Source organism: Phyllobates terribilis, unplaced genomic scaffold (assembly GCF_046119375.1).
Source record: "Phyllobates terribilis strain yellow unplaced genomic scaffold, ASM4611937v1 Scaffold_11__3_contigs__length_659146591, whole genome shotgun sequence".
Taxonomy (NCBI): domain Eukaryota; kingdom Metazoa; phylum Chordata; class Amphibia; order Anura; family Dendrobatidae; genus Phyllobates; species Phyllobates terribilis.
This window is the reverse complement of record NW_027362771.1, coordinates 258,727,900-258,872,078: the sequence shown is the minus strand read 5'-3', so window position 1 is coordinate 258,872,078 and position 144,179 is coordinate 258,727,900. Positions and strand designations below refer to the sequence as shown.

At 43.8% G+C, this 144,179-nt stretch overlaps 1 protein-coding gene and 1 long non-coding RNA gene across 3 annotated transcripts; one reads left to right on the top strand and one right to left on the bottom strand.

Annotated features, from left to right (window-relative positions):
* Nucleotides 1–33,715: 33,715 nt before the first annotated feature.
* On the top strand, nt 33,716–132,175 carry CDHR3 (cadherin related family member 3). The gene is made up of 19 exons (XM_073652227.1): nt 33,716–33,892; nt 62,791–62,975; nt 71,006–71,174; nt 75,009–75,100; nt 79,698–79,792; nt 86,788–86,892; nt 87,679–87,827; nt 88,831–89,017; nt 90,578–90,749; nt 91,172–91,274; nt 91,359–91,457; nt 98,159–98,385; nt 116,891–117,062; nt 120,397–120,641; nt 123,708–123,883; nt 124,463–124,476; nt 125,843–125,871; nt 126,501–126,549; nt 129,091–132,175. The coding sequence occupies exons 1-19, from the start codon at nt 33,844–33,846 to the stop codon at nt 129,447–129,449; spliced, it is 2,676 nt and encodes an 891-aa protein (XP_073508328.1). The 5' UTR covers nt 33,716–33,843; the 3' UTR covers nt 129,450–132,175.
* Nucleotides 43,732–44,331, bottom strand: LOC141165090 (uncharacterized). Of its 2 annotated transcripts, XR_012251053.1 has the most exons (3): nt 44,182–44,331; nt 44,016–44,111; nt 43,732–43,935 (listed from the first exon to the last, which is right to left on the bottom strand). It is a non-coding gene; the product is annotated as an uncharacterized lncRNA (long non-coding RNA). The 2 variants fall into 2 exon arrangements; XR_012251052.1 differs by having other exon boundaries at nt 43,732–44,111.
* Nucleotides 132,176–144,179: the final 12,004 nt, after the last annotated feature.

Here is a 144,179-nt window from a genome sequence, read left to right as displayed (position 1 = left end):
TTTGAACACCTCGGCCAGGTGCTTTAGATGGTCCTCGTAAGTCTTCGAATAGACAATCACGTCGTCCAGGTAAAGTAGGACCGTCTCGAAGTTTCGATGCCCTAGACTGCATTCCATCAGCCTCTGGAAGGTCCCTGGTGCGTTGCAGAGCCCGAAGGACATACAGTTGAATTCGCTCAATCCCATCGGGGTGGTGAAGGCGGTCTTCTCCTTGTCAGCCTCTGCCACAGGAACCTGCCAGTACCCGCTAGTAAGGTCCAAAGTAGAGAAGAAGTTAGCTGATTTTAGGGCTGCTAAAGACTCCTCTATCCTAGGTAACGGGTACGCGTCTTTATGGGTGATACGATTGACCTTTCTATAGTCCACGCACATTCTCATGGTACCGTCTTTCTTTTTTACCAAACCTAAGGGAGCTGCCCAGGGGCTACAGCTATCTCTAATGACCCCAGCTTCTTTCATTTCTCTTAGCATGCCCTTTGCATTCTGATAATGTGCAGGGGGTACAGGTCTGTGTCTCTCTTTCATTGGTGGGTGGCTCCCCGCGGGGATGTGGTGTTCTACTCCCTTTACTCGGCCGAAGTCTAGCGGGTGCTTACTAAAAATTCTCTCGTACTCCTGAACCACCCGGTAGACTCCTTGTTTTTGGTGCAGGGGAGTGGAGTCAGCACCCACATGGAGTTTCTGGCACCAGTCCTCCTTGTGTTTCTGGGAGCCATTACCCTCCACCGGGGGAGATGGAGGCAAGGGTTCCACGACCCTGATAGCATTGTGTTCGACGGCAAACAATTTGGCTAGTGTAGCGTACCGGGGCAAGTGTACTTCCCTTTCCCCGATGTTTAAGATCCGGACAGGCACCCTTCCATGGCGGACATCAATCACCCCCCGGGCTGACAAAATGGTGGGCCTGCTGTCTGAGTACACGGGTTCTACCATGGCTTGGTAGTCTCTCCCTCTTAACCCGATTGCAGTCCGACACCAGATCATCATTTCGCTTTTGGGAGGCATGGCAATGGGGAACGGGTCGCTCATCCTCACGCTACCGATCTCACAACCAGACAGTTCTACCTGTTGCCGTCTCATCAGGGCTCTTATCTCTTTCTGGAGGACCCTCTGTTGGCTGGAGCTCGCATTCATCGCCACCTGCTGCAAAATCACAATTACTTCTGAAAGACAGTTTTCAATCACATTAATACCCAAGGTTATTTTAGGGTGACTTTCACGACGGTCAATATCCACAATGATCACCCCCTGTGCCGGCTGTTCAACTTTACCAATCTTGATGGTCATCTCTCTGAACCCCACCTGCGGCACGGGTTGGCCATTGCTGGCGATGATGCTTAAGTCATCGTCTAGATAGCGGGTTATGTCGGCGTCACTCCAGTACCGCTTGAAAAGTACGTAGGGGATAGTAGTCACTTGAGACCCGGTGTCCAGCAGTGCACTCATGGGGATACCGTCCAGCACTACGGGTAAGACCGGGCGTCCCCCACGTACTTATCGCGCCAATTAGATGGGCCTGGTGACCTTATGCCTGGGGGTTGGCCCTCTGCCCCAGGTCGGACCCATTTAAAGTACAGTACCTTGCTATGTGTCCTGGCTGGCTGCAACGGCGGCAAATCGGCTGTCCATCCTCAGTGTAACGGTCGGCGGGCCTCCCTCTGAACGACGGGATTCTCCTCTGTCGACGCCACGGGACATCCTCCGGACTGGAAGCCAGCTTGATTGGTCTTGACGGTTCCACCTGCAACGACTGTACGGTCCTGGTCAATGCAGCCACACTCTTTGTTAGCTCTTGGACCTGATGGTGCAGGTTTGCAGGCTGGGATGGATTTAGGACCTGAGCATCAGCCCCCACAAGGTCTGCAGGGTAGGGCGACGCCCCCTGGTGGTAAGTGATGGCAGGGCGCCGGAAAGCTACAGCGCCATTTGGTGCGGGTTCTCGGAGCACCCGGATGGCCCTATCCTTGAACTGCGCAAAAGTCAAATCGGGGTTCTGTAGGGCCATGAGGCGCAGCTGGGTTCTGTGGGCACTGGACAGCAGACCTTCTATGAACTGGTCAGTCAACAGCTTATCGGTGTCCTGCACGCTGCCAGGGTCAGCTTGCTTGATTACTCCCAGAGCTTCTTGCAAGTTCAAGGCATAGTCTCTTATACTACCTTGGGCCCGCTGCTTACAGCCACAGAACCGCATTTTGATTTCGACTGAGGTACGGGTATCAAAGGTACTCCGCATCCGGGTCAGAATGTCCTTTACAGTCCTTTTCTCCTCATCTGACCATGATTTCACTTCCCGCTGGGCTGCACCGGTGAGCTGCCCCGTCAGAATGCTCACTTTCTGTTCTTCTGTCAGGGGATAAACTTTAAATAAACTGTGCAGTCTTTCCTTAAAGTCAGTTAATGTATGGGATTCCCCTGAGTATTGGGGCAGCCAGGCTGCTCCAGAGATGTAGGGCATGGAGAACGGCATCACCGCTGCTGCAGCCACGCTGGTGGTAGAGGGGGCCTCCGCTTCTGACATCTTCCTCCCCCCTAGTTAACCGTGGCCTACCTTCCGTTGATCCTCTTCCGTAGGCCGCGGCTCCGCTGGTGCTGCTCCGGGCGAGGACCTTGCGTCACGTCCTGGTGACGTCAGCGTCGCTCTCTCTCCTTCCAGGACCTTGCGCAGCGTCGGTGCGTAGGGCGGGGCTTCAGGTCTCACGCGGTTTGGACTTCCACGCCCCTCTTCTTCCCGCGCGGCGTCCCGAAGATGGCGCCCGATGGCAGGAAAACGGCTGAAGATGGCGGGAAACGGCTCCGGATGGCAGGAAACTTCCTTTTAAGGTACTTATACAATCTTTTTCAGGCGCGCAATACCTGTTTGTGGCTGGTTGGTCACAATCCTGCCGACTACGCCAAAGAGCTGACTAGCCCCCTGGGCCGTGGGGTACCCAGAACCAGGCTTCTGTACGATGCTGGGGGTAGTAGTGGCAACCGGATCCCGTTGCTCAGGGTGGTCAGACCAAATAGTGGCAGTCTATTTATCAGTGTTTTGGAATGTCCGACTACGCCACCCGTGGATTGCGGTCAGGGATGACCGCCGCTGCAAGGCAGACCGCTGAGGCTGGTGTTGGTGTGCAGCACAGGGGTAGGATAACTCCCCACGGGAAGAGTGTAGCCTCAGGGCAGAGTAGGTGAATGCTGGGGGTGATAGTGCAGGCCGCAATAGTAAGAGTTCAGAGTCCGCTTCAAACAGTCCAGGGTCTTTATTGCAGATGTTATTACTGACCCAACAGGAGTACCAGTTAGGAGTCGGCCTGGGTATCTGAGAGCATTCGGGTGAGCCCCACTGGTCAGGGTGAGTGTGTAGGCCTACCGTTCTCTCTATGCTCTTGCTGACTATCCCCCTTTTCGTGGTGTAATAGCCCACGTCCCTGAGCTGGCCGTGTACTTCGCCTGTATGGCTTGCGACTTGGGCCTTGTGTACCTTTTGCTTCTCCTTGCTGTACTGGTCCCTCTGTGTGGCGGAGCCTCCAGGCTTCTTGGGCCAAGGGACCTGAAATCCCTCGCGGGTTGGTTTTCTGCTGCTGGGCCTGCAACCCTGACAGCCTCGGACCCCAATGTCCGGTTTTGGGCTTCTCTCAGCCAGGACTGGCTCTCATCGCCTCTGTCCCTGACTCGCAGTCTCTCCTCTGCCTCATGGACTCCTCAGCTGCTGCTGACCTGTCCGTCTTCTCTGAGAACCCTTCTGGACCCTTCAGAAGTGGGTTCTGGTCTCTCTAACCCTGCCCCAGTTCTAGCTTTTTATAGGGGCAGCCTGCTCCCCCTATTGGCCTGGGACAGGAGGTGCTGCATGCTAATGGCCCCTGACCAGGGAACCTCCCTCCTGCTCTCAGACACAGCCTTTAATATTTGTGGCATCCAGGCCTGGGGTGACATATTTATACCATGCAACATTAGTACATGCCAGTCTCAGCTGCTCAGCTGATTGCCACTACTTACCTGTCTGTAGCTGCTCATATAAAGTTAACCTGTCAGACAAGAATTTTTGTGTCCATATGGTTGGGGGGCCGCACGGAATGGCATAGTGGGCCGCATGTGGCCCTCAGGCCACTGGTTATGCACACCTGGTCTAATTACTTGATAGAATTAGTAAGAAATTGAAGCTCATATAAGACAAACAACTAGCTTTCTTAAAAAAAGAGGCCAAAACACTTATTAATACCATCCAGTTTTTGTTTTTGAGCCTTCACTTATTCATCCGCTTCTTCCACTTTATTTTTTTACCATTTTTTTTACCTCAAAATAGCCATAGAAGGGCTTGTTTTTTGACAGGCATATTGTAGTTTTGAATACCACCATTCATTTTTCTATACAATGTACTGGAAATTTTGAAAAATATTCCAAGTACAGTGAAATGGTGACAAAATGTAATTCTGCCATTGTTTTTTAAGTTTTGTTTTTATGATGTTCATTGTGCTGTAAAAAGGATTCTCCAGATTAGTATGTCAGTATAATTACAGAGGTACCAATCTTTCAGAGTTTTTTAGTTTTTTTTTTGTTCATTTAAGTAGTGAAAATAAATTCAAATATTTGTAAAAAAAATGTGGTTTGTGTTGCCATTTTCAGAGGCTGGTAACTGTTTTTTTTTGTCAATGGAGCTGAGTGAGGGCTTGTTTTTTTTGTGTGACAAGCTGAGGTTTTATTGTCACCATTTTCACATATGATATTTTAATAGATCTTGATTGCATTTTCCCCCTCATTCACAACATCACAATGAGAGAAAGAGAGAGGATCCTTCTCCAAAGAAAAGTGGAAATCTGTAGGTTCAAAAAGGTTGAACCGCCATCCTTCTTCAATGGTTTACTGTTTATTGATTTATTTAAAGTGTGTCAAATTCTTATCTAAAAAATCATGAATTTTCTATAGGCAAGGGTAGATGAGGTTTTAAGTATCAATACTAAACCTATATAACTTTTTTATATACATTTGAGTGCCCTTTTAATTGCAAGCAGAATGGTGGGGGTCTAGGTCATGAGAACATCATTAATCAATCAACCCATCTACCCTCCGAGAGATGTGAGTCTCAGGTAAAAAGTGTTGGCATATGCAACAGATCAGGACTTATTATAAGTGAAAGGAGGACTTTATACTAACCAGACAGCAGATGGCGATAGTGTGTAAAGTTATATGCTTGCTGTTATGGTGGGAGAAAAGCTTTCAATTGTTGGTTGTTTTTACTTCCTGTGTTTTCTTTCTTTCCTGAATGTGTTATGTAAGCAGCACACGGACTGTGTGACACTGAATTGTATCTCATGTTTATCCAGTATAAAGTAAATACTGTTTACTCAAGATATCTTGCTGATTGAAGCTCTTGTAAGTACAGTGGTGACTATAAGAAGATGCACTCTGCGACAGGTTATGGGCCCAGGCAACCCAGGCCGGAACCGAGACACTAAAGCCCAGACACTACAGGCCTGCACTACAAGAGGATCCTGGTTTATAACCCCAGATAATGGAGCACACAGATAAGCTCTGTAAACAGAAGGAAATAAATCCAGATACAGAGTGACAGAGGAATTCATGATCCCAGGAGCTGGATATAATTACAGAGAATACAACACAAGCAGGACATACAGGAGCAAGAAGAAAAAACAGGAGAATATCTTCAGTACAACTCTCTAAACAAGTAAGACTATATAAAGATGATGAGTAACACAGAACTGAAATTCACAGTAGCTAAACTGAATAGTGAAAATTATCAGTTATGTAAATTCAAAGTAGAGATGTTGTTATCTAAGGATGATTTATGGGAAGTAATTGTTACAGAAAGACCAGATCAAGATAATCAGACATGGGATAAGAAGAATAGGCAAGCGAGAGCCACCATTAGCTTATTAGTGGATGATGCTCAATTAATACATATAAGAAATGAAGAAACAGCTAAAGGAATGTGGGAAAAATTAAGAAAACTGTATGAAAGATCTAGCTTGAATCACAAGTTAATTTATTAAGCAAGCTTTACAGCATGAGATTGAGTGCAAATGACGACATGCAGAAGCACATATTCTCCATGATGGAAGTGATATCACAGCTAAGATCTATTGGTGAAGACATTAAAGATAGTCATGTAGCAGCTATATTATTGTGCAGTTTACCAGATTCGTATACAGCCTTGATAAATGCCCTTGAGACGAGACCAGAAACTGAGATTACATTAGATTTTGTGAAAACAAGACTAATAGATGAATATCAGAGAAGAAAAGAACAAAGAAATGATTCTTCTACTGAAAAGGACAGTGAAAACGCTCTTAAAGCTACAGAATTTTAAAAAACCCTATAATAAAAAGACAAGAGAATGCTTCAGATGTAAGAAAAAAGGTCATTTAAAGAAATACTGTACCATATGGAAAGCAGAACAACAAAAATTACAACATAAAAAGCATATACAGAAAGTAAAAAACACAATTTCCGATTCATGTGAGAATAATTGGAATGGCACATTTAAAGTAACAGACAAGAAATCATCACTTGGTTGGTTTATTGATTCAGGAGCAACGAGTCATATGACAAGTGACAAGAATTTCTTTACTGATCTTGATTTAGATAAGAAAGAAGCCATTTATCTTGCAGATGGAAGCAAAATAACCGCAGAAGGTATCGGACAAGGTATGCTAAATTGTTCAAACAAGTTCGGACAAGATTCAAAGATACTTGTACAGGATGTGTTGTATGTTCCAAAATTGGAAGGCGGATTATTATCTGTGAAACGTTTAACAGCAAAAGGACTTGCAGTAAAATTCAAAGACAATGAGTGTGCAATTATTGCAGGAAACAAGGTGATCACCAAAGTCAAGGCAGATGAACAATTATATCATTTTGACACACCAAAGGAACAGATGAAGGTATGTACACATGATCACAAAAACTGTATTCACATGTGGAATAGACGTCTAGGACATAGACACCCTGACAGTATAAGGGAACTACAGAGAAAAGAATCGACAAAAGATTTAAAGATATCAGATTGCTCAATTACCGTAAGATGTGAATGTTGTATAAAATCCAAAGCCACAAGGATATCTATTCCAAAAGAAAGTGAGATGAAAAGCGAAAGACCACTTGATTTGGTGCATACTGACGTATGTGGACCCATGAAAGTGACTACATCAGGAGGCAATAGATACATGTTGACTTTTATAGACGACTACTCAAGATACACAGTCACATACTTAATTAAGAACAAAAGTGAAGTTTTTGATAAACTTGTAGACTATGTAACAAGATCAAGTAACAAATTTCAAAGGAAGCCAATTGTCATCAGAAGTGATAATGGAGGTGAATTTACAGGTCACAGAATAGAAGACTACTTAAGACAAAATGGAATAGAAAACCAGAAAACTGTTCCATACACACCTGAACAAAATGGAGTAGCAGAAAGGAAAAACAGAACTCTAACAGAAATGATAAGATGTATGCTAACGGATTCCAAACTACCAGAGAAATATTGGGGTGAGGCAGCAATGACAGCTACATATTTACAGAACCGACTTTTTTCTAGAAAATTGACGAAAACTCCATATGAACTGTGGCAAGGTATGAAACCAAGTGTCAATCATTTAAAAGTTTTTGGATGTAAAGTTTTTATATTCATTCCAACAGAAAAACGTTCCAAACTTCAAAACAGATCCATGGAAGGAATATTCGTTGGATATAGTGAAAATTGCAAAGGATATAGAATCCTAGATTCCAAAACAGACAGAGTTACGGTGAGTAACAGTGTGACATTCATTGAAGATTTAAATGAAGACATTATGATTTCAGTTGAAACAAAATATGATGAAAACAATAGTGACATAACTGAAGAAATATATAATGAGAAAGAAGTAGAAATCAATGAAGAACAAAATACTGAAAGTGAAGAATCACAACTACAAACAGACACAGAACCAAGACGTTCAATGAGCGAGAAAAAGGAAAACCACCAAAACGTCTCTCATACAAGACAAGCATAAGAAAAATCTATGAACCTACCTCTTGGGAAGACATATCTAAACTTCCTGAAAAAGAAGCTAATAAATGGATAGAAGCAACAGAAACAGAAATTAAATCCATGCATGATTCAAATACATGGACACTAACAGATTTGCCAGAAGGAAGAAAAGCCATAGGATGTAAATGGATTTTTAAAGTAAAATACCAAACAGATGGCACAGCCGAAAGATACCGAGCAAGACTCGTAGATAAAGGGTATTCTCAAAAATATGGAGAAGACTATGATGAGACATTTGCTCCAGTTGTCAAACACACTACAATAAGAACTTTACTTACAGTTGCATACATAAACATAAGGAACTGAGACATCTGGATGTAAAGACAGCTTTTCTGAATGGAGATTTAACAGAAGACATTTACATGGAACAACCTCCAGGATTCAAAGATGAAAGAAATCCAAACAAAGTTTGCAAACTACAGAAAAGCATATATGGTTTAAAGCAAGCAGCTAAAGCGTGGAATGACAAAATCACGGAAGTACTTACAAATGAAAAAATTTCAAAGAAGCAAATCTGATCCATGTTTGTACACAAAAAGGCTGATTAATAGATGGATTTATGTACTCATATATGTAGACAACATTTTGATTTGTTTTAAACAAGAAAGGGATAAAGAAAACATTTTAAAAATCCTGAAGCAACATTTCGAAATCAAAGACTTGGGAAATGTAAAACAGTACCTGGGAATACAGGTAGAAAGAGAAGAAGACGGAAGTTTCCTACTGAATCAAAATCACATGATTCAAGACATAACAGAAAAATTTGGATTTTAATTATCTCAAAGAGATGAACAGTGAAAAAAATACTCTACCAAATAATGAAGAATACAGAACAGCAATAGGAAAACTACTGTATCTAGCGACCGTTACAAGACCAGACATCGCAGCAGCAGTAGGAATCCTGAGTAGAAAGGTATCAAAACCAAATAAAGCTGATTGGAATGCCGTGAAGAGAGTAATGCGTTATTTGAAAGGAACTAGCAATGTTAAGCTGAAGTTACCCACAAGTGATAATTGCATTTTAACAGGATATGTTAATGCAGATTGGGCTGGAGATCCAACTGACAGAAGATCTACCAGTGGACATATTTTTTTCTCTAAGGTGGACCAATAAGTTGGACAAGTAAGAAACAGTCAATTGTGACACTGTCTTCAACAGAAGCAGAATATGTTGCCGCAGCACATGCGAGTCAAGAAGTACTGTGGTTAAGACAATTGTTGACAGAATTAGGACAACCACAGTTGGAACCAACAAAACTGAAAGAGGACAATCAAGGATGTCTTGTTCTTGCTCAGATGGAAAGAGTCAATCAAAGAACCAAGCATATTGATGTGAAATATCATTTCTTGAGAGATCATCAGGAACAAGGAGTCTTGAAGTTAGAGTATTGTCCTACTGAAGAAATGACAGCAGACATCTTCACGAAGGTGTTGAATGCTGATAAACACCAGAGACTAATAAAAAAGTTGGGTTTGATTGAATAAGTTCTTACTGTTGAGAAAGGGTGTTGGCATATGCAACAGATCAGGACTTATTATAAGTGAAAGGAGGACTTTATACTAACCAGACAACAGATGGCGATAGTATGTAAAGTTATATGCTTGCTGTTATGGTGGGAGAAAAGCTCTCAATTGTTGGTTGTTTTTACTTCCTGTGTTTTCTTTCTTTCCTGAATGTGTTATGTAAGCAGCACACGGACTGTGTGACACTGAATTGTATCTCATGTTTATCCAGTATGAAGTAAATACTGTTTACTCAAGATATCTTGCTGATTGAAGCTTTTGTAAGGACAGTGGTGACTATAAGAAGATGCACTCTGCAACAAAAAGTGCACACAGCTCCGGCCTGAGCACGAACAGAGAGGGGTATGAATTCAAAAGAAAAGCATAGCTTTGTGGCCTATGCTTTCTATTAAATTTGTAGCCCACTGAGCATGCACGCTACCCTCCAGAGGGTGAATAAGAGGGGTTTAAGTGATTGGTGAGGGTCTCAGGACCTGGTCTCCCACAGATCAGCTTGTAATTAAAAGGGCACTCCAATATAAAAAAGATAAAAAGATTTTGTTTCTTTTTAAGATACGCATTTCAGCCAAGGGCGCCCATCATGAGTTTAAACTGGCCATTTGTCCGTAGTTGGTATAATGACACCATCGGTGTCCCTGCACGATCCCCCTCTCTCCTCCCGGCAGGGTCGCCGACGTGCTTGCTCATTCACCCTCTCTGTTCCTCTCACTGCCACATCTGCTTCCTCCCTGGACCTGCACACGGCCAATGACTGGGAGACGACTGATATTTAAGGCACCCTCCCCTATAGAGGGGTGCCTTAGCAACATTAGTGATTAGTGTGCTTTCCAGCGGTACGTTCTCCTGTTAACCAGTTCCTGGCCGGCCTGACTCTCATAGCCTAGCCCAGCTTCCCTACCCCTTAAGAGTCAGCTGCTGCGGCTACAGGGTCTGTCCTGGAGTAGCACCTGGTGTCCACCTGGGTTAAAGTCTAACCACACCATCAGGGGCTCTCTTGAAGAACCAGGAGGTCGCATAGTTACGCCCCTCCAGGCTCTCCCCAGTCCATGGCACAGTGGTTCCACAACCACCAGCGTAACAGGTTGATAAGTTCATGGAACCTGCTGACTCCAATACTCCCCTGCTCCCAGAGTTCAGGGGAAGACCTGAAAGGAGATCAGCAAGATAAAATCCTGTCTTATCTGCAGACAGTGAACATCCGCTTGGATGCTCTGACGTTGGCTGCTGCATCCACTCCAGTTCAAGCTGTGGCAGCCTTGACTGTGACCATTCAGTCAACAAGGTCAAACACCAAGTCCTGGACCCCGTCTGTCTGCAGCATCATGTTTTGACAGGGATCCAAAGCTATGCTGAGGGTTTATCAACCAATCCTTGCTGCACTTTGAACTGCTGGCTCACCAGTTTCCCTCCGATCAGGCGAAAGTAGCCTCCCTGATGTCCTATCTTGTAGGAGAGGCCCTGGCATGGCTCAACCTCTTTTGGGAAAGAGGAGCTCTTATAATCTTGGATCTGCAGGCCTTCCTGGCAGGGGTTCCACAAGGTATTTGACGAGCCGGGCTGAATTACCTCTGCTGTATCATCTCTCCTCAGACTGTGCCAGGCCAGTCTGTCTTTAGGCCAATATACCATCAGGTTCTGCACCCTGCCTGAACTCAGCTGGAACAATGAGACACTCGTAGCTGCCTTTTGGGAGAGATTGTCCGGAAGGATCAAGGATGAGCTAGCAGGTTGAGACATTCCCACTGCATTGGATGATCTAATTTCCCTGGCTATCTGAATCAACCTCTGGTTCCAGGGGTGCTTCCGAGAGACAGCGTGTGAGAGAAAACCACCTTGTCTTACCCTGTTCTTCCAAAGGTTATTCCTCAGTCGTGCACAGCTGCAACCTCTCTTGAACCTATGCAAATCGATAACATGGAGCTGGCTGAGCAACTACGGGAGATCCGTCGAGCCAAGGGCTTGTGCTTCTATTGTGGAGGCTCTAGTCCCAAGAAGTTGGGAAACTCCCAAACCTAGGGTCGGTAGGAAAGGTTAACCTGGGCGAGAGTAATTCCTCTCCACTATTGATACTGATCATCTGTGACATGTGGAGTTTCCCCATTTGTTGAGATGGCGTACCTGGATTCCAGTGTGGCAGGGAACTTCATGCAGCAAGCAGTGTTAGATCATTACCAGATCCCCGTTCAACACCTCCAGAATCCATTGTTGGGGTCATCAGTCGATGGGAGGGCCCTATCTGAAGCTATTCAAGTTGTCACTGAGCAAGATATGGAGAGGTGCTTTGTTGGGGACAGTCTTGTCATGAGAAGTGTCTTCTACCTGTACGACCTGTCCGGCCGCAGGTAACACCATCTTCTCTACCGGGATTACCATCTGCCTACTGGTTGTATGCTGAAGTCTTTGACAAGAAGGATGCAGAGACACTAACTCCACATAGGCCGTACAACTGTCCCATAGACATGCTTCCGGGATCCTCACCTCCACGATGTCGTATCTACCCTCTGTCACAGGCGGAGACACTAGCCATGTCTGAGTATGTTAAGGAGAATCTGGCAAGGGGATTCATTCAGAAGTCCTCTTCATCTTCTTTTTCGTAAAGAAAAAGGATGGGACTGTCCAGCATTGCATAGATTATAGGGGTCTCAATCAGATCACAGTTAAGAACAAATATCCATTGCTGTTGATCCCAGAATTGTTCGATCGCCTCAGAGGTGCCAGGATTTTTACCAAGCTGGATCTGAGAGGAGCATACAATTTAATTTGGATACGCCGAGCAGATGAATGGAAGACGGCTTTTGTGACATGCAGAAGTAGTCCTGTTGCAGAGTGTGACATGCAGAAGTACTGCTGTTGCTTTAAAAGCATTCAGCAACTATTAGAAGTAACACAAGAACATGAGACGGGAAGTGTTGTGCTCCAGAAGCATCCAGTAACTAGAGGGGTTAACACAGTCACAGGAGAAGGGGGAGCGTTTTAGCAGAACCCCAGGGGGATTGTTGTGCAGTTGTTTACTGTCTGGCTGGAGCCGAAGAGAAAGGTGGTGTGTGTGTTCTGTATCTCACAGAAGTGCCCCTGCAAGTGAAAAGCATTCAAGTCAGGAGTGAAGCTAAGCACAGGTCAGGTAGAGTTCCTGAACTAGCCGTGCAAAGTATTGTCTGGCAGAAAGATAAGGACTGAAAGAAATGGTGTCACAGGGATTATCTTCCTCAGCAAACCCTCCCCCCTCCTCCATCTCACTGTGCTGTAAAGAATGCTGTGTTCATTAATGTGACTTTGCATTAGAAATGTGCTGTCCTGTACTACTGGGAAGACTGTGAACTGCTGTGCTGCTAAGGAAACTGTAATGTTTGTTACTGGAGCCTGTTGCTCATAAGACTTAACTTGCAGTGGCTGTGCGGCTTCTTATTACAAATGCTCCTGTTCTACAGTTTATGAGGACTCTTGTCAAGTGTGTCTGGTCAGCAAGAGAAACAACCTACTTGTCTGTGCCTGAGGGTCAATACCCCTGTGTGCCTGAGAGAAGCTGCAGCACATGGTCTGTGGTCGCCCTGAGTAACGGTTCCTCCAGGATTCCAAACAATTCATGTAACCTGTCTCGCCCCTATCTGAACCTAGTGGCGTGCATGTAACATTGGTGGCCCGTACGGGGAATCCTGAGCGGGAATTAGTGTGTAGAGGGAAAAAAGGAAAAGTGACTGGAAAAACACAGCAGCACAGCACCTCAACTCAACTCTGCTACACCAGTTAAAGGGGACCAGCCCTAAAGAAATACAAATGGACAGAATTAGTGAGCTGCTTCTTCAGTTAACCTGTGAAGAATTGAGAACAGTAGCAGAACATATAAAGATGTCAGTAGAACAGATTTCCAAAGCACACAACGGCAGGCAACTGTTAGCTGGCATTAATGCAAAAATGGATGAGCTGGGGGAGAAAGAAGCTGAAGACGTCATGGGGACATTCCTCCAGGAACCAACACAGTTTCTAACCAGGTTGAAGTTGGAGGATGGAGAGGCGGCACCAATTACCAAAAGCAGGAATCTCTGTCCACAGAATGAACTACAGGAATTGAAAGAAGGTGATTTTAATAGGGCACTGTAAAGAAGAGAGCACTTCAGAATTGTTCCACTGACTCATTAACCTCTCACAGAAAAATAATGAATCACCCCAAAATTTCTTGTTCAGAGCAATTGAACTGAAGGATAGACTATTGTTTGCATCCAGAGATGTAGAAGCGGAAGAGAAGTTTTATGCTGGACTAGTCCAGAAGAAGTTCTTGAGATCATTGGGAACAGGATTAATCAGCAAAGATATCAAGTTGCAGCTGAAACAGTACCTAGAAGATCCCGGCATTTTGGACAAAGACCTAATTGAAAAAATGAATGAGGCCGCTAGTTTGGAGTCAGAGAGCGAACAGAAGAAAAAGAAAGGCTCTGCTCCTAAAATCACCAAAATGAGTCAGCTGAAGTTGGAGACCCCCGGTGGCCAGTCTAAAGATCATCATAGAGACCCTCCAGGGCCACCTCCGAGAGGGAACCTTAAATCACCAACAAAAGAGAGGCCTGCCAGCGCTGACTGGGAGTAAGTAATAGGAGAACTGCGAGCCAAGTTGATTGAGGTGAAAAAGTTGATTTGTTCCAGGCCAGAACCGGTATCCCTCAGACCCAGGAGTGGGTTCCAAAACAGAAGATACCCGGCTTGTGAAGCGTGCCGTTCAACAAATCAGAGTACGATGTGTGTCCACTGTCTTAAGATGTGGTGAGGAAGGACATTATGCCAAGGAATGCCAATGGTCACGGTCGTTTGGGTTAAAAGACAGGAGGTTATCAATGCTGGGCGACTGGTAACCGCGACACGGAGGAGGCCCCAGAATCAAATCCAAATCTCACCAAACCCCAGAATGGCGCATGAGGCAAAACAGCTGCGTCAGTACTATCCCCAAGTGTGTTCCCATCTACAACATCTGCAAGGGAGACAGGGGCAACAGTTACTTAATGCCCAGTGTAGAGGTCAAACAATGTACTACTGGGAGGAGGATTCCTCAGTCAGTAAAGATAGCCTCATTAGCCTAATCGGTGAAAGGTGCTTTATACAGTGCCAGATAGATGGACTCCTAGTAAAGGCACTGTGGGACACAGGAGCCCAAGCGAGCCTTTTAAATGAAGAATGTTGAAGGTGCTACCTGCCACAGACTTGCCTTCGGTCACTAAAAGAACTCATGGGACCAGTGGAACTCCACGGCAAAGCCGTCAACCAGACTGAAATCCCTTTCAGAGGCTGGGTGGAAGTGACTTTCCAACTCAGGGCCACGAAAAACATCAACACCATCAAGCTCTTGGTACCTTTTCTCGTGACCAGTGATGAGAACGTGGCAGAGTATCCTATCCTGGGTTATAATGTAATCACTCGCCATACCCAACGCTGTGGCGGAAAATGTGATTCATAGAGTAAAGAAAGCACAGAATACAATGGACCTAAAAGAAGTCAAGGTAGGCTTGCGCCCAACCATCATCCCTGCAAACCAAATGGTGGGGGTGAGGTGTGGAGTCCGGGTAGAACCGGGAAGAAAAGTCCAGAAAAGATTGTTCGTGCCAAAAGACTTCTCAGAACTTCCGGAAGGCCTAGTTCAAGGTGAGACTGTGCTTACGATTCCTACTGGTGGGTTTGCTCGAGTGAAAGTACGGGTGATGAATACTACGAAACATGAAATTAGACTGGATCCAAAGACTGTGTTAGGTCACATCGAAACCGTTAAAATGATATATCCAGTCAGTGTGAGACCAGCCCAGGGGTCTACAGTGAATTCAGTCTCCCTACCAAGGAACAGGAGTTGCCCAGGGGAGGAAATTGCGCAACCCACCTCGGGGTCCTGGGATCCCCCAGTACCCCTGGAACACTTGTGTGCTGAAGATCTAGCGGTAGCAAAACAGATGCTGAGAGATGAGTGTCATGCATTCTCCAAAGATGACTCTGATATAGGCTGTATCCCGTCGTTGCAGTTGAAAATCAATTTGAAAGACACGACCCCGGTAACCAGAAGTTACATGTCTGTGCCAAAACCATTACATCGTGAAGTGAAAGAATATTTACAAGATCTCATAAACAGAGGTTGGGTCCAAAAGTCGAAGTCGTCTTATTCCTCTCCTATTGTCTGTGTTAGGAAGAAGGACGGTACGTTGAGACTCTGTTGTGATTACGGGGAACTAAACCGAAAGTCAGTACCTGATCGACACCTGATACCAAAGATCCAAGATATGCTGGATAGCCTATCAGGAAGCATCTGGTTCTCTGTCCTCGATCAGGGTAAGGCTTAGCACCAAGGGTTTGTCGAAGAGTCCAGTAGACCCTTGACAGCATTCATCACACCGTGGGGATTATATGAGTGGATACGCTTACCGTTTGGGCTCAGTTCAGCTCCAGCAGAATTCCAGAGGAGCATGGAGACATGTTTAGAAGGATTGAGGGACGATATCTGCCAGCCGTACTTGGATAACAATGTGGTACACAGCAAAACCTTCCAGGAGCATGTTGAACACGTGAGGACTGTATTACAACGGTATCAACAACACAGTTGAGTTGACCCCAAAGTAGTGTGAACTGTTCAAAAGAAAAGTCCGATTTCTAGGGAAAATTGTGTCTGGAGAAGGATATACCATGGACCTAGCAGAAATCGCTCTGGTACTGGCCTTAAAAGACAAGCAGCCCTCTACCATCGGGGAGATGAGGCAGATATTAGGATTCCTCTCCTACTATCGTATTTACGTTCAGAACTTCTCCAGGATTGCCGCCCCACTATGCCTCCTCTTGGGGGGGACGACAGAGACAACAACACCTACGGGGAAAAAGAAGAACACGAATAGGACCGGGCTTAAAAGAAACAACGCCGTTTCGTCCCAAGAGACCACCAGGAGGTATTGGAAGAATTAGTAGACTACCTGGTAAAACCACCCATCTTGGGATATCCTGATTTCAATTTACCATTTGTTTTTCATTGTGACGCTTCTCAAGTTGGACTGGGAGTTGCCCTGTATCAGCATCAAGATGGAAAAATGAGTTATCAGTTACTGTTCTAGAACGTTGACAGACGCCGAGAAGAATTACCATCTACAGTCCGGAAAATTGGAGTTCCTGGCATTGAAATGGGCTATCTGTGAATGATTTAGAGATTATCTCTACTACAGCAAAGAGTTTGAGGTATACATTGACAACAACCCTAAGACCTATGTCCTTACTACAGCCAAACTGAATGAAACTGGTCAGAGATGGGTCGCTGAACTAACTGACTTCAATTTCAGCATCAAGTACAGGCCAGGAAAATGCAATGCAGATGCTGACGAATTGTCAAGAATGCCACTAGAGCCTGATGAGTTCATGCAAGAATGCTCGGAGGAAGTCAGTCTGGAAGCAATTGAGAGCACTACCCAAGCAGTACAAGCTTATCAGGAGGAAGACACACCATTGTGGTGTCCGGTGATGGTGGAAACCACCATAAAAGCCAGAGAACAAGATCACCCCTGGTCTATTCAACAACTACCAAAAGGGAAAATCTGTAGAGCACAATGGGAAGATCAGATAATTGGTAGAATGCTACTTTATCTGGACCAAAATCGGTTTCCAAGTAAACAGGAGAGAGACAATGAGTCACCAGCAGTATCTCTTTTAATTAAAGAATGGACGAAGCTCTACCTCAGTGAAGACGGTATCATGTATCGTAAAGGAGGACAAAATCGGCAGTTGGTACTACCCAGAATATTCCGTAGGTTGGTCTTCAAAGAACTCCATGAAAACATGGAACACCTGGGAGTGGAAAGGACAACAAATTTGATCCGTGAACGTTTCTTCTGGCCGTACATGCAGAGAGATATTGAGAGGTACGTGACCAGGGAGTGTGGGTGTCTGAAAGATAAACGTCCCAACACATCAACCTGTGCACCTATGGGCAGCATCCAAACTACGTATCCGTTTGGGATGGTCTCAATAGACTTTCTACATCTCGAGACGTGCACGTGGTTACGAATACATCTTGGTGGTGATGGACCATTTCACTCGATTTGCTCAAGAATATGCCACCACCACCAATAAATCGGGTGAGAAGATCTTCAATGATTTTGCTTAGAGGTTTGGGTTCCCTACGAGGTTACACCACGACCAAGGAAGAGAATTTGAGAACCAGCTCTTTGCCAAGCTAGGAAAGTACTGTAGAATTCCGAGATCCCACACAGCGCCCTATCACCCAGAGGGTAATGGACAAGTGGAACGTTTTAACTGGACATTATTGTCGATGTTGCGCACTTTAACAGCTGATGAGAAAAAAGAATGGAAGAGTTCCCTGTCAAAAGTGGTACATGCCTATAACTGTACAAAGAGCGATGCAACAGGTTACTCAACCTTTTTCCTATTGTATAGACAATCGCCAAGACTGCCAATCGACATCATGTTCAATATGCCGATGTCAGAGACTTACAGAACGTATCCAGAGTATGTTTAGAAATGGAAGGAACGGATGGCAGAGGCATACAACATAGCGTCCAAAGTGGTTACGCAAGGACAGAGCAAGAGTAAGGAGTACTATGACCGAAAATGTTATGGAGCAGAATTGGCACCAGGAAGCCGGGTCCTTGTCAAGAACGTACGTGAGAAATGCAGTCCAGGAAAACTTTGTTCGTACTGGAAAGACAAGGTGTATGTGGTCGTAAGGAGGAAAGCTGATGACAGCCCAGTGTATGAAATCCGATTGGAAATGGGAGACAAGAAAACCATAATAGTCCATCGGAATTTACTGCTACCCTGTGATTATCTCCCACCACAACAAGACTTCCCAGAAGTAGACCGACATCATCCGAGATCAACTAAGGGACCACCACAGACTGAAGCTCCGGAGGTGGATAGTGACCTTGAAAGTTCTGATGGAGAAGAACACACCGTTGTATTTCTCGGACCGGCAAGGAGAGGGATGTACCATCCTCAGGAGAGTGAACTAAGTCCTGAGGCTCCAGAGTTCGTACCAAGGAGTACAGATAAAATCCAATTCAGATCTGATGATCGAACACTGGCCCCTGAAGAGACTGATCGACACTCAGGAGCGGAATTACCAGACCATGCGGAAACAAGCAACTCAGGAGAAGTACAGGAACTTAAAGAGGCAGCTCCAAGAGCATCTGAGGAAGCACGGGAAATGAGTGCGGCGGAAGAAACTTCTGTGACCGAAGAACCCGTGGTCTCTGAGGAACAACCCACTAGGAGGATGTCGACTCGAGAATTGAGGTGGCCCGTGATGCTGACGTATGAGACACATGATGAACCGAGTCAAGTGCCAAGGACTGTCGACTGGAAACAGGTATCTCTGCCTGTGGACCAGGTAAGCCCACTTGAGTGGTATTCGCCACCGAGAGGTAGTATGGAAGATGTTGCCTGGTGGAAAGACTTATTTTCATGCTTTGATTTTCCTTAAAAGACTTTGTAGAAACAAAGAACTGTTAAATCATAGAGAGAGAGAGCAGGTTGAAGACATGCGAAAAACTCCAGCTGAAGAGATGCTGATTGTTTTAATTGTGTTATTCGTTTATTTCTTATAGGCATCCTACAAGAAAAAGGTTGTAAGATTAGGTTGTTATCAATGTTTATGAACGTTATACCAATTTCACAATGCCAATTTGTATATAATGTTATCCAACTTTCTCCACTGTCTCAGAATTGGTCAGATTGACCAATTATGACTAATGTCGAGGACGACATTCAAAAAGGAGGGAAGAGTGTAACATGCAGAAGTAGTGCTGTTGCAGAGTGTGACATGCAGAAGTAGTGCTGTTGCTTTAAAAGCATTAAGCAACTATTAAAAGTAACACAAGCACATGAGACAGGAAGTGTTGTGCTCCAGAAGCATCCAGCAACTAGAGGGGTTAACATAGTCACAGGAGAAGGGGAGTGTTTTAGCAGAGCCCCAGGGGGATTGTGGGGAAGTTGTTTACTGTCTGGCTGGAGCCGAAGAGAAAGGTGGTGTGTGTGTTCTGTATCTCACAGAAGTGCCCCTGCAAGTGAAAAGCATTCAAGTCAGGAGTGAAGCTAAGCACAGGTCAGGTAGAGTTCCTGAACTAGCAGTGCAGAGTAAAGTCTGGCAGAAAGATAAGGACTGGAAGAAATGGTGTCACAGGGATCATCTCCCTCAGCAAACCGTCCCCCCTCCTCCATCTCACTGTGCTGTAAAGAATGCTGTGTTCATTAATGTGACTTTGCATTAGAAATGTGCTGTCCTGTACTACTGGGAAGACTGTGAACTGCTGTGCTGCTAAGGAAACTGTACTGTTTGTCACTGGAGCCTGTTGCTCATAAGACTTAACTTGCACTGGCTGTGCGGCTTCTTATTACAAATGCTCCTGTTCTACCATTTATGAGGACTCTTGTCAAGTGTGTCTGGTCAGCAAGTGAAACAACCTACATGTCTGTGCCTGAAGGTCAATACCCCTGTGTGCCTGAGAGAAGCAGCAGCACATGGTCTATGGTCGCCCTGAGTAACGGATCCCCCAGGATTCCAAAGAATTCCTGTAACCTGTCTCGCCACTATCTGAACCTAGCTGCGTGCGTGTAACACTTTCAACACCCTGGACGGTCATTATGAGTACAGAGTTATGCCGCTTGTGCTCAGCAATGCCCCAGCTGTCTTCCAAGAAATTGTGAATGACATCTTCTGAGACCTCATCTATTCTTGTGTCATGGTTTATCTGGATGATATCTTGATCTTTTCTCCAGATCTGCCCTCTCATAGGCGGAACGTTCGCCAAGTCCTGCAGTGACTTAGGAAGAATCGTCTGTACACTAAATTTGAAAAATGCGTTTTTCAACAATCCTCTTTGACTTTCCTAGGATATATCATTTTAGACACGGGCTTGAGGATGAATGTGAAGAAAGTGTCTTCCATTCTCAAGTGCCCACGCCCTGCTGGCGTTAAGGCTATCCAGCAATTCCTAAGATTCGCCAAATACTACCAACAATTCATTCCACATTTCTCGTCCCGGAGCCCTCTCATCTCTGCTATGATCTGTAAGGGTGCCAATCCAAGGGTATGAACTCCAGAGGCTGAGAATGTTTTTCACTCCCTGAAACAGGCTTTCTCCTCTGCTCCAGTATTACTTTGCCTGGAAGTGAACAAACAATTCTTTCAAGAGGTAGATGCTTCATCTTCTGAAGAAGGGGCTGTTCTCACCCAAAAGTCTTCCTCCGACCGAATGGTCACCTGTTTTTTTCTCCAAGGCCTTCTCCATTCCAGGGCACAACTACTCGACTGATGACTGAGAGTTGGTGATTAAGATGGGTCTAGAAGAGTGGCGGTACCTTCTTGAGGGAGCAGTCCACCTGGTCGTCATTTATACAGACCATAAGAACCTGGCCTATCTGCAGTATGCACAATGACTGAATCCACACCAGGCTAGGTGGTCGCTATTTTTTGCCCGTTTTGACTTTGTTCTGCATTTTCGGCCAGCAGACAAGAACATCAAGGCTGATGCTCTTTCTCGGTCCTTCCTGCCCACCGACCAAGAGGAGGAGCACCAACTTATCATCGAGCCATCCAAGGTGGTTACTGTGGCTCTGGTAAACTTGTCCCAAATTCATCCAGAAAAGACCTTGGTGTCAGAATCGGATAAGAGGCTAGTCCTGCTATGGGTGCACTCCTCCAAGGTAGCCGGTCATGACGGTCAGAGAAAGAAGTTGCAGCTCATGTCATGTCACTTTTGGTGACCTACCATGCGAAAGGATATCATGGAGTTAATTTCCGTCTGTCCTTCCTGTGCCCGCAACAAAACTCCCAGGTAACTCCTGTCTGGGGGACTCCTACCACTTCCTGTGCCCTTGCCAGCATATCTCCATGAACTTTATTACGGACCCCCCTGTGTCCTCTGGATGCTCTGTTATCTGGGTAGTGGTGGATCACTTCTCGAAAATGATTCATTTTACCCCTTTGTCGGGCCTTCCGTCTGCTCTGGATCTTGCGGAGAAGTTTATCCAGCACATCTTTCGCCTACACGGATTTCCTCTTCACACCGTGTCCGACAGAGGTTTCCAATGTCGCCTACACGGATTTCCTCTTCACACCGTGTCCGACAGAGGTGTCCAATTTACATCCCGATTCTGGCGAGCTTTGTGCAAACATCTGAAAGTGGAAAAGTGGAGAGAGTCAACCAGGTTCTGGCCAACTTCCTGCGGCACTTCATGAACACGTTCCATGATGACTGGGTGAAGCTCTTACTACGGGCAGAGTTCTCTTATAACAATAACATAGTTGAGTCTTCTACAAGCACTCCATTCTTCATTGTCTTTGGGTAACAGCCAGGAATCCCTCTTCCGGTATCGGCCACTTCTGGTGTACCAGCAGCCGATACTCTCACTAAGAATTTCTCAAAGATATGGGAGGACACCACTCTAGTGAAATCATCTGTGTGTATGAAGAGGCATGCGGACAAGAGAAGCTTGGATCCGCCTTGTTATCGTACTGGGGACAAAGTTTGGCTATTGTCAAATTACATCTCAAAATCCCTTCCTACAAATTGGGTCCTCATTTTATCGGTCCTTTTGAGGTCATCAAACAAATTAATATTGTGTCCTATAAATTGAAACTGCCAGCCTCATTACGCATAGCCAATTCCTTCCATGTATCTCTTCTCAAACCAGTCATCTTGAGTCCCTTCTTCAAGGATCCTAGTGTCACACCTGCGTCCATCAGCTCCCAAAATGTCTTTGAGGTGGAATATATCTTTGCCACGAAGAAGGTGAGAGGGAAACCCTATTTCCTATTAGATTGGAAAGGATTTGGTCCTGAGAAAGATTGTGAGAACCTAAGAAAAATATTCTTGCCCCACTTTTTCTACAGAGATTCCTTACGGGCTTGAAGAAGAGGCGGCGTAAAGGGGATACTGTAATGACAGCACCAGCATCCCTGCACGATTGCCCTCCCACTTCACGGTAGGGGTGCCGATGTGCTGACTCACTCATCCTCTCTATTCTGTTCACCGCCACGTCTGCTTCCTCCCAGGACTTGCGTACGGTGCACAGGTCTCCTGGGAGTGTGATTGGGGCATGCGCACACTCCCCGCTTCTTTAAGGGGCAGCGCGCAAGTTTCTGAATTGTCCCCAGCTGGGAGACGTCTAATATTTAAGGCACCCTCCCCTATAGGGAGGTGCCGTAGCATCATTAGTGATTAGTATGTTTTCCTTCTACTCAGTTGTAAGGTCCCTGTACCTGTGCTCCCTGACTCTGATCCTGTCCATCCTATCTGAACTTGAACCTGCCAGTCCTGCTGTACCTGTTCCTTAACCCGTCCTGCCTTTACCTAGAACTGATTCTCATTCCTCATTGATGATTTAAATATATCAGTAAAGAGTCCAAATACTTCATAAATGTTTTGTATATCAAAAATTCTTTATTACAAAAAAACTATAGACACCCCATAAAATATTAGAAAACCCCTAAAACAAAAGAAACCCCATAAAAAAAAAGCTTCTGTACAAACGTACTAGAACATGGTGGAATAAAGTCTCACTGGAGCAATACCTTGGTAAAGAGGTTATACCTAGAGGACTACGGATACAGGTATTCCCATCATTTCCAATAGATGATGCAAACTTTAAACTACGATGGGAGGAAGCAAGCAAAAATTGTTCACGCACTATGCTTGAACTCCTAATTGGATATGATAAAAAACAGCTTGATAACCTGGAAACCGAAATCGATGGTATACAAAAGGAATTGAAAAAAACGTTATCCAAAGATGCTTGGGACACCCTTGATAAAGAACTTGTGAAAGATCTTGATAAATGGGAACAAGAAATAAAACAATATAAAATGAAGAAATTTCATCGGGATATATCGGACTATAAGAATGGGCGTGTCTATAAGTGGTATCATAGTCAACTATCTACTCAGAGATCTCGCCCTCCAGCTAGACAGGGATCTGTCTCTTCTAGTGATAGTTCCTCTGCGGTTCATTTTTTGGACATGCGCCCAACCTCAGAGGACGACCCAGATCCAAGAGAACAAGGAGGGCGGATGAAAACCCATTTTACTGCTTCAAAAAACTACAAAAGGAAACAGGGACCTCAGTGGAAGAAACGGTAGAACAGGACAAACTTCAGGTAATTAACTTATCTGATAGAGTTCTTTCCATCGAACAGCTTGAAGTATTGGAAAAGGGTTTAACCTTTTCACCCGCAGCAAATTTTGACTGTTTTACGGCTATAAAGGATGTCCATCTTTTTAGCCGTAAACTTATGCTTAAAAGATATTTTTCTAGACCTCAGGACGACTTTCTCCGTAATGCTACAGCAGAGGAGAGAGAAGCAGTAACTATTTTATAATCCCTCCAAAATGAACAGGAGGATACATCTAAATTCCCATCCTACAGTAAGAAAAAATCGACGACCTTCCCCCCTTTGTCCGCCTGTGCACCAATCGAGCTTTTTACTAAATTGGTAACACAGGATCTGAGAATGCTTTCTAGCCACAGGTCTCATGATAATTTGAATTATAGACAAAGGATAGCTCTGAAGGAATTAAGAACAATGAAGGATATTGTCATAAAAAGGGCGGACAAAGGGGGTAATGTCGTCATCTGGCTTACGGTCAAATATGAAAGGGAGGCCCTTCGTCAACTATCAGATAAATCCTGCTACCGTAGATTGGAACAAAATCCAACTTTGAAATACTGCAAGGAGCTGGTAAACATTTTGGAAATGGCAGTAGATCGGAATATTATTCCTAAATCTATATTTGAGGGCCTAATTGCCAAAAATCCCACTATACCAACTCTATACCTTCCTCCCAAGGTCCATAAAAACACTGTTGAGCCCCCTGGGAGGCCAATAGTGTCCGGAAAAAATGGACTTTGTGAGCCAGTCTGCAGATTTCTGGACCACTATCTAAAACCCCTGGTACAAAATTTGCCCTCGTATATTAGGGACTCGACGGATCTGTTGGTCAGACTCCAAGATATCACACTTGAAGGTAATACAATTATAGCCACGGCGGACGTCGAGTCCCTATATACTTCAATAAATCACGAGGACAGTTTAACAGCGGTAAATTTTTTTCTAGATTTGACTGATATGGACCATCATTTGATTATATTGCTGCTTCAACTGTTACGTTATGTTCTTACACATAACTTTTTTCTTTTTAAGGATAGGATATACTTACAGGAGAGGGGCACAGCTATGGGGGCGTCTTGTGCGCCCTCGTATGCATGCCTCTTCCTGGGGTACTGGGAGCATTACATTGAGTTTCCGGATCAAAAAGATGGAGCGGTCCACATGTGGGTCCGCTTCATCGATGATGTTTTTTTGATCTGGCAAGGTGGTGAACATGAATTAGATGTCTTTTTCAATAAATTAAATGACAACAAACGGAACATACACCTGACATATTCCTCGAGCCCTAAGGAAATAGATTTTTTAGATCTAGGCATTAAAAAGGGGGATGATGGTCGAATTTCGACTGATATCTATAGAAAAAAGACAGCAGTGAACTCCTTATTGAATGCTAAATCTTCTCACCCCCCTCAGGTGATTAAATCAATCCCTACAGGACAATTTCTTTGGGCTCGGAGAATATGTTCCTCTGATGCTCTGTTTGAGGACCAAGCCAGTGACCTTAAAAAACGCTTTAAAGCACGTAATTACAACTATGATACTATTCAACAGGGCTATGCCAGAGCAATGACAACACCAAGAGATCAACTTCTAAGAAACAAGGAAAAGAAAAAGGATCAACAGGTGAGACTTATAACATCTTACCATGCTCACTGGAGGGAAATGTCCGCCATATTTACAAGGTATTGGCCTATTCTTTTATCGGACCCCGTCTTAAAAAATATTGTATCTTCCAAACCCTTAATAACCCCTATGAGATCCCAAAATTTGAACGATATACTTGTCAGAAGCCATTATATCCCACCTCCAGTTAAGGGATCTATGTTTGGTCATGGGAAACCAAAATGGGGTTGTTTTCCCTGTGGGTTATGTGGAGCCTGCTCCCAGATTGACAGAGCGTTTGATTTTTGTAATTCTGCAAACTCTCGTAATTTTAAAATTCTACAACGATTGACATGTCGCTCTATAGACGTGATCTATTGGGCAATATGTCCTTGTAAGTTAATCTATGTTTGGTTAACTTCTAGAGAATTTCGGACAAGGGTCTTGGAACACATTCGTGATATCAAAAATGCAGCTAAAATAACGGACCCGGAACAAATAACAAAACTTAAAAATATTCCTACACATTTCCGAGAATTTTGCAACTGGCGCCTCTTACGGTTTCGTGCAATTGACCAAATCCATCTAGGGGCCAGGGGAGGAGATACTAAGAATTTGTTATATAAGACAGAAGCCAAATGGATCACTATTCTTGATACCACCAAACCAAAGGGTCTTAATGACTCAGTGAACTTTGCACCATTTCTGATATGATTGTTGATAGCTTTATGCAACTTCATGACATCTTTGTGATCATATTTATACTAGTGCGATTGTTGATAGCCTTATGCAATCTTATGATATCCTTGTGACCATACCCATACTTTTACACCATGTTATTATTTATTTATGCCTGTATTTCTGGTGTATTTATACTAATTACTTAATCATACCTTACTGGGGACAAAGGTGATGGATCTTTTGATCCCCCTTTTCTGTACTAACATCATACTGGAGAGCTATGCCGGTTGATATGGCTAAATTGGCCATTAATAATGGTGTGCACAAACATAATAATCTGCTAATAGCAAGTTATGCTCCAGTCCATATTGAACCTAAGATGAGGGGGGTTAAATGTAATGGTAGCTATGGGGTTTACTATTATAATGTTGGTAGCATATAATGTAGTGGTAACTATGGGATTTATTGCTATAATGCTGATATCATACAAGGGAGTAAAAACCACATTACATGACTTATGATATGGTATGCTGTGTGCTTTAAATGTAATTCCTTCAATTATGTAAATTTTTACTGATAATATGTATTACTTATATGTTCTTTATTTATTTATTTAAGATCTCACAGCTGAATTTGGATTGAGGAACGAACTATGCGATTTAATGTGCAACCAATCTACCTTCCACACGGAACATAGCCCTCTTTGGATCATTCTTGATGTGAAATGATGTTAAATAGTGGATGGGCAACTTTGCCCTTACTTATAATGGTGGTCGCATCTCTCCCGTGTGGAGCGCACTCGCGCCACGTCATTGTGACCTCGCCTCCTCTGCCCGGCGTCCAATCAGGGATCGGGTCTATCAGCCTTGCAGTCCTATACAGAACCTGCTCTGTCTAACCAGCTCTGTCTAACCAACGTTCTACTGTTAACCAGTTCCTGGCCGGCCTTAGTCTCCTAGTCCAGCCCTGCTTCCCTGCCCCTTGAGGGTCAGCTGCTGCGGCTCCGGGATCTTTCCTGGAGTAGCACCTGGTGCCCATTTGGGTTCAAGTCTAACCACACCATTAGAGACTTTAGTGAAGAACGAGGTGGCTGCTTAGTTAAGCCCCTCCAGGCTCTCTCCGGTCAGTGACACAGTGTTTCCACAACCACCAGTGTAATAGTTGGTTATATTTTTGGAAACTATGTCCAGATGTGTACCAGCTAAGGGTGCTTTAACACTACATTCTGGCACACATTCCTTGGTCCCGTCGGGGCTTACGTCCAAACCTCCCGCAAAATGGGATTCGGGCGTATGCACGGAATGGGCCACAGACTATAATGGTGCAGACACAGCGAACATGTGCTCTGTTGTGCATCATTTTCGGGCATGTACGCCTACTGGAGGCGGACACTCAGACATAGTAGACTACGTCTGAGTGTCTGCCTCCAGTAGGCTCTGACAAATGATGTCGGCTCTTACAAATCATGTTGTCACACCCACAGGGGCATGATAACATGCAGAGAGGGACGACTAGTCTGGGAAACTAATGCCCCATCGACTAGTCAAATGGTCCATTTGCATATGATAAACGGACTTTAGAAATACTTTTTCTATAGATCTGTATATTTGTTCAACAAAATAAAAGGCTTTATTTAGGCAGGGAATTTATACAGGAAGATTCAGCTGCTTTTGGTTTAGGGGTTATGGGGGACCTGTCAGATTTCCTTTAAGTGGAAACGTTGCACAAAATTGCATCACACAATTCAGAATTGCGCGTCTAGTGGTGCCGATTAGCTTTGTCTAAAGTTTTCTTGTTATTATGCTTACAATCAGTGCAGGAGCTATTTCAGAAAAGCCTCAAACTTCAGAGTATACTTAAAATGTGGGCTGTGAATACAAAAGTCCACATGATGGCGCTATTGGACATCTTTCAAGCTATAGGAAACCTATACAGCTGTAGTGTAGTCGCTTGTTTAGCTATTTGTGCATGCAAATATTGTAGCTGTATGATACATTTTTATTCACTCACAGAATAAATTGTAGTTGCAAGCACTGGGCACAGTTCAGGTTTCTTCCTCTAGCGACACAGTTTTATCCTACATAATAACAATCTATTATTAAGATAATATTCTGTCCACAATGCAGTTATATAGCATCAGCTAGTTACATACTGGGTTGGATTAAACACCATCACATGTGGCGTACATATATAGTTAAACAGGTGTATGGAGCGGGCTCACCCCATACTAGGCAGGTGATGCTGTGTGTTACAGCCAGGACCTGCCTCTAACAATCGCAATCAGAGCTCTGCCTGCGATTATTAACCTGTTATATGCCAATGTTAAACTTTGACAGTGGCATTTAACACGCGCCGACATGGAAGCGTTATTCCATTAGCCCATCGGAGCGCCCATGACTTGATCGCGGGTCGCAGATGAGTTGCTATGACAGCAGGGAGTTTGTTGAAGACCTCTGTGCCTGTCATTATGGAGCTACACTGAAACCCTGCCTGTCACCAGGCTTCAAAGGAGACCGTGAATTTCACTATATGCAGCAATGCTGTGGCATCGCTGTACATATAGCACAAGCGATCAGATGATCGTAGCTTCAAGTCCCTCAAGGGGACTAACAAGTACAGTGGAAAGTAAAAGAAAATGTTTATTATTATTATTTATTTATTATTTATTATGAAAAAACAACCAAAAACATTAAAGTTCAAATGACATCCCTTTTCTTCCATTAAAAATAAAGATAATAAAAAATACAAATATGTGGCAACCGCTAAGTTCAGAAAAGTACAATCTATCAAACTATAAAAATAATTAACCCGATCGGTAAATACCGTAAATGAAAAAAATTCAAGAACGACTAAAATACGTTTTTTTTGGTTGCTGCAATACCACAAAAAATGCTGTAACAAGCGATCAGAGCATCACACCTATCCTAAAATGGTATCAATAAAAATGTTGTCTCGTTCCGCAAAATATAAGCCATCACAGAGCTCCATCGACCGAAAAATGAAAACATTATGGGTTTTGGAATACCACGACACAACACCAAAAAATTATTTTTTTTTGCAAACATCTGATTTTTTTTTCACCACTAAAATAATAAAAGAGAATCCAAATGAAGACAAAACCCGCTCTGAGGCAAATTGCCCCATATTAGGGGAATATGTTTCCCAATTCCAAATATGGCAATCAGAAAAAAACCTGGATTAATGTTCCATGTCCAAAAAATTGAAGGTGTTGTTCCATTCCGGAAAATCTTTGTCCCCGGTTGCATTTTGTTATAAAATAACAAAAGTATTTTTGTTTAATTTCTCCGGGTCCAGCGATGAATCTGTGGCGCTGCTCCCAGTGCTCCAGTATTGGCTTCAACGCTGACATCATGTCGACAGTGTGGTTGTCAATCAGTGAGCTCAGCACACAATACTGGACACCGGGAACAGACCCAGAAACTCAGCGTTGTACCCGGGGACGGTGAATGAAGAACGGTTTATTATTTTATAAGAATCTGCAGCCAGGGACCAAGAGTTTCTGATATCCCTTTACGTACCTATAACTTGTAATATATTTTTGAAGAAGGCCACCTAGGTCCCTCTTAAACTTTTTTATAATCGATCGGCCATAATATCATGGTATGTGGGTTGAAAGTTCCATATCGAACAGTAAAGAATCGCTTAAAATTTCTCTCCTCTAGATGTAGAGGATGTCCCTTGTTATTCGTCCATGCCTAGTTGTAAAAATATCATTAGAAAGATCTCTGTACTCTCCCTTTATAATTGTACATTATAGTGAGATTGCCCCTAAGCCTTAGGTTATCTTGGGGTTATTCAGTTTGGAAAAACTGTCTTGGTGGTATATTTCACCCATTCCCTCTATAGCCTTGGTCACCCTGCATCCACACTAGTTCAGCTATGTCCTTCTTATAAGTGACTTATATAGCATCAAAACTATGTTCCTGCCATGAGCATCTATGCTTGCTTTGATGAATCCCATTATTTTTTGCCTTGGCAGCAGCTAGATGGCACTGGTCACTAAAGTTCAGTTTACCAACCAATACCCTCCAAACTTTTTTCAATTGCAGTTTTATCCATTGTTTTACTATTTTTCTTTGACTATTTAGTATATTTGTTTACTATTTAGTATATAATTACATTAAAAATTGCATAACTACATTGTACATTTTGTTTCCTTGGCCCAAATGCATAATCCTTCACTTATCCACATCAACCCCTTATCAACATCAGACGTACTGGTATGTCCAATGTCGGGTCCCTGTGTATGCTGTAAGGCTGGGGAGCGGAGTCTGTATTGTTACCATTTGGTGACGGCTGAGTTACACGGCTAACATCTGTCTCTGAAAGCAACGAGCAGACCTGAGCTCCTGTTTTTTTTATAACCTCTTAAGTACTAGTGTCAATTTCTGACTGCTGCATTCACGGCATGTGTTCCAGCAGGAGACGCACCATTCCACACGCCCACCGGCCCCCAGTGACATGATCGCAGGATGCTGATGAGTTGCCATTGCAGCTGGGGGCTTACTGAAGCAGTTCGTGAATGCCATGTTGGTGTTCCTGTGATACAGTGGTGGCCAAAAGTATTGGCACCCCTGCAATTCTGTCAGATAATACTCAGTTTCTTCCTGAAAATGATTGCAATCACAAATTCTTTGGTATTATTATCTTCATTTAATTTGCTTGCAAGGAAAAGACACAAAAGAGAATGAAGCAAAAATCAAATCATTGATCATTTCACACAAAACTCCAAAAATGGGCCAGACAAAAGTATTGGCACCCTCAGCCTAATACTTGGTTGCACAACCTTTAGCCAAAATAACTGCGAACAACCGCTTCCGGTAACCATCAATGAGTTTCTTACAATGCTCTGCTGGAATTGTAGACCATTCTTCTTTGGCAAACTGCTCCAGGTCCCTGATATTTGAAGGGTGCCTTCTCCAAACTGCCATTTTGAGATCTCTCCACAGGTGTTCTATGGGATTCAGGTCTGGACTCATTGCTGGCCACCTTAGAAGTCTCCAGTGCTTTCTCTCAAACCATTTTATAGTGCTTTTGGAAGCGTGTTTTGGGTCATTGTCCTGCTGGAAGACCCATGACCTCTGAGGGAGACCCAGCTTTCTCACACTGGGCCCTACATTATGCTGCAAAATTTGTTGGTAGTCTTCAGACTTCATAATGCCATGCACATGGTCAAGCAGTCCAGTGCCAGAGGCAGCAAAGCAATCCCAAAACATCAGGGAACCTCCGCCATGTTTGACAGTAGGGACCGTGTTCTTTTCTTTGAATGCCTCTTTTTTTTCCTGTACACTCTATGTTGATGCTTTTTCCCAAAAAGCTCTACTTTTGTCTCATCTGACCAGAGAACATTCTTCCAAAACGTTTTAGGCTTTCTCAGGTAAGTTTTGGCAAACTCCAGCCTGGCTTTTTTATGTCTCGGGGTAAGAAGTGGGTCTTCCTGGGTATCCTACCTTACAGTCCCTTTTCATTCAGATGACGGATAGTATGGGTTGACACCGTTGTACCCTCAGACTGCAGGGCAGCTTGAACTTGTTTGGATGTTAGTCGAGGTTCTTTATCCACCATCCGCACAATCTTGCGTTGAAATCTCTCGGCAATTTTTCTTTTCCGTCCTTATCTAGGGAGGTTAGTCACAGTGCCATGGGCTTTAAACTTCTTGATGACACTGCACACGGAAGACACAGGAACATTCAGGTCTTTGGAGATGGACTTGTAGCCTTGAGATTGCTCATGCTTCCTCACAATTTGGTTTCTCAAGTCCTCAGACGGTTCTTTGGTCTTCTTTATTTTCTCCATGCTCAATGTGGTACACACAAGGACACAGGACAGAGGTTGAGTCAACTTTAATCCATGTTAACTGGCTGCAAGTGTGATTTAGTTATTGCCAACACCTGTTAGGTGCCACAGGTAAGTTACAGGTGCTGTTAATTACACAAATTAGAGAAGCATCACATGATTTTTCAAACAGTGCCAATACTTTTGTCCACCCCCTTTTTTAGGTTTGGTGTGGAATTATATCCAATTTGGCTTTAGGACAATTCTTTTTGTGTTTTTTCTTTGAAGACAAATTAAATGAAGATAATAATACCAAAAATTTGTGATTGCAATCATTTTCAGGAAGAAACTGAGTATTATCTGACAGAATTGCAGGGGTAACAACACACATTATCCCTTAAGGCCAAAAACAGGGATAAGCTGGAGACACGACACAATTGAAAAGTAAAAAGCATATTTTATTATTAAATTCATTAAAATTATTTTTTTACTTTCACACACATATATTAAAAATTAAGCAGGAAAATGTTATTATCAGCAATGCAGGAACTGATATGTGGGTCTCAAGCCAAAGGCTAACTATATAAGCTAGGCAGACTAAAGGCATATATTCAGAGATATTGTAAGATATTACAGGCACTATTTAAAGGAGTAGCTTTACCTGAGTAGTGAAAGTAAAAAAATAATTTTAATGAATTTAATAATAAAATATGCTTTTTACTTTTCAATTGTGTCGTGTCTCCAGCTTATCCCTGTTTTTGGCCTTAAGGGATAATGTGTGTTGTTACATAAATTGCTTGGAGTGACTATATTTATTTTGTGACAGATGTTGGTTAGAATTGCAGGGGTGCCAATACTTTTGGCCACCACTGTACTACTGAGTATCGCCAAAATGAATGACGTGTAGAATCATATTGCCAAGTCAATTTTTTACGACACAATGAACACCACAAATGCAAGGTGCAAAAAAAAATTACAGAAATACATTTTTTCACAATTTCATCTCACTTTACTTTTTTTTTCCCCTTTTTCCAGTACATTACATGTTCATATGAATGATGTAATTCAAAACTACAACTCATCCCATAAAAACACAAACTCTCATACTGCTATAATGGCAGAAAAATAAAACAGTTATTACTCTTGGAAGAAGGGGAGGAAAAAACACAAAATGTACATAATTTTTCCTACAGTATATTGGTTAATTTCATTTTTCTTATGTGGTTACTGGCTCATTAACAAATGTTAGTTGTTTTATTTATCTCTCATATTTAAAATGATTATTTTACTTTAAGGGCTCACTAACATGAGCAATGATTCTCTCTTCGGATCGGTTATGGTTAAGACACATGGCTCAAACTCTGACCAGAGTTTGAGCCGAGTGCCAGTTTACTGTGAAGAAAACGTGTAAATCCAGCAAAGGGTCCAATAAAAAAAATTCTTCTTTATTTAAAGTCCATTAAAATCCACAAATATTACTAACCATAGACGCGTTTCTGACTGATATCCTTATTCACTGCATCAGTATATTTTGATCCGATTCTCTCGGATGACAGAATCATATCACAGGTACAGAGAAGACGGAGAACTTAATTTCTCCATCTTCTCCATTGTCTGTATCCACGGAAATCGGGTTCAGTCCGACGTCTTACACATTTACACATTTAAGTCTATGGGCACACCTGATCCGATTTGCGGAGACACTCACAACTGCAATTATTTCCACAGACAGTTTCAATCTGTAAAAAAAACACAGATCTCCATAGAATAACATTGGTACAAGTATTATCCGATAAAACATTGGTAGCACTCGTCTAAGTTATACGCTCATGTGAGCGAGCTCTTAGGTGGATAATTACTGAATGCTGTATTTGGAGCAGGGGAGTTAAGCAAGCACAGTAATGGTGTTTGGGTACTCCCTTAGAGACCGCTTTTCTCATCTGTTTGATTCTTCAGGACAACTTGCTCTCAAGGCAGAGGAGGAGATTAGTTATTAGCAGGGCAGGTAAAGCCAGACATTCCACTAGTGCTGTGATACCGTACAGACAATCACTCACAATACAGCCTCTTGTCTGAAGATGGAGAAACTCAGGCTCCTTTTTTTCCTGCTGGGTGTAATAGGCCCTGGTAAGTTCTCTATTATTAATTGTCATATCTGTTATAGACCATTGTTGTAAAAAAAACAATAACAAAAACACTGATCCTGCTATGTAATATGTTTACATGTAATAGTTTTATGTAATACATATCGTGACTGGGTTTTCTATGCAGATATTGACATTTATTAGGGGTAATTTTTACGGTTTTCTAATACAGAACAAAATCTAAAATAGTTTGCTAAGTGTGTTTTGTTTTATTTTTTTTCCCATTGAGATTTATTAAAAGAGGTCCTGTCAAAATTGGTCCAAAATTATATGAAAATGGGATTGTTGACATATTTTTAAATACAACAGGAACTTAAAGATTTATTGAGTTTTTTTTTTTTTTTTAATGAAATAGTAATAATTTTCAAGCTTCATTTGTTTTACAGAACTTTTATATAACAGAATTATTTTCTTTCCTTGCAGTGGTCGTTAGCATCTTCTGATTTTACTGTCACACTGCTGTTGTTAGTTGAATGCTTTTTTTTATAACTTTATTATATTTGTAAAAACACATTCTTTATCTGTCAACCAAACACTTTTTACCTCCAGCGTTTGTTCCCATACATTATATATTTCTATTCAAAATCTTGCTTTCTTGATTTAAGGAATAAGACCCTCCATCCAAGGTTAAGAATTTGATTGTGAAGGGTTTCTCTAATTTAGCAATTTTTTATGGGGCTCTACTACTACAAGAATACATATTTTAAAATAATATGACTTGATATAAATTCTACTTTGATCTTTCCAACACATGCAATATTGAGAAAAGTGTAATACAATTCTTGTTTCTTTAGTATGAGTAGATGAGTATTTGGTGCATTTTTTGATTTTGCAGATTTTCTGCATTTATTAGGTTCCTTGTGTTATTTCATTGTGTTTTTTAGTAAGTTTTTTTAACGTGTTTTTATCACATTTTTTGCAGCTTGTCTCTTTTTGGTATGTCATGCTTTAAATAAAACTACGTTGTTTTGGAAACTTTCTTACTTACCTTTGATAGACTTTTATTGATACAGTCTTTCTTGTTTGGATTACATGCATTATTGCGTTTTGCAGTGGAAATGCACTAAAAACACAGTTTTTTACCTGTGGGTTTTCCTCGTCTCATTTAAGTCTATGGGGAAAATCCGCAAATAAAATGAATATTTACTGCAACAGAAATTGACATGTTGCAGGCTTCAAGAATGCACAGCAGGTCAGTTTACACTGCGTTAAAAAGCACAGTGGGCATGAGATTTCTATAAATCATATTTCATATAAATTCACATTGCTGGAATTGTAATAGGCTGTGTTTTTTGCTTAGCGAAAATATGCAGCATCACAAACTCACCAAAACTCATCGTGGGAACATAACCTTACCTTAGTGTTAAAATCGTAATCAGGATAAGACCAGAGAGAGTGGTCCTCTCATGGTTGTTATGAAAACCATAGCTGCTCATTTTTTTTATTTTGAAGGGAGACATATATTTTACTTGCAAAATCACACAGCCATTACAATTGGTTGTATGATACTTTAACCTCCAGGGAAGTTACCAAGATTGGTGTTCCATACATCAGTCTAGAAACCCATAGGAGTAAAGAGCGACACATTTATTAAAAGACACCCATCTCTTCATAAATTTGGTGCACCTTTTGGGTCATCCATGTGCAGGGGAAATTTATCATTTCTCAAAGTGTTTACTATTGCAGACAGTGCCTACAAGGACAATGCCGGTATGGAAAAAACTTTATTAGTAATATTAGTAGGTTTTTATTTAGGTCAGTGTACACTCCTTAACAACAAAAGCGAGCAAGCTCAAGCTACTTGTAAAGGTAAAAATTGCACATCAATATAGCAGGACAATAACAACAATAGTCCTACAAAATAAACCATAGGGAGAGCAAATAAAGTATCATACAGTGCCCAAATAATACCGCCAGTTATATACAGTGATCAGGTATAATACCATACAATACCCAAATGATAACACAGTATAGTGTACATCCTAAATGACAGTGGTCTCTACAGAATGGGCGGACATATCATTGGGGCAACTTGTACAGCCAAACAGGGGCCCAAGTCTCAACGGGGCCCACAACCATCGCCAAAGAAGTTAGCAGCTTAAACGAGTGCATTATGATGACATATTGGACTGCAAAGGACCCATATACTGTTCTTGTTGAGGGGCCCTCTCCTGTCTGTGTCCTCTTCCCCTCCCACTCTACAGCTCTATGGACCCCATTCATTCTTTATCTTTGCAACATTTTAAATAAGAATAAAACATATTCATTGTAAATATGTAAGGAAAGCCAAGTTTTATACCACCAAAGCCTAAAGGCACAGAACTTCTGATCATACAGGAACGGATGCAGACAGAAGAGGGCCCTTGTGCAAGAATAATATATGGGTCCTTTGCAGTCCAATAGCTCATCATAATGCACAATTCTACCTATTTTGGAGGTGCTAGTGGGCCCCCTTAGTTCTTGGGCCCCTTGCACCAATGGTATGTCTGTCCCTGCATTTTAACATAGAATGTGTATTGGTATCTACTGTGTACAATCGATAAGTTTCACTAAGATCAAGGCTGTATACAACAACCAGTTGTAATTAGGGATGAGCAAACATGATGTAACGGGTCTGGGAGGTGGAACCTCTGAGCTACTATACAAGGGGGCGGTCCTTGTAAGGGAGCGGGTGGCGACCAGGGAAGACGGGCAGGCGGTCACAGCAGGTGACCGGGACAGTCTCTGAGTGAACGGGCTGGAGGTCACGGCAAGTGACCAGGGCAGTCTCTGGATGAACGGGCAGGAGGTCACGGCAAGTGACCGGGGCAGTCTCTGGATGAACGGGCAGGAGATCACGGCAAGTGACCGGGGCAGTCTCTGGGTAAAGGGTAGGTACGACCTGTGATGGCAGAGCCTCCAGGTAGGCTAGCAGGCAGATGGAAGATGTGTGCTCCCAGGTGAGCAAGCGAGAGTCTCTGGAATGGCAGGTGGTCACAGCACGTGACGGCGGAGCCTCCAGGTAGGCTAGCAGGCAGGTAACAGGTGTGTGCTCCCAGGTGAGCGGGCAGGAGTCTCTGGAATGGCAGGTGGTCACAGCACGTGACGGCGGAGCCTCCAGGTAGGCTAGCAGGCAGGTAGCAGATGAGCGCTCCCAGGTGAGCGGGCAAGCTGGTCCATAGACAGACTGACAGGAGTTGGAGGGCAGACCGTCGGACCTCAGGCTAGCAGGCAGGTAGCAGAAGAGTGCTCCCAGGTGAGCGGGCAAGCTGGTCCTTAGACAGACTGACAGGAGTCGGTAGGCAGACCGTCGGACCTCAGGCTAGCAGGCAGGTAAGCAGAATATCAGGCAGGAATCAGACAGTAAACTGGCAGGAGTCTGGCAGGTAACTGGCAACGGGACCTGAGGGCTGAAGCAGAGTAGTGAACAGTGCAACAACATTGCTCGGGTACCTCCATTTTGGAGGAGGTGCCTTATATATGGTGAAGTCCTCCGGCCATTGGCCGGGGACTCCTTAGGACGGCGCGCGCGGCCCCTTTAAGAGGGAGGGAGCGCGCGCGCGCGCGCACTAAGCGCAGTGGCCGGGAAGGAGCGCGCGCTGCCAGCAGAGCGGGAGGAGGACGCCGGGCTCGGAGCAGAGGGGTGAGGGGAACAGCGTCCCTGCCTAGCAGAGGGCAGGGACGCCGGCGCTACAGTACCCCCCCCTTTAGGCGCCCCCTTTTTTAGGCCAGAGAGAAATTTAGCTAGGATGAGAGGGGCATGGATGTTCTCCCGGGGCTCCCACGTTCTCTCTTCAGGACCAAACCCCTTCCAATCTACTAGAAAAAAGGTCTTCCCTCTTACCCTTTTGGTGGCCAGAATGTTCTCTACCTCAAATTTGTTTTCAGCGGAAACCGGAGCAGGAGGCGTACCTGTAGACTTGGAAAAAGAGTTAAGTACCACAGGTTTGAGGAGAGATACATGGAAGGAGTTAGGGATCCGCAAGTTGGCCGGGAGTTTCAATTTATAGGCCACCGGGTTGATCTGACTGATGACCTCCAGAGGACCGATGAACCGAGGCCCTAACTTATAGGAAGGAATCTTGAGCCGGACATACTTGGACGAGAGCCAGACCTTATCCCCTGGACGGAATTGAGGAGGATCCAGACGTTTTTTGTCAGCATGTCTTTTCATACGCTCGGATGACAGAAGGAGTGCGGATCGGGTACTCTCCCATATGGAGGAAAATTTGTTAACAAGAGATTCCGCAGCCGGATTGTCCACCGAGGTGGAGACGGGAAATGGGATCCGAGGATGCTGACCGAAGACTACAAAAAACGGGGATATGGAGGAAGATTCGCTCTCGTGATTGTTGTAAGAAAATTCGGCCCATGGCAGGAGATCCACCCAGTCTGAATGGTGGGCATTAACGAAGTGCCGGAGGTAACTGGTCAGGTTCTGATTGATCCGCTCCACTTGACCATTAGACTGTGGGTGGTAAGCGGAGGAGAAGTCCAGGGTGACGTCTAGCAGTTTACAAGTGGCTCTCCAGAAGCGTGAGGTGAACTGTACCCCACGATCCGACACTATGTGGAGGGGCAGGCCATGAAGACGGAAGATGTGGCGGATAAAGTCTTTAGCCAGCTCGGGTGCAGACGGGAGGCCTGGCAGGGGAACGAAATGAGTCATCTTGGAAAAGCGGTCAGCGACCACCCAAATGACCGTACAACCGGCAGAGGCGGGGAGATCAGTTATAAAGTCCATTGCTATATGCTGCCAGGGGGAAGCAGGTACTGGGAGCGGAAGGAGGCGACCGGCTGGCAGATGTCTCGGAACCTTGTTGCGGGCGCAGGACACACAGGCAGAAACAAAGTCTATTACGTCCTTGTGCAGGGTAGGCCACCAGTAGTGCCGGGTAATAAGCTGGAGGGTCTTTTTATGACCGGCGTGGCCAGCTAGTTTAGACGAGTGACCCCAGTGTAGGATCTTCTCCCGATCAGGTACTGATACGAACGTCTTACCGGGAGGGAGACGATTTAGACTCACGGGAGCCACCTGCATTACTCTGGTGGGATCGATGATGTGTTTCGGTTCCTCCTCGAGATCAGACACCAGAAAGGATCGGGATAAGGCGTCCGCCTTGATGTTTTTGTCAGCCGGGCGAAAATGAAGAATAAAATCAAAGCGAGCAAAAAACAAGGACCACCGAGCTTGGCGCGGGTTAAGTCTCTGGGCATGCTGGAGGTAAGCCAAGTTCTTGTGGTCAGTGTAAATTATTACCGGGTGAAGAGCCCCTTCGAGCAGGTAACGCCACTCCTCCAATGCCAGCTTGATGGCCAATAACTCTCGATCTCCAATGGAATAGTTGCGCTCAGAAGAGGAGAAGAGTTTGGAGAAGAAGCCACAAGTTACCATTCTCCCGGAAGATGATTTTTGGGTAAGTACCGCTCCGGCTCCAGAGAAGGAGGCGTCAACCTCCAGGAAGAACTGCTTGTTGCCATCTGGGCGATGCAGCACCGGGGCGGAAGAGAAGGCCTGTTTTAAGGAAAGAAAGGCCTCCTCTGCTTCGGGCGGCCACTCTCTGGGATTAGTGCCCTTACGGGTGAACGCGGAAATTGGGGCAGTCCGGGAAGAGAAGTGCGGTATGAAGAGGCGGTAGTAGTTGGCGAAGCCCAGGAACCGCTGAATGGCCTTCAACCCCTCCGGTCGGGGCCATTTCTCGATGGCAGACAGTTTCTCTGGATCCATTCGTAGGCCGGTCTGAGAAATAATGTAGCCCAAAAACGGAAGCGAGGTCTGCTCAAAGAGGCACTTCTCATATTTAGCGAAGAGGTGATTCTGCCTGAGCCTGAGCAGGACCTGACGAACGTCTCTCCGGTGAGTCTGGAGATCCGGAGAGAAGACCAAGATGTCGTCCAGGTACACCACTACGCAGGAGTAGAGAAGGTCCCGGAAGATGTCATTGACCAACTCTTGAAAGACGGCAGGAGCGTTACAGAGACCAAAGGGCATTACCAGATATTCATAGTGGCCGTCCCGGGTGTTGAATGCAGTCTTCCATTCATCCCCTTGACGGATACGGACCAGGTTGTACGCCCCACGGAGGTCCAGTTTGGTGAAGATTCTAGCCCCCCTCAGACGATCAAATAATTCTGGAATGAGCGGAAGGGGGTACTTATTCTTCACCGTGATCTGGTTAAGGCCTCTATAGTCTATACAGAGACGGAGAGAGCCGTCCTTCTTTTTTACGAAAAAGAAGCCTGCTCCCGCCGGGGAGGTAGATTTCTGGATGAATCCCCTGGCCAAATTCTCCTCAATATATTCGGACATTGACCGGGTCTCAGCAGCGGACAATGGGTAAATACGCCCACGGGGAGGCGTAGCACCGGGTAACAGGTCGATAGGACAGTCGTATGGTCTATGAGGGGGTAATGTCTCTGCCTCCTTTTTATTAAAGACATCAGCAAATGACCAATAGGGAATCGGAAGTCCAGGTAGATTAGTTGGGGTAGGAGAAGGACGGGCGGGATGAACAGGAACCAAACAAGTCTTATGACAGTCCTGTCCCCAGCGAAGGACTTCTCCGGTCTGCCAGTCAAGCACGGGTGCATGTCTCTGGAGCCAAGGTAGACCTAGTAAGAGGGCGTGAGAGAGTCCAGGCAGAACATGAAAAGAGATGCTCTCAGAATGCAGCATTCCCACCTGCAGAGTTACGGATTCGGTGATGAGTTGGATGGGACGTGGTAAGAGGCCCCCATCCACAGCAGCGACAGATAATGGTATAGCCAGAGGTTTGGTGGGAATGCGGTATTTTTCTACCAGGGCCTGTGAAATAAGATTCCCGGCCGCTCCAGAGTCGAGTTGGGCTAGTTCGAAAAAACGATTCTCCCCGCAGATAATTGAGACTGACAGCAGCAGAGGTGGAGAGGATTTATTCTTGTCTAGGTCGACCTCTCTGAGCGAACCTAGACACAGGCGTTTCCCGACCTCTCCGGGCAGGTACGGATCCGGTGCTCCTTACTGCCACAGTAGAAGCAGCTCCCCTCGGCACGGCGTAAGTCCTGACGGGTTTTGACCATCTTGGTCTGGTCGACCTGCACAGGCTCAGGAGAGTGTACCTGGGGAGAAACGGAGGGAGTGACGGATTTCTGAAAAGTAGGAGCTAGATGTGGGAACCTCCTCTCACGGGTGACTTCTTTGGCACGCTCCTGGAACCGTAGGTCAATCCGGGTGGCAAGAGTTATTAGGTCATCGAGAGTGGTAGGAATGTCTCGACCGGCAAGTTCATCTTTAATACGGCCGGACAGACCCTCCCAGAAGACAGATACCAGAGCGTCGTTATCCCAGGCCAGCTTCGAGGCAAGGGTACGGAACCGTATAGCATATTGGCCCACGGTGAGACTTCCCTGACGGAGGCGTAGCAGAGATGATGCGGATGAGGTCTTCCGTCCAGGTTCGTCGAAGACTTTCCGGAAAGCCGTGAGAAAGGCAGGCAAGTCGGACACCAGGGGGTCTCCTCTCTCCCACAGAGGATTTAGCCAGGCCAGGGCCTCCCCGGTGAGATGGGACATGATGAAGGCAATTTTGGCCCGGTCGGAGTTAAACTGGTGGGACAGGAGTTCAAAGTGCAGGGTGCACTGATTTATAAAGCCCCGAGCCTGAGCGGAGTCGCCTCCAAAGCGAGGAGGTGCAGAAAGCCGGGGTCCGGGGTAGGATACCATAGTATTGGTGGGCAGCGGAGCTGCCGGATTACGAGTCATGGCACTGGCGGTGGTTGCTGGTGGAGCAGTCAGAGTGTCCAGGCGAGAATTGACATTCCGCAGGTGACCCAGGATGGACTCCTGTTGGGACCTCTGACGGGACAGTTCATGACACAGGTCCGAGAGTGAGGGAGCTTGGGTGCCACCGGGTTCCATGGCCCGAGCAAACTGTAACGGGTCTGGGAGGCGGAACCTCTGAGCTACTATACAAGGGGGCGGTCCTTGTAAGGGAGCGGGTGGCGACCAGGGAAGACGGGCAGGCGGTCACAGCAGGTGACCGCGACAGTCTCTGAGTGAACGGGCTGGAGGTCACGGCAAGTGACCGGGGCAGTCTCTGGATGAACGGGCAGGAGGTCACGGCAAGTGACCGGGGCAGTCTCTGGATGAACGGGCAGGAGGTCACGGCAAGTGACCGGGGCAGTCTCTGGATGAACGGGCAGGAGATCAGGGCAAGTGACCGGGGCAGTCTCTGGGTAAAGGGTAGGTACGACCTGTGATGGCAGAGCCTCCAGGTAGGCTAGCAGGCAGATGGAAGATGTGTGCTCCCAGGTGAGCAAGCGAGAGTCTCTGGAATGGCAGGTGGTCACAGCACGTGACGGCGGAGCCTCCAGGTAGGCTAGCAGGCAGGTAACAGGTGTGTGCTCCCAGGTGAGAGGGCAGGAGTCTCTGGAATGGCAGGTGGTCACAGCACGTGACGGCGGAGCCTCCAGGTAGGCTAGCAGGCAGGTAGCAGATGAGCGCTCCCAGGTGAGCGGGCAAGCTGGTCCATAGACAGACTGACAGGAGTTGGAGGGCAGACCGTCGGACCTCAGGCTAGCAGGCAGGTAGCAGAAGAGCGCTCCCAGGTGAGCGGGCAAGCTGGTCCTTAGACAGACTGACAGGAGTCGGTAGGCAGACCGTCGGACCTCAGGCTAGCAGGCAGGTAAGCGGAATATCAGGCAGGAATCAGACAGTAAACTGGCAGGAATCTGGCAGGTAACTGGCAACGGGACCTGAGGGCTGAAGCAGAGTAGTGAACAGTGCAACAACATTGCTCGGGCACCTCCATTTCGGAGGAGGTGCCTTATATATGGTGAAGTCCTCCGGCCATTGGCCGGGGACTCCTTAGGACGGCGCGCGCGGCCCCTTTAAGAGGGAGGGAGCGCGCGCGCACTAAGCACAGTGGCCGGGAAGGAGCGCGCGCTGCCAGCAGAGCGGGAGGAGGACGCCGGGCTCGGAGCAGAGGGGTGAGGGGAACAGCGTCCCTGCCTAGCAGAGGGCAGGGACGCCGGCGCTACACATGAACTGTAAAGTTCGGGTTTCGTACCGGATACCTTGTGTCCGGTGCTGAAATCCAAACACGAACTTCTGTTGGAAGTCCCTTTTACCGTTCGGGGAGGAGAGTTCGGGTCCCCATTGATTTCTCTGGGGTTTGGGTTCAGGTTCATACAATGATTAAGGACTATAAGGTCTGACATGCATCTGTACATCATCTCTCCTCGTGGGGGTTGTGACTTCTCTGCATATGTTTTTTTAAAAATATTTCTCCAATAAAGGATTATTGATTTTAAAGAAGACTTCTGGATGCTGGATCACTCCTTGTTTTTTCTTGCTAATCTCCCAGGTCACTGCCGGCTGTTCTGTGCACCTGATGTCTGAGTAAGTTGAGCGGACCTTTTTCTTCCTCTTTTGCAGGTTCAAGTTATGGTACCATTTCTGTACCCAAACGGAACTTTGGACTAAAGTTAGGCTGAACCCAACAAACCTGAACTTCCACGGGTTTGCTGAACCCTAGTTGTAATATATTAGCATATTGTCTGCTCCCTGAAGATATATTATTATTATTTACCACAATTTACTGTAGCAATATCCATTTCCTACTGATATTGTTAATGCATCCTTGTTCATCTAGTTGTTTCTGTGTTTGATTCCTGGTTCAGCAGTTACTTTATTCTCCAATTCTCTTACAGAGGCATTTGGTTTAGAAAACAGAGTACAACATACTTTTGTGCTTGACATTCGTCCCCCCAAAAAATTCAAAATGACAATCACTCAATAAAATAACTGTTCTATAGTAAAAATCGCGCTATCGGTAGTGAAAAAGAGATCAGGAGAAGAGTACTATTATTTTATAAAAATAAGATTTATTTGTTTGGATGCTAGCAATAAAAACTTAATAAAATACAGGATTTAATACAGGATTTAAAAGACGAGTGTAGACAACAATATTTCGATTGGGGTAAAAGAACTAATGGTATACAAGGTGTAATAAATAGTAAAATCCAGCGGTTAATCTGGTGTGGTAAAATGCCTGTGGTGGCTTGGTACCTGGAAAGAAGAGGAGTTTGGTTAGGGCTATTGTTCTCTAGTAATGAATATGCTTAGCTGGCTGTGGATCTGTTACTCACCAGGTATCAGAGTGGGTAAAGTGCAGGTGTGCACTAGGGCTGTGGTCCGTCAGGATTCTTAGAGTGGGGCGTGGTCCTGAACGCTTTGTTATGCTCCTGGAGATTTAATGATATGGGGTTAGTGCTGTTAGCTCTGGGTAGGTAGATAGTGGGGTTAGCGACTTACCCACGGAGGAGCTGTTCTGCTTTTGGAGATTGCTTGTTAGCACTCCCTCAGTGGGGGGTGCAGCAGGAGGCTCTGGATTGTATCTCACTTTGTTGCAGAGATGTGACAGGGGGGCTTTTTGATTGCCAGTAGGCGTAGTAACGCTTGAGGATACTCAATATCCTGTATATAGATATGGAGGAAGGGTTAGGAACTGAGGAATACAGGAATAGTCCACAGTGTGGTAAACCTAGATGTTTACCTGTGCGTGATTATCAGTAATCCAGGGGTGCAACAGGAGGCTCTGGATTGTATCTGTCTCTGAGCAGAGATGTAGTAGGAGGCTACTGGTTGCCGGGTGATAGGGGGCGTTGTGGCACTCAAGGATAATTGATGTCCTGTATATAGATGGGGAGGGAGAGTTAGGAGCTGAGGTATACAAACAATAAGCCACAATATAAGTAAGCCCGGTTGATTACCTTGTTTAGGGTCCAGGTGTGAAATGGTCAGTCACCTTCTTTATCTGTGGCTGAAGGCCTAAATCAAGGGAAGGTGTTCAGGAGGTTCTGCAAGAGGGTTCAGCCTAGTGGTAGGAGCAGCAGGAGGCTCTGGCTGAGTAATTTACTGGCTAAGTAGCAGTGGGTCTTGTCCCTGGACGCTGAGGTGCAGCAGGGGACCGGCTGCAAATGTGGCAGGAGGCCTGGTCTGGATAAGTATATTCAAGTAGGTGGAAGGCTTTGGTGGCAGGCTGTGTAGTAGATATCCGGGCAAGGTCTATGGTTGTGGAGTCCGGTTTTCAGGCACGGTCCCTACTCGTGTGGAGTCAGGCAGGCCGCGTTCCTGGAATCCTGTCGGTAATAAAGAGGTGAGTATGTGTGGTTTTGGTCCTTGTGGTGGCGTGTGTCATAAGCGGTGGGGGCCGTGGCCCAGAGTACTTACGGTCCGTAGTCCTGCGGAGATGTCAAGGAGTTGTGGGGCCCGGGGCGAGAGCGGGGTCCCGGCCGGTGACCGCCGCTACTCGCGGTCTTCCGGGTAAGTGGAGCAGGAGAGGAGGGGCGGAGAAGGTGAGGGGGCGCGTTCTATTGGAAGCGCGCGAGAGGCAGAGAGACGAGCTGACACGTGGTGTGCAGCGTGTATTGAGGACGGATGCCTGTGGGCGCCTTCTCTGCTGGGTCAGTCAATTCCAACGCGTTTCGACAGCTGACGGCTGTCTTCATCAGGGATAGTCTGGCCCAGTAGGTGGAGTCCTTTATATACCTGTCTATAATGACGTCATGGCAACGGTCCGCTGTTGGTGGCGTTGTCATGGTAACTATCAGTCGTTGAAAGCAAATAGCTCAATTTCGCTGTTAAGACCCCATGGTCTCAAGGTGTTTAATTTAAAAATCCACTCGCTTTCTTTTCTTGACATATGTTTGATAAAATCACCCTGTCTCCAATGTTTGTGAACTATTTGTATGCCTATCACTTTAATTCCTTTGATGGATCCTTTATGTTTGTCCGCAAAATGCTTTGACAGGGGGTGGCCCATGTATTTATTTTTAATATTCCTCAGATGTTCATTAATTCTAGTGCCCATTGCTCTTTTAGTCCGGCCTATATACATTTTTTCACAAGGGCACATTAGTCCATAGATAACCCCCGTAGTGGTACATGTGACAAAGTCTGTGATGGGATATGACTCTTTGCGGTAATTGACAGTGTGTGATTTGGCTGGTTTCAGGGTTTTGCATATTTTGCATTTTTGGCATGGAAAGAACCCTGTAATTTTTTGTTGAAAAGGTGTGACTGTTTTTTTTGTGATGATATTATTTTTTACGGTGGGGGCTATGAGTGATCCTAGGTTCCGTGCTTTCCTGAATATGAGCCTGGGCCTATTGGGTATTTGATCGCCAATGATTTTGTCGTCCTTTAGTGTATGCCAGTGTTTTTCCACAATTTTTTTAAAAATATGCGTATTGGCGGAGTAAGGGGTGATGATGGGCATGATTATATTGGGATTGGGATTGGTTCGTGTTGATTTTGTGGTGTTTGTATCAGTTAAGAGGTTTTGTCTTGGTATTGCAGCTATTTTTTCTTTAGTATTTTTAAGAAACTGAGCATTATATCCTTTTTCCAAGAATTTTTCCGTGAGTGAATCTGCCTCATTGTTGAAGTCTTCCTGTTTGGAGCAGTTCCTATGGAGGCGCAGGTATTGGCTGCGGGGGACATTAAGTAGCCAGTTTGGAAGATGGCAACTATCTAGCGGAATATAGCCATTGGCATCAGTGGGTTTGTGGTATGTACGAGTCTGAATGGAATTGTTTTCGATATAAATATTGAGATCTAGAAAGTTGATTGCAGTGGAGCTAGTGGTAGATGTGAATTCTAAAAAGAATTCATTTTTGTTTAGTTCCTGTATAAATAGATCCAGGGAGGGTTTGTCGCCTGACCAGATGAATAATATGTCATCAATGAATCTCCGCCATAGGACCAGGTTCGCATGTAGTTTGCCTCCAGGATGAATGACTAGGGATTCCCACCTGCCAACATAGAGGTTGGCATAGCTGGGTGCGAACCTAGTGCCCATGGCGGTGCCCCACTGCTGGGAGTAGTAGTCCCCCTCGTAGAGAAAGTAATTATGTGTTAAGATGAAGGACATGCAGTCTATAATGAATGTACTTTGTTCTGAAGGCATTATTTGTTCGAGAAAATGGAGGGAGGCTTCACATCCTTTGGTATGTTGGATGTTTGTGTATAGTGACGTTATATCCATGGTTCCTAGGATATAGTGGTTATCCCATGGGGTGTTGTTGAGTATGCGGATAGCATGTTTGCTATCTTTTAAATGGGATGGGAGTGTTGGGACCAACTCCTGTAGGTGGTGATCTACTAGTCTGGAGAGATTTGATGTCAGGCATTGAATACCGGAGATGATGGGTCTTCCTGGAGGGTTATTAATGTTTTTATGGATTTTTGGTAAGTGGTAAAAGGCGGCTAGTCTGGGGTGTTGAATATTAACATAATCAAATTCATTTTTATTGATGTAACCATTTTGGAGTCCTTTTAAGGTTAGGTTCCGTAGTTCCTTTTGGTAATGGTTGGTTGGATTAGAGGGGAGGATCTGATAGGTTCTAGAGTCGCCCAAGAGTCTAAGTGATTCCTTGTGATAGTATTCTTGATCCAGAATAACTATGCCACCTCCTTTGTCAGCTGGTCGGATTATTATTTCATTATTTATTTGTAATTGTTTCATGGCGCGAACTTCTAGTTTGGTGAGGTTATTCTTGTATTTGGTGCATTGTTTGTTATTGATTCTGCGGATATCGTCTGTAACGTTTTTTTCAAAGGTATTGAAGGCCTCTGAATACTCTTGAAGAGGGTGGAAGTTAGATTTGTTTTTAAGTATAGTGTGTCTGAATTTTGGTGATTCCTCTGAGCAGAGTGTCTCTGGGGCGTGTTCCTTCTTCATATAGTATTTCTTTATAGCCAGTTGTCGCATGAATTTTTTTATACCTATATACGCTTGGAATTTGTCGAGTTGTGTTGCTGGGGCATATTTTAGGCCTTTATTAAGGACTGCAGTTTCATTCTGTGTCAGTTGATATTTGCTTAGATTATAGATGGACTTGTGTCCATTTATTTCTTTGGGTTTATTCTTTTTCTTTTGGGTGAGTTTCCCTCCCCTAGTGCCTCTTTTGCGTTTTTTCTTGTGGCCATCCGAAAAAAATCCACCTTGCTGTTATGTTTGCGTATCAATGGTTGTAAGATGGTGGTAGAAGTTGGGATGGGGGTTGCTGTTAGGGGGAGGGTTTTATCTGGTTGTAATGATGGTGTTTCTGGGGGTGGAGTGGTTGGATTAGGTGTCTCTACAGTAGTAGTAAGTAAGGGTGAAAATCTATTATGCGTGCTAAGCGGGGTAGGTTGGTCTAGTGGATTAAGATCAGTATGGTTTGGGCCTGGTTCATTATGATTTGGTGGAGAATCTGTTTCGGATGTGGGGTTAATGGAAATTTGATCAATAGAAATAAGTGAATTGTTTGGGCTACCAACCACTTCATCCAAGGTTTCGAAGAAGTTTAGTGGTTCTTTACTGGGGAGGTGGGTGGTGAGAGGTACTGCATCTCTACCAAATTTGGCTCGTTTCTTTTCGACTATATCTTGCTCTTTCTGGTTGATTCTATTTTTAATACTATTGGTTAGGTTTAGAATATCAGGATGATTTTGGTGTGGTTTTATTTCATTGAATAGTGAATTAATTTTAGTTTTATTTTCCATGAGCTGTTTTTTTCTTTTGTTAATTATAAATCGGACAGTTTGTTTGGAGAATTCATGGAACATGGAGTTCCATTCTTCCAAGGTGGTTGGGTCTCCTATGTCGCCTGATAGGGCTTTGGTCACTCAATATGAAATGGCTGAAACGTTGCAGACAGTTATTAGACACAATAAATATCATCTTAAGCTAATATTCTTCCCTAGGATTCCTTATGATCTACCACTTCCACATATGCTGTAGACATATGCAGTGTTGGATTGGGGTGCCAAAGGCCTACCAATAACCAACTCCAGGGCCCCACTTTTCAGCTACAGGTGCTTCTCACACAATTAGAATATCACCAAAAAGTTAATTTATTTCAGTTCTACAATACAAAAAGTGAAACTCATATATTATATAGAGTCATTATAAACAGAGTGATCTACAGTATTTCAAGTGTTTATTTCTGTTAATGTTGATGGTTATGGCTTACAGCCAATGAAAGCACAAAAGTCATTATCTCAGTAAATTAGAATACTTTATAACAGCTTGAAAAATTATTTTAAAATCCAAAATGTTGGCCTACTGAATTGTATGTTCAGTAAATGCACTCCATACTTGTTCGGGCTACTTTTGCATCAATTACTGCATCAATGCAGAGTGGCATGGAGGCGATCAGCCTGTGCCACTGTTGAGGGGTTATGGAAGCCCAGGTTGCTTTGATAGCAGCCTTCAGCTCGTCTGCATTGTTGGGTCTGGTGTCTCTCATCTTCCTCTTGACAATACTCCATAGATTCTCTGTGGGGTTAAGGTCAGACAAGTTTGCTCGCCAATCAAGCACAGTGATACTGTTGTTTTTAAACCAGATATTGGTACTTTTGGCAGTGTGGACAGGTGCCAAGTCCTGCTGGAGAATGAAATTTCCATCTTCAAAAAGCTTATCAGCAGAGGGAAGCATGAAGTGCTCTAAAATTTCCTGTTAGATGGCCGTGCTGACTTTGGTCTTGATAAAACACAGTGGACCTACACCAGCAGATGACATGGCTCCCCAAACCATCACTGATTGTGGAAACTTCACACTAGATCTCTAGCAACTTGGATTGTATGCCTCTCCACTCTTCCTCCAGACTCTGGGACCTTGATTTCCAAATGAAAATTGGAACTCTGGGACCTTGTGGAGTGTGTCAATGACTGCCGTCTGGACATCTGTCAAGTCAGCAGTCTTCCCCATGATTGTGGAGCCTACTGAAAAAGACTAATGGACCTTTTTAAATGCTTAGGAAGCCTTTGCAGGTGTTTTTTGTTAGTTATTCTAGTTTACTGAGATAATGACTTTTGTGTTTTCATTGGCTGAAGACCATAATCATCAACATTAACAGAAATAAACCCTTGAAATAGATCACTCTGTTTGTAATGACTTTATATAATACATGAGTTTCACTATTTGTATTGAAGAAGTGAAATAAATTAACTTTTTGATGATATTCTAATTTTGCGAGATGCACCTGTACATACAAATGTGACATTATCCTCACAAATTATTATTATTATTATTATGATCACAAATTTATATAACAATGGACTGGGTATATTGTTAAATGAATAAAATGCTGCCTTTGTCTGTACATAGAGATTAAAGTACTGTATATTGTGCCAAGTACTGCTCATATAAGAGGGTGGTGGCCCATTCTTCAACAGGGGCCCACCGGAGGATTCTCTTGTTCTCCTGTGGGTCAGTCCAAGCCTGGACATATCCTCCTGTGCCATTGAGAGCATAGGCGGATTATAATGAGGTCAATCTGGGCTACCGCCCGGGGCCCGGGGTTGCCATGGGCCCCCAGGGGCCTGTGGCCAGATTGACCTCAGGAGGGGGACGGGAGGGCCCGGGAGTCGGAAGATGGAATCTGCTCTGTAAAACTGCTGTGTCCCGGGGCGGCACTGCGAGGATGACTCACCAGCTGCTGACTGTGTAAGTGCAGGAGAGGAGGCTCTGCCCACCTGCTCCAGCAGAGCACAGAGCCAGCTTACAGCATGGCCGGCCCACTGCTCTCCCTGCCCCCTACCCTCTGAATGTTACTGCTCCGCTCTCCCCCTCCTGCCCTGCAATTACACCAAGAACTCTGCAGTCGGGCCCCAAGAGGAGGGGAGGCTGCCCCACAGAGAAGATGGAAGACCCTGCATAATGTACAGAAAGGGTAAGTCCATGTGCAGTGTGTGTGTGTGTGTGTGTGTGTGTGTGTATATGTATATATATATATATATATGTATATATATATATATATATATGTATGTATATATATATGTATGTATATGTGTGTGTGTGTGTATGTATCTATGTCTATGTATTTGTGGACCATCAGGGGGGCTCACTCGCTGTCGTGGCCCGGGCTGCTTCCCTGGCATCTGTGCAGGACCGCTGGCACTTCACCTGACATGGCCGTGAGCTGTGCGGCTGTGTCTGATATTAATGACACGGCAAGGGCGACACGGAGCCTATAATTGTGCTTGTATATTGCCCCTGCCGCGCCATTACTACCAGACACAACCGCACAGCGCACGGCCATGTCAGGTGAAGTGCCAGCAATCAAGCAGCACCAGAGGTCCTACACAGATGCTGTGGAAGCAGCCCAGGCCCCAACGGCGAGTGGGCCCCACTGAAAGCAGGGCCATGTCTGTGACACGCCGGCGGCCCTGCACTGAGACATGCCTGAGGAGCTGCTGGACAGGACAGTTTTATGTGTTTATAAGATATGTAAGTATGCCTGTATACATGTATTTGTGCGCATATCTGCATATCGTGCGTGCGCATGTGTGCTGGCCTGGCCGAATCACAGCTAGAAGACACGGCCCTGTGCGCGGCAGTGTCTGCTAGTGTGACATCATGCAGTGTGCCCTGCACTGCTTCTTACCACCATAGTGGAGCTGGACGACTGGAGCCCAGCAGGGGGACGGTGAGTGATGTGTCAGTGTGTGCAGATATCATTGTGTGATATGTCTGTTTATATGTATTTTTGTGTTTCAAATGTGTTTATGGCACAGCACATGCGGATTATCATTAGGGACCATGGGGCACGTATTACCAAGCGTTTTTTCAGCGTTTTCGCTGCAGAAATTCTGTGGCAAAAACGCTTGAAAAATGCACAGTGGGCACGCAGCCTATGCGTGGATGTATTTGTCTTTGCATATGTCTGTATATGTTTGTTTGTGTGTGTGCGGTCTCCTGCTGTATCTGGGGGGGGGGCGCCGTGCGGCCACCAACTGTATCCGGGGGAGGGGGGGTGCCGTGCGGCCTCCGGCTGTATCTGGGGGGGCTCCGTGCGGCCTCCTGCTGTATCGGGGGGGGGCGCCGTGTGGCCTCCTGCTGTATCTCGGGGGGTGCCGTGCGGCCTCCTGCTGTATCTGGGGGGGGCGCCGTGCGGCCTCCTGCTGTATCTGGGAGGGGTGCCATGCGGCCTTCGGCTGTATCTGGGCAGGCACCGTGAGGCCTCCGGCTGTATCTGGGGGGGCGCAGTGCGGCCTCCGGCTGTATCTGGGGGTGCGCCGTGCGGCCTCCGGCTGTATCTGGGGGGGCGCTGTGTGGCCTCCAGCTGTATCTGGGGACGGCGCCGTGCGGCCTCCTGCTGTGTATAGGAGGATTATGTGAAAGCTCATATTATACAGTATGAGACCCTACATACATAGGGGGATGTCAGCATTCTTAATTGTGCTCAATATTAAGTCATACAATTAATATAAAAACATAATTATAATTAATATATTAATATTGTGCAGAATTAATTTCACATGAACTATCACATGATCTATCAAAGGGGGATCATGTGACAAGTCACGTGATACATCAGGTGTGTGTGGGTGTGTGTGTGTGGGGGGGGGCCATGCCGTCTAAACTGCCCGGGGCCCTTGCTACTCTTAATCCACCCCGGATTGAGAGTCTCGGGCACTTCCAATAGCCCAGAGACACATGATCTGATGTCACAGGTTGTTTTCATTGTGTCTTTATAAGTGATTTACACTTTAAGGACATTTCTAGGAGATTTCAAATACTGACATGGTTGGTTGATTTGCTAATTTACATAGTGTTTGCCACAAGAGGAGTTATGTTTGTATGGAGCAGCTATATGCTATTTGATGAATCACTTCTTAGTGATCACTTACACATCATTACACATGAATATTGTACACATGTAAAGTGTAAGTACAAACATGCTCCTACTTGTTATAACCACTTAAGGCAACCATAACAGATTTCAATAGCAAGTTCCCCTGGTCATCAGCTGATCACCTCAGGCTTGGCAGCTAAAGACACTTGAAATCAGCAGAGCTCCACAGATCTAGCTGCTGGGAATAGTAGCAATCAGTTGTTATTGCTGATACAGTAGCAGGTCTCACATACCGATGTATAACATTACTGTAGATTCCACCTACTTAAATGTATAGGTGACCAAGCACTACACTAGGGAAACAAGTCTGCCATTCATTTTGGCCAATAAAAGGAGTCCTGAGAAGCTAAGAGTAAACTTACATTGATTAAACTCGTGAATACATTGGAAAGTAAAACAGCAAAAGTAGTGAAAACATATAAGTTATAAAAGGAAAGTTTTTTTTGAATGATCAAAAAATGATCATCCAAACCAAAGTGAGACATTTGTGTATTGTAATTTTTTTTCTTATGGGTTATAAGGGTTAGTTTAAACAGCACGTTACCAGTCATGGCATAGATAGCGAATGTATATCACTGTTATCCGTACTGAACAAGTAATTGTGTTTCTACTTATGCTAATGTCAAGAGTCACTCCTTCACCATTTTAGTATTTACAGGGATCTAAGTACCTTACTATAAAAAGGCTTTATCCTCTAAAAGCTCCATAAAAGCGCAGACTGAATCTAAACAAACTATGCACAGTATGCTGCACATTATAGTATTTGCAGTATTTCATTTGGATCTTAAAGGGGTTGTCTCACGTTTCTTAATGGGTAAAATTGCAAAGGGCTTGTAAAAATAAGCTAGTTTGTAATTTACTAGGTATTAAAAATACTCTACATTCTCATGAACGGAGGAATTTTTAATCTTATTGTTTACTGATCATTACCTAGGTTACTCGCCACTGCTGCAAGTTAGCAAGCGGGGGGCAACATGAGTATACTTACAAATTCTTTATTTTAGAGCAGTGTTTCCCAAACTCCAGTCCTCACGGACCCCACAGGTCATGTTTTCAGGATTTCCTTAGTATTGCACAGGTGATGGAAGTATCATCAAGGCATCAGGAATTCTCTCACCTGTGCAATACTATGGAAACCCTGAAAACATGACCTGTGGGGTCCCTGAGGACTGGAGTTTGGGAAACACTGTTTTAGAGCATGTAAATGCTGCTCTGAAGATGGCCAGATTGCTGGGGCACACTGTTGGCTCCCAATCCTGCAAGCTTCAATGTAAGTGCTCTTCTCCGATGCTGCCGAGGCAAAGTTGCCTCATACAGCAACATCAATGAGCGCACAGTTCAGAAAATGGTGTGGTGATGCCACTGGTCCTAACTGTCATTCAATCAGGAGCGCACCTACCCCTGACAAAATGGAAACTGGAAGGAAGTGGAGTTGTGTGCTCCTGTTCAAGAAAATGAAAACAAGCCTTTAAGCTAGCCATACACATTAGACCAAGTCTGCTAAAATAGGCGGGATGGGCAAGTATCTAATGGGTGTTGGAATTGTCCCGACTCTTATCCAATGGCAGATGTTAAGAAGAAAGAGGGGTCCAGCATTTTAGATTTCATGCTCACTTATTTTGTTCCCACAGGGAATAAGCATGAGAAGTGTCTAACAGCAGTTTATATCCCTCTTATCACAAAGATAACAATGATAAGTAGATATGAAAGAGTGTTTATTATGAATGAGCAAAATTGCAAAGTCATCTTTAAAGGGTTGCCTAGGACTTACATATTGATGTCCTATCAGTAGGATAAGTTATCAATATGAGAACAAAGAAGGTCCGACATCTGGCAACCTCTACCCACTCCTATCAGCTACTTCGGCAATTGCTAAGTTTAAGCTACATATAGAACAGAACATAGTAGCCCCATATATTTACGGGTATTGCACCTTATCTCCTATTTCACCCAGCAGTGGCTACTAAACAATGTACGGAGCTGCTGTGTTCCGTCCCATACATTTTTTATAGCTGCCAACCACCATAGAAGATAACAGTTGATCAGTGAGGGTGTCAGGTGCCAGACCACCACCTATTTCATATTGACGACCTGTTCAGTGAATAAGTCATCAATGTAAATATCGGACAACCCTATTATAAGTAATATGTTTTCTGAATCCTAAATTTTAAAGTAAAATCAAATATCAGATGCATCTATATTTACTTTTTGATGCACTTCTGGTCTTTTAGACCAGAAGTGCATCAAAAAATAAAAATATATCCATTAAACCTGATTATGCTGGAGTACTTTCTTTGAAAATCCTTGTCAGAATAGCTTTATATTTAAAGTTTTCCTGCCAAATAAAATGAGCATTTTGTGAGTCCAGGTCGAGCTGCTTATTTTGTTATCAGGTAGGAAAGATTACAAAAAGGATTATATTGCCATTTTAGATAAGTACACAGCCTCATCTTGTCTAGATCTGTTTAATAATGTATGTATGATTTGTGAAATCTACTGAAAAATTCTCTATAAAATATGGTTGTAGAATAACGACCAATTCCTCACAGTGTAAGGTCTCATGTAGATGTCTTCTTCTTTCCAAATGTGAAAAAGGGGCAATTTTTTTTGTGCTGGATCTAATTTTGTTCCATTTGTCAGTTTTTATAATTACCATATTTTTTGGACTATAAGACACACTTTTTTCCTCCAAAATTTTGGAGGAAAGTGTGTGTGTGTGTGTGTGGGGGGTCTTATAGTCCGAATGCATACTTGATGCTGTGGATGGGCAGGGAGCTGTAGCGGTGCACAGGAGCCAGGAACCGGCGCTGTAGCTCTCGCATGTGCCTGCTGTTAAAAGAAAATGATTATTCACTGCTCCCCACGCCCATGGGCATGTGGAGCACTGAATATTCATTCTCCTTAATAGCACGCACAGTGTCAGCCCAGCCGCCGGCTTCCTGCAGTGGATCAGCGGTCACGAGTGCCTGCTATTAAAGTATATGAATATTCACTACTCCCCACTCTCATGGACGTCATCATCACAGGCCCTATTTCCCTGCGGATGGTAGGGCGTTGTCCGGGATTGCTGAATCCCATAGACTTGTAGCAACTCCGTTATGAGCTGACCTTGGAAGCAAGCACCTCGATCTGAATGCATCCTTTGAGGACACCCATAAACCTGGATGAAATGCTTACAAATTGCCTCTGCTGCGGACTTAGCAGTCTGATTCTTGGTGGGGACAGCGACGGCAAACTTAGTAAAGTGATCAGTCATGACCAGACATGAATGATGACCACTTCTGGCGGGGCAGACATCATGATTGTCTGGACAAGTGCCCTCTGTTCCGGGGACTTATTCAGCTCACATGCCTGGCACCTACCACACACCGATCTCACAGCTACTTCTAAGCCAGACGTGTACACGTACCGGTGCAGCCAATGATAAGTCTTCTCAGGCCCGAAATGTGCACCCCGCGTATGAGCTTCCTGGGCAATGTCCGGAGCCACTGAAGCTGGAATTACTACCTGCCTACGGTACCCCAGCTCTGCTGCTATGTAGATGCAGCGATACAGTATCCCCTCCGCTATGGCCAATCGATCCCAATGCCTTTGCAGCTTTTGTCCTCCTGCACCCAGCCGGGCTCTTGCTCTACCGTAGGGCCAGGACTTTTGATTCAGCCATTTCTTTACTCGTGACAGTTCGGAGTCTGTGTCCTGTAACTCAGCCCACTCTTGACGAGTCTTGCCCAGCAACATGGCGACCCGTGTCACCACCCCACTTAAACGTGCCATGTCCACGAACACAGGCAATCGCCTCAAATCGGGGATCTCAGTATCCTCGAGGTCTTCATCCACCTCATGCTCGGGTGCGCCTCGGGTCAGTCGTGATAATGCGTCAGCAGTGGAGTTCTCTTTACCCGAACGGATCCGAATCCGGTAATTAAACTTGGACATCCGCGCCACCCATCTCTGCTCCAGGGCTCCCAGCTTAGCGTTTTCCAAGTGTGAATGCGGATTATTGTCCGTCATCACGAGACTCTCAGAACCAGCCAGATACTCTGCAAACTTCTCAGTCATGGCCCACACCAGGGCCAAAATCTCCAGCTTAAACGAACTATAGTTGTCTGGTTTTTTGCTCGGTGTCCCGTAGAGACCGGCTAGCATACACGATGACCGTCTCACGCCCATCTTGTTTTTGGGCTAACATGGCTCCCAGACCATGGAGACTTCCATCAGTGGACAGGGTGAACGGTTGGTCAAAGCGAGCATACGCCAATAAAGGTGCCTGTAGAAGGGCGGCCCTGACCCAATCAAATGCCTGTTGCTGTCGGTCCATCCACCGAATCGGCTGATTCTTGGGCCCCTGTGCCATCCCTCTCAACAACTCATTCAGTGGTTTAGCCACCTGAGCAAAGTCTTTCACAAACCGACGGTAGTATCCGGCTAAACCGAGGAATTCCCGTACTTCTCTCACGGTCTTGGGACGGGGCCTCCCCTGAATGGCCACAATTTTACTCAGTGCTGGTCGCACACCCTCAGCCGACACTACATGCCCCGATACTCGATCTGTGTCCGGAACAAGTGACATTTCTTTGGCTTGATCTTAAGTCCATTGTCCCTCAGTCGGTGCAACACTTGCCGGAGCTTCTTCAGGTGGTCGTCGAACGAATCTCCAAATATAATCACATCGTCCAAATAGATCAACACAGACTCGAAATTGTAATTGACTAAGCAATATTCCATTAACCGCTGAAACGTTCCTGGAGCATTAGTCAGTCCGAAGGGCATTCAATTAAATTCGTACAGTCCCAATGGCAAGATGAATGCTGTCTTCTGCCGATCTAGAGCTGCTACGGGCACCTGCCAGTAGCCGCTGGCCAGGTCAAGAGTGGAGAAGTACTTTGCCTTTGTCAGGGCAGACAGGGATTCCTCAATCTGGGGCAACGGGAAGGAGTCACATACTGTGTGCGCATTCAGCTTACGGTAATCAACAAAAAATCGTATGGTTCCATCCTTTTTCCGGACCAGCACGACTGGTGCGGCCCAAGGACTTTGACTCGGCCAGATCACCCCATTATCCAGTATCTGCGCCAGCATTCCTCTGGCCTCCTGATAAAGACTCGGTGTGATGTTGCGATATCTCTCCCGAATTGTGGGTGTGTTTCCCGTAGGTATCTCGTGCTCCACAGCCTTGGTGCAACCAAAGTCTTCATCTCCCCTGGAGAAGGCAGCCTGATATTCCCACAGCGCAGCCTCCAGTCTGTGAGCCTGTTCGGGAGTCAGCTGGGACTCATCCACTCCCATGATTTCCATAATCTTTCTGCCATTCCACTCGGGCATGGGGGATTCCTCAGCTGCCGTCTGCATCGACAGGGTCCAGGTGGTCCGGCGGTCTGCGCCTCAGTGTGAACTGGCTTTTGGGGATGACTCATTAACCACACACAAACACATCAGCCAGCTTCATGCCCACTGCCAGAGTCACCTCATGATTCTGCAGATTCAGACATCTCTCTGGTACACTTCCATCTTGCACAATGGCCACTGTTCGGGCTATTATCGGGCTATCCGTATCTTCTGACCGTCCCACCAGTTCCAGAATCACCTCCACACCATTCAGTTTCCTGTGCATCCCTACCGGCATCAACACAAGCTTCTCTTGACCTGCAGCGATTGCAACGGCAGACCAGCGTGGGACATACACCGCTCCCACTGCTCTTCCTTCAGCCAAACTCTTTTGAATGCCGCACGAATGGACCACCTGTTGCAGGGTCCTCTGAGTGGCTTTGTGGGGTGTCGCTCGTTTCCAGTATCTCGGACCATCGCGTTCAAACAAAAGGGAGTCCAGCTCTCATATTCATTCCCAGAACCACTGGGAGATTCGGCCTCGCCTGAGTCTTCACGAGCATCACTCCTTTGGTTCCCAACTCCTGGCCGCGCAGCTGTACTCTCATCCAGGCAATGCTTGCCACTGGAATTTCTTCATTATTAGCGGCCTTCAGCCTTAGCAGGTGTCCTGACTCCGTTTTGACAGTCTCTTCGAAGTGCGTCTTGAAAAATTTCATTGGCATGGTCGTCACCTCCGATCCGGTATCCACCAAGCACGCCACCTTCTTTCCTGCAAACTGCACCTCCAATGTGGGACTCTCTGCAATCAGATCTTTGGAACAGACGTTGGGCATTGATTTTCATTCCTGCCTCGCCATATGCCCAACTACAGCGAGGGCCTCTCTTTTTACGATGGCGAGACTTGAGCTGGCAGGTTCCTCAGGCAGTACCGCTGCTAATGCCCCAGTTCTCGGCATCACCAACATTGAACCGGTCTTCTTGCCCTACCTCCGAATATCTCAGGTCTAGGAGCAGTCGGCGTCATTCCTGAGGTATAGGGGGGTTGACCATAAAGGGGAATAGGGGTCTTCGTCAAGGCCGAGCATATCAGAGGCGTCTCCCGAACTTGCATCTGTTGTACCTGTTCCGTCAGGTTTTCCACGGTTTTCTGCAAAGCCGCCAGTTGTGCCTGAACAGTCTAGTTTCGGCTCTCTTGTGTTAGCCACTTGCAGGCTACTCCACTGCAAGCAGGATTCACTTCCAAAGTCCATGCTACCGCCTCTTCCTGTATTTCGGCATAGGTGACACCAGGGGTATTCCGTGCCTTCAGCAACAATTTCGCTCCTTAGCGCCTCACTCCGTATCCCCTCATTGAACTGATCCCGAAGAATGCTGTCGACATCGGCCTCAGTACCCACGGTTACAGGTGACTTCTTTTTGATCTCCTGATGCAGTTCCTCCTGCACTATAGCATCAGGCTTTCTCCGTCTCTCTGGGTCCGAGCGTTCTGTACTCGTAGTTTCCCTGCTGCCCCCATGTGATCAAATACTTTCTCTAGTATCCAGATGATGTCGTCGACCATCTTTCGCCTATCCTCGGATTTTAACAAGACAACTTTATGAGCATCCCCCTCCAGAGCATTCAGCGCGACTTCCGGTTGCAGCTGAGAGCTGACACCATGCAAGGCAATGGCATTCTTCAGCCTGCCTACCCAATCACTGAACAGCAAGTTATACCCATCAAACTTGGCCAGGTGGTTAAGTAGTGCGCCTGTTGCAGAGCAACCAACTAACCGGTCACAACGGGAGGAGTGGGGTAGATTACTACAGCAGGCGCGGCAGCACCTTCCGAGCTACTGTCACCATTCATGGCAAGCTCCAGATCCTGCCGACTACGCCAAGATGTAACGACCGGAACCCAGGTCGAATGTGTATGAGAGATATGGCACTGCTATGAATGACTCCAACCACGTATAGTGGCAAATAACTTTCTTTATACTGGTCACACAAATGACAGGGTTAAACGATTCTACAAAATATGGGCCACAACAGCCACTAACACAAAATACAAGTTATGCAGCCTGAGAGAGCCTAAGTGCTAATCTCGCGAGAATGAGCTAAACTACTCCTGGGCTATGCCGCTACCACCCTTATTCAGTACAGGGCCTACCCAGAATGTTACCGCAGACGTGGCACGTGGTCCTCCCAGGAATATAACCCTATACCCCTCTCCCACACTAATACAATGGGATCTGGATACCCTTGTTTTCCCCTTAGAAAACACTCATATATATTTAGACAACACGTTACCTATACAGTGTACAGTTTCTCTTCTTCAAAGAGCAAAGAGAAATCTCTCAGACTTAATACATATACAAACAGTTAACAAACTAAACTTTTTATTAGACCCTGATCTCTGGCCACAGGGTTTGATCAGCTTCTCCTTCTCACCAAGCTCTCTAGCAAATCCAGGTGTAAGCAGGAATTATAATCATTGTCAGTCTCAAAGTGTAGTTCACAACAGGGCTCCTTTGTAGTATCCACGTACACCGAGTCTTAGTATACCATATCCTTCACAATCTCTGGATCAAGCCTGATCAGTCCATCTGCAGTGATATACACCAGGCAGTTCTCAGCACTACTGGAATCACTAACTAGCTTTCCCTAACTGACTACACAGTTGGTGACCGGTCACATATCTCAGTTACTCACAAGGCACAGCTTCTTCTTGGACACACTGTCTGGCTGCAGTCTGTACAAGCTCACAAATGTCCCTGGACATCAGACACGTCTCGTCTCCTCAGAGGACTTCCTGGTTCTGTGCTTCCCGGGCATTTTTACAGATCCCCGGGCTTTTTCTTTACTTGTTTCTTGCTGACCCTTAATGGCCGAACTAAGTCATTGCAGGAGAAATTTATACTGTCAGTAATATGAACTCATTACTAGAAAGACATGTCAAATAGTGTTGAGCGAGTATGTTCTGTTAACCCTTTCGCCGAGTATGCTCGGGCCGAGCACCGAGTATTTATAGCTGCTCGGTGATATGGTTGAATCGCTCCCGTGTACATGATTTGCGACTGTTTGACAGTTTTATTACATGTGAGGAATGTCTATTTCTTACACATTCCTCACATGTAATAAACCTGCCAAACAGTTGCAAATCATGCACACGGGAGCGATTTAACCTTATCACCAAGCAGCTATAAATACTCGGAGCTCGGCCCGAGCATACTCGGACAGAACATTCTCGCTCAACACTAAATTGTCAACATGTTACACACGCTATTAAGGAGAGTAAATAGTCACTGCTCCCCACGTCCATCGCCCTGGTGCGGGGACCAGTGACTATTCCGACTGCTGATCTCGGCGTCTGAGGGCACATGGCAGTGACGTCATGCTGAGATCAGCTACTGGCAGAAGAACAGGACACAGCACTGGAGCAGAGGGAAGGAATGTGAGCAGAATCCTTTTATTTTTTTTGTGTGAATGGTGATGGGGATGGGGGTGTCATGCATACCAGTATGGGGGGTGCTATGCATACCAGTATGGGGGTGCCATCATACCAGGCTGGGGGTTTCGTGCCTACAAGGATGGGTGTTCCATGCCTACCAGGATGGGGGTGCCATGCATACCAAGATGGGGATGGGGGTGCCATGCATACCAGCATGAGGGGGCTATGTATACCAGGATGGGAATGGGGGTGCCATGCATACCAGGATGGGGATGGGGGTACCATGCGTACCAGGATGGGGGTGCCATGCATACCAGGTTGGGGATGAGGGTGCAATGCAGACCAGGATGGGGGACAATGTATACCAGGATGGGAATGGGGACCACGTATAACAGGAAGGGAGGGGCATATATATACCAGGATGGGGAGTATAGATACAGAATTGAGGGACATTACCCCTATAATAGTGTCAACAGCAGAGCCACTCCCCCATAACAGTGCATCATGGCCACATTTTTCGCTTTAATTTTTTTTCTATTTTCCTCCTCTAAAACCTAGGTGCGTCTTATAGTCATGTAGTGTCTTTTCTTGTCTGAAAACAAAAGCAATTTAATCTTTTTGATGAGTTTTCAGAGCAGAGACTAGCTATGTGCAAACAGTTTTTCGAGAAAATTTTGAAACACAAACTAAGTGGAAACTCTCCCAATCCTCCTCTAAATCTCAAAACGCCTCAAAAACTTTGAGCTTCCACTCATTTTTTGCTCCAAAAACTCAGCAAAAGACTTCATGTGCACATGGACACTCAGTGGAAACTCACACTTTTTGAGGAGTTTTGAGATGTGGAGGAGTCGGAGAGTTTCTGCTCCGTTTTCACTTCAAAATCTCTGTGTAACCACGGCTTAGTAGACGATTTATAAAGATTAATTGCTCAGTGAAAAATGGACAGAATTCGGATGACACATGGAAGGCATCCGGATGTTATGCATTTTTTCATTAATGCATTCGTTTGAATAGGAAAATGTGATTTGTAAAATGGATAAAAAAATGTAAAAGCCATCCCACCACGAAAAGGTGTACCCCAATCAGGACGGTACCTAACTCTTATAGTCCTCCTTACTATGTGTCAGGTAATGTAAAAATAGATAAGGGCAGATCTGTAAAGTAGATTAAAAAATAGACATGTCTCTGGGCATGTGAATATGCCCATAAACTATAATAGATACGTGTTGTATCTGTGAAAAACACAGGTATATCATGTATGAGAATAACGAACTTCTAAATGAGGGTCTAAACTGACTGGATAGATGGGTGGTTAACATTGGATACAGATCCTGTATGTATGTCTTTACTTATCCAGTGATAGGATAAACTGACATAGTGGATTTATCTCATTCCTTTCTACCATGTTTCATATTTATTATTATGGTTGTTTTTTGTGTGAATTGTTCTTTTTATACTGCATCTTATCTTTGTTAAAAGGAGGAGGCACATTACAGTTTATTGGACTGCCTAATACGACTTCATTGGAGGAAAACCAACCAGCTGGAATAGTTGTCTACACATTCTCTGTAAACTCAGCTTCCTTATTGCTAGCTCCCCAAATTATAAACAGTAATCCACTTACCAGTGCCTTCAGAATTGATGCAAACCCCCCAAATTATTTGGTAAGATTTTTTTTAAAAGACAAATATTAATGACAATTTTTATAGTTACAGATTATGCTTATAAATTATAGTCTGGAAAATCTTTATACTGCTAAAACTTACATTAGGGAATTGTTCACAACAGAAATATTAATGACTGATCTATAGGAGAACCGTCGGGAGGGTGACACCTTGCACCCCCATTTAGAAGCTGAAAACTGCAATAGCAGTGTCAAGAACTAGATAATGAACAGGGCGGAACACAGCAGCTCCATACATTGTTTAATGGTTAATGCCAAATACTGCACTTTATCTTTCAGGATTTGTCCAGGACTCAAATATTGATGACCTACATACTGTATAGAATAAGTCATAAATTGGAGATCGGAGGGAGTCCGATATTTGATACCTCCACTGATAAGCTGAAAACTGTACCAGCGGCAATTTGAAATAAGTGATATACTAGGCAGAACAGCACAGCCTTATGCATTGCTTACTGTGTACTTATCTCCCATTTAAATTAAGCTGAGTATGGCTCTTTAACTCCAATTGATGTACATCTCTTAGTTTCAGCTTGATTGATAGGGTATCGGGACCCCAAGTGATTTTCAATTGATGACCTATCCTATCAATAGGTCATTAATACTTCAGTCCTGGACAAGCCCTTTAAGAAAGTTGTAACAGTAAATCATACATTATACAATAAAGCCCAGTGCCTGTGTAACACAGGTACTTTAGATGCAGTGACACAGAAACACAGAGCAGCCAGTACAGGGTTAATAAACAAGGAGGATTTACTGTAACAAGGTCAATCTCCATGCAGGGAGTAACAGGGGAAATATGGGGACAACAAGGGGAGTAGCAGGTAACAGACTATAAACGACAATTCACAGTTTGGCTAGATGTAGCAGAGTCGACACGGTTGTAACTGGCAGTGTTACACTTAGCTGACTCTTGTTCCCAACAAGGCAGATGCCGGCTGATACCGGTGTTGTTTTCTTCTGGCTTCCCCGCCTAAACAGTGCTCCGTCTTCTGGCGGCAGCGGGCGGTCTCCGGTTTGACCAGCTGAGCCCCTAGTCCATAACACTGCACATCACTTGCTCGGCTCCATGGACCCTGCGTCTCTTCTCTCTCTAGTCGGGCTTGATTCCCACTGTCAACTGCCTGCTTTCCCGCGCCAAACTCCTTTTTCTCCCTCTTCCTAGACACGCTTCCAGCTCCCCGGTCACCTGACCCCTGAGCTCTGGCTCTGGACACGCCCCCAGCTTTCCGGTCCCCTGACTCCTGTGCTCGCAGTTTATCTTCCCCCTGCAACCAGAGGCACGGCCCCGGCAGTTCCGGATCCCTTGTTCTGAAAGTACTTACACCCCGGTCTTCCCCCTTACACTCCTGCTCTCCTTTAACTCGCCATTCCACGGGCGAGAGTTCCTTCACCAAACGTTCACATTCTTGGACTTCCTGAACGATACTGTGCCATATAAATTGATCTTGTTCGTAACGGTGAGGAGGCACTCCTGCTGTTGTCCGTTCTGACCGACGTAACTCAGTTTGACCGATGGCGGGTGCAGGGACACTTGGATTTCCAATCTCCGCCTGCCCGGTGGCTTCAACCGATGGTGTTCCCTCACACCATGGGGACTGCAGGTAATCGAGTGCTGGGGCTCGGAGGTAGAATCAACAATTCTTCTTCATCCACATCGTGGCTTGGTGCAACTGTGACAGGACCCTCTCTAGAAGCAGGTGATCCTTCTTCATCTTCGTCATCTTTAGACAGACAGGGCCACAGGATACTACGGTGAACCACTCTGGTAGGGGCTCCTTCAGCCCCCTCGGGTTGAATGTCATACACAGGTTCAGCTCTAACTCAATAATCTCTTGCCCCTTTCGCCCGAACAGTAAGGTATAAGGAGTGAACCCCGTCGTACTATTCACTCGGTTGTTGTAGACCCACACCAGCTCGGCCACAAACTCAGGCCACCGTACCTTCCGATCTTCGTCCAACGTGCGGAGCATTTGGATCAGTGTCTGATTAAAGCGTTCACAGGCCCCATTTCATTGAGGGTGGTAAGGAGTAGTCCGTGACTTCTCAATCCTGTACAACCGGTGCAACTCTTCAATCCCCCGGCCCTGGAAAAGAGGCGCCTTGATCGGAATGGATTCTCTTTGGGCAGCCGTACACCTGAATGAATTCTCGGCAGATGGCCTGCGCAGCAGATTCAGTGGTCTGATCTCTGGTCGGGGTCATCACCGCAAACTTTGCGAAGCGGTTTGTCCTCACTAGGCAATGTTCATACCCGAGATGCGCCGGTCCAAGAGTCAAATAGTCGATCATCAGTACCTCCAAGGGGGCGGAATTCACAATGGTTTGTATGGGGACCCGCTGCTTCGGGGGCTTAACCAGATCACTGCTCCGACATCTTCGACAAGTGTCTTCTATTGTTGCTCGCAGTCGGGGGTGATACACCAGCCTCTGCAACCACTGAAATGTCTTCTCTGGTCCGAAGTGAGCTCCTCGTTCGTGAGCCTCCTTAGCCACTACTCCGACCAACTTCTCTGGGATCACCACTTGCCAAGTGATCCCCAACTCTCGCAGTAGCTGTACCCGTCGGTACAGCAGCCCATCTCACAAACAAAGTCTCTCCCATTGTCCCAGCATTTTCAGGGCCCCCAGGGACAGGGTACTCCTCTCCTTTCGACTGGGGACCTGTCTCAAAGCCACCCATTGATGTAATTGGGCGACTTCTTTGTCAGTCTGTTGAAGTCGGACCCAGTTGTCTCTTGGCTGCCCTAGCACTTGTTCTTCTGACGTCTCTCCGATCTGTCCCTGTGCCGCGACCAGCGGTCCCACGAAACTTCGGAAGCTAAGGACCTCATCCGCCTCCAAATCTTCATCGCGTTCAGGGCGTCGGCGTGAGTATTCTCTGCCTTAGACCGGTAGGCGACCTTAGCGATCTTATACCAGTACCTGGCCATGCGGGCCACCCATCGCTGCTCCAGGGCCCCCAATTTCGCATTCTCCAGGTGAGCCAGCGGGTTGTTATCTGTTCTCACCGGTACTCCGGACCCGGACAAATACACTGCAAACTTTTCGGTCATTGCCCAAACCAGAGCCAGCAACTCTAATTTGAAAGAGCTATAATTATCTGGGTTCCTCTCAGAGTCGTGAAGGGAGCGACTGGCGTACGCAATCACGCGCTCTTTCTCCTCCTGTACTTGGGATAAGACGGCTCCCTGACCATGTAGGCTCCCATCAGTGTGGAGTATGAATGGTTGGGAGAAATCTGCATAGGCGAGTATTGGGGCCTCGGTTAGGGCCATTTTTAGGGCACGGAAGGCCTCTTCCTGGCTGCTTCCCCACCTAATCGGCTGATTCTTGGATCCCGCCGGCACTCCCTTATGTAGCTCCAGCAATGGGTTGGCTATGTGGGTGAAGTTCTTCACGAATCTTCGGTAGTACCCTGCGAGTCCCAGGAAGGCCCGAACGTCCTTCACTGTCTTCAGGGTAGGCCACTCCTGTACAGCGGCCACCTTTTCCCGGGTGGGCCTGACTCCTTCACCGGACATAGTATGACCAAGATATTCGATCTGTTTGTGGAACAGGTGGCACTTCTGGAGCTTCACCTTTAGGCCATGACTCTGTAGGTGACTCAGTACTTGCTCCAGTTGCTGGAGGTGCTCCTCGAAGGTGGCGGCATAGACAATTATGTCGTCAAGATAAATCAGTGTCGCCTCGAAGTTCAAATCGCCCAGGCACCTCTCCATCAGACGCTGGAATGTCCCGGGGGCGTTAGTCAGGCCGAAGGGCATCCGATTGAACTCAAACAGTCCCATGGTAATATGAACGCCATCTTCGCACGGTCATGTTCGGCCACGGGCACTTGCCAATACCCGCTGGCCAGATCCAAGGAGGAGAAGTATCTTGCCTTCCCTAAGGCCGACAGGGACTCTTCGATTCGGGGTAGTGGGTAAGAGTCTCGTACTGTACAGGCATTCAGTCGTCTATAGTCCACACAGAACCGCAGGGTCCCATCTTTCTTCCTGACCAGGACAATCAGGGCTGCCCACGGACTCTGACTCTCCCGTATCAAACCATTTTGTAACATATGGGCTAGCATTTCCTTGACCTCTTTATACATCTGGGGAGGTATCTGCCGGTATCTCTCCCGCACTGGGGCAGCGCTCCCCGTGGGAATTTCGTGGGTAATGGCTTCAGTGCAACCAAAATCATCCTCATGGCGAGCAAAGACTTCCTGGTACCGCTCCAGTACCTCCTCAACCTGCTGCACCTGTCGCGGTGAAAGTCCTGTCAATTCAGCCCGCATTTGTTTTAGGATTCTTCGCCCCCCCTTCGCACTAGCACGGTGGGATTCCAGCGGCACGGTGACCGCCAGAGTCCAGGGGTCTCCTCGTACAGCGGACAGCTGTACCACATCAGGTCGCACCAACTTTTCTGGCATTCACAGAATCTGGACTATTTCCGCCCTGGGAGGGAGTGCGAGATCACCTTCGCTCAGATTAACGCGCCGCACTATAATATTGCCACCCTGGACAGTGGCTAGTGTACGAGCCACCAGGAGTCCGTGCGGTACTTTGTACATCGATGTTGGTTCTATCTGAACTTCTACCCCCTCAAGAGGTGTGCAGGCCCATGTGGGTAACGTGAGTACAGTTTGTCCTGGCGGTAAGGTGAGCGCCATAACTGCTGGTACTATTATTTTTCCCAGGACCTTCCCTTCACTCAACGTCTCCTGAGCCTGGGCGGTTCAGATTAATTGTTGAAAAACCCTCCTTTGGGGGGTTCGTGGGTCCCACCGGTCTAGAGGAATTTCCTTTGGCTCACTAATCAGGATTTTCCCGATCTCTTTCAGCACATTCATTCCGAGGGTCACCGGGGGTCCACTTCCGGTTTCCCCTGCGACCAAGACAACTCCTTGTTTTCCCACATCTTTTCCATACACTCGGATCTTCATCCATACCACCCCTGCGACTGGGATGGGTAATTGATTAGCTGCCGTGAAGCTAATTACTGGTCCCCATTTAGGCCGCGCTATCTTTGGAAATTGCTGTTGAAAGTAGGCTTCTGTCATTCTAGTCACCTGGGATCCCGTGTCAATCAGGCAGTGAACAGTCCGACCGCTTATTTCGGCCCAGACAGTCGAGCTGGTGGAAACTAGGTCCTTGGGACTTCATCTTTTTCTTTCCCCTTCCTTAGGCTCCGGGCTGTGTCCCCCAAACACGGAGCCCGTTAGTTTAACAGCTGCCGCGACAGGGGCTGCCTTCGGCTTGCACAGCTCTTGGTGTAATGTCCTGCGCCTCCGCACTTCCAGCAGGTCGTGTCTCTGTCTGTGTAGAGCTGCCTCACTTCTCTACGGAACTCTCCTGCAGGGCGGGGCCTGAAATCAATTCTTTCCCTAACTGGGGCAATTGATCCGGGGATCTCTGGTGTCGGTGCAGGGGTCTTCTTTAGACTGGACCATTCACCCCGCATTTCCTGTATCTCGTTTCGCATCTCTCGAGCCCATTCCGGTTCAGCTGCTGGCAGGGTGGGTACCTCATTACTCCGGACCATGCCTGCCAGGGCCGTCACCCCCCTCTCCTGCTCTCTCACACGTGCCTCTGCCCCCACTTATAAGATAGTCATACGTGGGTTAGCGCACAGGCGCTCCCTGAGGCCTGCTTCAGCTGCACATCCCTGAGGCCTGCCACAAATTGGTCCCTTAAGATCACGTCAGGGGGGCCCATTCCCAAATTCCCTATGTCGTCTTTTCTAGTGATATAGGCATGCACCCTCTGTAATGCATTAACATACTGTGTCACAGTCTCCCCCTCCTGCTGCACTTGGTGAAACAGCCATATCCTCAGCTCTCCTACATTGGTGGGATCCCCATGCATCTCCTCCAATATCCACACCACTTTTTCTACAGTATCCCGGTCATGAGGAGGGCGGTACATCACGGAGTGCCGGGCCTCGCCATCTAGGGCCAGTAGGGCTATTTCGGCTTGCATAGCTGGGGTCATCGGATGCATACGTAACATACTCCTAACTCTCTCAACCCAGTCCCACAGCATCATGTTGTCCCCGGTGAACTTTGGGAGATTGCTGAGCATGGTCCCCAGCAGTAAGCTAGATCCAGGGGCTCCCAGGAGGGACTGATCTGCAGTGTCTGTCTCTAAAGACTGCATCCTGCCGACTACGCCAAATGTAACAGGTACTTTAGATGCAGTGACACAGAAACACAGAGCAGCCAGCACAGGGTTAATAAACAAGGGGGATTTACTGTAACAGGGTCAATCGCCAAGCAGGGAGTAACAGGGGAAATATGGGGACAACAAGGGGAGTAGCAGGTAACAGACTATAAACGACAATTCACAGTTTGGCTAGATGTAGCAGAGTCGACACGGTTGTAATCGGCAGTTTTACACTTACCTGACTCTTGTTCCCAACAAGGCAGATGCCGGCTGATGCCGGTGTTGTTTTCTTCTGGCTTCCCCGCCTAAATAATGCTCTGTCTTCTGGCAGCAGCGGGCGGTCTCCGGTTTAACCCGCTGAGCCCCTAGTCCATAACACTGCACCTCACTTGCTCGGCTCCACGGACCCTGCGTCTCTTCTCCCTCTAGTCAGGCTTGACTCCCACTGTCAACTGCCTGCTTTCCCGTGCAAAATTCCTTTTTCTCCCTCTTCCTAGACACGCTTCCAGCTCCCCAGTCACCTGACCCCTGAGCTCTGGCTCTGGACACTCCCCCAGCTTCCCGGTCCCCTGACTCCTGTGCTCGCAGTCTTGTCTCCCCCCTGCAACCAGAGGCACAGCCCCGGCAGTTCCGGATCCCTTGTTCTGAAAGTACTTACACCCCGGTCTTCCCCCTTACACCTGTTTCAAACTTATTTACATATAATAAAAGGATTAGACAACCTGCCTGCCCTAGTTACTGTATTTCAAGGGGTTCAATTAGGCATTTCACACAGTTTCCATTTACAGAAAGCTTCAGTGCCCACATTTCCATACCTGAAGGGTTAGCTTGAACATGGCACAACATTGTATAATATATTCTGGTTTGCTAATTACTTCATTGGCTTAGCACAATATACTTAAAGGATATATGATCTGTAAGGGCTGTGGTGATGCATACTGATTCAGCCCTGTTATTTATATGTATCTACATTTAAATGCTTATTGTACAATCCCAATTCCAAAAACATTGGGAACACAAGAATGCAATGATTTGGAAATCTCTTAAAGCCATATTTTATTCACAATAGAACGTAGAACCACAGATGAGAAGTTGAGAATTAGATATTTTTCCATTTGATTTGAAAAAACTCATTTAGAAATTGATATCATCAACACATCTCTAAAAATTGGGACAAGGTTAACAAAATGAAGGAAGAGTAAGTGATACTAATGGAAATTAGCTGGTGGGTCAATTTTCATCTAAGCCACATACTGTGTATGAAAAGAGCATGTTAGAGAGGCAGAGTCTCCCAGAAGGAAAGATGGTCAGAGGTTAACCAATCTGTGAACAACTGCGTCTGAAAATTGTGGAACATTTTCAGAAAAATGTTCTCAGGAGTAAAATTGTTAAGACTTTGAATAGTCCACCATCTACATTACATAATATCATTAAAATATTCAGATTTTGTTTGAAGAAATCCATGTGTACAAGGGACAAGGCTTACAGTCAATATTGGGGGCTTGTGAACTTTGAGCCCTTAGTTGGTATTGCATTAAAAACAGGCTTGATTTGGTCATGTAAATCACTGCAGCTAGAATTCTACATCAGACAAGAATGGGACAACATTCCTCTCCCAAAACAACAGCGATTGGTCTCCTTACTTCCCATAAGTTTACAGACTGTTGTAAAAAGAAGAGGGGATATTACACAATGATAGACATGACCCTGTCCCAACTTTTTTAAGATGTGTTGTTGCACCAATTTCTTAATTAGTTATTTTTTTTTACATTTTACACAGCTTCCCAACTTTTTTGGAATTGGAGTTGTACGTGTTTTCATGTAATATCAACTTAAAGTGTAAACATTGTACTTCTTACAGGTGGTAACCACAGGGAGTCCTGTGCTTGATTTTGAAACTACACCCAATAGCTTTGATATACAGATTTACATGGAGGATGACAAAAAGACCACTGATTTGCAAGCTTTAACTGTGCAGCTCACTAATGTTAATGAGCCTCCTGTGTTTCTCGATAACCTAGCAAATCAAGGTGAGTATCAGCCATAATCAAAGTTAACGCACACATTTGCTAAAATTAAAATGTTGTCAGAAATCCATGCATGTGCAGCATGTTATGATGAAAAGGAGTATGTATTCATGGTGCAATTACTTCACTGCAGCAAATCTGTACATGTGGTATTGATACACTTTTGCTTTCTTTACCAAACTTGATATATTGTGAATGGGAAGAACATAAAACATTAAATTCTTCTTTATTGTATTCTTCATTGTATACCTTCTCAGGCTCTACACAAGGCACAACACATTAAACAAGTTTGTCTAGAGTGTGTCTTTAGAGTCAAGTCATTTATAAATAAATACATCTCTTGCATGGGGCAGATATAATTGTGCACTCACCCTAGTAGGACTTTCCTCACTCAGGATTGACAGAAGGAATGCAGATGAATACAGGAGACAGTTCAGAAATGGCTTTTTCTCACAGAGAGGCAACTGGCTTGACACTTACAGATGTTCTTTCAAGTTGCAATGGCTTGAACAGTAAGGCTGTGTGCCCACGATGCGTTTTTAATGCGCTTCTGCAGCGTTTTTGCAGCTGCGGAAACGCTGCAGAAACGCATTAAAAATGCATGGTAGAAGGGCAGCAATTTTCCCCAATGATAATCCGCATGTGCTGTGCACATGCTGCGGAAATTTCCCCTGCGGATTATCATTGCGGAAAAAAAACGCAGCATTTTCGCCGCCATTGACTTGCATTAGAACGCGCCAATTCCGCAAGACTGCATCTGTACTTGCGTAATTGGCGCGTTCTAATGTGCGGATGGTACTCGGGTGTAGAGGAGTGTCTCATCCACACCCAGGTACCATTAAAAAGCTGTAAAAAAAGAATGAAATAAAAAATAAATGTATATTTACCTTCCGGCGGCCTGCGCTGCGCTCCTCCTTGCTTCCCGGCACTTCACAGTGGATTGAAGGACCTGCGCTGACGTCAGAGTCATGTGACGGGTCACGCGACTCTGACGTCGGCAGGTCTTTCAATCCACCGCTCCGGCAGCCGGACCGAGCAAAGCAAGCCATCGCGGGCCATCGGAGGGTAAGTATACATTTATTTTTTATTTTTAACCACTCTCTCGGGTCACACTATATAAATCCATGCGGTTTGCATGGATTTATATAGTGTGACCTAGTTGTCACAAGCACTTGGAAAGCGCTTGTCAATCCGCATGCGGAAATGTCAGTGAATAACGCTCCATTTCCGCATGTCCCTGGCAGGAAAACGCATGTACAATCCGCATGCGTTTTTTTCTGCCAGGGAGATGCAGAAACGCTCAGGAAAAAATCCTGAGCATTTCTGCATCGTGGGCACATAGCCTTAGTCGGTAAACACAACAACAGTGGGATTCCACTTGCATCACTTTTATTGCCTCCTTGCACTCTTTTCAGCGGCTTTACCGTCATTTCAACACAGTTTTGTGTCAAGATTAAAGAAGACTTTTCACCACATTTTTTACTTTGAACTGGGCACACAATGTAATAGTGGCTTCAGAGAATAATGTAACAGGAGTGGTGGAATCACTGTACTGTGGTCCGAGGAGAGACTGGAGGGCTTGACAGGTTCTACACCAAGGTTGACCTTAGATGTACAGCAGCTGACCCCCCCCAAGGGACAAGAAGCTGGAACGGCCACAAAGGGAAAGTTCAGCTGGTATAAGCCGGCATGCCAGGAACCCAAGAGCGGCAGGTGCTGGTGGACATGGCTGGTAGACAGGCAGGTACTGGCTGATGCAGGCAGGTATGGATGGTATACAGGTGGGGACAGGCAGATGCTGGCGGACACGACTGGCAGACATGCAGGTACTAGCTGATGCAGGCAGGTATGGCTGGTATCCAGGTGGGTACCCCCAGGTGCAGGCAGGTCCAGCTAGTATACAGGTGGGAATAGGCAGGTACAGGTGGGTTTGGCTAGTGTACAGGTGGGCACAGGCAGGTACAGGTGGGTCCAGCTGGTATACAGGTGGGCACAAGCAGGTATGGCTGGTATACAGGTGGGAACTAGCAGGTACAGGTGGGTTCAGCTGGTATACAGGTGGGCACAGGCAGGGACGGCTGGTATACAGGTGGGCACAGGTAGGTAGCTGGTGTACAGGTGGGAACAAGCATGGACAGGCATGAACGAGATAAAAACAAGTGGGTACGGGCAGGTATGGGCAGACACCAGTGGAAACTAGTGGGCTCTGACAGGTACTGACAAACTGGGGACTTGACACCTAGCAAGAAGCAGACTAACAACATATCTCAGGCACCTTCCCCTAAATAATAAATGTCTTCCAGGTATTAGCTAGGGACACTTTAGGAAGGCTCGCTGGCCCTTTAAGAGGGAGGGAACGCGCGCCCTAAGCACAGTGCCCAGGGATCTGCGAGCTGTGTGCAGATCCCAGGCAGCAGCAGCAGGAGGAGGAGGAGCGAAATGGAGGCCGCGGCAGTGAATAAGTTGGCGTCTCTGCTGGGGGAGGGAGGAAGAGTGCAGATACGCCGGCGCTACACATAATAAAACATACATCCTATAAGAGACATGGAGTCATAAGTCTGTAATAGTAAAAAATATTCAAATTTTAATGAAACACAAATCAAATAAGTGACATAATAATGATCAGAAAAAAGTCAAAAAGAGAAAGAGAACTACTGGGCCACTATAGTCTGACAGACATGGGGGATGTGTATCCAAGAAGTATAGAAAATAATATGCATTAGATTTTCACCACTCAATGTGTGTGGTGACATAGGCCACTAATATCAATGATGACATGGTTAAAATCTTCTATCAAAGTACAATACCGTCATGTATCTCATCATAACCAAGCCAACTGATAAATAAAGTGCGTGTGCCTAGATTCTATATCTGGAAATAATCCAGATCAGATAGATCAAGTTAAATAAATATCACATGAATATCAAATGTGAAACCCAAAAAAGGAGGTATGTATCAGCATACACGCAGTTAATCATATTATATAATCACAAAAGACACAATATCAGAAGGGTAGACATCTTACCCATCCTGTACCCGTGTGGGCCAGCAGTAGCGTTTCGCATGGGCGGGCTGTAACTCTGTGTGTGGATTTATTATCCTCATTGAATCTTGTTAGATGATATTTATACTTGAGGTTTTTGTGTCTATATGTGTTGTTTGTTATTTAGCCTGTGGCTATTTTTACCTTTATATATTTATATTAAAAGTTATGTTTTAGTATTTTATACCTCATCTCAGAGCAGCGTGATGTAGGCAAAGAAAGTGGAATCCAACAATGTATCACTTAGATTGCTGGGTGCAGTGGTTCTGACACAATCAGAGTTTTTAGATTCAGAATGAATCAGAGCTGAGAAAGCTAACCCCACCCCCCACAGGCTCTCAGTGTACATAGCTATAGACAGCGGGGTGCTTATCACAGGGGGGGGGGTGTTGCTGAACTAGTCTGGCAATATTAATCTCTTAGTGCTAAATCCTTCACAATTAGTAAACAACAGCAGATACTTTGACAAGTGGCACTTCCCTGAATTCTGTGTTTCAGCCTCTATCACTTGCTGTTTTCAGATTACACAGCATAAACCTGCTGTGTAATCTGAATCCCTTTTAAAGGTGTTAGATATATGACAGACAGCCCTGATCTCCTGGTCTAACCTCCTGCATGATTATAAAGTGCTGGGACTAGAGCACAGATGACTAAACTTACCCTTTTTGTGCCTTTCGTTCCCATTAGTTATGGAATATTCTTTTGATTAAATTGTAGAAAAAAATACTAAAAAAGGAAACAGTTTACTATTACTATATTAGCAAAAATATAATTGTGAATTTCATATTCTGTAGTTGTGACAATATATATTGAAGAAGGATCTCCGAGTGGAGTCATTTTTACAACTCTAGTATCTGATCCTGAGGATGCCACAAGTGCACTAAAGGTTAGTTTTGAAAACCTTTAAAACTACACGTTAATTGTTGTACATGATTTCATTAAAGCGCACCTGTCAGCAGGCTTGTGCTCAGTAAACTACATACACTGTCAGGTGGGCGACATTACACTGATTAATATGGTACCTTGGTTGATGAAATCCAGGTGCACTTTAAATTTATACTTTCTTACAAAGTTTATATAAATCATTAGCACAAGTGAAGATAAGAAATATGTAGCAAAATTAAGAGAGAGAGAAAAGAGAAAAAGAGACAGACACACAGACAGGCGTTTGCTGCTTTTAGTGTTATTGTCTTACTGAAATGCTGGATTCAGCAACCTTGCTCATTATTTTCTGCAATGCTGCTACACACCATGTACATGTATGTGAATGACAAATATAGTAGAGCAGGATCACCTCTTTTCTCCGTGTACTGTGTATAACAGACTTTATAACAGCTAGTCTCTGCCCACTCTAAAGCTGAACTCAGAGACAACTGGCAATTATATATTGAGTTTCCAGAGAGACAACTGATGAAATGATGCAGAATACATAAATACTGTTGTGAAGGATCCACACCTCGCCTCTCGCCTTTTGTCACTATTATGTCAGGCGGATCCCGTGATATGGATCCGCACTTTGCACCAATGTGACGTTCCACACCCCTTGGGGACACGTAAGGTCAGGTTGGTACAGTTTTACACAGAAACCCCCTGTCCTCATGGGCTCAGGAAGGTACACGGAGTGAGAAGAGATGGCCCACTCAGTCACTGACGTGGCCCCATATTCACTCACACCACTGACAGGCTGAGAGGCCCCTTTCACTAGCCCCAGTGAAACAGAACCTTAACAGCCCGGTAGAGCCGCCACCAGTTCCCATTCGATATAAGCCCAGTCCATTAACGGGAATATTGGGCCAGAAACCAGCCTCAGTAGCATGAGAAATTAACCCGAAGCCCAAGGTTAATTTATATATTTAATCGTCTTAAGGGCACACAAGACAATACACTATATATACAAGGGTTATACATATATCATGGTCAGAGATGCAAATACAATAGTGCTAGGACAAAAGGTAGAAGCAGATGAATCATGTTAATTACCAGTGACATCTGACCATGTGTGCACTGGGCCTCATGGGGGCCTGAGTTCCAGCAGGATCCTCAGTCTTTCGCAGCACATTACTCGATGTGAGCCTCCCTGTTCAAAGTGGCTGCATGCATCAGAGAGACAGAGAGCCAAATGGCCATACTCTAGCTTATATCTCCCTTGGGTAACTCCCCTCTTCCTCTCTGGGTTGAACCTGAGTCCCCTCCCCATGTCCCTGGCAGATAATGACTCCAAAACTTCAGATGGGTCATAACTCTTTAATGGATGGTCCTAGGGAGGCGGTTCTGGTGTTGCCGCATCCAGCCCGGGCCCCTGCTATGTGTGAAGACTAAACACAGCTGTACTATTTGTTTCCTACCAGATATTCTAGGTATCTCCCCACCCTGTGAGGCCAGAATGAATTGGGACACTGGACGATTTGCAGTCCGGTTTGGGGATCTCTGATATGTACATGATGTACGGCTATAACGTACAATAAGCCCATATTCTCCTCATAAAATTATAGCTGACTCAGACCACATGGTATCCACATAGCAAGCAAGCCCTTTCTTCTAAGCTGAGCTTTCTCACGGTGTGATATCTGTCACTCACAGTCTTTTGACTTTTGACCCCCCCCCATTGCTAGCTGTTCTGTTACAACTGCACACTGAAAGGGTGCTTATAATCCCATGCCAAATATGATACAAATGATTGACATGGAATTATATCTCCAGTATTCTTCACAACCGTTATTCTTCATGTATAACCACATAAGGTCTTACTTTGTTTACAAATGGGGTTGAGGTGGTGCTAGCATAAAAGAACACAGACGCGCCTCATGGATGCCTGCTGCTTCTCCTCTTGTTTTATGTTTTATTAGAGAATTTGTCTTTATCCACTTATGAGTTGATTTTTCCAGTCTCCTTTTCTTCCTGAACTCATCATTCACTCTGAAAAACAGCTCAACTGACTGCTAACACAGTCAGTTGTCAAGTTACACTGCCTTTTACACTCAATAGAGAGGGAAGGGAGGAAGAGGATTAAGGACCAGAGTTAAAAAACAAGCAGAGTGAGAAACAAAAGATCATGCTGAGCTTCCTAAAAAGTCTTTTACCTCATCCCAGGGCTTAATTCATATCTACACAGTGCAGTACTGCTGTATATTTTCCTTGATGCTGCTAAGGCTTCAGCCTGTGTGCCAAATGAATAAATGAAGAGCGGGAATTAATTCCTCTATGCTATGTATAGGAGAGATCATAGTTGTTAGTCTCCTCCCATCAGCTCTTTCAATTGCAAATTAAGAGATGTAATTTGCAAAGAGGAAAACTGATGAAAATTTGGGATACAAGGAATATAATGGCCAGAGATACGGTTATTCCTCATGTACACACAGGACAGCATATTATGAAAAGTTACTTGAAAGTACAGTACTTTTTACCTCCTTCATGACAAGCGCCATACATATATGGTGCTCATTGGAAGCAGATGAATGGAGATGGCTCAAGAGCTGAGCTCCTACTTTTTTCTGGAGATGATAGCTGTGTTATTCAGCCATCATCTGTCTCAAATAGCCGCGAGAAGATCGGAGCTCCACACACGGCTGTTAATCTGTTTAATGCTGCTGTCATTCTTTGACAGCAGTATTTACATACAGTGTGCATCCCAATGGCACACTGTTATAGTTGCCTATCGCCCACCTGCAACACGATCTCGAGGTGCCAATGGGTTTCCATGACAGCCAAGGGCCTGTGGAAGACCCTCATGCGTGTCAAGATGGTGCTCCTATAAATACTATAGTATTGCTGTATATAGTGCAACCAATCAGACAATCACAGGTTGTGCCATAGGAGGACTAGCAAATACAGTAAAAAGTAAAAAAATATTTAAAAAAATAGAAAAAAATTAAAAAAAGCAGAAACATTTGAATCACACCCATTTTCCCCCATTAAAAATAAAGATCTTTAAAAAAATTAAACTTCCCAGATTTTGCAGATTGTAAGGCACAACGGATTATAGGAGGCACCCCAAATTTTGGGGTGAAAAATAGGAAAAACATTTTTTAAGATAGAATGGTGCTCCTTATAATCCGTTTTAATGGTAACTTACCTGGGGGGCGGCAGCGGTGGAGCTGGGTTATAGAAGCCAGGGTCACTGTTTCAGGAGGTTGGCGGCAGGAGTGGGGCGATGCTGCGGACCCTGTCCTCTCAGAAGGGTTGCTGATTCAGAAGGTCAGCGGCGGTGGCAAGAGTGGAACGATGCTGCGGGCCCCATCCAGTAAGAAGATATCGGCGACAGTGAGCGGAGGTCACCTCTCCCATAAATATCCCTGCGGTGTTCTTCGGGAAAATGGCTGCTGGAGGCGGCGCATGTGCAGATTGAGATTTCAGGAGTCGAGATGTTGGATGAAATCTCGTCTCCCGAGATCTCAATCTGAGCATGCGCCGCCTCCAGTGACTATTTTCCCAAAGCACACCGCAGGGATATGTACGGGACCTCCGCTCACCGGCGCTGACATCTTCTGAAAGGACGGGGCCTGCAGCATCGTCCCACTCCTGCCACCGAAATCCTGAAGCAGCGACCCTGGCTCCTGTGACCCTGCTCCTCCACTGCCACCCCCCAGGTAAGATACCGTCAGATTATAAGACGCACTCCCTTTTTCCTCCCAAATTTTGGTGGAAAAAGTACGCCCTATTATCCGAACAATATGGTATGTGGTATCACTGTGTCCATAGAAGTCCGATCTATCAAAATATAACATTTATTAACCTGATAGATAAAAACTGTAAGAGAAAAAAATCATAATGCCAGTATTGCAGTTTTTGGTTACCAAAACTAAAATAAAAATGCAAAAAGAAGCGATCAAGTGACCTCATATCTACCACAAAATGGTATAAGTAAAAACGCGAGCTTACCGTGCAAAAAAACAAACAAAAAGAAGCTCACACAGCCGCATTAACTGAAACATGAAAACATTACTGGTCTTGGAAAATGGCCACACATGCAATTTCTTTTTATGAATTGCCAAATTTTTTACACCATTTAAATAAAGAAAAAATATCCAAGTTTGGTATCGGCGTAATCATGCCGTCATATTTCCAGGTAATTTTTACTGAACAGTGAATGCCATGAAAGCAAACGTTAAAAAACTAATGCGGAATTATGTTGTGTTTTTTTTGCAATTTCAACTCAGTTGGAATATTTTCCCTATTTTCCAGTACATTATATGGTAAAATGAATGGTGTCTTTCAAAAGTAGAACTTGTTTCATAAAAAAACATATGGCTATGCAAGTGGAAAAATAAAAAACTTATGGTCCTTGAAAGAAGGGGAGGAAAAAACATTAAAAATTGTCCGTTCCTTAATGTATTAAACTATGTATGTCAAAGTAATGGACAACCACATTAGGCAAACAGTATGGTATTTTGTATTGCTGAATAGTAAATGGTCTGTATAGTGTGCAAACTAATATGACTTGCATATGTGACACTGACAGCTGCTAACTCTAATATATTTTGCAGTTCTCACTGATACCCACCTCAGCTCCATTCACAATCTCTCCACCTGGTGTAATACAGTCGACAAAAACATTTGACTACGAGACTGATCCACAAAGGTAAAGCTCAATAATTATGCACCCTAATAGCAGCAGATGGCTATCTGATCTTGTCCGCACAATAATAAATTCCATCCATATGACCACTGAGACATGCATACATCTCCTAGAAGGGGGCTGGCTGAGTTATTGGAAACAAAAACCTCACTGCTCTAGTAATGTGCTGACAATGGAAAATAATTAGCAGGCCATACAACTTACTAATTAAAGACCATAAATGTATATTTTTGTTGCTTAAAACCCAATTAAGAAGGTACATTACCAAGAGCAGTAATGTAGTGATCTGTACTACAAATATTTTAATGTATGTTATATTAATATACAGTACAGATCAAAAGTTTGGACACACCTTCTCATTTAAAGATTTTTCTGTATTTTCATGACTTTGAAAATTGTACATTCACACTGAAGGCATCAAAACTATGAATTAACACATGTGGAATTATATACTTAACAAAAAAGTGTGAAACAACTGAAAATATGTCATATTTTAGGTTCTTCAAAGTAGCCACCTTTTGCTTTGATGACAGCTTTGCACACTCTTGGCATTCTCTTGATGAGCTTCACGAGGTAGTCACAGGAAATGGTTTTCACTTCACAGGTGTGCCCTGTCAGGTTTAATAAGTGGGATTTATTGCCTTATAAATGGGGTTGGGACCATCAGTCGTGTTGTGCAGAAGTTAAGTGGATACACCGCTGACAGTCCTACTGAATAGACTATTAGAATTTGTATTATGGAAAGAAAAAAGCAGCTAAGTAAAGAAAAATGAGTGGCCATCATTACTTTAAGAAATGAAGGTCAGTCAGTCCGAAAAATTGGGCAAACTTTGAAAGTGTCCCCAAGTGAAGTTGCAAAAACCATCAAGCGCTACAAAGAAACTGGCTCACATGAGAACCGCCCCAGGAAAGGAAGACCAAGAGTCACCTCTGCTTCTGAAGATAAGTTTATCCGAGTCACCAGCCTCAAAAATCGCAGGTTAACAGCAGCTCAGATTAGAGACCAGGTCAATGCCACACAGAGTTCTAGCAGCAGACACATCTCTACAACAACTGTTAAGAGGAGACTTTGTGCAGCAGGCCTTCATGGTAAAATAGCTGCTAGGAAACCACTGCTAAGGACAGGCAACAAGCAGAAGAGACATGTCTGGGCTAAAGAACACAAGGAATAGACATTAGACCAGTGGAAATCTGTGCTTTGGTCTGATGAGTCCAAATTTGAGATCTTTGGTTCCAACCACCGTGTCTTTGTGAGACGCAGAAAAGGTGAACGGATGGACTCTACATGCCTGGTTGCCACTGTGAAGCATGGAGGAGGAGGTGTGATGGTGTGGGGGAGCTTTGCTGGTGACACTGTTGGGGATTTATTCAAAATTGAAGGCATACTGAACCAGCATGTCTACCACAGCATCTTGCAGCTGCATGCTATTCCATCCAGTTTGTGTTTAGTTGGACCATCATTTATTTTTCAACAGGACAATGACCCCAAACACACCTCCAGGCTGTGTAAGGGGCATTTGACCAAGAAGGAGAGTGATGGGGTGCTACGCCAGGTGACCTGGCCTCCACAGTCACCAGACCTGAACCCAATCAGTGTGAATGTACAATTTTCATAGTCATGAAAATACAGAAAAATCTTTAAATGAGAAGGTGTGTCCAAACTTTTGGTCTGTACTGTATATACCCACATATATATATTACTAAATATATATATATACTGTATATATATATATATATATATATATATATATATATATATATGTAGCACCCTGGGGGTTCTGTTGCTACAGAGGTATTGCATCTCTTCCAGACGTGCGATATCTCACTCTCAGGTAAGGATGGAGTGTGGACCAGGACCCCGACACCTGCATGCATTACACCACATTTTCGGGGGGAAGGGCGACCGATATGCTCCAAGTAGAGCACGACAGTCCCTGTCCCTGGCTGGAGTGGGGGGAGGGAACACCGAGGAAGGGGGAACCCTGTAGTGCAGGAGCAGGGAGGAAGCAGTTTCTGAGTGCAACTAGAGGGAGGTACAAAAGGTGGGCACCATCTTAATTCAGAGAGAAGTCGGTTCAGTGGAGTCAGAGAGAGGATGTGACAGAGCAGGACTCTGCGGAGCTCTGCTCCGGACACGGGTCTTGCCTGTGAGACCCAGTCAGCACTGAAAGGAGGGAGAGAGAGTAGGGGAGAAGAGATGAAGAAGAGTGGAGGAGGCTCCAGGAACACTGAGGAAAGAAGGGACCCCAGGAGTGTGGACCGGCTGGTAGCCACCATACGCCCGCATCTACCTGAGTAGTGGGGTCAGGCCAAGGGGGAGACCGGTCCCCGAAACTAGTGGAGGCGGGGAACTACCCTCAACTAGAAACCAGAGGCTGTGACATTTTATATGGTGCAGCCCCTCGCTACACCCGCTAGGAAGGCACCACATAGGGTCAGGGAAACTGGCGCCGAAGTTTACCCAGAGAAGGCATGAGGCAGCCGGACAGAAGCGTGGTCACTGGTGGGGTATGACAGGCCAGAGGAAGGACACGAGATGGGGGTCCTGCGAAGCGCTCCAAAATTATCTGAGAGTTGGCCGAGCCCCCTCACCTGGTGAACATGGTGCGACGCGGGAAGTTACAGCCGGCCGGAGTAACGTGGAGTAACGAACTGTGAGTAAAGATCCTGGACTGCATTACAGAGACGCTGAGTTATTATTCCCGTGCACCATCACCCCCATCATTCACCTACACTGCCCTGGGGCTACACTCTTCCCGTGAGGAGTTATACCATCCCTGTGCTGCTCACCAACATCAGCCCCAGCAGTTTGCCCTGCAGCGGCGGTTCATCCTGACCGCAATCCACGGGTGGCGTAGTCGGACATTTGAAAATAATGAAAACCATATCAATAGACTGCCACTGGTTTGACCACCCTCAGCCACGGGACCGGGTCATCGCCACGGTGACTACAACCCCCAGCATCCCACCAAAGGCCCGGTTCCGGGTTCCCCACGTGGCCCAGGCGGCGAGTCATATACAGTACAGACCAAAAGTTTGGACACAACTTCTCATTTAAAGATTTTTCTGTATTTTCATGACTTTGAAAATTGTACCTTCACACTGAAGGCATCAAAACTATGAATTAACAAATGTGGTATTATATACTTAACAAAAAAGTGTGAAACAACTGAAAATATGTCATATTTTAGGTTCTTCAAAGTAGCCACCTTGTGCTTTGATGACAGCTTTGCACACTCTTGGCATTCTCTTGAAGAGCTTCACGAGGTAGTCACAGGAAATGGTTTTCACTTCACAGGTGTGCCCTATCAGGTTTAATAAGTGGGATTTCTTGCCTTATAAATGGGGTTGGGACCATCAGTTGTGTTGTGCAGAAGTTAAGTGGATACACCGCTGACAGTCCTACTGAATAGACTATTAGAATTTGTATTATGGAAAGAAAAAAGCAGCTAAGTAAAGAAAAACGAGTGGCCATCATTACTTTAAGAAATGAAGGTCAGTCAGTCCGAAAAATTGGGCAAACTTTGAAAGTGTCCCCAAGTGCAGTTGCAAAAACCATCAAGCGCTACAAAGAAACTGGCTCACATGAGAACCGCCCCAGGAAAGGAAAACCAAGAGTCACCTCTGCTTCTGAGGATAAGTTTATCCGAGTCACCAGCCTCAAAAATCGCAGGTTAACAGCAGCTCAGATTAGAGACCAGGTCAATGCCACACAGAATTCTAGCAGCAGACACATCTCTACAACAACTGTTAAGAGGAGACTTTGTGCAGCAGGCCTTCATGGTAAAATAGCTGCTAGGAAACCACTGCTAAGGACAGGCAACAAGCAGAAGAGACATGTCTGGGCTAAAGAACACAAGGAATAGACATTAGACCAGTGGAAATCTGTGCTTTGGTCTGATGAGTCCAAATTTGAGATCTTTGGTTCCAACCACCGTGTCTTTGTGAGACGCAGAAAAGGTGAACGGATGGACTCTACATGCCTGGTTGCCACCGTGAAGCATGGAGGAGGAGGTGTGATGGTGTGGGGGAGCTTTGCTGGTGACACTGTTGGGGATTTATTCAAAATTGAAGGCATACTGAACCAGCATGTCTACCACAGCATCTTGCAGCTGCATGCTATTCCATCCAGTTTGTGTTTAGTTGGACCATCATTTATTTTTCAACAGGACAATGACCCCAAACACACCTCCAGGCTGTGTAAGGGGTATTTGACCAAGAAGGAGAGTGATGGGGTGCTACGCCAGGTGACCTGGCCTCCACAGTCACCAGACCTGAACCCAATCGAGATGGTTTGGGGTGAGCTGGACCGCAGAGTGAAGGCAAAAGGGCCAACAAGTGCTAAGCATCTCTGGGAACTCCTTCAAGATTGTTGGAAGACCATTTCCGGTGACTACCTCTTGAAGCTCCTCAAGAGAATGCCAAGAGTGTGCAAAGCAGTCATCAAAGCAAAAGGTGGCTACTTTGAAGAACCTAGAATATAAGACATATTTTCAGTTGTTTCACACTTTTTTGTTAAGTATATAATTCCACATGTGTTAATTCATAGTTTTGATGCCTTCAGTGTGAATGTACAATTTTCATAGTCATGAAAATACAGAAAAATCTTTAAATGAGGTGTGTCCAAACTTTTGGTCTGTACTGTATGTATGTATGTAGACTGCTCAAAAAAATAAAGGGAACACTCAAATAACACATCCTTGATCTGAATGAATTAAATATTCTCATTGAATACTTTGTTCTGTGCAAACTTGAATGTGCTGACAACAAAATCACACAAAAATCCTCAATGCAAATCAAATTTATTAAACAATGGAGGCCTGGATTTGGAGTTAACCCCAAAATTAAAGTGGAAAAACACACTACAGGCTGATCCAACTTTGATGTAATGTCCTTAAAACAAGTCAAAATGAGGCTCAGTATTGTGTGTGGCTTCCACGTGCCTGTATGACCTCCCTACAATGCCTGGGCTGCTCCTGATGAGGTTGCTGATGGTCTCCTGTGGGATCTGCTCCCAGACCTGGACTAAAGCATCCACCAACTCCTGGACAGTCTGTGGGGCAACGTGACGTTGATGGATGGAGCGAGACATGATGCCCCAGATGTGCTCAATCGGATTCAGGAGTGGGGAACGGGCGGGCTAGTACATAGCTTCAATGCCTTCATCTTGCAGGAACTGCTGACACACTCCAGCCACATGAGGTCTGTCATTGTCCTGCATTAGGAGGAACCCAGGGCCAACCGCACCAGCAAATGGTCTCACAAGGGGTCTGAGGATCTCATCTCGGTACCTAATGGCAGTCAGGCTACCTCTGGGAAGCACATGGAGGGCTGTGCGGCCCTCCAAGGAAATGCCACCCCACACCATTACTGACCCACTGCCAAACCAGTCATGCTGTAGGATGTTTCAGGCAGCAGATCGCTCTCCACGGCATCTCCAGACTCTGTCACGTATGTCACATGTGATCAGTGTGAACCTGCTTTCATCTGTGAAGAGCCAGGGCGCCAGTAGCGACTTTGCCAATCCTGGTGTTCTGTGGCAAATGCCAAGCGTCCTGCACGGTGTTGGGCTGTGAGCACAACCCCCATCTGTGGACGTTGGGCCCCCATACCACCCTCATGGAGTCGATTTCTAAACGTTTGTGCAGACACATGCACATTTGTGGCCTTGTGGAGGTCATTTTGCGGGGCTCTGGCAGTGCTCCTCCTGTTCCTCCTTGCACAAAGGCGGAGGTCGCGGTCCTGCTGCTGGGTTGTTGCCCTCCTACAGCCCCCTCCACGTCTCCTGGTGTACTGGCCTGTCTCCTGGTAGAGCCTCCAGTCTCTGGACACTACGCTGACAGACACAGCAAACCTTCTTGCCACAGCTCACATTGATGCGCCATCTTGGATGAGCTGCACTATCTGAGCAACTTCTGTGGGTTGTAGAGTCCGTCTCATGCTAGCACGAGTGTGAAAGCACAACCAACATTCAAAAGTGACCAAAACATCAGCCAGAAAGCATTGGTACTGAGATGTAGTCTGTGGTCCCCACCTGCAGAACCACTCCTTTATTGAGTGTATATTGATAATTGCCAATAATTTCCATCTATTGTCTATTCCATTTACACAACAGCATGTGAAATTGATTGTCAATCAGTGTTGCTTCCAAAGTGGACAGTTTGATTTCACAGAAGTTTGATTTACTTGGAGTTATATTCTGTTGTTTAAGTGTTCCCTTTTTTTTGAGCAGTGTATGTATGTATGTATATATATATATATATATATATATATATTAATTATATATACTGTATATATATTTTTATTATACTTTATATTTTAGGGCCCAGGGACTAAAGAAATAATAAATACTACAGGCATTCATTTTTGAGGAGGTTAGGTTATGGGGACAAGTTACATACTCTAAACACAGGTTGGATAGGCTATGTCATGATTTTTCAGAGGAAAATTGGTTAGTATTGCAGTAGTAGCATTGTGAATGAATTTTTAGCAATTCTCATCGATGAGTAGTGATAAAAAACAATTGCATTGTAAATTGACCTGCAGTGTGGATGTTTAATCTGCAGCATGCCAATTTACAATGAGCTTTGAGACCATTGTGAGAAAAGCACGGTATAACTGTTTGTTGTTGCTGCTGCATATTTTCAGTGCAGGGGTGAATTGTAATGGGTAAAATCTGAGGCAATCTGCAGCATCTACACAATAAATTTTTTAACAAGAAATAACCCATGATCTGGATATCTGTGGCTGTTACTCATCTGCACATTACTCCTATGTTGGAGAAGTTAAAACTAGAAGCAACTTTACAGTCTATGATTAGTACCTTGAAAACATGCTGATTGATAATTATTGCTCTAAGGAAATTAACTTTAAAGACTTAGAAGCCCAAAAGGGAGTTGGTGTATGTATAGGTTTATCTGAAAATAAAGAAGTCAATTTGTGCAAAAAAAAAAAAAACACAGACCAAAGCTAATAATATTTTATTTTCCTTTCATCAGTTATTCACTTATTTTGAAAGTAACAGATTCAGGAGGGTTGTCTGTAAATGGAAGCTTGGAAGTCAGGATTACAAACATCAATGATGAAACACCATACTTTACTATGTATGTACAAAGATCAATGATGTAACACCATGCTTTACTATGTCTCTACTATGTATGTAGGTTGATTTTAGCTGGATGTTTTAATGTCAATAGATAGAAATCCGTCTTACTTTGAGTACATTTTATTCATAGGATTCTACGAGTAAATTGAAAAGACTGTTGAATTTAGTAATATGAAAACGTCGTTTGTTACATCATAACGTTGCATCCAATAAATGATGCATCATACCATACCTATTAGCCTAATAGCTGCCAGTTTCTGGAATTATCATAGACCGACAACTCAGAACAATGCTCAGTTGTCTTGCAACAGCCACCACCATTGCAATTCCTGCTATAAGGCTGTCACAAGGGAAATGTTCCTATAATAAGTTTTACCATATTGTATCAAGTTTAGAATTATTTGTTTGTAGTCCATGTAGTCATTGCTTCTAATGTAAAAAAATGGTCACCACAAGTTTGTCTACCCCTCTAACATAGAATTTTCATACAGTATGTGACCATTTTTACATTTTGGTGAACTGATCAATATCTCATTACTTCTTTATCTAGCTATTGCATTCTAGTTCTAAAAAAGTTAAAGCTAAAATTTTGTGTGGAACTATAAGAGTTTATATGACGATCAATGGTTTTCTACCATAATCAAGAATTTAGATAATGTTCTAATGTACAATATATGTATCTAGTAATTACTATTGCAATGTTGAAAAAATTGTAGATAACTTCAGTTGCCATCTCCTTCAAACTAATTAAAGACTAATAAAAGTGAAATTTATTTTATTTTAGGACAACTACAACATTTACTATTCCTGAGGAGCAGGACCCAGGGTACCCAGTTGGCACAATAACTGCTAAGGATCCTGATGACGCTGGATTTATAAGCAAATTGTACTATAGCATCAATACACCAAACCAGTACTTCTCAATTAATCAATGTATGATGATTATAGTCACACTGTATACTTATATTGACTTTATAACTTATTATTACCAAATACTCTATGTATACATTAAAGTTATTATATAGATTATTGCATTAGTAGCAGAGTATGATCATTCAGCAATGTTATACTCCAATCATTCAATTCTTTTAAAGGGAACCTATCAGCAAAAACTGATATCAACCTGCAGCCGTAGTGCTAATCTGCAGGTTAATAGCATTCTAAATATATGTGGCTTTCTAATTGGATGTGCAGCTGCAGGGAGAAAATTAAGCTATATTCTTCCTGAAGCCACTCAATTTCAGTTATTGTGGCAGCGCCGGGGGCTGTGAACTGTCAGCGCTCTCTATGGAGTGAGAGCGCTATAATCATGCTCACTGGCATCCTGCTTCGCAAACAAGTTGAGGAGCTGGTTGTCAGTCAAGGAGCAAATGAAGTGAGCACACTCTCTGTGTACTGAGCGCTTTCTGTTCACACCATCCCGCATCACCTATTTTACTGGAAGCAAATGGTATATGGCAGAAAGATGTGTAATCTGTCATTTCTGTGTAGTGGAGATGCAGAGACATTAAATGATTATTGCAGGTCTACCCATAAGATTGAAGTTGATTGCCAAGAATCCCGGGTGATAGATACTGTGTGATCAGCTGATCCTTAAAGTTTCCTTCTAACAAATAGGGATTTTCTAAAGAATCCCTTTACATTTTTCTTTATAATCTGACTGTCTCTGATGGCAACAAGGTTGATGCAGCCTTTTCTCTTATAGGAAAATAATAGAATTTTAGAGTAAGTCTCAATAATGCAATTTTTATTCATCTGGCGCCTCATTGTAGAGCTCTAGTCTTATTTTCATAATTTATGCTTTATCTGTGTCTAAGTTTGCGTTTCTCTAGATTTATTTCAAAGAGATTAAAATAAAAAGGGTGGTAGATCAAACCTATTAACATATAATTTTTTACAGACATTTTCTTTTTGAATTATTTGCTTTACATTTTAGTGACTGGAGTGATTCAGGTAGCCAAGAGAATAGATGTTGATGTTGATTTTGGAACCCTCAGAACTATAGCGCTAGAAATCAAAGTCAGTGACCTTCCAAGTGCTGGGCACTCAAACCTCACAACTATAACCATAACTATTCAGGATATAAATGATAATCCTCCAACGTGCACCCAGTATACATTCAGGTATGAAGCAATCTATATTATAGCCTATCATCTCCTATTCACATTTGTCTTTCATAATATATTTGATGTTGATTATATATTTGCCTATTAACCAACACCAGTCCAAAACAAGGAAGAAATACAATGTTCAGACAATGTTTAAAAGCAAGAATATCTTAACACATTACCAAGCATAATCTGATGGGCTTCATACTTTCCCATATCATTTTATTACAGAAATAAAAGTGATTGTAAAGTGAAAACAAGTTATTACCTATCCACGGGAAAGGTGATAACTTGTTGATCGTTAGGCGTCCTACTGCTAAGACTCACACCAATCTGCAGAATGGAGCGGCAGGGCTTGGCTTGGCTGTGCTTGGCTTTTTCTGAAACCCCATAGAGAACGAATGGAGCGGCAGTGCGCATGCTCGACCGCTGCTTCAGTCACTCTCTGTCTGGCTGCCGAGTGATGCGTTCAGCTTTATCCAGAGGCCCCATAGAGAACAAACGGTGCTGCAGTTGGAAATTTGACCTGCCACCCCATTTTGTGATGAGGATTAAAGTGTCCTTTCAGAGATAAAAATTCCCCATTCTGCCGATTGGTACTGGTCCCAGAAGTCGGATCTCTACTGATCAGTAAGTTATTACCTATCCTGGAGATAGCTCATAACTTGTTTTCACCGTACAACTCCTTTAAGCAAATTTGCAAGTTTTAATTTCTATTTCTATCTGCCTCAATTTTCCTGCTATCCCTAATTTCTTTTTTTTGCTTATTTCTCATTGCCAAGGAGACCATTGCTGACTAAAAGTGGTGGCCAAACGTGCTGTGCTTACAAGATCTTTCCACTTGATCTTGTGAGTACTGCACTGAGACCGGACGGGATTATTTTAGTATGCTGTAATCAGCACTAGTCACATAGTGGAATCATGAGTGCACAGTTAATGTCAGCAGCGAGACCACCAGAGCACACCAACCAGAAATTCGGTAGCCTGGGAAGCGGTGATCGCCTGAAGATACATCAAGGGAACCTTTTAAAATTGGTTACTGATATGCTATATATTCATTTTTTATAGTCAGTTTCATTTTTCTTAATGTAAATTTTTTATATTTTTTTCTCTACATAACAATTGGGTGGCCAATATCTATCTATCTATCTATCTATCTATCTATCTATCTATCTATCTATCTATCTATCTATCTATCTATCTATCTATCTATCTATCTATCTATCTATCTCTCACTTTTCATTGTAATCCTGTTTCTGATGATAATGGGATGACAACCTGACAGTGATCAGTACAGGGCAGGAAGTATTAGTGTCAAATGAGGCCAATGGTCGGAGAGAAAACTGTGTGACTCTCAGAATGAGATTTGAGGATTTTTTTTCCATATATAAATAGTGAAAGGATAAATGAAAGCTCATTCTAATACTAAACATATTTTTTAAGATTTTTTTTAAAGAATAGGTCTCTTTCTAATGACACATTCGTTTTAAAATACTTTTTTATTATAGAAAATGTTATTTAGCCGTACTATTGTGTATATCCCATTCCAATGCAACATAATTGAATGTTTTACAGCACATCAGTACCTGAAACTCAAGTAAACGGCTCACTCATTGTGGATCTTAGCGGTTTTTGCAGCGACAATGATGTTGACCCCATAAACAAAGCATTCAACTTTACTGGACTTTCTGGGCTTGGGAGCAATGAACTATTCCAAGTCATTCCAGCAGGATCTGGAAAATTAGTGGTTGGTGTTTTTTTTTTATGTATTTCTCTGGTACATAAAAGCACGTGGCAACTAATTTGCCATCATTATAGGGGGCAAGAGAGTTGGCACCCAGCATTTCTAAACTCCTGAAAGGGGAATTATTTATCCTCTAGTGAGCATCTCGGTCTTAAAGGTTGTCCCACAGTTTTACCAAAAACGGAACTAAGAAATAGCAGAATTTAAACAATTTGACAGAAGAGATCATTTTATAAATTTATATTTATTGCTAAATATTCTTCAGGTGTAGACAAGTTATTTTTTTCCGATAGAACAATAAGCACAGGACATACTGCTTGTGAATTAGTTGATGGCTGTTTGTGTGTTTGGAACACTGATAATTACTTTTATTTTTTATCCTTAATATAATCTATCTCATTAGTAACTGTATACTCTTTGTTTAGCTGACAGGTGATTTGAACTTTGAAGATCCCAATAATATAGCTGCAGGCAATGAATATAGTTTAACAATTGAGGTGGAGGACATAGCTCCTCCAAATTACAAGCGTAAGTAATGTGATTTTCTGGGCAGAGTATATTTTCTGTATAATCTGCAACACAATCCATGCTCTGCTTCTTCTTTATTTTCAGAGAAAATCTATGTGTATATCAAAACAACTCCAGTCAATGAATTTTCTCCAGTATTCAACAGTTCCTCTTATGTGTTCAATGTGTCCGAGCTTTCTCCACGTAAGTATCTCAGTACTGCTGCTCTACATAAAATATAGTATAGTGAACTTAGGCTAGTTCCATATTTGCATTTGATCCTCTGTTAGGAGGCTCTGTTGTAAGTTCTGTCATTTTTACTAGAAGAAAAAGTGCACCCCACTATAGTTAATGGGGTCTGTTTGGCGCTGCTACTGTTAGTCATGTGACGGGTCCATTTCCTTTAATAGTTCTGTTCTCTATTCCCTTAAAGGGTTATACAGGACATTTTTTTTTTTTTAACTATGGGCCAAAAAATAACAGGCATGTAGTTGACAGACCTAACTACCTGCCTGTTCTACCCGACGCCGGCTCAGAGCGGTCACATGCCAGCGATTCAGCTGCTCAGCGTCAACAAAGTAGCTCTTATTCTTTTGGGCTACACTGTCAACGGGGCGTGACAGCCGTTGTCAACCAGCTCCTTGCAGTTAGGCAGCAGGGAGCTGGCTGTTAATCATCATGATGTCAGCAGTCACGCCCTGTCAACAGAGCAGACCAGATGAGAAGCTGTGACGTCAGCAGAAGCCGCTGAATCGTGGGCAGGAGCAGTCTGTGACCGCTCTTTCCTGAGATCGGCGGTGAACAGAACAGTTAGGTAGTTAGCAACTATCTGCCTGTTAGTTCTTAGGCCCATAGTACAAAAAAATAATAGTCCTGGATAACTCCTTCAACAGAACAAAAAAGTGAACCCCAAATGCTAGTGTGAATTTGGACTAACTGCATAATAATAAAAGCCAGAGATACTCACTGAACTGAATGGTGTGTCTTCCCTGACACAGACTATTTTCAGCTTCCTACATTCTGCAGATGGATTTACAAACCATCGGCTTGTACAATAACTTAATAATTGTCATTTATGTTATTTTGTTTCCTAACTTAAAACTATAAGTTGATCAAAGGTGAACATTGCTAAAAATTCATTGCTAAAAATTGGACAAGCACTTAATAATATAACGAAAACTTTACAATATACACTACCGTTCAAAGGTTTGGGGTCACTAGTCCAGACATTGACAAGGTTAGAAATAATGATTTTTATTTGAAAGAATAATTTTCTCTTTCAAACTTTGCTTTCGTCAAAGAATGCCCCCTTACAGCAATTACAGCATTGCAGACCTTTGGCATTCTAGCTGTTAATTTGCTGAGGTAATCTTGGGAAATTTCCCCCCATGCTTCCTGAAGCCCCTCCCACAAGTTGGATTGGCTTGATGGGCAAATTTTTTTTAACAATAGTTAGCTCACGGAAATATACCTTTACCATGCGTTATTTATAAGATATTAGTTTAGAAAACAGAGTTTAGTAATATAAATAAAAAAAGAAATAGAAAAAAATCAAAGAAAAAGGGCAAATAAAAACATGCATAACAAGGTAGCCAGTGCACTTGTCCCATGCTTATAAATTATGGCCAACAGTCCATTGAGAGAGATGGGCTGCCAATAGAGGTGCAATCTTCAAAAATATGAGGCTACAAAATGCAATAGGGATCCAAAATCACACTCAAATAAGCATGATAGGCTATAAATATCCTGGAGATCAAAGGAAGTACCTAGCGATAGTATATTGACTAATATTGCCATATACACCAAAAATTCCCTAATTCCCTACATACAGTGGGTACGGAAAGTATTCAGACCCCTTTAAATTTTTCACTCTTTGTTTCATTGCAGCCATTTGGTAAATTCTAAAAAGTTCATTTTTTTCTCATTAAAGTACACTCTGCACCCCATCTTGACTGAAAAAAATCAGAAATATAGAAATTTTTGCAAATTTATTAAAAAAGAAAAACTGAAATATCACATGGTCATAAATATTCAGCCCCTTTGCTCGGTATTGAGTAGAAGCACCCTTTTGAGCTAGTACAGCCATGAGTCTTCTTGGGAATGATGCAACAAGTTTTTCACACCTGGATTTGGGGATCCTCTGCCATTCTTCCTTGCAGATCCTCTCCAGTTCTGTCAGGTTGGGATGGTGAACATTGGTGGACAGCCATTTTCAGGTCTCTCCAGAGATGCTCAATTGGGTTTAGGTCAGGGCTCTGGCTGGGCCAGTCAAGAACGTTCACAGAGTTGTTCTGAAGTCACTCCTTTGTTATTTTAGCTGTGTGCTAGGGTCATTATCTTGTTGGAAGGTGAACCTTCGGCCAAGTCTGAGGACCAGAGCAATCTGGAAGAGATTTTCATCCAGGATATCTCTGTACTTGGCCGCATTAATGTTTCCTTCAATTGCAACCAGTCGTCCTGTCCCAGCAGCTGAAAAACACCCCCATAGCATGATGCTGCCACCACCATATTTCACTGTTGGGATTGTATTGGGCAGGTGATGAGCAGTGCCTGGTTTTCTCCACACATACCGCTTAGAATTATCACCAAAAAGATCTATCTTTGTCTCATCAGACAAGAGAATCTTATTTCTCATAGTCTGGGAGTCCTTCATGTGTTTTTGAGCAAACTCTATGTGGGCTTTCATATGTCTTGTACTGAGGAGAGGCTTCCGTCGGGCCACTCTGCCATAAAGGCCCGACTGGTGGAGGGCTGCAGTGATAGTTGACTTTGTGGAACTTTCTCCCATCTCCCTACTGCATCTCTGAAGCTCAGCCACAGTGATCTTGGGGTTCTTCTTTACCTCTCTCACCAAGGCTCCTCTCCCACGATTGCTCAGTTTGGCTGGACTGCCAGGTCTAGGAAGACTTCTGATGGTCCCAAACTTCTTCCATTTAAGGATTATGGAGGCCACTGTGCTCTTAGGAACCTTGAGTAATGCAGAAATTATTTTGTAGCCTTGGCCAGATCTGTGCCTTGCCACAATTCTGTCTCTGAGCTCCTTGGGCAGTTCCTTTGAGCTTATGATTCTCAATTGGTCTGACATACACTTTGAGCTGTGAGGTCTTATATAGGCAGGTGTGTGCCTTTCCAAATCAAGTCCTATCAGTTTAATTAAACACAACTGGACTCAAATGAAGGAGTACAACCATCTCAAGGAAGATCACAAGGAAATGGACAGCATGTGACTTAAATATCAGTGCCTGAGCAAAGGGTCTGAATACTTATGACCATGTGACATTTCAGTTTTTCTTTTTAAATTTGCAAAAGTTTCTACATTTCTGTTTGGGTTTTTTTTTTCAGCCAAGATGGGGTGCAGAGTGTACTTTAATGAGAAAAAAAATGAACTTTTTAGAATTTTCCAAATGGCTGCAATGAAACAAAGAGTGAAAAATTTAAAGGGGTCTGAATACTTTCCGTACCCACTGTATATTATCCCTATATACACTCCTATCTTACCATGGAGGTTGGCAACCTAAAAAGCACAAATGGTGCAACCCCGTTCTTTAGGCTGGCCCTGGTATAGCCTGATGTGCCCTACATATCCCTTAAATCCATAACATAAGCCGTCAAAAATTCTAAAAAGTGTCAGATTGGAAAATACCCCAAATATTGAGTATTCATATATAAGAAAAGATACATCTCAAAATAAGTACACATCTAACGGAAAGCACCCCTAATAATAAGTGTATATATAAGTAATAGAGCTATATATACAGTACAGACCAAAAGTTTGGACACACCTTCTCATTTAAAGATTTTTCTGTATTTTCATGACTATGAAAAATTGTACATTCACACTGAAGGCATCAAAACTATGAATTAACACATGTGGAATTATATACTTAACAAAAAAGTGTGAAAGAACTGAAAATATGTCTTATATTCTAGGTTCTTCAAAGTAGCCACCTTTTGCTTTGATGACTGCTTTGCACACTCTTGGCATTCTATTGATGAGCTTCAAGAGGTAGTCACCGGAAATGGTCTTCCAAGAATCTTGAAGGAGTTCCCAGAGATGCTTAGCACTTGTTGGCCCTTTTGCCTTCACTCTGCGGTCCAGCTCACCCAAAACCATCTCGATTGGGTTCAGGTCTGGTGACTGTGAAGGCCTGGTCATCTGGCATAGCACCCCATCACTCTCCCTCTTGGTCAAATAGCCCTTACACAGCCTGGAGGTGTGTTTGGGGTCATTGTCCTGTTGAAAAATAAATGATGGTCCAACTAAACGCAAACCGGATGGAATAGCAAGCCGCTGCAAGATGCTGTGGTAGCCATGCTGGTTCAGTATACCTTCAATTTTGAATAAATCCCCAAGAGTGTCACCAGCAAAGCACCCCCACACCATCACACCTCCTCCTCCATGCTTCACGGTGGGAACCAGGCATGTAGAGTCCATCCGTTCCCCTTTTCTGCGTCGCGCAAAGACACGGTGCTTGGAACCAAAGATCTCAAATTTGGACTCATCAGACCAAAGCACAGATTTCCACTTGTCTAATGTCCATTCCTTGTGTTCTTTAGCCTAAACAAGCCTCTTCTGCTTGTTGTCTGTCCTTAGCAGTGGTTTCCTAGCAGCTATTTTACCATGAAGGCCTGCTGCACAAAGTCTCCTCTTAACAGTTGTTGTAGAGATGTGTCTGCTGCTAGAACTCTGTGTGGCATTGACCTGGTCTCTAATCTGAGCTGCTGTTAACCTGCGATTTCTGAGGCTGGTGACTCGGATAAACTTATCCTCAGAAGCAGAGGTGACTCTTGGTCTTCCTTTCCTGGGGCGGTCCTCATGTGAGCCAGTTTCTTTGTTGGTTTTTTCAACTGCACTTGGGGACACTTTCAAAGTTTGCCCAATTTTTCGGACTGACTGACCTTCATTTCTTAATGTAATGATGGCCACTCGTTTTTCTTTACTTAGCTGCTTTTTTCTTGCCATAATACAAATTCTAACAGTCTATTCAGTAGGACTATCAGCTGTGTATCCACCTGACTTCAGCACAACACAACTGATGGTCCCAACCCCATTTATAAGGCAAGAAATCCCACTTATTAAACCTGACAGGGCACACCTGTGAAGTGAAAACCATTTCCGGTGACTACCTCTTGAAGCTCATCAAGAGAATGCCAAGAGTGTGCAAAGCAGTCATCAAAGCAAAAGGTGGCTACTTTGAAGAACCTAGAATATAAGACATATTTTCAGTTGTTTCACACTTTTTTGTTAATTATATAATTCCACATGTGTTAATTCATAGTTTTGGTGCCTTCAGTGAGAATGTACAATTTTCAAAGTCATGAAAATACAGGAAAATCTTTAAATGAGAAGGTGTGTCCAAACTTTTGGTCTGTACTGTATATATAATCTTTTTATTTACAGTGGATACCGAAAGTATTCAGAACCCTTTAAATTTTCACTCTTTGTTTCATTGCAGCCATTTGGTAAATTCTAAAAAGTTCATTTTTTTCTCATTAAAGTACACTCTGCACTCCATCTTGACTGAAAAAAAACAGAAATGTAGAAATTTTTGCAAATTTCTTAAAAAAGAAAAACTGAAATATCACGTGGTCATAAGTGTTCAGACCCTTTGCTCAGTATTGATTAGAAGCACCCTTTTGAGCTAGTACAGCCATGAGTCTTCTTGGGAATGATGCAACAAGTTTTTCACACCTTTGGGGATCCTCTGCCATTCTTCCTTGCAGATCCTCTCCAGTTCCATCAGGTGGACAGTCATTTTCAGGTCTCTCCAGAGATGCTCAATTGGGTTAAGGTCAGGGCTCTGGCTTGGCCAGTCAAGAATGGTCACAGAGTTGTTCTGAGGCCACTCCTTTGTTATTTTAGCTGTGTGCTTAGGGTCATTGTCTTGTTGGAAGGTGAACCTTCGGCCAAGTCTGAGGTCCAGAGCACTCTGCAAGAGGTTTTCATCCAGGATATCTCTGTACTTGGCCACATTCATGTTTCCTTCAATTACAACCAGTCATCCTGTCCCTGCAGCTGAAAAACGCCCCCATAGCATGATGCTGCCACCACGTTTCACTGTTGGGATTGTATTGGGCAGGTGATGAGCAGTGCCTGGTTTTCTCCACACATACCGCTTAGAATTATCACCAAAAAGTTCTATCTTCGTCTCATCAGACCAGAGAATCTTATTTCTCATAGTTTGGGAGTCCTTCATGTGTTTAGGGTATGTGCACATGATCAGTGTTCACTGCGGATTGGATGCTGCGTGCAATCCGCAGTGGGCAGATGTTACGGCATAGTGGATGGGATTTATACAAATCCCATGTCCACTGTGCGTCTGCGGCACACCCGCGGAAATTGACATGCGGCGCGTCTTTCCAGACCGCAGCATGTAAATTTCTCCAGCGGGTAAGCATGTGGGCGTTCCCCATAGACCTAATCTCTATGGGGAAAGTCTGCAGGTGAAAAAAAAAAAAAGAGGCCGGCGCCCATTTGCATAATGAGAGGAAGCCGGAGGCGGCTTCTCCGCAGCCTCAGAGCCGCAGTTGGCTCCGGATCGTCTGCACATACCCTTATACTCAATGTGAGCATCCATGTAAAATATAGAACCACATGATGCATTTTCACTTAACAGGAGATGGTCTTGTAAAGAACTTTGCAAGCGTTAAAATCAGCTTGCTCAAACTGACTCCCTTCTGTAGTGCGCACTACTATCAGCAGCGCTCCAATGCCCATTAAAGATTAAACCCCCTGTAGGTGACACTTTTTATGGCTCTATTGTAGTTATCAGATGGTAATGTCTAATGTAGGCATCAAAAGCTACTTTGTTTGCCACTCCAGCTAAATATTTTCATTTTTATTGCCACGGGTAAGCCCAGTATCCATATAAAATAATAGTGTATATGTTTTATTGTCTTTAAAGCTTTATCAAAAATTGGTTACATATATGCTACAGATAATGACTACCTCGATAAGATCACTTACACTATTGAAAGTGGTGGTAGCACTTTGGATGCCACAAGCATTTTTTGGATTGATCCAAATACTGGAGTATTGGAGCTTTCTGATTATGTGGATTATGAAGCTCAAACAAAATACACGCTTATTGTGAAAGCAACAGATACCGGAGGGAAATTTTCTACAGTTTCGGTAAGAATAATTTTATTTTAAGTAAATTCATTACAAATAAAGACGTTGGGGAATTTATGAAAACTAGTACTATTCAAAGGAAAATTGAAAAATTTCCAAGACCAATCTTTCATTTTAAATTATATTTGACATATATTTAAGAGCATATTTCCATAAGCATTGAAGCCCTGATTGACTAAGGCCTTGCACATCAGTCTTGATTAATGAAGTGTGGGAGTATGATGCACCAAATTGATAGAAGCATATGCCTCTTAATGAATAAGGCTACTACCCCACAATCAGCATTTGGTCAGTATTTTTTCTCAGAAGTGGGAGCCAAAACCAGGTGAGGAACAATCAGAAAAAAGGTATAATAGAAACAAATCACCAATTCTGCATTTATCACCCACTCCTGGTTTTGTCTCCCACTCCTGAGAAAAAATACTGACCAAATACTGATCAAATACTGATTGGGGCCGTGGCCTTAGATGTATCTTCCTACTGCTGGGTGCCTCCCCAGAAATGTTACTCTAGCCAAGAGCTGGCATACATTTCTAGTGTAATCGACTTTTGTGCTGTAAATTTCAATGATTAAATCAGGCGGGTTTCTCCATGGCCCATCCCACCCCAGCTCCATCCACTTTGGCAGAACTGGCCAAGACTGGTGTAAAAATTGCAAAAGCTGCAACATTTTTGTGCAAACACATTGCTTAATCGGAATCTACTAGATATATTTTTGGTGCACAGCATGGGGCATATGTTATATGCGTAGCTATTAATGATATGTGTGTATTTTAAAAATGAATTAAAGGGGTTGTCCACTACTAGGACAATCCCTTCTCTATCTGAATGTTTGGTACCCATAAAATAAAAAACATATACTCACCTCCTGTGCCGGCGCCATTCCAGAGGTATCGACACTTGCGTTCCCTGGGCTCACATGAGGTTACTATTGTGAGGGTCGTGATGACATTCCACTCGTCCTCCAGTCACTCCAAATTAAGGCTATGAGCATGGGTCAACCATTCAAAGAATGAGTCAGACAACAAGCTGGTTCAAACTCAGAGCACGCTCAAAAGACTACTACAGACAACGTTCTCAGCAATGTTCTGAGTTTATTTTTTACATGCATAAACCTAAATACACTACATAATGGGGAGGGGATAGGGGTTGTCCGGAGCGGGGTAAGCCATGAAAGTCCAGTGTCTGGCCACTCCTGATTGGTCCACATCTCCTTATCTCAGTCTCTGGGCAGATATTGCAGCCGTCAGCTTATAATCTTGTTTCGTTTCTCTGAAATAAGTCTTGGCAACACTGGAACTGTCTTAGTTTAAGTTTCGATTTGAGTAATACGTAGCAAGGAAAGCTTATTGTTATAAGACACAAAATGGTGGTTAGTACATTAGCAAAAAAGCGTATAAAAGTTACAAAAGTATAAAAGTTACAAATATATATATTCTCTTTTACCCCGACACTATGATATGTGAGCCCTGCGCCCAATCAGTGGTGGCATCACTTTCCTTGCCTTTGAACGTATTGATCATCAACAGGAAGCCAGTGATGCGGCTGCTTTCTGACTTTCTCTTGATGTTCGATTCATCCGAAGGCAAGGAAAGTGATGCCACCACTAATTGGGCACAGGGCTCACATGCCATAATAACCTTACGTGAGCCCTGGGAACGTGAATGCCGTCACCGGAGATTAGTATAAGTGTTTTTATTTTATCGGTGACAAACATTTAGATCGTCCTAGTTGTGGACAACCCCTTTAAGGCATACCTTCACCTGTTTTGCAGATTGAAAGTATCCATTAAGGTTTATGGATAGTGTTCAAAATAGGGATGTATCCACATATGATTAGCATGTCATTCATACTGCATCAGTATTGCATCTGTATTTCAAAGTGACTATATTTTGAAATTGAATTTCCTGTCTAGAAGACATCCCAGTAATATAATGGATCAGTAACACGGATACAAAACTTATGACATATTATTGCAATAACATCTGTAATATGGATGTGTTGCATTTCTGTATCATGTACAGTACATTTACAAACTGCATAATAATCATAAATAATAGACTATCATTATAGGTATTTTTGTATTTCTTATGACAGCAATATATAAAACAATTATTTTTTCTATAAAATATTTTCACATGCATGATCACTGCTCTTTTCAAACTCATAAAGAATGGGGGCTTACAATCAGCATTCTAGTGACTACCGCAGTACCACTGGTTAGTGCCCCCAATGGCCGTACATTTATTGAGAATAGGTAATAAATTATTTTTGTTGGATAACTATCTTATTTTATATAGTATCTATCAACTGACAAAAACTCAATCCTTGGTGCATTGGTATTCCTTGCAGTGTATGTATATATTCATCAGATGGGATATTAATGTGGCTGAAAAACTAAAAGAATGGAATTAAAACAGAGGACTCAAATTGCTACTAAATTTGTTGCAGACATGCCAATGGGCTAACCAACTAGTGACTATGACTCTTCTTTTTATAGTATGTTAGGCTGAAGCTACACAGCGACATGTGTTGTACAACAGCAAATCTTAGACAAATTGTGCGATCTAAAAAATCTTTGCAATTGGTTTGCAACTTGCTGTTATGCAACTGTTTTAGAGGTGTGATTTTGCTGTAAAATATGGCTAAATCTCAAATATGCCGCGCAAAAGTCACAGTCACTTCCACTGAAGTCCATAGCAAGTGAGTCACGTGCGACTTGCAACTCTGGTCGCAGTTGCTGGTCACAACTCGTGACCGTAGGGGATGGCTAGATGAAATGTTGCAATGTGACACTGCCATTTCAGATTTGTGCTATCCATGTCGCCCCTTTGCCCTAACCTTAGTTATGCAGTAGTACCATACAGTTTTATCATTCATTGGCCTTGTCATATAACATCAGTTAGGTGACCATGTTACATTGAGAGTATGTTAGTTCATATTGCCACAAGGGCTGTGACATAAAAACTAGCTATAGCCATAAATGCTAGTCAAATATTGGACAGATTTTTGATTTTCATTTTTATCTTTACCTGGAACATTTGTCAGTAAGGGGAAAATAATACAAACGAAATACATAAACACCGGTTAAAGGGAATCTGTCAGGTCATTTTTGCCTATCCTACTAATAGTATCCTAAAATAGGGCTTGGGCAGCCTTTTCACGATATGTAGCTTTTATTCATGTATGTTACCCCATTGTGTTGCTGTAAGCCCCTGAAAATTTCTTGTCACATGCCCAGTAGGCAAAAGTATGTTAATGCCAAATGAATATTCACCCCTTCCCCCGCCCATAATCCCGCCCACCCCACTGCCGGTGTCCCTGATTCAGTCAGACTTCCGATCAGTGATGCCGGCAGGGAGGGATTGGCGGTCTTATTGGTGGGGTAAGGGGTGAATATTTATTTGGCATTTACCTATGCTTGGCTAGCCAGCATGCATGTAAATGCGAAATGAATATTCACCCCTTTTCCCACCCATAATCCCTCCCACCTCTCTGCGCCGCTGTAACTGATTCAGTCAGACTGCCAAATTACTTGCCCAAGGATCACATCGCAATCCTCGAACTGGCCGTCTGCTCTCCTGACCTGAGTGTGGCCGCATGTATTTCTATATAATGGAAAAGCATCGGCAATATATTGTGTTAGAGGTCAAAATACATGAATACATAGGAAATATTGCATCTAGACTGATTTGTCACTTAATGAAATATACTTACAAAATGAAGTTTTTTTGCGCATAATTTGGCCAATTCATGTGTGCCCATCAACCACAACAAGGTAACCTCCGTCTGATGGGTAACTATGCTACCACTGGATATGCCACTCTTGGGCTGTAAGCCTGTATGGACAATATGTCTCTGCTTGGGCTTTAAACCTACAATGTATGGGCTGGTAGAGCTAGTTAAAACCACCTGTGAATGAGTGGAAGGAATTAGTGGGAGGGATGCATGCTCAGAAAAAAGGCTGTCAAACCTCAATGTTAAGTAAAGCAAAAAACTGACCAGCAATTCTAACGGTGTGAACACATACCTGCTGCAAAAGACTGCAAATACTATATAATGGAAAAGCAGCGGCAATATATTGTGTTAGAGGTCAAAATACATGAATACATAGGAAACATTGCAAGCACAGACATATTGTCCATACAGGCTTACAGCCCAAGAGTGGCATTTCCAGTGGTAGCGTAGTTACTAGTGTTGAGCATTCCGATACTGTAATATTGGGTATCGGCCGATATTCGCGGTATCGGAGTTCCGATACTGAGTTCCGATATTTTTACAATATCGGATACCGGAATCGGAAGTTCCCATAATGCCTGCGCTCTGCAGTGTCTCTGAAGGATGACAAGCTGGATGGCAGCGCTCAGCTGCGATCCAGCCTTTCATCAGAATGCCATCCCAGCGTGGGAGAATTCTCCTGATTGTTTAAAAGCCGGCGGCTTTTTACCGCCCGCCGGCTTTTAAACAATCACTTAGCCCCATACTCGTTTCCCCGCAGCCTCCCACCCCGATCCTCCGCTCCCCTCGCCACCTCCCATCCCGATCGTAAGTTAGGACCGGGCGGGGAGCACAGCACCAAGGAGCGGAGAGCAAAGGACCCAGGCGGGGAAGCCGGCAATGAAAAGACTTCACCGCCGGCTTTCCCGTTCTGTGCTGAACTTTCCCGCCGGTTATTTGAAATGAACAGCTGAGGTATCAGGTGATGCTGATCAGCTGTTCATTTGAAGTCGCCGCGGTGCCCTCAGAGGGTTCATGTGAGTTCATGCTTGACAGCATTGCATGAACTCACATGAACTTTCCCACGGCCGCACAGGTCAGCCTCACCTCCCAGACCATCAGCCCGTCATGATTGGTGTGTGTGTGCAGGCAGACATAGGCCGATGTGACACTACTACTCCCATCGGCCTATGTCTGTCCCCCGTCCACTCGTGCCAGCAGGATCAGCTCAATGGGAGCAGTAGTTCCCATCAGCCTGATCCTGCTATTTAAATTGCCCTACTGTGTCCCCAATAAATTTTAAATACATTTCATTGGTGGCCAGTGGTTACCTACAATAAATTAGTTCATACATTACCTGTCCCCGCCGATCGCCACCTAAAATAAAGTAAAAAATAAAAAACTACACCTATACTCACCTAGACACCTAATTCCCCGAAGCCATCGATCTCCTGTAAAAAAATATAAAATAATAAACCACAACCTTATCCTTTCCTCTCCGTAGTAGTCCACGAGTGTCCCACGATGATCTCCAGTTTAGAGCAGCCACATAGAATGTGACCGCTCTGAACCGCTGCCGCCGCTAGAATGACGGGGCCGTAAAGCAGCCCCGTCATTGCATAAGCGGGTTCGCCGGAGTTCAGGCAGCGCTGCTCCGGTCAGCTCCTTTACGGCCCTGCTGTACCGTGAGAAATTCCCACGGTACAGCAGTGCCGTAAAGGAGGTCACCGGAGCTGCGCTGACTGAATGCACTCCGGTGACCTTAGTCAGGGGCTCACGCTGCTGGGAGCGGACGTGTTCCCGGCAGTGTGAGCTTACAGCAGCCATGACAGCTGTCACCATCTCCAGATGTGACAGCTGTGCATGGGAGATCAGCACAGGAACGTGGACAGGTAACTATTTTTTTTTAGTAAATTAAGAATTAAATAAAATGGTGTGTTTTATTTCAAATAAATTATTTTTTTCTGGGTGTAGTGTGTGTTTTTTCTTTTTAACACTTTGTAGGTTAGTAATGGGGGTGTCTTATAGACGCCCATCATTACTAACCTGGGCTTCATGGCAGCTGGCACTGACATGAACCCCAACCTTATTACCCCACTGCCACCGCACCAGGGCAGCGTGCAAGAGCGAGGCTAAGTGTCAGAATTGGCGCATCCTATGGATGCGCCATTTCTGGGGCGGCTGATGGCTGGTGTTTCTAGCCTGGGAGGGGGCCAATATTCATAGCACCCTTCCTGGGCTATTAATATCAGCCCCCAGCTGTCTGCCTAGCCTTTGCTAGCTATTAAAATAGGGGGGACCCCACGTCATTTTTTTGGGGGGGGTCTCCCATTTTAATAGCTAGTAAAGGCTAGGTATTTAGCTGGGGGCTGATATTAGTAGCCTGGGAAGCTCTGTGGGTATTACCCCCTTCCCAGGCTACTAATATCAGCCCCAGCTGTCTGCTTAACCTCCGCTAGAGACTAAAATTATGGGGATCCCACGCCAATTTTTTTTAAATAAATCCTTTATTTTAACACTAAATGACACTTGAGGGGTTAATAAAGATGCAGTCCCTAAATTATTATTTATTTTTTAATTAATTTTTCCCAAAAATTTTGACGTGGGCTTTGCCATATTTTTGTATGCCAGCCAGGTACAGAATCCAGGAACGGGCTGCCCCCAACTCCCAGCTGCCTATTTGTACCTGGCCGGACACAACAATATAGGGAAGCCCTTTTTTTTATTATTTCATGAATTTCATGAAATAAGTTTAAAAAAAAAAAATACGTGGGGCTTCGCCCTATTTTTGTGTCCAGCCAGGTACAACTAAGCAGCTGGGGACTGGAATCCACGGCGCAGGGTGGCCCAAGCTTTGTGGGCCCCCCTGCTGCGAACTGCAGTCCGCAGCCACCCCAGAAAATGTTGCGTTCATAGAAGCGCCATCTTCTGGCACTGTATCCAGCTCATCCAGGGCCCTGGTGCGGTGGCTCACTGGGTAATAAAGGGGTTAGGGCCAACTTTGTATTATCCGCTGGCCCTAAGCCCGAAATTCATGGGGTCATGCCAATTATTAGACATGACCGCCATGAATTTCTAGTAAAGTATTTAAAAAAAACACAACACCCAGAATAAAGTCCTTTAATTGAAATAAACACACAATTCTTTATTGTTCTAAATTAAACTCTACTTACTGTCACGCCCATTCCAGCTGAAGCCAACGATCTCCTGCAATAAAAGTAAAATAATAAAGCAACATCATCCTTACCTTTCCATGGTTCCCAGGACAGCTTCAGCTCTGCTACATTCACATGACAGGCTGGATCGCAGCAGAACGCTGCCATCCAGCCTGTCATCCCGCAGACACTGAGAAGCGCAGGCATGCTTGCGCTCCTCAGTGTCTGGCTGTGACGGCATCCCGATGAGCCGACAATGAACTCAGCTCACCTAATGCACGTCACTGACAGCGTGGGAGAATTCTCCTGCGCATGCGGTGAGTGTGAGAGACTTGGCTCATCTGGATGCCGTCACAGCCTGACACTGAGGAGCGCAAGCATGCCTGCGCTTCCAGTGTCTGTGGGATGACAGGCTGGATGGCAGCTTTCTGCTGCGATCCAGCCTGTCATCTCGATGTAGCAGAGCTGGAGCTGTCCTGGGAACCATCGAAAGGTAAGGATGATGTTGGTTTATTATTTTTCTTTTATTGCAGGAGATCGTTGGCTTCAGCTGGAATGGGCATGATGGTAGGTATGGTTTAATTTAGAACAATAAAGAATTGTGTGTTTATTTCAATTAAAGGACTTTATTCTGGGTGTTGTGTTTTTTTTAAATACTTTACTAGAAATTCATGGCAGTCATGTCTAATATTGGCATGACCCCATGAATTTCGGGCTTAGGGCCAGCTGATAGTACCAAGCTGGCCCTAACCCCTTTATTACCCAGTGAGCCACCGCACCAGGGCCCTGGATGAGTTGGGTACAGCGCCAGAAGATGGCACTTCTATGTACGCGCCATTTTCCGGGGTGGCTGCGGACTGCAATTTGCAGGGGCGGGGGGGCCCAGAAAGCTTGGGCCTCCCTGCGCTGCAGATTCCAGCCCCCAGCTGCCTAGTTGTACCTGGCTGGACACAAAAATAGGGCGAAGCCCCACGTATTTTTTTTTTTTAATTATTTCATGAAATTCATGAAATAATTAAGAAAAAAAGGGCTTCCCTATATTGTTGTGTCCAACCAGGTACAAATAGGCAGCTGGTGGTTGGGGGCAGCCCGTTCCTGCCTGCTGTACCTGGCTGGACACAAATATAGTGCGAAGCCCCACGTCAATTTTTTTAAAATTATTTCAGGAAATTCATGAAATAATTTAAAAAAAAATTGATGTGGGGCTTCGCACATGTTGGCTCATCTGGATGCCGTCACAGCCAGACACTGAGGAGCGCAAGCATGCTTGCGCTTCTCAGTGTCTGCGGGATGACAGGCTGGATGGCAGCGTTCTGCTGCGGTCCAGCCTGTCATGTGAATGTAGCAGAGCTGGAGCTGTCCTGGGAACCATGGAAAGGTAAGGATGATGTTGCTTTATTATTTTTCTTTTATTGCAGGAGATCGTTGGCTTCAGCTGGAATGGGCGTGGTGGTAAGTATGGTTTAATTTAGAACAATAAAGAATTGTGTCTTTATTTCAATTAAAGGACTTTATTCTGGGTGTTTGTGTTTTTTTTTTAACCTTGACTATGGGGTTAGTAATGGGGGCGTCTTATAGACGCCTCTCCATTACTAACCTGGGCTTGATGTCAGCTGGCATTATAAGCTGACATCAACCCCAACCCCACTGCCACCGCTACAGGGCAGTGGGAAGAGCGAGGCTAAGTGCCAGAATTGGCACATCCTATGGATGCGCCATTTCTGGGGCGGCTGACGGCTGGTGTTTCTAGCCTGGGAGGGGGCCAATATTCATGGCACCCTTCCTGGGCTATTAATATCAGCCCCCAGCTGTCTGCCTAGCCTTTGCTAGCTATTAAAATAGGGGGGACCCCACGTCATTTTTTTGCTGCGGTCCCCCATTTTAATAGCTAGTAAAGGCTAGGTATTCAGCTGGGGGCTGATATTAGTAGCCTGGGAAGCTCCGTGGGTATTACCCTCTTCCCAGGCTTCAAACATCTGTCCCAGCTGTCTGCTTAACCTCTGCTAGAGACGAAAATTACGGGGAACCCCACGCCAATTTTTTTTTTAATAAATCCTTTATTTTAACACTAAATGACAAGTACAGTAACCAACACTATCACTGTACTTATTATATATGTGACTGACATGTTTCTATCTATCTAATCTATGTGTGATGCTCTATTATTTCTGTTGTAAATTGTCGGGTACCGCTGCTGAATTGCCGGCCGGCTTTTTTAAAGAGACGGTGCATGAAAACACTATTATTTTTTTTAAAAAAATCCTTTACACTAAATGACAAGTGCAGTAAGCAACACTGTCACAGTACTTCTTATATATGTGACTGACATGTTTCTATGTATCTAATCTATGTGTGATGCTCTATCTTTCTGTTTTAAATTGTCGGGTACAGATGCTGAATTGCCGGCCGGCTTTTTTAAAGAGACGGTGCATGAAAACACTAATATTTTTTTAAATAAATCCTTTACACTAAATGACAAGTACAGTAATCAACACTGTCACTGTAGTTCATATATTTGTGACTGACATGTTTCTATCTATCTAATCTATGTGTGAAGCTCTATTCTTTCTGTTCTAAATTGTCGGGTACCGGTATATGCCGCTGATGAATTGCCGGCTTTTCATGTTTCACTGTGAGCACTGTTCCCATCGATTTGGGCAACCACCTCCCCCAATACATTCTACATTATTGTTAGTTGTTTTCCTTCATGTAGAATTAACCTACAAGGAAAGAAAGGGTTTATTTTCATTCCGATATTTGTGTCCCATTGACTTGCATTGGTTTCCGGTATCGGAATCGGCGATATCCGATACTTTTTGGGTATCGGCCCGATCCAATCCGATCCGATATTTCCTGATATCGGAAGGTATCGCTCAACACTAGTAGTTACCCATCAGACCGAGGTTACCTTGTCGTGGTTGATGGGCACACATGAATTGGCCAAATTATGCACAAAAAACCTTCATTTTGTAAGTATATTTCATTAAGTAACAAATCAGTCTAGATGCAATATTTCCTATGTATTCATGTATTTTGACCTCTAACACAATATATTGCCGCTGCTCTTCCATTATATAGTATTTGCAGTCTTTTGCAGCACGCATGTATTTCTATGCAGCTGTCATGCTCAGGTCAGGAGAGCAGATGGCAAGTATGAGGATTGCGATGTGATTCTTGGACAGAAGGCAGTCTGACTGAATCAATGACACTGGCAGAGGGTGGGAGGGATTATGGGTGGGGGAAGGGGTGAATATTCATTTGATATTAACATACGTTTGACTAGCCGGCGCATGACAATACATTTTCCGGGACTTCCAGCAACACAACAAGGCAACGTACAGCAATAAAAATGACATATTCTGAAAGCACTGCCCAAGCCCTACTTCAGGATACTATTAGTAGGGTAAGCAAAAATGACCTGATAGATTCCTGTTAATAATAGCCTGGTGCATTAAATACCACAGTGAAGACTGGAGATCTTGTCTCCTGTTCTGGAAAACCACACATATTGTACATTTCCACAAACAATTTTATAGCAAGAGTCAAATGTGTTCCAATCAATCAGACCATTATTTGACAAAATAAATAGTAATTAGCACCAGACATAACAATTTTGTTTATAGGTTGCGTAATCGCCTCGAATCATTAATGAAAAACATTAGGTCTCATTCATACGTCATGACTTTTCTCACGCACAAAAAAAGGTTTGAATGTCATCAATGTTTCATCAACGTTTGGTCAGGGTTTCAGTTGTTTCCACCAGTGTTTTATCAGTTATTTTCACTAATATAAAATCAATGGTAAAAAATGACAAAGCTTCTCCCATAAGTTACAATGTTAATTACAAACAGCACATGGATGGCACAGTGATGCCATCTGTATGCTGTCTGTGATCTTCATGGACTGTGGTAGATCGCTCACTCAGCTGCACACGGAGGTAGACACAGGTACGCTGTCTCTTTAAAGCTTCTGGTTGGTTTATTAAAATGCAGCATAAACCAACACTGAGTCCATAAAAGAAAACACGGCCCTTTGGGAAAAATGGGGAAAACAAAGCAAAATGGTAACATAAAAGCACAGTCTTTGTTGCAGCAGGGATCCGGCTGTTCAGCATTCAGGCTAGCTCCACACAAACAGATCTGGAGTTACTCTCTCCAGACCTACTGAACACTGAATGCCTCAGCAGGCCGAATATTTAAACCCCAGACAACACCCTGGGGTGGATATATGGAGAACTACCTCCCGCCCGCTCTATGGTTGTTCTCATAAAAACACACCCTTTTACAAATGGTGACTTAACCCCTCCTTGCACATAAAATGCTGGAGGAAATTTAACAGTTTTAATTCACTGAGGCTAATAGCCTCAGGAGAACACATTTACCCTCCAGCACTTTACCAGTGACTTTGTCACATATCTCCCTCCTCTGCCCAAAGCCAGAGGTTTTGGCACCTTCATTCGCTGAACAGCAAAGTCTGGAAAGGGCATCTGCATTTCCATGTAGTTTCCCAGGCCTATGCTCTACATGAAAATTAAAGTCTTGGAGGGCTAGAAAACACCTAGTCACCCGGGCATTCTTCCCCTTCCTTTCTCTCATCCATTTCAGAGGCGCAAGATCTGACACTAGCCTGAACTTTCGGTCTACCAGATAATATCTCAGAGTCTCAATTGCCCATTTGATGGCCAAGCACTCCTTCTCTATGATGGCATAGTTTTTTTTTCACAGGAGGAGAGTTTCCTACTCAGGAATAGGACTGGATGTTTGTCCCTATTTCCTGGGACAACACGCCTGGACCCTCTGTAAATGACTTCCCCAATCCGGGCTAAATATTCCAATGTCATCCAGGTAAGCCTCAGCATACTTTTTGTGAGAGACTAGGATCCGGTCCTTGGCCCTCTGAAAAGTATCTGGGGCTCCCTGCAGACCGAACGGCATCCTGGCGTATTGAAGCACCCGTCAGGAGTAGAGAAGGCCATCTTCTCCTTGGCAATTGGGGACAGGAGAATCTGCCAGTACCCTTTCGTTAGGTCCAGGGTGGTGATATATCTGGCTGACCCTAGCCTCTCAATGAGCTCATCGATGCGGAGCATCGGATATGCGTCGAACTTTGACACCTCATTCAGCATCCTGTAGTCATTACAGAACTGCCATTCTCCATCCGGCTGCGGCACCAGGACAATGGGGCTGGACCAGCCACTCTTTGACTCCTCAATAACGCCCAGGCTCAACATTCTCATCACTTCTTTGGAGATCACCTCGCCGCGGGCTTCAGGAATCCGATATGGCCTTTGATTCACCCTCACATGTGGCTCCGTCAACATTTCATGCTTGACCACCTGTGTACAACCTGGCAGCTCTGAAAACAGGTCCCGGCTCCGCTGAAGCAGCTCTCGGCACTGCTGCTTCTGGGCCAGTGACAGTGTTTCTGCCATTGCGACATCCTCGACTCGGGCTTCAGGCACATAGCTTCCACTGGCTCCCTGTCTCGTCAAGGTTTAAGCAGGTTAATGTGGTACACTTGATACGGCTTTCTTCTTCCTGGTTGGTGGACCTTGTAGTTGACGTCAAACAACTTTTTGACCACCTCATATGGCCCTTGCCACTTGGCCAGGAATTTACTCTCCACTGTGGGGATCAACGCCAACACCCAATCTCCAGGGCTAAACTGCCTCAGTCTCGCCGACCGATTGTAGACCCTTGCATGGGCCACTTGTGCTTGAAGGAGGCTCTCTCTTACAATTGGCATCACCCTCGCGATCCGGTCTTGCATCTGGGCCACATGCTCGATGACACTCCGGTTGGGTGTTACTTTGGCTTCCCAGGTCTCTTTCGCAATGTCCAATAGATCGTGAGGGTGCCGTCCATAAACAACTCGAAGGGTGAGAACCCCGTAGAGGCCTGGGGAACTTCCCTAATGGAGAATAGTAGGTAGGGAAGCATGCAATCTTAGTCTCGTCCATCCTTCTCCACGACCTTTTTAAGCATAGACTTTAGCATCTTATTGAACCTCTCCACCAGGCCATCCGTCAGTGGATGGTACACTGAAGTCCAGAGCTGTGTAATATGGAGAGCCTTACACAACTCCCTCATCACCTTCGACATGAAAGGAGTTCCCTGGTCTGTCAGGATCTCCTTTGGCAGGCCCATCCGGGAGAAGATATGTACCAGCTATCGGGCTAGGCTCCTGGCAGAGGAGTTTCTCAATGGTACCGCCTCTGGGTACCGTGTTGCATAGTCCAGCACAACCAGTATGTATTGGTGACTCCTGGCGGACTTGACTAAGGGCCCTACAAGGTCCATGGCAATTCGATCAAGCGGGACATCTATAATGGGTAATGGAAACAGGGGACTCTGGAAGTGGGACATGGGAGCAGTTAGCTGACAAGTAGGGCAAGACCGTCAGAAATTAACAATGTCTCAGTGACACCCAGGCCAGTAGAACCTCTGCAAGACCCGCTCTTGGGTTTTGTCTACTCCCAGATGCCCCCCTAAGACATGTGAATGGGCCAAATCTAATAGTCTATGTCTATAGGGACCCGGCACGAACAACTGCTCTATCACTTCCCCTCTTGGTTTAGTGACTCGATAAAGCAGATCCTCATTTAAGGTGAAATATGGGAACCTATTGTCAGCCTCCGGCTCTTGAGCGACCCCATTTTTCACAGTCACATTGTCAAATGCACCATTCAACGTAAGATCCTGCATTTGTGCGGTACCAAAATTCCCCCCGGAAACCCCCAGTTCAGGAATCTCATCCTCATGGGTCCCTGTCTCGTCCTCGTCACCAGCAAGGACACACAGGGGGAACTCCTACACCTCTGGCTGTAATGGGGATTCTTCATGGACGAACCGGCTCCAGTCTAAGCTAGTGAACACCCCTGCCTTTCCCCACAAGTCCCAGAACAGCTGGAAGTCCTGCCCGATTATAACTGGGTGTAACAAGCCCTCAACCACCCTGACCTCATGGGACTCAGCCCCACAGTTAGTTTTTATTGTCACTCTGGCGACGGGTAGTCCTTGGCATTCCCGTTGATACAGCAGACTCCCACGTACTTCCCTGGGATCCACTGGTGGGGAAGTGTGGCCTTTACCAGGGTCACCAAACTTCCTGAGTCCAGGAGTCCCGACACTAACACTCCATTTATGGTCACAGGACATGATTGATAGTCCACACTGCAGGCGGGGGTAGGGAGAGTATGAACAGCGTCTTCCTACGCTGCAGTCCATCTGCTCGGAGGACATAGAACAACGGGCGGTTATGTGTCCAGTACCGTGACACCTCCAGCAGATCAAGTCTTTCCCAGTGGCTTTTGGCAGACTCTCAGCAACCCCTTGGGACCTTGGACTTCCCCCAGTGGTGGCTCTAATACCCCTCTTTTGGAACTCAAGCTCCCTCTGGGTTCCCCAGTATGGTGATGCAGCACCTCCCGGCTTCCTTAGGGACCTCTCGACCACCTGGTACCTTTATACGAGGTCGACCAGGTCATCCGCATTCCGGGGGTCTCCCTGCGCAATCCATGTCTGCACCAGCCTAGGTAGGGAGTGCACAAATCTGTCCATGACAACCCACTCGACTATCTGGGCTGGAGTGGAGGACTCCGGCTGCAGCCACTTTTGTACAAGATGCAGAAAGTTGAACATTTGGGAGCGAGGGGGTTTATCACCATAACACGCCCAGTGGCGAACCCTTTGGGCTCTGACTGACATAGTCACTCCGTAACGTGCCAGTATCTAAGTTTTAAGTTTAACATAGTCCTGGGCATCTTGAAAGGCCAGGTCGTAATAAGCCTTCTGGGGTTCACCAGTCAGATAAGGGGCCAGCACCTCCGACCACTGCTCTGGCGGTAGCTTCTCCTGCTCTGCCAGTCAAAAATGCCTCCATATCATCACTCGGGGTCATTTGTTTCATGGTTCGTCTTACCGCTTTCCGGACGTAAGTCATCAACTGGAGTTGGGGGAGGGGCTGTTGGCCTCGCACGAACCGCCTCTGCAAGCAACTCCTTCTGCTGTTGCTGCTGTCTGAGCTGGTCTTGTTGGTGTTGCTGCTGTTGGTAGATCTGTTGCAATAGCAGCTTGCTTGTCTCCTGCTGGGCTAGCACAAGATGCTTGACCAGGTCCTCCATACTGTCTGACTTAGTTTCCTGGCTTATGGCTGCCTTTACCCAGGACATGTGGTTTGTCCTCAGCCGTTCCACGTGCCTCCGGGAGATCTTACCCACATTCTCCACCACCTGTGGTAGATCGCTCACTCAGCTACACAAGGAGGTAGAGACAGGTACGCTGTCTCTTTAAAACTACTGGTTGGTTTATTAAAATGCAGCATAAACCAACCCTGAGTCCATAAAAGAAAACACGGCCCTTTGGGAAAAACGGGGAGAACAAAGCAAAATGGTAACATAAAAGCACAATTTTTGTGGCAGCAGGGATCCGCCTGCTCAGCGTTCAGCAACTCCAAGTGGTTCAGGCTAGCTCCACACAAATAGATCTGAAGTTACTCCCTCCAGACCTACTGAACACTGAATGCCTCAGCAGGCCGAATATTTAAAACGCAGACTACACCCTGGAGTGGAGATATGGAGAACAACCTCTCGCCCGCTCTATGGTTGTTCTCATAAAAACACACCCTTTTACAAATGGTGACTTAACTCCTCCTTGCACATAACATGCTGGAGGAAAGTTAACAGTTTTAATTCACTGAGGCTAATAGCCTCAGGGAAACATATCTTCCCTCCAGCAATGTACCAGTGACTTTGGCTCAGGACCTAAACAGGAATATGCGATTTGGCTCTCATACTAGGCTCAAAAACAAAAATGTATCTATCATTCTTTTGTGGACACATGATTTGCAAAAAAACACATGTGAATAGCACCATAAATTTTAATGATATAAATGTAGTATTGATGTTTTTTTTAAGTATTCAGACCTCTTTAAATTTTTCATTCTTTGTTTCATTGCAGCCATTTGGTAAATTCTAAAAGGTTCATTTTTTTCTCAATAATGTACACTCTGCATCCCATCAAAACAGAAATGTAGAAATTTTTGCAAATTTATTAAAAAAGAAAAACTGAAATATCACATGGTCATAATTCAGACCCTTTGCTCAGTATTGAGTAGAAGCACCCTTTTGAGCTAGTACAGCCATGAGTCTTCTTGGGAATGATGCAACAAGTTTTTCACACCTGGATTTGGGGATCCTCTGCCATTCTTCCTTGCAGATCCTCTCCAGTTCCATCAGGTTGGATGGTGAACATTGGTGGACAGCCATTTTCAGGTCTCTCCAGAGATGCTCAATTGAGTTAAGGTCAGGGCTCTTGCTGGGCCAGTCAAGAATGGTCACAGAGTTGTTCTAAAGCCACTCCTTTGTTATTTTAGCTGTGTACTTAGGGTCATTGTCTTGTTGGAAGGTGAACCTTCGGCCAAGTCTGAGGTCCAGAGCACTCTGGAAGAGGTTTTCATCCAGGATATCTCTGTACTTGGCCGCATTCATGTTTCCTTCAATTGCAACCAGTCGTCCTGTCCCTGCAGTTCCTGATTTTCTTCACACATACCACTTATAATTATCACCAAAAAGTTCTATCTTCGTCTCATCAGACCAGAGAATCTTATTTCTCATAGTCTGGGAGTCCTTCATGTGTTTTTGAGCAAACTCTATGCGGGCTTTCATATGTCTTGCACTGAGGAGAGGCTTCCGTCGGGCCACTCTGCCATAAAGGCCTGGCTGGTGGAGGGCTGCAGTGATAGTTGACTTTGTGGAACTTTCTCCCATCTCCCTACTGCATCTCTGGAGCTCAGCCACAGTGATCTTGGGGTTCTTCTTTATCTCTCTCACCAAGGCTCTTCTCCCACGATTGCTCAATTTGGGTGGATGGCCAGGTCTAGGAAGACTTCTGGTGGTACCAAACTTCTTCCATTTAAGGATTATGGAGGCTACTGTGTTCTTAGGAACCTTGAGTACTGCAGAAATTCTTTTGTAACCTTGGCCAGATCTGTCTCTGAGCTCCTTGGGCCGTTCCTTTGAGCTCATGATTCTCATTTGGTCTGACATGCACTGTGAGCTGTGAGGTCTTATATAGACAGGTGTGTGCCTTTCCAAATCAAGTCCTATCAGTTTAATTAAACACAGCTGGACTCCAATGAAGGAGTAGAACCATCTCAAGGAGGATCACAAGGAAATGGACAGCATGTGACTTAAATATGAGTGTCTGAGTAAAGGGTCTGAATACTTATGACCATGTGATATTTCAGTTTTTCTTTTTTAATAAATTTGCAAAAATTTCTACATTTCTGATTTTTTTCAGTCACGTTGGGGTGCACAGTGTATACTAATGAGAAAAAAATGAACTTTTTAGAATTTACCAAATGGCTGCAATGAAACAAAGAGTAAAAAATTTAAAGGGGTCTAAATACTTTCCATACCCACTGTACATCCTATAATTATTGTGCTAATTGCGCGTAGAAAAACCATGGTATGGTCAGCTTCAAACATTGTAAGTGTATGGTAAATTCAGGCAACTATAGGAACTGTTGTATATTACAAGTATTCACAACTCAATGCTATGATACTGTGTTATTAAACTTCAGGCACCTTTTTATGATTAGTAAAATTGATGTACTAAAGTAATATGACATACCAGGGCAATACTTATTTTACTTCGGTCCCTTAAAACAAGTTTTCTGTCTTTTGTGCAGACTGCATGCAAGGAGTGAGCCAGCAGAATATCGAGGAGGTGCAGGATCACTCACTAGCTGTAGACCACGAATGGATGGTAAAAAGGAGAGACATTTTGGCTTCTCCCATATAGTCCAGTAACATGCAATAGTATTTACTATCCCCTGTTGTTTTGAAGTGTTGTCTCATAATGGACATTACTTACATTTATACATGTATTATTGCTGGGTGACTTTCCACTGAGCCCTTAATTAATTAATCACTGCATGTCTTCAGGAACATACATGAACGTCCCTGCATGCAGTCTGCACAAAAGACAGAAAATTTGCTTTTGAGGGACCAAAGTGAAAGAAGTTTCATCTCACTGTGTTTAAACTGTGAGAATAAAGAAGGGGCTCACCACCACCCTTGCTTTAAAGGGGTTTTCCCACGAACAAAAATAAATTTTAATCAAAGGCTGAGTCTGACCGTGTACAGAACATGGTCTGATCATACCACATCTCCTGGGCAGGGGAAGAAGCAAAGGACAATACAGATATTACAGCATGGGATCACAGAGGATTCTTTTTGTGAGGTAAAAATTTCAAAGCCTGTTTTTAAACAATGTTCTACTTCAAAGAAAGAATCAGCTGTGATCCCTGTAATGTCTGTATACTCTGCTTCCTCCCCTGCTCAGGAGCTGTGGTATGATCAGACCATGTTCCTCTACGGTCAGCCGTTGATTAAAATGAACTTTTGTTCGTGGTAAAATCCCTTTAATGATTGGTGGGTGTTAGCCACTTGTAATTCCCCAGTAGTTAGACATTTATTATGGTGAAAGAATTAGTGGCCCTGGTATGTTACATTGCTCCTATTTACTAATTATAAAAATTTGTGCAGAGTTTCATTTTAATGTTGTCAGCAATGAGAGCCCTTAGTTTACAACCACATCTTGTTTCAAGTTAATTTTTTATTGTTTCCTCAGGTCACCATAACTATACTCGAAGCTAATGACGAAAAACCAGTATGTACACCAAATTCATACACAATGTTTGTACCTGTGAATCAAGCAACAGGTACAAACATTCAGAATTTCAAGCTCACTTGTACAGATCGGGATTCCGGACCCACTTCATTTAAATACTCTATTAATTCAGGTACACCAATCCAAACATAGAGTAGAAACTGTACAATATATGTTTGTCTTTCATAATACAGTAGTTTATATATAATTATAATATATTGCCATACCCTTAAGAGCTTTTAGAAAGTTTGGAAGGTTTTGTTCAGGATCCAGGTCCTTTCTTCTCACAAATTTTTAGAAAGGTCAAAAAATGCGAGTCATTACTTGCGGATAAAAACAGTATGATGATATGAAGAAAGAAAGGCATTACTGTTCTTTTACTAGCTATAAAGGTCCATAGACATCAACATATTGCCATCCCATTTGGAGGTGTGGACTTTCCTTTACTGAAATCAATGGATTCTGTGCTTTCTGAGTAAGAGATTACATTTGAGACACTCCTCTAGGACGTCTAGTAATGTAAAATTTTCAAGTGACATGCAAAAATAATACAATTGTGGAAACCTTTTTAGTCATGTCTGTCTTATCTGTACAATACAGTCACAAAGTTTTTCTTTTTCTTATTTACATATATTATGGTAAGATGCCTCACTCGGCAGCTTCTGGAAGTAGACTCCGGAACCTTGTTTTCTTTGCAGGCTTTATTTTGTGGCATAAAGCCCTGCAGCTCCAGCAAAAATAAACACAGCCTTACTTGGAAGACAACAAAAGAAAAGATAAACAATAGTACAGTCCATAGCAGTGTGGGTTTTGCCCACACTGGTTGTAGTCCCAGCTTCCTGCTCCTCTCTGAGCTGTGGCCTTCCAGTCTGGAGTCTTTGCCACTCCAAACTCAACAACAGAAAAAAAATGGTGACTGAGCATTTAAACCTTGTTCAGCCACACCCTGAGGGGAGGTAGGGGAATGGCCTCCCACCCTCTGCCATTCCCATAAAACCACACCCTTTAAGTGAATTAACCCCCAGCATATAGCATGCTGGCAGAAAGTTTATAGGTTTCAGTTCACACAGGTTAGCAAACTGTGTGACATATACCTCCCCTCGTATATCATACCAGTGACTCTGTCACAATATATACACAGCGAGGTAGTGTATATGTATATATTTACATGGTATATATATATTCTATATATACAGTATGAATATGTATGTCTCTCTCTTTTTATATATATATATATATATAATACTGTATACTCGTATATAGATATATTTATATATATATTAATCCACTCGGCACGCCACGTGCAGAAGTACACGCACTTGCACAACTTGGCATGCTACCAACGAGGTTACTAATGGTTGTCTGAAAAATGTTCTGTCACTCTGAACACTTGAACACGCAAATCATCAAGATGCACTGTTGGCAGTTTTTTTGCAATTGCCGACCAATGATGTTACAGATATGCTTGATGGGAGACAAGTCCGTAGATGCTGAAGGCCATAGTAAAACATTTACAGTAGGCCACACATACTGCTCACAGTAGCAACAGCAATATGCAGTCTGGCATTGTTGTATTGAAAAGCCAGACAGCCAGGTACAGGTGTTCCATTGACTTCACGCCACTGCTCTCAAAGGCTATCATGGTGCAGAGCATGACGGAAATCGTACCTGGAATGGAGGTCTATCCTCTTCAGTGATGAGTCCTGCTTTTGTCTTGATGCAATGATAGCCGGAGATTAGTCTGGAGACCACATGAACAAACCCCATAAAGAGGCCTTCATGAGGGAACGTCACACTGGTCCTACTTATGGGATTATAGTGTGGGGTGGTGTCTGTGGTATGGTAACCGGACCCCCTGGTCTTCATTACACTAACACCTCAGCATAGCATTTATTTAGTTTTGGAACTAGTGGTATGGCCATTTTTTCAAAAATGTCCCAGAAACCGTTTTTCAATGCGAGAACACAAGGCCGCATGTTGCTTGTGCTGCTGTGAGTAGCCTGCATGGCCTAAATGTGCTAACATGGCATGCAGCATCTCTAGATTCATAATTCATTGAGCACATCAGGAACGTCATTGGTCGGTAAATGCAAAAGGAACTGCTGGCACTTAATAAAGCATCAAAACAACCGATAGGTGATGTGAATAATGTTAACTATTTTGTTCCATTGGATTCTGTGAAAATTTGGGACATATTTGGCAGCAAGTGAACAGTCCGTTATTGATGCTGACGGGTTGGAAGTAGCAAAGATAGGCATGCTTAAGTATCTGAGGACTTTGACAAGGGCTGGGTCAAAGCATCTTCAAAACAACATGTCTCATTGGGTGCCTGCTGTCACGCAAGGTGTGGGAAAGACTCAGTGCAACACAAAGGGAAGAGGGAAAGGGAGCCCAGACTCTAGGGAAAGGGGGAAGTGGAGACCTCTTAGGTTGATCTAGCGTCACCCTGTCTCCCCTAAAGTCCTTGTATTGGCTCTTCACCAATCGCCGCATGCGTGCCTCGCTCTGTCTTTCCCTGGGGTATGACTAAGGCTAGGGAAGGGAGGAGGTGAGCACTAGTCGATTTCCACTAAACACTATAGACAACAGGGGTGGACAAACAGGGGAAATTGCTTAGCTTTAGACGACCTCCAGACAAATGCGCACACGTGCTCAAGCTCCAGAGAGGATGAAGTACTGCTTTTGCTAAAGCTTTCACAGGTAGTAATGAATATCGCCGGTACCTCCTTCTGCAACACAGCTGGTATTTATACACACAGGCAGGGTGTTAATTAGCCAGAGGGAGGTAGCCGCTGGGTCCTAGAGACAGCCTCTAAGAAGATGTATGTAATGCCAAATGTAGAGATCTCCTGCAAACAACTGCAGGGCGACTGTCTGTCACCTCTGACACACCCATGACATCTGCATTATGCAGTGCTTGCTAGCTACCAACAGATATTCAAAGAACTACAACCATTGAATTCATCACAGTATCCTGAGCCCCCAAGATTTATTGATCTGTCCATATGATTTGATTCCACAAAATAGATACTGCACCTGCAATAGGCACATTAGCATTAGAACTAGACAAAAATAGGCATATTAAATTTTAGAACAGATAGTTCTCATTTTTAAACTCAAACATCCTGGATTCTATACTTCTTGTTATTCTCATGATTTGCTCTTGACCATGAGGCAAATTTGGTACCAACATCTCATCAGGATTATCACCTTTTTAAATTGACCATGTACAATAATAATATGCTAGATGTGAGTTCATCTTTCCCTTCCTTCTTCATTAATTACTGTGCTTATGCATTTTGATAAATGTTAAGTAAATGTTATACATATATTGTTCTTTGTCTTGCTTATTTGTTTATATAATAAATAAAGAATATCCAAAAATATATTGAAGGACCAGAGCTCTAAATAGAACCTTCAGAAAACTGTCCAAAAGATTTTGACCATGTTTATTCTTACTCTTCTAGGCAATATAAACAACCATTTTTCTTTTTCGCCATCATCTGGCTCTAACGTTACCAGCTTAATCCTTGCCATCCCATTTGATTACTCTAAAGGTGGTGACACTACTTGGAAATACAACATGAGTGTTTTAATTACTGATGACAATTTAATTTCTTCAAAGTCATCAACACTTGTTCAAACCGGAACTGTGTCTCTAACTATTAATGTCTATATTCCTGGACTGACCACCACCACAACAACTACCACAGTAAGTATGTAGATAATCTGACAAAACATAGACCAGTGAGGATTTTAGAGCTGATTGAAAAATTTTCATCCTCAATTGAGTTGCAGTGTGGAGATCACATAACATGGTGTCCATAAACAGATGTTTGAATTTTTTTTATTAAAGGGAATCTGCCAATAGTATCAACCCTCCTAAGCCATCTATATGGGCATGTAGATCATAGGAAGCTGAATAAAATGATAGATGTGAGATCTAATGTCTTAATCCAGAAAAATCCACATTTTTCTTATATGTAAATGAGCTGTTAAGATCTGTGGGCCGGACACTGATCTGCATCAGTAAACACCGTAAATGGAAAAAAATTAAGAACGCCAAAATGAAGTTTTCATTGGTTACAGCAATTCTACAAAAAATGCTGTAATAAGCGATCAAAACATTACATCTATCCCAAATTATTATCAATAAAAATGTTTTTTCATCTTGCAAATAATAAGCATTCCCACAGCTCCATCGACCGAAAGATAAAAACGTTACAGGTCTCGGAAAATGGTGACCCAACCCCAAATACTTTAGATTTTTTGTTCACCACTAAAATAATAAAAAAACTGGACATGTTTGACATCGCCGTAATCGTACTGATGAGCAGAATCATATTACCAGGTAATTTTTAGCACATGATGTACACTGTAAAAACAATTCCCAAAATCCAATGTTTGAATTGGATTTTTTTCACAATTTCACCGCGTCTGGATTTTTTTTCCTGTGCTCCAATACACTATGTGGTAAAATGAATGGCATCATTCAAAAGTACAACTCATCCAACAAAAAAACAAGCCCTAATATGTCTATGTGGACAGAAAAATAAAATAGTTATGGCTCTGGGAAGAAGGGGATGAAAAAATGAAAACGCAAAAATGGAAATTGTCCCCGTCATGAAGGGATTAAGGCATTAGATGTTCCCCAACAATGGAAGCATTTTTGGGTGGTTCTCCAGCAGCAATCATGATGGAAATCACTGGACCAGCTTTGTTCTCTCATTGTCATATTTAAAGCAGCTCTTAGGACCCAGCATAGGATTTCCGGCAGTATGGATTGGTGATAAGAAGTAACAAGATGTAAAGTCAGAGAGTAGCTCACGTCCTTCTATTTGCACAGTATGGGTAAATACGTGACCGAAAGGGTATTTTTTACACTGATTCCTCTGGATGTTTTTAATGGCAGCAATACTTGCTTATATTTGCCTTCAGTTTATTTGTCTCCTGAGGATTAACGTTCAGTCTAGCACGATCCCATTTTATCTGAAGTTAGATTAACGCTTTTAGGATGTGTAAATGCTTGCTTTTATTGAAACCTGATACACTGTATTTGTTACTGAGCTCTCTAGGTGACAAAGATAATTATGTTTATTCCACATACCACAAGTCCACAACATGGCTCTATTGAAACGATGGAGCTAATCTATCATACATACCTAGTGCGAATATGGGCAGGGTTGCATCTTCCATACTGTCACATAGAGGAATGACAATAGATAAAGAGGAATTCCTGTTTCAGTGAATAAATTATAGTATTTGCATAGTGAAAAAGTTATACACTATTCCAGTACACTGCATGGCTATGTCTACTCTGTGTTTTTGGGGAGTTTCTTTAGCAGGTCTGCTTAAAAAAAAAAGCCTGAAAAATGGTTAAAAACAGAAAGGTTTTTCTGATTTATGTCTGTTGTAAAACCATTTTGCTGTTCATATGCTCAGTGTTTTGAGTGTTATTTTTCTACTACAGGTTTTGAAAAAAAATTTGTAGAAGAAAAGAAAATGCTACTTCATTGGTTCAGATTCTAATGGAATCCGCTCCAAACTAGTCACTGTCAAATCAAAAGGCTGCAAAAAAAAAAAAAAACATTTCAGGAAAAAAATACTCGTCCAAAACGTTTGAAAAACTAAACTCTTCAAAACTTCTTCAGGAAATGGAAAAACTCTTCTAAAACTTTAAAGAGTTTCTTGAAGCAGTTTCATGCCCGGCATTTATAGATTGTCATCTCATACACAGCACTGCTGTATATAGCACAGGCCATCGGACAATCGCAGCTTCAAATCTCCTAAGGGGACTATTAAATAAAGTAAAAAATGAAAAAAAAAAAAAAAAAAAGGTTTTAAAAACATGAAAAAAAATAAAAAAACACAAAAGTTCAAATTCCCCCTTTTGCCTCATTGAAAATAAAATAAAGAAACAGTACAAAATACACATATTTGGTGTTTCTGAGTTCTGAAATGTCCGATGTATCCAAATATAAAATAAACGGTAATCAGCGTAATGAAAAAAAAAATCAAAACGCCAGAATAACGTTTGTTTGCCAGCCGCAATATAAAAATAAAATGCAATAACAGGTGATTAAAACATCATATCAACCCCAAAATGGTATCAATAAAAACGTCAGCTCAGGGAGCAAAAATTAGCCCTCACGCAACTATGGGTCTTGGAAAATGGCGACAAAGGTGAAAACTTTTATTCGTGCAAATTTCGGAATTTTATTTTACCACTTAAAAAATAAACTATACATGTTTGGTATCTGTGTACTATACTTGGGGAACCATATTGCCAGGTCAGTTTTACCATATAGTGAACATAGTAAATAAAAAAAAAAAAACAATTGTGGAATTGCACCGTTTTCCAGTAGACTATGTGGTAAAATCAATGGTGCCATTCAAAGGTACAACTCAAGCCCTCATATGGCTAAATTGACGGAAAAATTAAAAGTTATGGCTCTTGGAAGAAAGAAAATGGAAAATGGCCTGGGGGTAAAGGGTTTAAGGGGAATCAAAATTGTTGAAAAAATAATAAAGAAAAATCTAAAAGTTTAAATCAACCCCATATTCCCTGTTTAAAAGTAAAGAAATGTAAAAAAATGTAAAAAATAAACTTATTTGGTTATTATATATCTTTAAAAATCAAATTTATCAAAATGTAAAATTATTTAAACTATGCAGTAATTGCCAAAATTAAAAAAAATGAAATGACAAAATTGAAATTTTTCAATTGCTACACTTTTTTTTGTTAATGGCTAAATGAAAATATCTTGTCTTTTTACAGCCTGGTGTAGTGTATGTGACTACATCTAAAAATGTGTATTCCCCATTGGCATGGTATATACCATTTGTGTGCACGATTGGTGCTTTGTTTCTACTTGGGCTCCTTGGATTACTGACTTATCTTCTTGCTAAGTACTGTCCATGCAAAGGACGTACTAAACCAGATACAGAGCCACTGTGAGTATTATGGAAAGGTTGTACGCTGTTTGTGGTGGATTTCACTGCAGGTTGAATGTGCCATCTAATAGACATATATACTGTAACTCAAGGTTATGTCTGTATCATATGCATACAAGTGTATAGAGCGAGGCTACACCCACTAGTCGGGCTCTGGCCGGGAGTATGTATAACTCATACATAGCCTCCGGTCCCGGCCCAGAAACCAGTGAATCCTTGCACCGCACAGTGCGTGCGCTGGGGGGATGCAAAAGTCTGTAGTCACAAAGAGTCACTGCAGACTTATCATTTTAGACTGGACAACCCCTTTTAGCCTTCCATTATGTTAGTTAGAAATATTCTAAAATATTTTCACAATGTTTCTTTATGTTAGAATTGTTAATCAATGGCAATATGTTTGCTATAATTATTGCCCCAAGACAGTAGAGAAAAAAATGCTTTTTGTGTTTGAGATATACTTTATATACAGTGGACAGAACTTTCGTTTTATAATCACCAGGGTATATAATATCCGTTGTGTGTTGCTATCACTTTTACTTATACTTTCTTGTAATAACATATTTCTTTATTCATTTCCAGAATAAGACCAGCAGGTATGTACGAATGGCATTTGTTTTAATTATATTTTAGACAAAGCTGAATAAGTCTAAACATTTATTATGCTTTGCATATATAGCACCATCATACTCAGCAGCTCTTTACAGACATTAACATCATTGTCCCCATTGGGGCTCACAATCTAAATTCCCTATCAGTATGTCTTTAGAATGTCTGAAAAAAAAACAGAGAACCTGGAGGAAACCCATACAAATATGGGAGAGCATAAAAATTCCTTGAGATATTGACCATGGTGGGGATATCCAGCTATGAGCATTCAATTCAATAGCAGCAATGAGCACTAGAAAGTTACACAATCCATAAATGTGTTTTATACATTTTTTGGTTGAAAAGTATTCTGTTTACAGTTGGACCTTTGCCCACATCTTAAAGAGGTAGCTAGGAGAGATGGGTGGATCGATTTGTGGTACTTCAGTCCATTGACCAGGTCAATAGTCTCTGTCTGATAGACGGGAGGCTTGCGAATGTCTTAACCTCTGGGATCCCTGACACAGCTTTTAATTAGCCAGGCTGGCACGACGTCATCTGTGTATCCCCACAGTGGTGACGTCGCATCAGCCCAGCTAATCAAAGCTGCACAGGGAGTCTCGCAAGCTAAGAGATTGATGAGCCTCCCATCCAGCGGCTAGAGACTACTGACCGGGCCAATGGACCAGAGTCCCATGAATTGATCCGCCCAACACTACCAGTTAGTGGAAAGATTTTCTACACATGACCATATGACATCCAAAAACAAAGAAGATAACAAAATAAAATCCAATGGCAAGACACAAATTTTGGACAGGCATTTCTTTGAATGTTATTTTATAATTCAAGTACTCTGCTCAAGTTTTATATGAATTTTAAATGGAAAACATGGTAGTCTTTTTTTTTTTCCTACTTTTTTTTCAATGTGGAAAAATAGCAAAATGTAAATTTCTGAGACTTTTCTGTTCCCTGAATTAGAGTCAAAAACATGCTTCATTGACAAAAAAAATAAATCAAAATTCACACCAAAATTTTTTATTTTTTTGGTCCATGAATTTTTCAATCAGAAAAATCCACATCAAAAAGTCAGTATACATATACCCATAGCTGATTAAAAGGCAGATTACATAGGATTATTTGACAGAGCCATAATATGGCAATATTTCAGTATTACTCCGCATGATGAGGACCCACGCTGAACCAAAAGTACATCACTCTCGAGTTCTCTGTAAAGCGAAACTTGGTTCTTTAGATTAGCAAAGTGGTAGTCTGGATGTTGCAGCCACAGTACTGACTACTGCAGACACATTACAGTAGTTTCATCTAATCAATAACTGCAAATAATTTATGTTTTTTTGTTTGTTTTTTTTATAGAAAAGAAGGTTAAGCAGGATGTTGTTTGGGTAAGTTCATGTATAATTTCATATAAATATTTAAAATAAAATGACATACCTAGCAGTAAATAATAGAGTATTTTATCAAAGTATACGTTTTCTGGTATTTGGTAAACACAATGAAAATATGGCATTATGGTAATAAGTCTCTAACACTTTTTTATTCAATTCTATAATTTTGAGCCAAACACAATGCCAGGAATGGTTCTTAATAATTATATATATACAGTATATAGTAGCTTATATTTGTGGGGTGTTTTTTAATAGCAGCACACTTCTATTAATCAGTTACCAAAAATGTATTATTTTATTTTCTCATAATGGCTTTGTAACAACTCCACTGAATGGCAGATATAATGGTTTCAAATTCTAGGTATAAAAGACAGAACCCAACACTATTGTGTAGCCCATAATAAAGGTGGACAATTGTAGAACTGCTTTACTAGCTGCGATAGGAAAAGTAGAATTTATTCCCCGCAATTAAAATATAATATTACAAAGGAGGACAAAGGAGGATAGACTGTATTGCAGGGATAGACAACATTCTACTTTAACCAATGCAATAAATTATTTCTAATGGCCCACTGGGGCAGTGAATCATCATTATTATTACAGCGGCCATTCTATTTCTTTTACAGGAAATGACCAAGTTAAACACTGTCTTTGATGGAGAAGCTGTAGATCCAAGTAAGATATAAATAAAATGTTCACAGTTGCTTTTTTCATTGGTGTTTCAGTATATTGTTTTAGGAAAATCTGAGCCCCATTGTGTGCAGTATTCTGCATAACCAAGGCACAATATCCCCAAAAGTTTTCCGGAAACAGCACCTCTGTAGTACACAGGCTCTGTATGGTACTGCAGCTCAGACTGTCTTAATTGAATGTAGCTGAACTGTCACACCAGATATAGCCCATAGACATGAGAGACCATGTTTCATAAAAATATACCTTTGGAAAACGATTTACTGTATCTTCCTGAAACTGCTGTATTTTTTACCCTATTATGTATGGTAAACTTTAGTTTTATATGGATGCTTCATCTGGTACAGCTTGTAATGGAATCAGTAATTAGAGATGTATTGTTGTAGCCATTGTGGGAAATTATAAGCCCATGGGTTAATGTTTTAATAATGGTATAGTCAAATATGTTAGGTGATCTTAAAGGGTTTTTCAAAGATTACCTTTTTATCGTCATTGGCTTGCCCAGTGTAAAAATAACAAAAAGGGCTTTATTCACCCACCGCTGCTCCAGGCCTGCTTGTCTCCTGTTTTCCACAGTCTTTGTTGATAGGCTGTAGCAGTGATGTCACAACAACAGCATATGACCGCTGCAGGCAGTCACTTGGCTCTGCAGTGATGCTGTGGCAGACATCATTTGTTAAATGCAGCTTATCACTAGGGATTAAAGAAACCAGACTTGCAGCATTCATCTGATGGCAGACATCAGTTTTCAAAAGACAGTCCCTTTAATTCATTGTCATGCTATAGGTGTGTACCATGCAATTGTATAAAGATTAGGGAAAGTTTCTGCAGGCAAAATATTTCTTTAAAGGTAACCTGTCACCAGGTTTGCCGCATATGAGATAAGGCCACCACCTTTCAGCCTTCATATACAGCATTCTAATATGCTGTGTATATACCCCCGATTCAGCCTGAAACAAAAGAAAAACAACTTTTTTTTATACTCATCTGCGGGGCGGTCGGGTCCGATGGGTGTTGCTCATCTTGGTCCGGCGACTCCCTTCTTCTTTCGATGCCGTCCTCCATCTGTGCTTCCTGTGGATGACGCATCATACATCATCCACACAGTCTCCCCGGCATCGTGCTCCTGCGCAGTCATACTTCTCTGCCCTGACTAGGGCAGGATAAAGTACTGCAGTGTGCATGCATCGGGGCTTTGACCTTTCCTGGTGCATGCACACTGCAGTACTTTGCTCTGCCCTCGTTAGGGCAGAGAAGTACGCCTGCGCAGGAGCTCGATGCCAGGGACCCTGTGTGGATGATGTAGGCCGCGTCATCCACACGAAGCACAGGCATCAAAAGAAGAAGGGAGGCGCAGGGCCAAGACGAGTGACAGCCATCGGTCCCGACTGCCCCGCAGGTGAGTATAATAAAAGGTGTTTTTCTTTTGTTACAGGCATGTACACAGTATGTTAGAATGCTGTATATGAGGTATATGAGGGCTGAAGGGTGGGGGTCTTATCTCATATAAGACAAACCTGGTGATAGATTCCCTTTAAGAAAAGGGAAGGGATGAAGATTCTGAAAAGAACATTGTGGGGACAGCAATTTGCCTACACACATCCCAATCTGTATTCAGGTTTGGATGTGACCAAGGTGTGACCCGGTGTGACCAAGCTCAGGCCACTATAGGATAAGTGGCAATAACAGAGACACCCAGTTTTATTAAGAGACGATAAGTCCTCTAGAATGTCTAAAATACTTACTGTACATCATAGACCTATAAAAGTTTGTAAATATACAGTACTGTGCAATTGTTCTAGGCAGATGTGTAAGAAAAAATGCTGCAAAGCAAGAATGTTTACAAAAATAGAAGGGTTAATAGTTTATTTCTATTAATTAACAAAATGCAAAGTGAATGAACAACTAAATCAAATTAATATTTGCTGTGATCACCTTTGCCTTGAAAACAGCATTAAAGCACCAGTTCTTCTAAATATACTTGTACATAGTTCCTGAAGGAAGTCGGCAACGAAGTTGTTTCAATCATCTTGGAGAACTTGTCACAGGTTGTGGATGTAGGCTTGTGCAAATACTTCATATCATCCCAGGCTGACTCAAGAGCCAAACAGACTCTTTTTTTCAAAGCATTCTTACTTTGCACACCTGCTTAAAACTTTTGCACAGTACTCTAGGTCTAGAATTTTCATGTCAACATTTAAAGAGATAGGAAGTGTATGTAAAGAGATGATTCTATAGAGGACAAGTAGAAGGATGAAGACATGAGTAGATGGACCCTGGGATTTGGGATTTCTCCTGCTTCCAGCCATCACTAGTGACTGGGACGGGGAGAACGCCCAGCAAAGGAGATGTGAGATTTAATTTGTATTAAAAAATAACAACAGCTCATCTATACATTTTAGTGTTTTACCCTTTATTGTATTTTTGACATTATAAGTAATTTAATGCATGGAAACAAAAGCTATAATTCTCATACCTCACATCTACTATAACATTGTCACTCATATCTGTGGTTCGTGTTTGTAGTTACTGGAAGTGTCTATGAGTACAATTCAAAGTCTGGGGCCAGAAGATGGAAAGACACAAACCAGCCAGTAATTCCGGGGCCAGTCCCACAGCAATTGCCAGTAAATCCAGTGGAACAAACCTCCTTACCCGTACTAACAAGTGGTACACCAAATAAAAAAGTCAAAACGCCCAGTGGTGGAGCTAAAGCAGAAGATGTGACGAATACTGCAGTGCCGGGAACACCAAATAGGCTGCAAACTCCTAAACAAACAACAGCCAATATAGAGCCTGAAAACAAAAGTCCTTCTAGCAGATCTCCATTGTCACCAAGACGTTCCCCTAAAGTATCTCCTAAGATACCCAAAACTCCATCTTAACAAAATGTAAACTTTTAGAACTTCATATACTGTATTGGCTGAACACTGAATGGATTAATCATACGTCATCAACCGCTGGAGTGCTGAGCCTTGTGGATACTTATATCTTACAAAACTAAATGTGAAAGCTTTCAGTTCTATCCAGCACTTTGTGGTATTGGGCTCCATTCATCCAATGAGTGGATGACATGCGTTTATCGTGCATGGAAACCCACATGCCTTTTTAACTGCGTATTTTCTGCATCTAATTCAAGTCTATTGGAAAAATCTGCACATATATCTCAGTGTACTTGCAAGCGAAATTAGCATGCTGAGGATTTCTAACACGCACCGCAGGTCAGTTTACGCTGAGTAAAATAAAATCACAGTGGGCATGAGATTTCTATACATCTCTTCCACTTTGCTGGAAGTGTAAGACCCCTTTCACACTGCGTTCTTCCCCATGTTCAGTGGTCCTGTCAGGGCTTATGTCCGAACTCCCTGCAAAATGGGATTCAGGCATATTAACTGATGAGGCGATTGACTATAATAGTACAGAGTTACTGTGTGCTGTGTTGTGCATCAATTTCGGGTGTTTATACCTACTGGAGGCGGATACCCAGATGTAGTAGACTGCGTCTGAGTGTCCGCCTCCAGTACGCGTAGAAGGCAGAAAATGATGCACGACATAGCACACGGTGACTCTGTCGAAACCATTATAGTCAATGGCATATATGCCCAAATTTCTTTTTGTGAGGGATTCGGATGTGAACCCCGACAGGAACATTGACCTTGGGGAAGGTCACAGTATAAAAGAACCCTAAGACGCTGCATTATTTTGCATAAAAAAGCACCAATAAATTATTGTGGGAACTTAACCATCTTTTACTTTTTGTTAACCTGTATTTTGCTTTTGATTACAGGCATATATGCAACTTGTAGATAATATGAATTATATTCTATTATGTATATAATAAAATTTTGATTTGGGCCGAAAGATAATTACAATAAATTAATAGAAGATAAACTAATCTGTCCAATATGAAAACTTACTACTCCTTGTAAAGTAGCCTTGGTGTGTAATTATGTGAGTGTGTGGGGGGGGGATAAAATACAATATGACATATTATGTTGTTTGTGACCCATATCCTGGTACTGGCTATTGTGCAATGTACAAAGACTAATATAACTGAATATAGACATCAGGTGGACATTACTGCACATTTATTTACATAGCCGCTGTCTATTTCGGTTTGCTGTTTCTTAGTTTACAGTTTTGCTACATAGACAGACTCGGTTTACATCAAATCAGCAGATTGAACTATGCTATTACTAACCTGTTTTTGCAGTATATTGGTGTATACTGGCCAGATAGCGCTCATAGTGACACTTGTTTGTCCTTTATCAGGCTATTGTAACCTTATGGACATGTTTAATCTGTCTTTTAGGAGCGTTCCCTCTTTATGTGCTGAATGTACATCACATGAGATTCGAACAGTGTAACCATGAAAAGGTAGAATAGATTTTTCTGATTGAACAAAGCTCTGTCCATGTGTGAGCTTAACAATTCTATTGCTCTGCTCAGTCAAAGGAGCAAAACAGTGAAATTAAAGAGTGTCACATGACGGCCATCAACAGCGCCTGATACAGCCCGACAGCGCCCGATAGTGCCGACAGAGCCCATGTACTTATAAAACAGTGTTGCATGCCACACTATTTTCCAGCAATGAAGTAAATTACATGTTTTTGAAAGACTTTGTTCAAACATTAGGCCACCTTTCCACAACACTTTTATTTTTATTCATTTTTAAATCAAAAAAGGGGATTGTGTCGTGAAAGTTTCTCCTTGCTTCTGTTTGGTTCAAATTACATTTCTCATGAAAAAAAGGAAATATAATACATGTTTAGGATATGTGTATAGATTAGGATGTCAATTCTAGCTAAGATTTGGATAAAATAACATGATCCTTATCATAGACCGTGTCTGGTACTGGGGATAAAAAAAAGTAATTTTCTCTAATCCTGCATAAATCTCTTTTAATGAGAGTTTTTCTCCCATTAGGCCAGCTGTCCTCACACACTGACCAGCACTTCTGTCCATAAGATGGCTTTTAATGGTGAAACGTGTGACCAGACCTGTCCATCAGCCTCCTCCAATAGAAAAGCATTCTTTTTTACAATAGAAGGAGGCTGATGGGCTGGTTTGGTTACGTGCTAGACTAACAAGAGACAGTGTCCAACCCCTTTAATTCCTAGCACCAACCAGTCCCTGAAATTGTTGGGACGATTAAATGGGGGTTTCCAGCATGACCTTGCAATTATATTGTTTGTGTATTTAATTGCAGTTTGTGTATTCAATACAGAATGAACAAGTTGGAGACCTTTATATAGTTCGTACAAAATAATTATAATGTTTATAAATATATTTTCATTAAAAAAATCAAACATGCTTTAACTATTGATCATTCTGTGCATTTCCATTTGCAAATAACAATTATAAATGTTTGAAACTGTAACAATATTATGTGAATTTGGAAATATAGAAGCATCTTCCTGATACTGTATTATACGTACATTTACGCTCTGGCTATACTAAACGTGGAGCACTTGTTAGTGTCAGTTTTGAGATTGCTCATTTGATATGGTTTGGTGACATTATATTTGGTGACAGTTTGGTTTGTTTGGTGACATTATTTCATTGTAAATCCCTCCTTTGACATTGGAATAAAGCTGATGCTTTTCCTGCAGTTTGTTTTATTGTTTGTGTGTATACTTTAAAGTCATGTCTCTATAATAATTAAATAAACATGGTATAGATTAGTAATTCGTCAGTAATTGGAGAGTCTGCTGACATTTTATTCATCCTATTATAATCTTAAGTATCTAGTTTGTCTTACCATCTTGTAAGCCTAAGCTTGGTGTTTGCTATTTGGAAATATTCAGCGGACAGTACAATAATAAGTGGAGTGATGGCATTTTCCAGAATAAAAGAAGAAACAAGTAATAATGGAATCAAATTACCAAGCACAAGCTTTTCAGTGAGTTGCTAGCACATAACTGTGCCTCTCAGGACAGGCATATCCAGTTCCGCCTCTTCTAGGCTTTAAAGACATGCGAGTCTATTTGAAGTACTTGAGACTTAACACTAATGCTTTTGTTCCCATGCCATGTACCTAAATGAATGCAACTTTCTACTACAGACAGGCCCAGACATTGACAGCAAATAATAAGAGACTTTCTTTTGTCAACAGTAAATTCATGCTCTACTTTTAAGTTTTATAAGTGAACCTTACTGGTATTGACTATTTGTATCCTCAGTGGTACCACTGGAAACTGCTGATTTCGTTTAAGCATTTTTACATTTAATTTTGCATGGAACATATTAAATTACAAAAGTAGAAAACAAGATTAAAAAAGAGAGGTAATATACAAAATTGGTATTTTTAAATAGGGTTATCTAATCTTTGAAAAATTAATGTAAAAACTGCAGTAGATATGATAGATTAACTAACTACGCTCCCCTCTTCTTTCTCCCAATGAACTCAAGATTTAAAGGGGTGTTCTCAAGTTCAAAAGTTATCTACAAGATATACGAAGCATGGAATATCTTACAGCGTTCTTAAATAATGCACTCGAACACTGGGAAGCGGTTTGGAATCTTTGATATATATATTGGGTTCAGAGAGATTGTTAATAGATGCAGTCATGAAGGATCGTTCTCAAAGTCTGCATAGAGTTGTATATACAGCGGGTGAAATAAGTATTGAACACGACACCAGTTTTCTAAGTAAATATATAGGTGCCATTGACATGAAATTCTCATCAGATGTCGGTAGCAAATCATTCAATTCCCAAAAGGCAAAGAAATCAAACCATAGATGTCCATAAATTAAGTTACGTGTAATAATGAGAAATTGGTCAAATGTTCAATATTTATTTCACCTGTTGTATTTTCTCCTTTGTCTCTCCATTCTGTGTCAATGTCTAGTCAATATATTTGTCGAACTTAAGATGTAGACACTTCCGTGTTGGGTCCACTCATGGTTAAAGGAGTATTACCATCTCCAAGATCCTATCCCAATATGTAGTAGGTGTAATAATAATAATATTAGCAAATATCTCCAATTAGAAATGTAGTATAGTTTTTCTGATTCGCTATGTAACTTTCCTCATGTGCAGGCATCGCAGGACCTTAGGTATCCATGGTTACGTGCACTGATAAAGTCACAGTTAGTTAGCTAGGCGCTAGTGGTCACAACCGTGGTAACCCAAGGTCCTGTATTGCCTGCACATGAGGTAAGTGGCATAGCGGATCAAAAATACTATACTACATTTCTAATTGGAGGTATTTGCTAATATTATTATTATTATTACACCTATTACATATTGGGATAGGACCTTGGAGATGGGAATACCCCTTTAATGATAGTTTACATGGCTATGATACGCATTGAATGTTACTATCTTATGTTTCGTATTTCTACTTTGTAACTTTATTTTGAAAAATGTAATAAATATTCAGTTATAAAAAAAAGTTTAAAAGTTATCGCTTATCCAAGAGATTGTGGCCTCCATCAATCCTGAAAACCTGGGCTCTGAAGAACCACGGCTGAATGGATGCAAGAAATATTTTAGATTTAATCAGAATGGCAATCCAAAAACAAAATCAGTGACATTTCTGTCAACAAGACCTTCTTCAGACAAACTGCAGACAGTATACTGTGTGGAATAGCACTATGTGGTATAGCACATAGCATGTAGTATATGTGGTTGCAGCTCACAAAAAATTAACTCTCTAAAATTTTGCCTTTATTAATCATTTAAAAACCAAGAAGGAAATCTCAGAAACATACTCTAATAAATAAGTATATCCACAGACAAAATATATCAATAACAAAGATATGTCTAAATAATAGAAAATCTCTCCCTAGATAGCCCTAGAGTACAGCCCTACTTATCCACGGAGGTTGGCACCCTACAATTAGTGCAAATGGGGCCCCCCCTCAGCGACGGCTGACCCTAATAAGTCCTATTGTTTACTAACCATGGGTAATACTATTACATAGGACCTAGAAAATTCAAATCAGAGCATTATCAATAAGGGCTTATTGTATGGAGATCATACTGGATAAACCAAACAAATAATGAGTATGAAAAAAATAACGGCAAGAAAACAAATAGCAAATTCACTCATCTGCATCTCTCATTATATAGGCTGGTCCAAAAGTACAGTCATGGCCAAAAGTTTTGAGAATGACACCAAAATTATATTTTCACATGATCTGCTGGCCTCTGGTTTTTATTAGTGTTTGTCTGATGTTTATATCACATAGAGAAATATAATTGCAATCATATTATGAGTACCAATAGGTTATATTGACAGTTAGAATGAGTTAATGCAGCAAGTCAATATTTGCAGTGTTGCCCCTTCTTCTTCAAGACCTCTGTAATTCTCCCTTGCATGCTCTCAATCAACTTTTGGACCAAATCCTGACTGATAGCAGTCCATTCTTGCATAATCAATGCTTGCTTTTTGCCAGTATTTGTTGGTTTTTGTTTGTCCACCCGTCTCTTGATGATTGACCACAAGTTCTCAATGGGATTAAGATCTGGGGAGTTTCCAGGCCATGGACCCAAAATCTCTATGTTTTGTTCCATGAGCCATTTAGTTATCACCTTTGCTTTATGGCAAGGTGCTCCATCATGCTGGAAAAGGCATTGTTGGGCGCCAAACTGCTCTTGGACGGTTGGGAGAAGTTGCTCTTGGAGGACATTCTGGTACCATTCTTTATTCATGGCTGTGTTTTTAGGCAAGACTGTGAGTGAGCCGATTCCCTTGGCTGAGAAGCAACCCCACACATGAATGGTTTCAGGATGCTTTACAGTTGGCATGAGACAAGACTGGTGGTAGCGCTCATCTCTTCTTCTCCGAATAAGCTGTTTTCCAGATGTCCCAAACAATCGAAAAGGGGATTCATCAGAGAAAATGACTTTGCCCCAGTCCTCAGCAGTCCACTCCCTGTACCTTTTGCAGAATAACAGTCGGTCCCTGATGTTTTTCTGGAGAGAAGTGGCTTCTTTGCTGCCCTCCTTGAAACCAGCCCTTGCTCAAAGAGTCTCCGCCTCACAGTGCGTGCAGAAGCACTCACACCAGCCTGCTGCCATTCCTGAGCAAGCTCGGCACTGCTGGTAGTCCAATCCCGCAGCTGAAACAGTTTTAAGATACTGTTCTGGCGCTTGCTGGTCTTTCTTGGGCGCCCTGGAGCCTTTTTGACAACAATGGAAGCTCTCTCCTTGAAGTTCTTGATGATGCGATAGATTGTTGACTGAGGTGCAATCTTTGTAGCTGCGATACTCTTCCCTGTTAGGCCATTTTTGTGCAGTGCAATGATGGCTGCACGTGTTTCTTTAGAGATAACCATGGTTAACTGAAGAGAAAAAATGATACCAAGAACCAACCTCCTTTTAAAGTGTCCAGTGATGTCATTCTTACTTAATCATGACTGATTGATCGCCAGCCCTGTCCTCATCAACACCCACACCTGTGTTAATGGATCAATCACTAAAACGATGTTAGCTGCTCCTTTTAAGGCAGGACTGCAATGATGTTGAAATGTGTTTTGGGGGTTAAAGTTCATTTTCTGGGCAAATATTGACTTTGCAAGTACAGTAATTGCTGTTAAGCTGATCACTCTTTGACATTCAGGAGTATATGCAAATTGCCATTACAAAAAATGAAGCAGTAAACTTTGGAAAAATTACTATTTGTCTCATTCTCAATACTTTTGGCCATGACTGTAGGTGGACAGAAAGTGTAATAACGTTATGAAGGGGGAGATTTATCAAACATGGTGTAAAGTGAAACTGGCTCAGTTGCCCTTAGTAGCCAATCAGATTCCACTTTTCATTCCTCACAGACTCTTTGGAAAATGAAAGGTGGAATCTGATTGGTTGCTAAGGGCAACTGAGACAGTTTCACAGATCTAGTTTTCACAGATAGATCTCCCCCAAATCTGTTTTCTTTTCAGATAATTCAGAAAACACATAATGGCAAATAATTTAAATACAGATCAAAGAAAATGGATTTTAACAGAGTATTGGAAATCTCAAAATGCTGAAACCATTAGAGCAAATTCGGTTGAAACATTTGGTACTCAAGCCCCAAAGAGACAAACTGTTTACCGCATTCGTGACAAATTCAATGCCACTGGCTCAATCCTTAATGCTCCAAAAACTGGTCGACCCAAAACAGTCTATTCAGAAGATAATAAGCAACTTGTTGCTGAAACATTTGTTCAGAGTCCAAAAAAGTCCACCAGAAGAGCCTCTTTGGAATTGAGAATATCACGAGCTTCTATCATGTGAATCCTGAAATCTATTGGGTGCAAAGCTTATCGTCCACATCTAATTCATGGTTTATTGGAGGATGATCCAGACAGACGGCTTCAATTTAGTGTTTGATAAATCTCCCCCGTCATAACCTTATTACACTTTCTGTCCAACTACTTTTGGACCACTCTGTATATAGCTTCAAGATTACCACCGATAAAAATGTGTAAATTGTCATTCAATTTATGCCCAATGATTTAGACTACAGTTATATGAAAAAAAGTGCTTTAGTAAGTCAGTAAAAAGTAGGTAGGAGTATTTAAAACAAGAAAATGATAAGGGTGCCCATACTTATGCACCTGTCAAATTTTGTTTGAATGCAGATTGCACATTTTCTGTTAGTACAATAAACCTCATTTCAAGGCAGAAACATTACTGTGTCCAACAGTTATTACATATATCAAACTGAAATAGCTGTTGCAAAAACACCAATTTTTATAAAACATTAAGCTTAAGATTAATAGGGGTGCCCAAACTTTTTCATATAACTGTATATCTGTTCCAGGTAAAGCTTGTACTAGATGAACAAAAAAGAGTATAAGTAACTTGGCTAGAAATCAAATAATGAATTTATTCATCTGAATCCCTCGCTGTATGTATCCTTGATGCATTTCCCCTCTATCATAAAGTTCTTCAAGAGGCTCTAGGAAAATGTGGCATCACAAGAGTGACGTCCATGATGTACTGTGGTCAGATTGCAAATTTTCCAATAGTATCCCTTATTCCATTTAAATATCTCTCCCCAATTTAGAGTCTAATGCTCAGGTAATTATAGGGGGAAGGAGGCCAAGTACGCTATATGCCACCGGTGTCTGCGCAAACCGCAATGCGCATGTCCTGAAAGAATAGGCCAGATTTTCATTCAGGCACCAGAGGTTAGCAGGAACTCTAAAAAGTGCATGCGCCATTGGCATTTCCCGGTCCACGTCATATGATATAATAACATGGGGCATACACATGCCCTGTGTTGCTCAAAACTTGGGGAATTGCGCATGCGTCCGCATTAATTCTGATGACGAGGGCCTTCATTAGGTTTATTCTGCCCATAATTATTTCTTGTTTGACAAGTACTACCACCAGCACAGGGGGACTGCCATTGGCAGTGCATGTGCACTATCTTATGCTAATCTCCTTCTGCTGGTGGAAGGAAACTGGCATCTTCCCCAGTGACACTATTTGATGGCTGAGTTATATTTTGGCATGGTATAGATACATTGATGATGTCTTTGTCATCTGAACAAGGTCACAGGAAGAATTTGACAGATTTACATAGGATCTTAACATCAATTATATTGGTTTAAAATTTACATCTGAACATAGCCAATGGAAACTTCCTTTTCTTGATGTTGAGATAATTAAAAATAACCAGGGCCAGCTTACCACCAAGGTTTATAGAAAACCAACTGCCACTAATGGCCTTCTTCGGTAGGGCAGCTGTCATCCTGCCCCACTGAGGAAGCAGAAATTGGTTGTCAATATACACTTTTTTATCTGTGGTAATATTGAAGCTATATATATAATGAGAGATGCAGATGAGTGATTACTAGTGTTGAGCGATACCTTCCGATATCGGGAAATATCGGATCGGATTGGATCGGACCGATACCGAAAAAGTATCGGATATCGCCGATTCCGATACTGGAAACCAATGCAAGTCAATGGGACAGAAATATCGGAATGAAAATAAACCCTTTCTTTCCTTGTAGGTTAATTCTACATGAAGGAAAACAACTAAGAATAATGTAGAATGTATTGGGGGAGGTGGGGGAGACAATAAAGGCATAGAGGTTTAGCCCAATCAAATGGAATAGCAGGAATTAATATTTTTTTTAAGACGTTCTGAGTTATGGAAATATTGACTATGTTAAGTATTTTTATATTTTGTCAGATATTTATGTTTCACTACTTCCATGCTCTTCACCTTCTTTTTAACTTCTCCCACACTTTCTCCTTCATCATCCTCAGCATCTTTTTCATCCTCTTCTTCACCTTCTTCATCTTCTTCTTCTTCACCTTCTTCGTATTATTCTTTTTTTTTACATTCTTCATATTCTACTTCTTCATCTTCTTCATATTCTTCTTCTTCATCATATTCTTAGTTGTGACAGGCATTCCTGTAGTTGTTATCTATAAAAGGTTGGACATTACACCTTTCGTTCTGCCCGTCACAAAAGATTTACAACAGGATTTGTCCGCGTTCAGTTTGGCCTGCAGCAGCAGGTCTTTTCCAGGGGCACCACGAGGAGGAACGGACTCACCCCCATACACTGCTTAGTCATCTTCTGCTTATAATTTAGATATTATCTTTTGCTCTGATTTTTAGTCTTATGCTTAATGTTCTTCCGCTTTTTGTTCTGCAGCTTCTTGTATTTCTGCTTCTTGGTTTTCTGTCTCTTGTTCTTCTGTATCTTGGTGCTTGTCTTCTCTTCTTTGTCCTCTTGGTCAACTTCTTCAGGGTCATCTTCTTGGTCTTCTTCGGGATGGTCTTCAGGGTCGTCGTCTTCGGGGGTCCTCGTCTTCGGGGTCCTCGTCTTCTTCGGGTTGGTCATCTGGGTCCTCGTCTTCGGGGTCCTCGTCTTCTTCGGGGTGGTCTTAAGGGTCCTCGTCTTCTTCGGGGTGGTCTTCAGGGTCCTCGTCTTCTTCGGGGTGGTCTTCAGGGTCCTCGTTTTCTTCGGGGTGGTCTTCAGGGTCCTCGTCTTCAGGGTCGTTGTCTTCGGGGTCCTCGTCTTCTTAGGGTTGGTCTTCAGGGTCCTCGTCAGGGAGATCCAGAGTGATTACCAAGAACCATTTCAAAAAGCTTGAACTTGGAAATGTAGCAGAAGGTACAAGAAAGCTGAGGAACTACCGAGAACCAGCTGACAGTACTGGAACCCGGATGGGTAGCAGAAGGTACAAGAGCCAATGGAACTGCCGAAGACCAGCTGACGGTACTGGAACTCGGTTACTAAGCAGGAGGTACCTGTGCCAGAAAGCACTACCAAGGCCCAGCAGACGTTGGTGGAACTTGGATACCGAGAAGGAGGCACCTAATCCAAAGGCACTGCCGAGAACCAGCTGACGGTACTGGAACCCGGATGGGTAGCAGAAGGTACCCATGTAAAAAAAAGTTCAAGGCCGCGAGCCGGCCGCAGTTACCAAAACCCACAGTCCTACAGGGGGTGCTTGTCCTATTGGCAGTATGGAACCAGCCTTCATTGTCAGATCCCGCAGCCCACATAGGAGTCACCTAAACTGCAGGCACCATAGAGTCGGCTAACCCGACCGCAACACGACAGGACAACGCATTGGAGGCAAAGTGACGTTGACACTACCCGGAAACAGCTGGCGTGCTGGAACCAGGCTGGGCAGGAGGGAGTACCCGTGTCAAAGTCACTGCCGAGAACCAGCTGACGGTACTGGAACCCGGATGGGTAGTAGAAGGTACAAGAGCAAATGGAACTACCGAGGACCAACTGACGGTACTGGAACCCGGATGGGTAGCAGAAGGTACAAGAGCCAATGGAACTGCCGAAGACCAGCTGACGGTACTGGAACTCGGTTACTAAGCAGGAGGTACCTGTGCCAGAAAGCACTACCAAGGACCAGCAGACGTTGGTGGAACTTGGATACCGAGAAGGAGGTACCTAATCCAAAGGCACTGCCGAGAACCAGCTGACGGTACTGGAACCCGGATGGGTAGTAGAAGGTACAAGAGCAAATGGAACTACCGAGAACCAGCTGGCGGTGCTGGAACCCAGGGTAAATACTAAAAACAGAGTGGAGCCAGAGGTGTAATTGGAGCAAGTTTTAAATCAGTAGTACAGTGGATGTGGACAAAGCAGGAGAATTTGCCGGACACACAGCAGGGGAACAGCTGACGTTACTGAACCCCAATAACACTGGAGCAAGCATTGACTGTGCAGACGGCACTTCTGAGCAGCAACTAGCGGTATTGGAGCCCAGGGTAAATACAAAAACAGAGGAGCCAGAGGTGTATTTGGAGGAGGTTTTAAATCAGTAGTACAGTGGATGTGGACAGAGCAGGAGAAATTGCCGTCCGCACAGCAGGGGAACAGCTGACGTTACTGAACCCCAATAACACGGCAGCAAGTGTTGACTGTGCAGACGGCACTTCCGAGTGCCAACTGGCGGTGTTGGAGCTCAGGGATAATACTGAAAACAGAGGAGCCAGAGGTGTAATTGGAGCAACTCTAAAATCTGTAGTAGTGAGAATGTGGACAGAGCAGGAGAAATTGCCGTCCGCACAGCAGGGGAACAGCTGACGTTACCGAACCCCAATAACATGGCAGCAAGTGTTGACTGTGCAGACGGCACTTCCGAGCGCCAACTGGCGGTGTTGGAGCTCAGGGATAATACTGAAAACAGAGGAGCCAGAGGTGTAATTGGAGCAACTTTAAAATCTGTAGTAGTGAGAATGTGGACAGAGCAGGAGAAATTGCCGTCCGCACAGCAGGGGAACAGCTGACGTTACTGAACCCCAATGACACGGCAGCAAGTGTTGACTGTGCAGACGGCACTTCCGAGCGCCAACTGGCAGTGTTGGAGCTCAGGGATAATACTGAAAACAAAGGAGCCAGAGGTGTATTTGGAGGAGGTTTTAAATCAGTAGTACAGTGGATGTGGACAGAGCAGGAGAAAGTGCCGTCCGCACAGCAGGGGAACAGCTGACGTTACTGAACCCCAATAACACGGCAGCAAGTGTTGACTGTGCAGATGGCACTTCCGAGCGCCAACTGGCGGTGTTGGAGTTCAGGGATAATACTGAAAACAGAGAGCCAGAGGTGTAATTGGAGCAACTTTAAAATCAGTAGTAGTGAGAATGTGGACAGAGCAGGAGAAATTGCCGTCCGCACAGCAGGGGAACAGCTGACGTTACTGAACCCCAATAACACGGCAGCAAGTGTTGACTGTGCAGACGGCACTTCCGAGCACCAACTGGCGGTGTTGGAGCTCAGGGATAATACTGAAAACAGAGGAGCCAGAGGTGTAATTGGAGCAACTTTAAAATCTGTAGTAGTGAGAATGTGGACAGAGCAGGAGAAATTGCCGTCCGCACAGCAGGGGAACAGCTGACGTTACTGAACCCCAATGACATGGCAGCAAGTGTTGACTGTGCAGACGGCACTTCCGAGCGCCAACTGGCGGTGTTGGAGCTCAGGGATAATACTGAAAACAGAGGAGCCAGAGGTGTAATTGGAGCAACTTTAAAATCTGTAGTAGTGAGAATGTGGACAGAGCAGGAGAAATTGCCGTCCACACAGCCGGGGAACAGCTGACGTTACTGAACCCCAATGACACGGCAGCAAGTGTTGACTGTGCAGACGGCACTTCCGAGCGCCAACTGGCGGTGTTGGAGCTCAGGGATTACAGTTCAGGTGGTAGAAACATGAACAGAACAGGAGACCTGGATACTTTTGCCAACAATTATTTATTCTGGAAGAGGACTGGCAAATTCATGAGAGATTCAGGCCTTGTTCATTTTGAGAAAAGTAAGCCGGTCAATGTTATCGGAGGATAGTCGCATGCGACGGTCTGTTAGTACACCACCTGCGGCACTAAAGACGCGTTCCGATAATACACTAGCAGCAGGGCAAGCTAGCACCTCCAATGCATACTGACTTAGCTCTGGCCATGTATCTAGCTTACAGACCCAAAACTTGAAGGGAGAAGAGCCGTCTGGGAGTACACTAAGAGGGCAAGACATGTAGTCTGTCACCATCTGACGGAAACGTTGCCTCCTGCTGACTGGAGCCGTCTGTGATGGTGTAGACATTTGTGGCGGCGGGGACACAAAACTTTGCCACATTTCGGCCATACTGGTCTTGCCTTGTGCTGAGGCGCTGCTTCTGCTCCCTCTTTGTGCAGAGCTTCCTCCACTGCCTCGACGCACTGAGCTGCTTTGTAAAGCACTAGCAGCACTGCTCTCGGTTGGAATGGAGAACATGATGGAATGCACCAGTGCGTCTTGGTACTCCCGCATTTTACGCTCCCGGTTCAACGGTGTTATGAGGCTTTGTAAGTTGTCCCGGTAGCGAGGATCTAGGAGGGTGGACACCCAATAATCAGCCGTGTTGAGAATGTGGGCGATGCGGCGGTCGTTTCTCAGGCACTGCAGCATGAAATCAACCATGTGCTGCAGACTGCCAACTGGCCAAGAAACGCTGTCCCCTGCTTGAGGCGTGATCTCTGCCTGCTCTGCATCACCCCACCCTCGCTCTAGATACTGACTACTAGAGCATTGTGTACCTCCCTCCTCTGGACAGATGTCTTCCTCATCCATTGACTCCTCCTCATCCTCCTCACAAAGTGTCCCCTGCCTAGGCCTTTGTGAGGAACCACGTTGCGCAGACTGTAGAGAAGCAGATGGCATTTGTGACTCCTCATCCTCCACCTCTTCCAAAACCTCGTCCCTTAGTGCTTGCAGTGTTTTTTCAAGCAGGCAGATAAGGGGGATAGTCATGCTGACTAGTGCATCATCTGCACTCGCCATCCGCGTGGAATAATCGAAGGCACGCAAAACGTGGCAAATGTCCTTCATAGAGGCCCACTCAGTGGTGGTGAAGTGTGAACGGCGCGCACTGCGACTTGTTTGCGCCTGCTGCAGCTGGTACTCCATTACTGCTGCCTGCTGCTCACACAACCTCTCCAACATATGTAACGTTGAATTCCACCTGGTGGGTAGGTCACATATGATGCGATGTTCCGGAAGACGTAATCGGCGCTGCAGAGCTGCAATGCGTGATCTTGCATTGCTGGAACGTCGCAAGTGAGCGCACTCTATGCGGACCTTGTGAAGCAGTGCATCAAGATCCGGATAGTCCCTCAAAAAACTCTGCACGACCAAGTTGAGCACATGTGCCAGACATGGGATGTGAGTGAGGTTGCCTAGGCCCAGAGCTGCCACCAGATTTCGGCCATTGTCACACACTACCATGCCTGGCTGGAGATTCGCTGGCACAAACCACACGTCGCTCTGCTGCTTGATGGCATTCCAGAGCTCCTGCGCTGTGTGGCTTCGATTCCCCAAAGAAATTAATTTTAATACGGCCTGTTGACGTTTGGCCACGGCTGTGCTCATATTGGTCACCATAACAGGTAACCATTCACGGGTCGATGTGGAGGTAGACCGTGACGGCTCCTGCAGCGCTGATTCAGAGGAACTGGAGTATGAGGAGGAGTCAATGTGTACAGACTGGATTCCTGCAATCCTTGGAGTTGGCAGAACACGTACAGCGCCACTCTCAAGATCTGTACCCGGCTCCACAACATTTACCCAATGGGCAGTGAGGGAAAGGTATCGTCCCTGTCCATGCTTACTTGACCACGCATCGGTGGTCAGGTGGACCTTGCTACTGACGGCGT

What these genes read in the sequence shown, in the direction of transcription:
- CDHR3 (XM_073652227.1), top strand. Translation starts at nt 33,844, where the DNA reads ATGGAGAAACTCAGGCTCCTTTTTTTCCTGCTGGGTGTAATAGGCCCT. An exon ending in CAGGATCTGGAAAATTAGTG is followed by an intron (nt 90,750 to 91,171) that starts GTTGGTGTTTTT and finishes CTCTTTGTTTAG; the next exon opens with CTGACAGGTGATTTGAACTT. An exon ending in GGAAATTTTCTACAGTTTCG is followed by an intron (nt 98,386 to 116,890) that starts GTAAGAATAATT and finishes TTGTTTCCTCAG; the next exon opens with GTCACCATAACTATACTCGA.